Raw genomic sequence first — 128158 nt, forward strand, 5'->3', positions numbered from 1 at the left:
GGGCAGAGTGGGGGCTGTTGTCCTGTCTCCTGAAACGCAGAGTGAAACTGCATCCCAGGCACAGGTGGTTGCCCTGTTTTTTTAAGAACGCAGTCTGAGACTCTCACCTAGCCAGAGCCAGCAGACACAGCGCTGGCCACCCCCTTAAGTCCTAGCTCCTAGGAAAAGAAGTGTATGTGAGAGAGGGTGCACGGGTCTGTGTGTGGGGGTGCACACGTGTCCGAGCCTCTGAGCCTTACTGCTGCAGACCAGCTGATGGCACTTTGACCCCTGTGTGCCCTCCGGGACATCTGTGTGCTCATCTGTGGGGTCAGGTGCCCATGGTGCCATGTCCTTCACCCCTGGGTGCCTGCCCAGTGTGTGTGTGGGATGTGGGTGCTTAGTGTCCCCAGTGAGGACAATGACTGCCATGACCCCCGGAGGCAGTGTCCACAGGAGTAGGAGTGAGAACACCTCGTGGCAGCACTGCCTGCCCTCCGGAAGGGGCCTGCCTGGTGCCGTGAGAGAGGAGCCCTTTGTGCCCGGTCCAGGAAAGCTGGCTCTCCCCTTTGCCCACTCCTGTGCCCCAGGCCCTGGACTGCTCAGCCTCCCCCGTGCCCTCATTGACATTCTTGTCCGGGGGTGGAGGGCTGAATGTCTCACTCCATCCCCTGAAAGACAAGCCTGGGGCTCCCTGAGAGTGTGAGGCTACCAGCTGCCTGGGTCCTTGGTGCCAGCTGAGGGCCTCTCCACTACCCCCGTGACCTGACTCCTCATGCAGAAGGAAAGAGGGACGTGGAAGGAACATAGGGCCAAACTGTTGGCAAAGCAGGGATGAGGGGCGCGTCCTGACAATCAAGAGGCGGACACGGCTGTGCAGCCCTCCTTCCCCCAGCTTCTCCTCCTTCATCTCATCCCAGAGGAGCAGGCTCACAGGAGACCGAGATCTCCACCCTGGTCTCCCCAATCCCTTTCTCCTAGGAAGCCAAAAGGCCCAGTTGCAGCTGTAGCAAACCGAACCCAGGGGAGAGACGCAAGGCGCGCGCCGGGCGCTCCCGAGGGGACCCGCGCGGGCGTCACCTCCCACGCGCCGCGCGCTCCCGAGCCGGGCGGGGCGGGGCCTGGCGGGCGCGCACCAGGGGCGGGGCCTCGGGGGCGCGCGCGGGGGGCGGAGGGAGGGCGGTGGGCGTGGCCTGAGGCCGGGGGCCGGCGGCGGCGGCGGCGGCGGGGAGCTCGCAGGCGGAGAAGCCGGGAGCGCGGGGCTCAGTCGGGGGACGGCGGCGGCGGCGGCTCCGGGGATGGCGGCGGCTCCGCTGCTGCTGCTGCTGCTGCTCGTGCCCGTGCCGCTGCTGCCGCTGCTGGCCCAGGGGCCCGGGGGGGCGCTGGGCAACCGGCATGCGGTGTACTGGAACAGCTCCAACCAGCAGTGAGTCGGGGGGCCTCGGGAGCCCGCGCGTCCCGCGTCCGTGAGCAGGGGGGAACCCGGGGTGGGAGGTCCTGGGAGACGAGGGGAAGAGGGGCGCACGCCAGTAGCGTCAGTGAACTCGGGGTGTCTGCGAAGCTGTTGGGATGGAGCGCTCGGGCCGTGAAGAGGAGGCTGCTGGGGGGGCCTCACCCCATCTTGGCTGCTCGCCACGGCGCCGCCAGAATAGTGTCCCTCTCCCCCAGCACCCCCACTCTACCCCAGCTTCACTCCCTTGGACCGGGCTGGGGTTTGAGGATACCGGTGTGCTGGCCACAGGCCGCCTCGTTTCGGGGGCCCTGGATGACCTGCTTTTCGCCCACGAGGGTTTCCAGGGGTTCTATTTAGGATTCCCGATTTCCAAAGTGGATCCAGAGCCCAGGCGGGGAGTCCAGCCTAGCACCTCCCCCGGAACCGAGACGCCTGCCTGCCTGGGGCTGCCCGGGCCGCGCGGATGGAAGCCGGGCTGGGGCGCCGAGCCGGAGGGGGCCAGGTCGGGGTGCCGCTCGGCGAGGCTGGGAACGCGGGGTGCAGGCGTTGTGGCACACACACCCTCGCCGGGGCTGGGGACAGGCGGACGGCTCCGGGTGTGAGCGGGCGTGCGCGCTGTCACTGTGCGTGTGTCAGAGTGTGTGATTTGTGTGTCTGCGTCGGCGGGGTGGGGGCTGGAGGGGGCGGCGGGAACGGGGAGGGGGCTGCGGTCGGGGTCCGCCGCGTGGCCGGCCGCGTCTGGAGCCGGGGGCCTGGCCGGCGCCGCGGCGGTCGGGGCGGGTGTCGGGGCGGCCGTGCGGTCTGCTCGCGCGCGCGTGTGGCGCGGCGGCCGGGTGCCGGGGGCCGCTGGGCGCGCGGCTCAGTCCGCGCTGCCCTTGTCCTCCCCGCCCGGCCGCCCCGGCTCTCGCCCCGGCCGCCTCACTGTGCGTCCGTGTGCTGCCGGAGGAGGGGGTGCTGGTGGTGCTGGTGGTGGTGCTGGTGGTGCTGGTGGTGGAGGGAGACCCCCCTGGGGACATGGGTGTCACTGTCACACCTGCCCTGGCGGTGGCGACAGCGCTGCCACCGCGACTCCCCACCGGGGTGGAGTGGGGGCGACCCGGGGAGCCCACCAAGACCTCAGGGGAGAGGACCGGGCGGCCGCGACCCCCAGCCTTCCCGGGGGAGGGGCTGCCGCTCACCGCTCCGCTCTTTGTTGTTTGGGGCTCCGCGCCCCCCCCCCCCGCCACCCCGTCTCTTCTCGCGCCCAGGGTGTCAGACTGGGGGTGGGGATGAGCCCACGACGCCCCCTTCTCTTGCTTCCCATGGAAACCCGGGGGGTGGGGATGCGGCCCCTCCCCCAGGGGACTCTAGGAACTCTGGGGGTGATGGGGGTTGACTCCCCTGCCCTATGTGCCTCGTTCTTCATCCCCTTAGACCCGAATATGCGCCGCCCCCCTTTTCCCCGCCCGGCTAGAGTCTGGAGGGCTCGCAGGTGAGGGGGCCCCGGGTTCCCCGCCACCCCAAAGGCGCCTCCACGTTCCTGGGGGAAGCCGGAGCCGAGTGGGTGCGGGAATAGCTTTGGCAGAGTGGGAAGGGGGGTGAGTTGATAAGCTTCCCCTCCCCCGCATACACCTGGGCGCAGGTGAAAGCTCCCGGAGGGGGTTGGGAACCGGGGTTCCGGGAGCCTCCTCTGCCTGCCCGACTCCCGTGCGAGCCTGGACCGGCAGAGGGAAGAGGTGGGGGTGCGCACCGGGCCAGCAGGCCGCGCCGCCGCCCCCGCCTCGCCTGCCCGGCCTTTGTTGCCGCTGCGCCGGGCTCCCCGGCTCCCTCACTGCGGCAGCCGCGGCCCCATAAATCGTGCGAGCGACGTGCTCCGGAGCCGGGAGTGGAGAGGGCCGGGGAGCTGGGGGCGGGGCCGGGCCGAGCCACAGGCGCCCGCGCCCCCTCCCCCCGGTCACGTGAGCCGGGCGCCCGGCTCCCACCTCGCGTCACGTGCTGAGGGTCTCTGCTCCTGGGGGTCACGTGGGGGAGGGTCCTGGCGACCCCGCCTCCGGGGGTCACGTGGTAGGGTGGGGGGACACGTGCAGCGAGCTTCCTTCGACACACCTGCTGGGGGCTTGGGGGGGCAGTGCCCCGCACGCGCGGCGCCGACCGAGCCCTGCACCCTCGCCCCCCGACAAGCTCAGCCCCTCGGTTTAGGTGCTGTCCGCCCCCAACGCAGCTCAGGAACTCGGGATGGTGCCTGGCGCGTCAATGCTAGGCCGAGGGGTTCCCTCCTCGCCCCCGAGCTCGAAATGGAGTTTGGAAGGGGTCCCCTCGGCCTGCGCTTGGCTTCTGCGAGGAGCGGGGCAGGGGTGTCGGCGCCTCGGAAAGCCTTGGGGACGCAGCTCCACCACCATCACAGCTGCCGCCTTCGTCCTGTCCTGCCCGCTTCGGCTGTGGGCCTCGCTCATTCACACGTTCCTTTCAGCAAATATTTATTGAGGCTCTACTACGTTCCTGGCGGCCTGTGACCCCCCTCCCGGCTGCCCACTCTCTGCCCTCACCCCTCCGTAGCCACGAGCGTCTCCCGGGGTTCTGTCCTCGCCTCAGCCGCGCGCCGGTCCCGCTTGGCCTTCCGCAGCCCTCGGCGCCCTCTCCTCCTGCCGCGCACCCCCACTCTCTCCTCCCTGCGCGCGCACCGGGTGCGCCCCCTCTCCCTCTGTCTCCGCGTCTCGCTGTCGGCGGGTCCTTCGCTCCTCTCCGCCGCTGCAGATCAATAAACCTTCGCCGCCGCCGCCGCTGCTGTCGCAGGGACGAGGGGCGGGGGCGTCGGGCGCGCGGCTTCTCGCCCACCCCGTCGCGCCCAGGGCGGGGAAGCCCCTTGGCTCAGACCCGGGACCCCGCGGGGGACCCGGACGCCTGGGGTAGGTGCGGGGGTGTCGGCCCGCGAGCGTACCCGCCACCTGCTCCCTCCACCCACCACACACACACACCCCAGCCGGGGCGCGCGGACCCCACGTCGCGCACACGTGGTCCAGCCTCGCCTGCCGGAGCGGGCGGCGCGCAGCCTCGGGGGCGCGCGTTCAAGGGAAGAGGAGGAACCGGGTCCGGCCGCCTCCACTCCCTGAACTCTGGGTACCGGCGTGTAAGATGCGACTGGGTGCAGAACCTCTTGGGACCCCGTTGCTGACTCCCCGGTCTCGTTATGCGCCCTGTTTACCTGCCCCTAATTGTCCCAGGGGAGTGTTGCGGGGAGAGGTGTGCCCGGCCAGGCCCCACCGAGAACGCAGCTCTGAGTGGGGCCGGGCGCGGGAGGGCAGGCACAGAAACAGTGCCAGAGGGGGGTCCCGGGCACGCCGCGGGGTGGGGCCGGCCCCGGACGCTAGGGACACTAGCTGCAAAGGAGCAGTGCGGACACTCGGCTTTCCGTGAACAAGAGTGATGGGAGGGCAACGGGGGCGGGGATGGGGGGGCGAAGCCGGTGGAGAATAAAAGACTTGCGGGAGGGGCTGGACACAGCCTAGTCCCCGCGGGGGTGCGCCCTGGAGGCGGGGTTAGCTGCTGCCGCCGTGCCAGGGCCTGGCAGCGGCGGGGCGAGACCGAATGACAAATTCAATTAAAGTGCCCAAGCCCAGCAGACAGGTCGGGTCCCCCAGGACTTGTGGCTGGCAACTCCTTGTGCCCAACCCTTCTCCCGATGCTACCAGCGCTCCCTGGGCTTGGCCATCCACTGGCAAAGCCCTCTCCCGCATTGCCCATCCTTGCGGGTCATTGAGGGGGTGCGGAGGAGGACAGGGACCTGCTGCCCTGCACAGGCAGGAGCTGGCCTCCCTTGGCTGGCGCTGGCTAGCAACCTTATGACAGGCTAGTCCCACCCAGTTGGGAAACCCAGCTAGCTGTAGCAATAGCTGCAGAGCAGGGAGATGGGTGGTACAACAAGGAGGGGCTCCGAGTGGCACTGGAAACAGGGTTGCGGCCAAGGACAGAAAGCTCCAGTGTGGCCTTGCGGAGACTCCAGGCCACCAACAACGAGGGCCCTTCCCCAGAGCCTGTGGGAGGAACAGCAGGCTTTGGGCCCAGGGAATGGCCCGGTAAGCCGAGGGTGGCGGCGGCTGGGAGGCAAGCCTGGTCTAACCCGTTTTCCTGCTCCCAGTGCCCCAGGCCGCGACTCCTGCCCACCTCGGTGCCAGGGCCAGGGAGGGGCCCCAGTGACCCATCACTCCCATGGGAACCGAGTGGGACCGGTGGCATTCCTGATGACTCAAGGAGGCTGTGCCCGTTCTTCCCAGGAATGCCCAAACGCCAGCTGTCACCTGCCTGCTCCATGGGGAAAGCTGGCAAGGGGCTGCTGGGGGAGAAGGGAGCTGGCCAAACTGAGCAGGGGAGGGGAGGGGGACCCTCAAGGGCCTACCCCAGGCAAGGGCCTCCAAGTTCGTTTCCTTAATGGATCTAATTACTGTGTGGGGAGCGGGGTGGTGCCAGGAGAGCCAGCCCCTCTCCCAGGGGTTCCCAAGGACCCCAGCGGTCCTCATCCCTGTACCAAGTGGGGACACCAGCCAGGGAACTGGTTGCAAGGGACCCCGCATCTGTGAGTCCTAGAGAGGCACAGCCATCTTGCCTGGGCACCAGGCCTACTTCTCTGCCTTTCCTGGTTATGGGGAGGGAGGTGTGTAAAGAGACAAGTTTGGAGTGGTTGGCATGATGCCACGTGGCACCTTACTGCAGCGTCTCTGTCCTCCCTGCTCTGTTGCCTCAGGTCGCGGGGGATCTACTGTCCGAGGCTGCTAGTGTGCCGGTGGATGGGTGGGCTGCGAGGCCAGGAAGCCTGAGATTTGCTGGGTCAACCAGTACTGCCCTGTGCTTTGGCTCACACGCGGCTTAGGAGTAGGTGCTGAGCACATGTGTGTGCGCCGCAGAACCTGTGCATGTATGCACAGGAAACCGCCCTGCAGGCGTGAGCAAGGGCAGATCCCCCGGCGAGGGCCGCAGCAGCAGAGCTCGCTGGGAGAGGCGGTGGAGGTGTGTGTCCCAGGAAGGGAACCCTCCCGCTGGCCTCGCGTCCATCCCGGCGACCCCTGCTCCCAGTCGGAGAATGATGGGGGGTGGATGGAGGAAATCCGGGCCTGGGTCTGAGAGTCGCTAGGGCCTGCGCCGTTTCTGTGGCAACCTAGGCGCACGTTCCCTCCTTCCCTCTGGAGGCGGGCGGGCTTCCCCGCGCTTCTGCTGCCCTCTGGTGCCCACCCGGAGGAGGACAGACCGAGCAGGGAGGGCCCGGGTGACAGGCGCGGGGCTGAGAAGGGAGGAAGCCCGCAGGAGAAGTGGGGAGCCCGGGGCCCCGAACGCGGGCTGGCTTGGGGGTTCTTCTCTCTGACCTGCTTCCTTCCGCCCACAGCCTGCGGCGAGAGGGCTACACCGTGCAGGTGAATGTGAACGACTATCTGGATATTTACTGCCCGCACTACAACAGCTCGGGGGTGGGCCCGGGTGCGGGGCCGGGCCCCGGAGGCGGGGCGGAGCAGTACGTACTCTACATGGTGAGTCGCAGCGGCTACCGCACCTGCAACGCCAGCCAGGGCTTCAAGCGCTGGGAATGCAACCGGCCGCACGCGCCGCACAGCCCCATCAAGTTCTCGGAGAAGTTCCAGCGTTACAGCGCCTTCTCGCTGGGCTACGAGTTCCACGCCGGCCACGAGTACTACTACATCTGTGAGTGACAGCCGGGGGCGGGACCTGGGGGATGGTGTGTGAGTGACAGCCGGGGGGCGGGACCTGGAGGAGATGGTGTGTGAGTGACAGCCGGGGGCGGGACCTGGGGGATGGTGTGTGAGTGACAGCCGGGTGCGGGACCTGGAGGCCTGTGTGTGAGTGACAGCCGGGGGCGGGACCTGGGGGATGGTGTGTGAGTGACAGCCGGGGGCGGGACCTGGGGGATGGTGTGTGAGTGACAGCCGGGGGGCGGGACCTGGAGGAGATGGTGTGTGAGTGACAGCCGGGGGGCGGGACCTGGAGGCCTGTGTGTGAGTGACAGCTGGGGGCGGGACCTGGAGGGATGTGTGTGAGTGACAGCCGGGGGGCGGGACCTGAGGGATGGTGTGTTAATGACAGCCGGGGGCGGGACCTGGAGGCCTGTGTGTGAGTGACAGCCGGGGGCGGGACCTGGGGGATGGTGTGTGAGTGACAGCCGGGGGCGGGACCTGGAGGCCTGTGTGTGAGTGACAGCCGGGGGCGGGACCTGGGGGATGGTGTGTGAGTGACAGCCGGGGGCGGGACCCGAGGGATGTGTGTGAGTGACAGCCGGGGGCGGGACCTGGAGGCCTGTGTGTGACAGCCGGGGGCGGGACCCGGGGGATGGTGTGTGAGTGACAGCCGGGGGCGGGACCTGGGGGATGGTGTGTGAGTGACAGCCGGGGGCGGGACCTGGGGGATGGTGTGTGAGTGACAGCCGGGGGCGGGACCTGGGGGATGGTGTGTGAGTGACAGCCGGGGGCGGGACCTGGGGGATGGTGTGTGAGTGACAGCCGGGGGCGGGACCTGGGGGATGGTGTGTGAGTGACAGCTGGGGGCGGGACCTGGGGGATGGTGTGTGAGTGACAGCCGAGGGCGGGACCTGGAGGGAGGGTGTGTGAGTGACAGCCGGGGGCGGGACCTGGGGGATGGTGTGTGAGTGACAGCCGGGGGCGGGACCCGAGGGATGTGTGTGAGTGACAGCCGAGGGCGGGACCCGAGGGATGTGTGTGAGTGACAGCCGGGGGGGCAGGACCTGGGGGATGGTGTGTGAGTGACAGCCGGGGGCGGGACCTGGGGGATGGTGTGTGAGTGACAGCCGGGGGCGGGACCTGGGGGATGGTGTGTGAGTGACAGCCGGGGGCGGGACCTGGAGGGATGTGTGTGAGTGACAGTCCGGGGGCGGGACCTGGGGGATGGTGTGTGAGTGACAGCTGGGGGCGGGACCTGGGGGATGGTGTGTGAGTGACAGCTGGGGGCGGGACCTGGGGGATGGTGTGTGAGTGACAGCCGGGGGCGGGACCTGGGGGATGGTGTGTGACTGACAGCCGGGGGCGGGACCTGGAGGGATGTGTGTGAGTGACAGTCCGGGGGCGGGACCTGGGGGATGGTGTGTGAGTGACAGCCGGGGGCGGGACCTGGGGGATGGTGTGTGAGTGACAGCTGGGGGCGGGACCTGGGGGATGGTGTGTGAGTGACAGCCGGGGGCGGGACCTGGGGGATGGTGTGTGAGTGACAGCCGGGGGCGGGACCTGGGGGATGGTGTGTGAGTGACAGCCGGGGGCGGGACCTGGGGGATGGTGTGTGAGTGACAGCCGGGGGCGGGACCTGGAGGGATGTGTGTGAGTGACAGTCCGGGGGCGGGACCTGGGGGATGGTGTGTGACTGACAGCCGGGGGCGGGACCTGGAGGGATGTGTGTGAGTGACAGTCCGGGGGCGGGACCTGGGGGATGGTGTGTGAGTGACAGCCGGGGGGCGGGACCTGGGGGATGGTGTGTGAGTGACAGCCGGGGGCGGGACCTGGAGGGATGTGTGTGAGTGACAGTCCGGGGGCGGGACCTGGGGGATGGTGTGTGAGTGACACCCGGGGGGCGGGACCTGGAGGGATGTGTGTGAGTGACAGCCGGGGGGCGGGACCTGGGGGATGGTGTGTGACTGACAGCCGGGGGCGGGACCTGGAGGGATGTGTGTGAGTGACAGCCGGGGGGCGGGACCTGGAGGGATGTGTGTGAGTGACAGCCGGGGGCGGGACCTGGGGGATGGTGTGTGAGTGACAGCCGGGGGCGGGACCTGGAGGGATGTGTGTGAGTGACAGTCCGGGGGCGGGACCTGGGGGATGGTGTGTGAGTGACAGCCGGGGGGCGGGACCTGGAGGGATGTGTGTAAGTGACAGCCGGGGGGCGGGACCTGGGGGATGGTGTGTGAGTGACAGCCGGGGGGCGGGACCTGGGGGATGGTGTGTGAGTGACAGCCGGGGGGCAGGACCCGAGGGATGGTGTGTGAGTGACAGCCGGGGGGCGGGACCCGAGGGATGTGTGTAAGTGACAGCCGGGGGGCGGGACCTGGGGGATGGTGTGTGAGTGACAGCCGGGGGCGGGACCTGGGGGATGGTGTGTGACTGACAGCCGGGGGGCAGGACCCGAGGGATGTGTGTGAGTGACAGTCCGGGCAGGTCCCGGGCCGTGGAGGAACAGGCCCTCAGGAGGCGGGAGCCTGGCAGCCTCCTGGTTCCCCAGAGGCCCGGACAGGGTTTGGGTGCAGCACCCACCGTGGGCCCCTGTCAGTCGCTGTGAGGCCCTGGCGCGTGGGGGTTGGCGTCCGGCCGGGCGGTGTGGAGGGCGGCAGCGGCTCACACCCCGTCTCGCCCGCAGCCACGCCCACCCACAACCTGCACTGGAAGTGTCTGAGGATGAAGGTGTTCGTCTGCTGCGCCTCCAGTGAGTCTCGGCAGCCGCGCCCCGTCCTCGGCTCCCCCGCTTGGGGCTCCCTGGCTTCCTGGGGGCGGGGGCGGAGGGCAAGGCGAGGGGCGGCTTGCTCCCCAGCTGTAGCGGAGGGAGGGGACCTTGGCCCTGACTCTCCCCTCCTCTCTCCCCGCTCCCACCGCACCCCGCAGCATCGCACTCCGGGGAGAAGCCGGTCCCCACTCTCCCCCAGTTCACCATGGGCCCCAATGTGAGGATCAACGTGCTGGGTGAGTCTGCGCAGCGCCCTCTGGTGGCCTCTGCTGGAACCGCAGCCCCCCCTGCCTGCTCACTCACCTCGCATGCCTCTCTGCTCCTGGGGACCCCAGCGACCCCGGCCCGGGTGGTCACGCCCACCGCTGCTGCCGCTGCCGCGTGCCCCTGCCCAGGCACGCGACCCGAACCTCACCAGTCTGTCTGTTCGTCTGTCCACAGAAGACTTTGAGGGAGAGAACCCCCAGGTGCCCAAGCTTGAGAAGAGCATCAGCGGGACCAGCCCCAAGCGGGAACACCTGCCCCTGGCCGTGGGCATCGCCTTCTTCCTCATGACACTCTTGGCCTCCTAGTTCTGCCCGCACCCACCCTTGGCGGGGAAGAGATGGGGCAGGGCAGGGTCGGGAAGGAGGAAGCCGGCCTGCCCGGCTGTGGGGCCTGACCCATCCCCTTGGGGCTTTAAAGTGGGGTGAGCGTGGTACATCTGTGCCCACCCCCTCTGCCCTCTTCCTCCCCAGGTAGGGCATGGGAATGAACCAGGTGAAGGAGGGACAGCCACGGCTCCCGAGGGCCTGGTGGCTCTGCAAGTGTTTGGTACCAAACTTAGGGGCCATGAAGGGAGCGCTCAGGGGGTCCCGCCCCCGCCAGAGTGTCTCTCCATCCCCTGGCACCCTCCCCCTGTGTCCCCCCAGACAGAGAACCACGCCCCAGAGAGAGCAAATGGAAGCCTGGGCAGTCCCCGCAGCCCTCTCTTCTGGGGGCTGAGCCTGGGGAGGGGACCCGATGGGTGGGGGGCAGCCGTGGTCGCCACCCCCGCCCCTGTTTACAGCAATAAGCACGTCCTCCTCCCCTCCCCCCACTCCCACTTCCAGGATAGTGGTTTGGATTGGATCCAAGTTTACAAGCAGACACCCCTGGAGGGCAGGCAGTGGGCAGGGGCGGCAAGGTGGGCATCGGGGTGCCAGGCAGGCATGTACAGACTCTATAGCTCTATATATAATGTACAGACAAGAGTTCCGCTCCCTCCCCCGGCCTCCCTTCCCCCCCAGGCTAGACTCCTCACCCCCCCCAGGCTAGGCCCTCCCCACCCGGGGGACCCCCTGGCCCCTCTTTCGTCTTCCGTGAAGACAGGACCTATGCAACGCACAGACACTTTTGGAGACCGTAAGACAACAGCGCCCCGTCCCTTCCAGCCGGGCCCTCGCCCCGCCCACCTCTGTGGTCCCCACCCATCCTCCTGGGCCTTTTTCAAGTGCTTTGGCTGTGACTTTATACTCTGCTCTTAGTCTAAAAAAAATAAATAAACTGGAGATAAAAATAACGGAGTGTGTGTGATTTCCAGGAGCTACTGGGCTTCTCTTAAGGCGGGTTAAACCCAAGGGGCGCAGGAAGAGGGGGAATTCTGGGACCCATATTCCCTCCAACACACATATATGTACACGTATGTACACACACACACATGCCTTGCTCTGTGGCTTCCCTCCTCTCTGAAAGGGGAGATGGTTGTGCCTGGGTGATGGGGCCCTTACCCTTTGAGCCACAGGTGTCCCATGAGAAAATTCATGCAGGGAGCCAAGGGCAGCGGCTCCTTGCCCCTCCTTTCTGTAAGCGCAGCTCCTGGCGCTCTGTGGGTTTCCTGCGGGAGGTGGGGCATTGTGACAGGGGTTGCGCCTTCTGTCCCCTGAAGCTGAAGTGTATTAGTTGCTGGTGAGTGTGGGCAACAGGCTCTGGTGGGGTTCATGGTCTGGTGACTTTGTAACCAATAGCAATGACAGATGTTTTCTGCATTGTGGAAGATCAGTGCCAAGTACCGTTTCGGCCCATCACAACTTGGAAATGCTTGCAATTGTCCTCCCTGTTCTCCATGTGTTATAAAGGAGCATATGTGAACACACATGTATTACTATACCCAAATGTAAAGGCTTTGATTGCTGTGTTTCAATATAATTAGTTTCTTTTTCTTTTACAACTCTGTTTTTTTTTTTAAGATTTATTTTATTTTTATTGGAAAGGTGGATATACAGAGAGGAGAGACAGAGAGGAAGGTCTTCCATCCGATGATTCACTCCCCAAGTGACCGCAACGGCTGATGCTATGCCGATCCGAAGCCAGGAGCCTCTTCTGGGTCTCCCACGCGGGTGCAGGGTCCCAAAGCTTTGGGCCATCCTCGACTGCTTTCCTGGGCCACAGGCAGGGAGCTGGAAGGGAAGTGGGGCTGCCGGGATTAGAACCGGCGCCCATATGGGATCCCGGGCGTGCAAGGCGAGGACCTTAACCACTGTGCCACTGCACCGGGCCCTACAACTCTGTTTTTAAAGAAAAGATTTGATTTCTTTTTATTGGAAAGTCAGAGAAGGAGAAAGATTTTGCATCCACTGGTTCACCCCCCCCAAATGATCACAATGGCAGAGCCGAGTAGTTCCGAATCCAAGAGCCAGGAGTTTCTTCCAGGTCTCCCATGTGGGTGCAGGATCCCAAGGCTTTGGGCCATCCTCAACTGTCTTCCCAAGCCACAAGCAGGGAGCTGGATGAGAAGTGGAGCAGCCGGGACACACACAGGTGCTCATATGTGATGCCGGTGCTTTCAGTGGGAGAACTAGCCAATTGAGCTGTCATGCCAGGTCCTGCTTTGTAACTCTCCATATTTTTGCTCATTCTCAAACACCATGACTACAGGGCTGGAGTTGCTTGGAGCTAGGCCACATAAGGATGGCACTGACATCGCTGGTGTGTGTGTGCGTGTGTCGGGGGAGATGGAGCAGGCAAGCACATGATATGGGCCTGTGGGGGGAGCAAGCAGGGGAGGTGGGGGCAGCACAGGGGGCGCTGTGTGAGTGAGCCACAGGGATTGCATCCCTTGGGGTTTGCTTGCTGAGCCAGAGTCAGGCCCTCCTCCTACCAAGCTGCGTACCCGTGGCCTCTGACTGGCACTGTGGATGCAGGTGCCTCCAGCCGCCCTGTGAGCCAGTCTGCTCTCTGCGGGGGAGATGGTGTCCTAGCCACGCTCTGTAGGGTGTAGGCCTTTCCCCAGGGCACAGCAGGGAGGGCTGGTCACCGAGTCCCTGCAGGGTTCTGGGGGAGGTGGGGGGCTGGGCGGAGCCCAGGGACAGCACAGCCTCTGCTCTCAAAGAAGCTGTCATCTGGCGCATATTGATGTGAGCAGGAATCACTGGCACACGTAATGGCGTGTAATAAATCAACACTCACACGTGTGGCTGCCGGGCTGTGCCTGATGCCTTCAGGATCCGGGAACAGCCAGGCTGGGGGAGGGGGAGAGGGAAGGGACTAGAAGCTTCCAGCGTCCAGAACCCAGCGCCTCCTTCGTATGGAACTCCGTGCCATCAGAAGGTTCACGGGTTTGTGTGCTATGGTTATGATTGTTTTTAAGATTATTATTTTATTTTATTAGAAAGGCAGGATCACAGAGAGAGAGAGAGACAGGCTCTCCACACACACTGGCTTACTCTCCAAATGGCTGCCTGGAAGAGCTGGGCCAGTCTGAAACAAGGAACCTGGAGCCCAGAGCGTCATCTGGGTCTCCCACCTGGGTGCAGGGATCCCAAGAAGTTGCGTCCTCTTCTACTGCTTTCCTAGATCCATTAACAGGGAATTGGATCAGAAGTAGAACAGCTGGGACTTGAACCTGCTCTCATACAGATTGCTGGCATCATAGGCCGTAGCTAAACCCACTATGCTACTGTGTGGCTGAGGTTTTCTCTTTCTTAAAGATTTTACTTATGGGCCCAGTACAGTAGCCTAGCAGCTAAAGTCCTTGCCTTGAACGCGCCGGGATCCCATATGGGCGCCGGTTTCTATCCTGATGGCCCCGCTTTCCATCTAGCCCCCCAAAGCCTTGGGATGCTGCACCCATGTAGGAGACTCAGTAGGGGCTCCTGGCTTCAGATCGACTTAGCTCTGGCTGTTGCGGCCACTTGGGGAGGGAATCAGCGGACGGAAGATCTTCCTCTCTGTCTCTCCTCCTCTCTGTCTCTCCTCCTCTCTGTATATCTGACTTTCCAACAAAAATAAATATTTTTTAAAAGATTTAACTTATTTATTTGAAAACCAGAGTTAGAGAGGAATAGAGAGAAGGGGAGAGAGAGATCTGCCATCCAGTGGTTCACTCCCAGATAACTGCAACAGCCAAGGCCGGGCCAGGCTCAAAGCAGGAGCCAGGAATTTCTTTCTTTTTTTTTTTCAATTTTTGTTTATTTAGTTATTTATTTTTTATTTTGCTTTTGGGAGCCAGGAATTTCTTCCAGGCCTCCCATGTGGGTGCAGAGTCCCAAGCATTTGGGTCAGCTGCTGCTTTCCCAGGCTCATTAGCAGGGGAGCAGCTGGGACTTGAACCAGCACTCCTATGGGGTATTTATACTGCAAGTGCTGACGTTACCAACTATACTGCAATGCTGGCCTCAAGCTCACTTTTTAGAAAAGACTTCTCTGTTTGAAAGGCAGAGGAGAGAGAGAGAGAGAGAGAGAGAGAGAGAGAGAGAGAGAGAGAGAGAGAGAATTCTGCACTGCCCATGCTCACAGCAGCTGGGGCCGGGCTGGGCTGAGTCGGGGGCCAGAGCTCAGGAGCTCCATCTGGTGGCAGCTCCAAGCCGTTGCGCCGTCACCGCTGCCTCGGAGCAGCTTTACCAGGGAACTTGAGGGGTGGACCCAGGCACTCCAGGATAGGATGTGGTTGTTCCAGGCAGCGGCTTAACTCCCTGCGCCACAACTCCTACCCCAAGACTCCCCGTTCTATTACCACAGGGGTGGGCCTAGGAAGCTGTGTCCACTGACATCCCAAAAGGGGGGAGTATCTGTCGTTGTCCCCTGACGACCGGAACCTTCCACACAAATCCCAGCTGTCTTCCCTCAGGTGTACAGCCTCCCCCACCCTCTCCGCACACCTCCACCACTTGGCGTCTTGGGGGAAGACACCAAAGGCTCTCAGATCCAGACTGACCTCTCTCCGTTTGCAGAAGGGCACCCTGCGCCTGGAGAGCAGGTGGCAGCTTCATGGCCACACAGGTGTCCCTGGCAAAGAAAGAACCAGAACTCTGGTGCCCAGAGCACCCTCACTCTCCTCTCACCCTAGGACACCCCAGAAGGAAGCCACAGGTTAGTTCAGGAATTCTCTGGACACCCCACAAACGGTGACCTAGGAGGACAAATTGCTCACCCAGGAGCCTTGGAGGTCTGGCCCAGTGTGTCTAGCAGATTTCAGATCTTGCCAGGACCTACCCTAAGGCAAGGCTTTAGTTTCCGAAGCACCTGAGGGAAATCAGCACCCAGGGGTATGGGCCATACAGGCCCCACAAAGCCATCTGATGTGGCTCTGCCAAGCGAGACTTGAAATCAACGAATCTGGGGCCAGTACGATGGCTCAATTGGCTAATCTTTCACCTTTAAGTGCCAGCATCCCATATAGGTATCAGTACACGTCCGGACTGTTCTACTTCCCATCCAGCTCGCTGCTTGTGGAACAACAGAGGATGGCCAAAAGCCTTGGAACCTTGCACTCACATGGGAGACCTGGAAGAAGTTCCTGGCTCCTGGCTTCAGATCAGCTCAGCGCCAGCCATTGCAGCCATTTGGGAAGTGAACCAGCAGATAGAAGATCTTTCTCTGTCTCTCCTGTCTGTAAAATCTGCCTTTCCAATAAAAATAAATGAATAAACAGCAGATCTGTAGCACCTGAGTTTTTGTGAGGCCTGCTGGTGAGGTTATAGACAGTCACAGGACGCCCATGCTATGTCCTGACAGACGCAGGAGACCCTGGGTGTCCTTGCCTGGACCCAGATGCCCCCTCGAGCAGGGCAAGGGAAGGGCAGAGGGCGACACACAGTCCTGACTGAGGATGGAGACAGAGCAGAGCAGAGCGGCTCAAAATGCAGGGCAGGCCAGGGTGCCGCCCACTCTGCCTATTGCTGCCCCTGCACCTGGGACACACCTGAACCTGCTGGGGGCCACTAAATGCTGCCCAGGGCCTGTGCATCCTGGTGGCCCTGTCCCAGAGCACAGGGTCCCTGCAGGGCAAGTGCAAACCAAGCTGCTGCTGTGCCACCTCCAGCTGGGTGCAGCAGGCTCCTCCTCCTCCTGGGCTGGCTTCACCAGGCTGCCTCAGCAAGGACAGCATGAGGGAAGGTCACAGGCAGGAGACTGGCACACTGGCCCTTTGCTTCCTGTCTTCTCCAGGGCGAGGGACTACAACAGTGACTAACCACTGACGGGACCCTGATCTGGGGAGGGGAGTGAGCCTCACAGGCAGCCCCGACTCCTTCCCAGACGCTGGGGAAGCGGTCACTCCAGTGGAGCTTGAGGCTGGGGTTTAAAGGTTTATTTTTTTATTGGAAAGTCACATATACAGAGAGGAGAAGAGACAGAGAGGAAGATCTTCTGTCCGCTGATTCACTCCCCAAGTGCATCGCGCATGCAAGGTGAGGACCTCAGCCACTAGGCTACCGTGCCGGGGCCCCAGGGGTGAGAGGCCGCTCGGTGCCTGCAAGCCTGCCAAACGGCCACCAGGTGGCACAGCACCTGGGCTGGGGTGGGCCAGAGGGCGCCGAGCTGGGCAAGAACTGGAGGCAAGGGCCATTGCAAGGGACAGGACTGCGTTGTGGCGTCGTCGCTCCCGCCTCGGATCCAGCGCACTCTTCAGTCTCAGCCCTGCTCTGCTTCTTTGCCCAGTGAGAGATGCTGTGGGCTGGGAACACACTTGAACCATTCACATCTGTCCCACCAAGAGGGACTCAGTGGTTTGTTTGTTTGTTTAGATTTATTTATTTATCTGAAAGGCCGAATTACAGAGGGAGGGCATGAGACAGGAAAGGGAGACAGAGAGCCACCTGCTAGTTCACTCCCCAAATGGCTACAGCAACTGGGTCCGGGCCAGACTGAAGCCAGGAGCCAGGAACTCTGTCCAGGTCTCCCACGTGGGTGGTGAGAGCAAAGTACTTGATCTGTCTTCTGCTCCCTTCCCAAACACTTTAACAGGGAGTTGGATTGGAAGCAGAACAGCCAGGACTCAAACCTGTGCTCTGACATGGTGGCAGCTTAACCCACTGCACCATAGTGCCTACCCCAGCCTCCACGTTGTTGTTCACACTCTTCAGCCCGTGGGCAAACCAGGGGTCTTAGGGCATGGTTTGGGCCGAGAGTCCGTGGGTGGTGATGTGGACTAGACAGATGTGGTGATATGGCCAGGAGGAAGTGTGGCTTGGAATATAGGACACAGCTGGGACACAGGCTGCTGTAGGAATCCCACGAGGGAGGTGGTGGTGACACAGAGACGGGTCGGCCTGTGACCCCCTGGGCCAGGGGTGGCTGGAGCAGACAGGGCAGGGCCCGGCGCAGTGGCTGCTCTGGGCTGGGCTCTACCAGGATCAGCAAGGAGAAACTCAGGCCCCAGGAACTCTCAGGGCCTCTGCTAAGCCTGGCTATAAAAGGGTGGATCGACTGGTCTGGGAACCCGGGGGTCCCCCCTCAACGGCAGCTTACTCCCCTAACAGAGTCTTGGGCTTCACACTCAGGCTCCCCACTCAACCGAGTCTGCACACTTCAGTTCACACCCACTCACAGAAGCTTGCAACCTTTCAACCCCGCACTGGCCAGCAGGCCTGCGGCTTGGGGAAGGGGAGGGTAGGAGGACAACCCCGCAGGGAGCTCAGCCAAGAGAGCCAGAGCTTTGTTTACACAGCTGAAGTGGGCCGTCCCAGCAGCACACCGACCCTACCCTCCACCCCCTAACCGACCGCACGCACCACACGCGCGGGGGCCCCCACGGCCAAGGCTGCGTGACGCCAAAGCTGCCCCCCACACACGGAGACCAATCCATGCGAGCCTGCACAGAGGGGCTGGGGCTCCCGGGCATCTGAGGTGGGCGTGGGGCACACAGCTACACACCTGTGAGGGTTGGTGTCCAACGACGCAGGGCTGAGCTGCGCACGAGCCCCACTAAGCAAACAGCCGTCCGAGCTGGGAGGGGCAGCGGCCAAGCCCACCGGGCAAAGTCTGCCCCCTTCTCCCTGCAGAGGAGGCAGGGAGGCAGGGAGGCAGGGAGGCAGGGAAGCAGGGAGGCAGGGAGGCAGGGGGCGTGTGGCACAGCTGTCCCGGCCACTGGGAGCCTGCAGGTTACTGGGTGCCCTCTGGGCCTGGCACGACCCAGTCGGACCCAATGGGGGGTTGTTCTCAGCGGAGCCCCTGGCCAGCGAGCCAGGAGGGCGTTGAGCCCTGGCGGGAATCCAGCTGGCTCTGGGCTGCATCCTCACAGGTCCCTGCCCACCCCGCGTGTGCGTGGTGCTCCCTAGAGGTGCTCCGAACCACGTGCACCTGCAGGTGAGTGGACCTCCTGACCTGGGCACACCGGCCAGGGCCCACGCGAGGGGTGGATGGGGTGGGACCGAGCCGTCCCGGAGCATCCTAGGACCGTAGGGGAAAGAGAGAGGGGAGGAGCCGGGGAGACTGCGGCCTGCCCGGAGCCTCAGAAGCGCCCGATTTTCTTTTGGCCAAAAGCACTTAAACCGAGACCTGAGTTAAAAATAGGCTGCAGTGACCGCCAGAAGGTAGCCAGAGAGGAGCTGCTTCTCTGCCAGGGCTTATTCCACCCCAAACATCGGCAGGGGCTCTGGGGGCTGGGCAGCCCACCCCAAGGCTACTTCTGTAGCACCATTGCGCCCCTGGCCACCTCCTGGAATCTTGATGACTTTCAAAGTGGCTTTTGCATTTTGTCCGTGTAGTTCCTTTAGGCATACAGGATGCCTTTTTTTTTTTTTTAAGTTTTATTTATTTTTATTGAAAAAGCAAATTTGAGGAGAGAAGGAGAAAGAGAGAAATATCTTCCATCTACTGGGTCACTCCCCCAAGTGACTAGAGTGGCGAGGGCTGAGCTGATCTGAAGCCAGGAGCCAAGAGCTTTTTCAGGGTCTCCCATACAGGTGCAGGGTAGCAAGTCTTTGGGTCATCCTGGACTGCTTTGCTTAGGCCACAAGCTGGATGGGAAGTGAAGCAGTCGGGGCACAAACTGGTGCCCATATGTAATCCTGGCGCTTGTAAGCAGAGGATTAACCAATTGAACCATCACTCCAGTTCTGCCTTCCTCCCGTAAAGTCACAGCGCTCGGCAGAAGCTGCTTCCGTCTGTCCATTGCCCATCTAGCTTTTGGTGTTCCCACACAACCGCCTGAACGTTGCTGTAACTCCTCAGTAAACCTGCTTTGATTGTGACGTATCCCAGAAGCAGAAAGAGGAACAGAGTTCTCCCTCCAAGTGCTTGAACCAACTGAGACTGGACCAGGCTCCAGCTGGGAGCCAGGTGCTCCCTCTGGGTCTCCCACATAGACAGCCAGGACCCAGGTTCTTGAGCTGTCCCCTCTGCCGGCTGCCGCCCAGGGCGTGCATGAGCAGGTAGCTGGAGCCGGAGCGGAGCAGGGACTCAAGCCCCAGCTGTCCCACCGGAGGGGAGTGTGCTGGAGCCTCAAGGGGGGAGGGTCCACCCAGCACCCTCACCATCGTGTCAAGTGCTCGCACCTCAACCTTTCAAATACATCAAGATAAATTCAGTTCTTTTTTAAAAATGAGTTCCCATGTTTTTCCACATATTTACCATTTCTGGTACTTTTCACATCTTTGTAGAGAGATTTCCATCTGGTATCATTTTTCTTGTGTTTGAAGGACTTCAAAACATTTCTCTCCCTGTGATTAATTCTTCCAGCCATCCCGTGTCTGAGAGCATCTTCATCCCATCTGCATATTTGGAAGCTGTCTCCGCTGAATTCTAGGATGACAGCCTGTGTCTTTTGGCACCTGAAAGGCATGGAGGAGTGGGTCTTTGATTCAGCAATGGAGACACCTCCTGGGGGACAGTGTGGCGGCATAGGCCAGCATCCCATATGGCCACAGTTCATTTCCCTGGTGCTGAACTTGCGATCCTGTCACCTGCCAGTCCCCTGGTGTGGCTTGGGGAAGCAGTGGGGGATGGGACAAGTGCCTGATCCCTGGCACCCAGGTGAGAGACACAGAAGGTCCTGGCTGCTGGTTTTGGTGTGACCCAACCTTGGTCATTGTGGTCATTTTGGGGGTTAACTAGCCAGCACATGAAAGATCTCTGTCTCTCCTGCTCTGTAACTCTGTCTCTCAAATGATTTTTTTTTTTTTTAAAAAGATGTTTCTTGGCATCTCAGCGTGCATGGGTTTGAGCCGCAGCATTCAGCTTTACACAGCCCAGCAGGTGGGCGGTGGGCGGGGACTCCAGCACCGGCCCTATCGCTAACATGGGAGACCCAGCTCATGCTTGGGCATCTGACTTCCACCCTGCCCAGCCCCCAGCTAGTGTCAATATTTGGGGTGTGTACTAGTGGGTGTCTGGAAGACCTCTTTTTCTCTCCCTTCATTTCAAATAAAATAAAAATAAATAAATAGAAAGCAAAAGCAAACAAATAAAACGGAGACATGGCCCCACGGCCGTCAGGCTGGGGATGTTTCTCACAAGATGACTGTGTCTGTTGTCTGTTTTCTGGTGCCCTCTGCCCTCTGCCCTGATGCCCTCTCTGCAGGCTGCCCTGTCCCCAGCCCTCCCTGGGCTTGGGTAGGGATTAAGGAAGATGGTGACATGCCTCCGGGCAGTGTCCTTAGAATTACTTAGGATTTGTGGTCTTTGACATGTGGGTGTATGGTGGTCATCAAACTGCTATTTCCCGGAGCTTATTTTAAAGATATGTTTCTGCCATTCACCTTCCATTTTTCTTTGTCTCCAAGAGCCATACAGGCTGTTCCAAGTTAGTCCTTAACTCGTTGGTTCTCCAGGCTTATGACTGTTTTGTTTTTAAAGATTCATTGATTTATTTGAAAGGTAGAATTACAGAGAGAGATAGATCTTTCATTTGCTGACTCACTCTTCAAATGGCCACAATGGCCAGGACTGGGCTAGGTGCAGCCAGCAGCCAGGAGCCAGGAGCCACTCTGGGTCTCCCACATGGGTGCAGGGCCCAAGCGCTTGGGCCATCTTCTGCTGCTTTCTCAGGCACATGGACAGGCAGCAGGACCGGAAGCAGAACAGTCAGCTCATGAACTGGCTGGCCCCCATGAGGGATGCTGGACTGGCAGGCCAAGTCTTACCCCATATGCCTCAAGGCTGGCCCTGAGGTCTATGGTTTTGTGGTTTATTATTATTCTTATTTCAAATCTTTTCTCTGCAGAATAGAAGGAAAGAGGAAGGAGGAATATAACATGATTATGTTCTTAGAACTGTTCTTTTGAGCCATTCAAAATCTGTTCCTATACTAATAAAATATATAACATTTTTTTCTGTGTTTCGCTTGGCTAGTTTATTTTGTTGACTCCTTAAGGTCATCTCTCTTTTCTGCTTTAATTTCATCCAGAATATTTTTCTTCTCAGACATTGTAATGTTCACCTCCAGAACATCAATGAGGGTCTTAGTTTGTGTCTTTCATATCTTTCATCATGTTCTCCCTTTTAAAAAAGGTTTATTTATTTTTATTGAAAAGTCAGATATACAGAGAGGAGGAAAGATGAAGAGGAAGATCTTCCAATTGCTAATTCACTCCCCAGGTGACTACAACGGCCAGAATTAAGCTGATCCGAAGCCAGGAGCCAGGAGTTTCTTCCAGGTCTCCCACGGGGGTGCAGGGTCCCAAGGCTTTGGATTGTCCTGGATTGTTTTCCCAGGCTACACACAGGGAACTAGGAGGGAAACGGGGCCACTGGGATTAGAACCGTTGCCTATATGGGATCCTAGTTCATGCAAGGCGAGGACTTTACCTACTAGGCTACCGTGCCAGGCCCAAATAAATCTTTTTAAAAAATTATTTGAAAGAAAGAGAGAGAGCGAAAGATCTTTCATTGTTGGTTCATTCCCCCAAATGTTTCCAACAGTGGAGGCTGGGTTAGTTTGAAGCCAGGAGCCAGGAGCTTCTTCTGGGTCTCCCATGTGGGCACAGAGGCCCATGGACTTGGGTCATCTTCCACTGCTTTTCCCAGGTACATTAGCAGGGAACTGGATTGAAAGGGAAGCATCCAGGACTCAAATTAGTGTCCAAATGGGATGCCGACATCATGGGCAGTGGCATAACCAGCCCCACCACAGCACCAGCCTCTGTCTGGTAATTCTTGATTGGTGCCGTATTTGTTGTTCTTGGAATATTCCTAGGCTTGCTTGGAGACGCAGTTGTCGCTTAGCAACGTGAATCATGGCTAGGTCTGATCCTAAGTGCCACGTGGCAGGACCCAAACAACATTTAGTCTGGGCTGGCTTTGGCCTGGCCACGGAGGTAATATGGTCCCAAGGGCTGGACTGTGCCCGGTGGATCAGCTAGCATGCAGTCAGGAGGTGGGGACCACATGACACTTTAAATCGGTCCAGTTTAAAGAATGATTAACTGCAACAAGCAATTGAATTCAGGAGGGAGGGGTCAGTGGCAAAGAAACAGAACTGTGGAATACACAGGCACACCCCGCAGCAGCGGCTGGGACTGACTGGCCCGGGTGCTCCGTGGCCCCGGAGACAGGAGCCAGCGGCCCTGCAGCCGCTCCGTCTCCCCAGCGCCCCCTGCTGATGGCCGAGCGGCAGCGCGCCAGCCGACCGCGCCGGACACTGAAGGGCTGGCGGCTTTCCAGAGCCGGAGCATCAACTCCGAGCTGCCAGGCACCGCGCGGGAACGGCCAGTTCTCCGCACCTGAGCTGGGAGGAACGCAAAGTCTCCCTGGCCTTGGAACGGTTAGGCTGGGCTCCGGGCCTGGCCGGTCCCTACCCTGAGCTGCTATCCTCAAGTGTGCTGGCCACGATTGTCCACAGGGATGCAAGCCCAAGCCTGAACAGGGCCTCCTGTAGATGCCCACAACACTCCGGGCGCCATTCGGGGCTCCCCCTTGCTCCCCTCTCTGCCGGGCATCAGTGCCCTATTCCGCCTAGGGTCCGTGTCTGCCTGTACCTACTCAGATGTCTCTGTGCCTTCTGGCAGGAAGAGAGAAGGGGTTACCTGGGCCCCCCGCAGGGCCACAGTCAGCTCGTCCTTCTATGTTTTTCAAAAAGAGCCGGCTGGGTCTTGAGTCGTGGGCCCCTCCTGCGGCAGGACACACACACAGAGTCCTGCGTGTGGCATTTTGCAACCAGCCCCCCTTTGTGTTAACAGGGGAGCTTTCTACTGTAACGTGCACACCGTCCTTTTTAATTGTACACAATTAACTTTATGGTATCACGGTCACACCTTGGGGAAGTTTAAACAGCATAATGGCCCTCAACGGCCGGCCTCACCCCTCCCCAGCCCCAAGAGGGCCTCCCAGCAGCCTGATTTTCCAGTTGTTTCTTCATTTCTTCATTTCTTTTTTCTTTTTTAAAATTAATTAATTGATTTGAAAGGTAGATTTACAGAGAGAGGGGGGAGATTCTATCCACTGATTCACTATACCAAAAGGCTGTAATCGCCAGGGGGAACTTAGGAGCCTGGACTCCAATCGGGTCTCCCACGGGGGTGCATGGACCCAAGCACCTGGGCCACCCCGGTTGCTTTCCCAGGTGCATCAGCAGGAAGGTAGCTAGGAAGTAAAGTAGCTGTGAGTTGAACTTGCACTCCATGTGGGATGCTGCTGTGGCAAGCAGCTTAACCAGCTGTACCTCACGGCTTGCTTCACACTCGTATTTTTTCCAATATTTAATTATTTTCATTTGAAAGGCGGATTTCCAGAGAGGAGAGCAAAAGAGATCAATCTTCCATCCACTGGTTCACTCCCCAAATGTTTGCAATGGCTGGAGTGGAACTGATCTGAAGCCAGGAGCCAGGGGCTTCTTCCAGGTCTCCCACATGAATGCATGGTCCCAAGGTATTAGGCTATTTTCTATTATTTTCCCATGCCACAAGCGGGGAGATGGAAGGGAAGTGGAGTAGCTGTTACACAAAGCAGTGCCCATTGGAATGCCAGTGCTTAAACATAGAGGATTAGCCTGTTGAGCTGTGATGCTGGGCCCCACTCCCACCAACCTTCACACTTCCAAAGGAAGCACTGTGCTAGTGTGCTGTCACTCTTCCCCTTCCTCTCTTGTGTCTTGAGTGCTAGACAGACTCCAGCGACTTCTCCCAGAAGCTGGAGATCTCGGTTCTCAGTGTTGCACGTCCCCACAAGGATGCGGGAATCCCACCCCACCCTCCTGAGAGAGCTAAATCCTGAATTTTGGGTTATTGAGTCCTAAGCAATTAAGTGATTGTGAAACTGCAACAGTTATTCACAATTGCACCGAACACTGCACTGCACTCCATCCTGTTTTCACCTTTTGTTTTCCTTGGAGTTAATAATTAACCGGGAAGACCAACCAGCCAGCGGAGAAATGGGAAAAGAACAACAACTGCACACAGGAAGGAAATGCAAATAGCTTTTAAATTTTTAAAAAGATGCTCAATCTCACACAGAAGATAAATGAAAATTAAAACCACACTGCCATAGCGTTTCTCATTTATCAGCTTGGCAACACTCCAGGAGTTTACAACACCGGCTGCTGAAGGGGCTGCAGGGAGCAGGCGTTTTCGTTTTCCGACACTGCCGCTGGGAAGGGAAGGTGGTATAACTCACACGGAAGGCGGGGGGTGGGGCTGGTGATAGCAGCAGCATTACAAATGTGTTTACCCTTTAACCTGGCAATCCCACTTCTGGGAATTTGTCCCGCAGCTCTGTCTGAGCCTATTAGAAATGACGTGCGTAGTTATTCAATGTGGCACTTGCTCACAATAGTCAAACACTGGACGGGACCCAAGCATCCTCCTATAGAAGGCCGCTTAAATAAACTACTGTACGTGCACACAATGGAGCTAAGCCGTTTGACAACACATGACACAATGACGAAACGCTGGCATGGAGAGACCCCCCCAGGGCTTACTGTAAAGTAAAAAACGGCACAGCTCAAGAGCAAGGGTTAGAGAAATGAAGCGGTTATTTGAAGTCACTTGCAACTTGTTACATGCAAAAAAAAAAAAAAGAAAAAAAATACTGGATAGTGACACAAATATAGCTCACACTGCTGAACTGCACGTGTAAGACTGGTGACATTTGAGGCTCACACTGCAATACAGTAGGTTAAGCCTCTTCCTGCGACACCACATCCCATATGGGCACCAGTTTGTATCCCAGCTGCTCCACTTCCCATCCAGCTCCCTGCTTGTGGCTTGGGAAGACAGTTGAGGATGGCCCAAAGCCTTGGGACCCTGTGAACAATGTAGAGAGAAATTAAATTTAGAAATAAGAAGTAAATTGCTCTTTGCTTTCTGTACTTCGCTTGCTGAGAATAGCTGAACAGGATGTCTTTGGTAAATGATTAGGTTCAATTGGGATTCAGGATACAAAACTCAACAGTGGCCCTGAGATAAGTATCTCAGGAGGAATCAAGGTAAAATAGTGAGGAGCCGAAAAGTCCCTGACTTCTTGGAGGAGGCTCCAAAGGTCTGAAAAAAGTAAACTCGATCTGAGAAAAGCAAACTCAAGGAAAATTGTGACAAGGAACTAAAAGAAACAGCAGTCTTATGATGTAATGGTCAGGAAAAAACAGCCCCTAACTTTATTGTTTTATGATTCTATTTGTATCCATTAGTAAGCTATTTTTCAAAATGCTGTATCTGTGATTTTGACCTATAAAAGCCATGTGGTGTAGCGACTTAGTACGGATGTGCCACCCTCCTGCATGAGGAACTGGCCTCTGTCCCAGCGTGCTGGTACCCGAATAAAACCTCATGCTTTTGCATCAAGCCTCGTCTTCGCTGATCATTGGGGAGACTCACTTTCTCGAGAGTCGGTAAGGCTGTCCTCACTTCGCGCGGCCTTACACCTGCACCCATGTGGGAGACTCAGAAGAAGTTTCTTCAACACCAGCTTGATCCAGCTTTTGGCAGCGTTTTGGGGAGTGAAACAGTTGCTGGAAGATCTCTACATCTCTCCTCCATTTAAAAAAATATTTATTTTATTTTATCTTTTTATTGGAAAGTCAGATATACAGAGAGGAGGAAAGACAGAAACGAAGATCTTCTATCTGTTGACTCACTCCCCAAGAGGCTGCAATGGTCGGAGCTGAGCCGATCTGAAGCCAGCAGCCAGGAGCCTCTTCTGAGTCTCCGACGCAGGTGCAAGGTCCCAAGGTGTTGAACTATCCTCGACCACTTTCCAGGTCACAAACCAGGAATGGATGGGATGCAAAGCCATCAGGATTAGAACTCTTGCCCATATGGGATCGTGTGCAAGGCAAGGACTTTAGCCACTAGGCTACCTCGTCAGGCCCTGCATCTCTCTTCTTCTATAATTCTGCCTTCCTTTCTTCCTTCCTTCTTTCCTTCCTTCCTTCCTTCCTTCCTCTTTCCCTCCCTCCCTCTCTGCCTTTCTTTTCTTCTTAAAGATTTATGTATTTATTTTTATGGAAAAGGCAGATTTACAGAGAGAAAGATCTCTGTCCTCTGATTTACTCACCAAGTGGCTTCAAATGGCTGGAGATGAGCTGATCCAAAGCCAGGAACCTGGAGCTTCTTTTGGGTCTCCTATGCGGGTGCAGGGTCCCAAGGCTTTGGGCCATCCTCCACTGCTTTCCCAGGCCACAAGCAGAGATCTGGATGGAAAGTGAAGCAGCTGGAACAGGAACCTGCACACATATGGGATGCCAGCACGTGCAAGGGGAGGATTTAACTACTGAGCCATCACAGCAGGTCCTTTAACTCTGCCTTTCAAATAAATAAAACAAGAAACTCAATCTGAACTCAGAATGGTGATGGTGAGAGACAGAAAGAAATGAGAGAGAATGGATGGAGGAGTTCAGATCAGTGTTGACTATAATCTTATGTTGATACCATGAATTTTATCTCTTTTCCTCCTGAAAAAATTGCATGAACGATTTAAAGACTGAAAGAGTGCTTTGTCCTAAACAACACCAACAAAAAATGGAAAGCACTTTTTCCTTAACAAAACTCCCAACAAATATTCATTTATTTGAAAGGTAAAGTGACAGAGAGGAAGAGAAATGATGACAGGGATGAAGGAATCCTATTTCCACAGGTTCATTCCTTGAATGACTGAAACCAGACCAAAGCCAGGAAGCAGGAGTTCCATCCGGGTCCCTATGTGAGTCATGGCCTGCTGCTCTCCCAGGGACATCAGCAGGGAGCTGCACCAGAGGCAGAACAGCTGGGACTCAAACTGGCATTCTGTGAAGGGGGTCCTTCCTTACCACACATACGAAGGGATGACTGCGTGTCTCAGCGTGTGACTGGCTGTGTGCAACTCTGCATGTGCGTGTGCATGAATGCTGTGGGTGTGGTGACAGGCACATACCAGCCCATGTTATGCCATGACTGTGTGTGTGTGTTGTGTAGAATGCCAGGCATGCTTGCCTGTGAGCCAGAGCATCTGTGTGCACTAGCTGGCAGGTGCATGGCTTATCAGCAGGAAGGAGCCCTTGCCCGAGGCACCTTGAAAGGAGCTGAGTGTGCACTTGGGAGGACTTTTCCAGACTGACCCCCCTCTTCGTCCCCAGTACACATTCCCTGAGCCTGGGGGTGGTGTAGGATCAAGAAGGCCAGTATAGTGGGAGAGCCGCGAGCTGGAAGAGTGGGATCAGATTGGTGCAGGACAGGGGCCAGGGGCTCGGGGGCGGGGCACAGGAAGCGCCCACAGTTCCTTCTCAGTGTGGCTGCAGACGCTCCAGGCTGTGGCCAGGCGAGCAGAGCAGGTACACTGGGCAGGGTCTCCACTCAGAGTGAGGAACTGTGTGCAGGGATGAAGATGGGCACTGTGGCCTATCCAGGAGAGAGGCAAAAACAGCTGGGCCCAGGAAGGAGAGGTGGAGGAGAGCCGCTGCAGGTGGACTCCCCCTGAACCCAAGGGAGACCAGGTAGGACTTGCCTAGGCCTGCACAGTGAGGCAGAGAGGGCAGAACCAGAGCAGTGCTTGCTCTGGGTTGTTTTGACGCTTTTGTTTCCGCCATGAGGTAGTGTCATTTTCTGAGGCACGACATGTTGCATGGGAGGGGTGGCGGTCGAGGGTGGTCTGATTTGGGGGTGCAAATGCAGGAGCGCCAGAGCTGGCTGTGGGGTAGCCGTCAAGATGCCCTGATGCCCCCTTGCATCACCTATCAGGAGTGCCTGGCTTGGTGTCCACTGTTGATACTAGTTTCCTGCAGATGTGCACCCTGGGAGGTCCCACTCAATCACCCAAGTCCCTGGGGCTATGCCTGCCTCAGGGGACACCCAGCTGGAACGCCCAGCTCCATGCAGCCTGGTCTTCGTGCGCATTTAGAAAGTGAAGCCGCAGATGGAAAATTTCTCTCCTTACTTCCCTCTCCTTTCTCTGTCTCTCTGTCTCTCTCTCTCTCTCCTTTTCAAAGAAATGTTCAAAACAGTAAAATACATGTGGTGTGCCAGTTTAACCATCCCAACATCCTGGCGGAAGCACTGAGTAGGTAGCGGTTGGCAAGAATGAATGAAGACCGGGGTAGATGGATTGGGTAAATTCTCCGTGGAGCACAGCAAGGCCAACAAGGTGGGCTAGCTGCTTATAGCTCCTGGGACAGCAACGGAAAGGAGCTGGGGCCCTCCTCCTTCTCATCATCCCCCCCCCCCCCACCTGTTTACAGCCCTGGACCGCAGCCTGAGCCCTCCCTGGTGTTGCTGGAGCCAACAGAGCGGCTTTGGGCAGGACTTGGCTCCACCAGCTCCCGGCTCTGCGTTGCTTCCTCTCGGGACACTCGGTTCCCACTCCCCATCTGCCGTCCAGCTCCCAGAAGGCTTGGAGCCTTCACAGGATGCGCTCTCAGGGGGCCCAGCCGCAGGGGAGCCACAAGCTCAGTGGATGAATCAGCGTTGTGTTTCCAAGCGTGGCTTTGAGAGTAGGCTTGTATGATTAATTAACCCTTAAGTTCCCCACGTCTTTGAAGAACCAGATTTGAGCGACCCCATGGACAGAGCTGGGTTCAAATCCCAGCCCCACCGCTTGGAGGCGCGTGAGAACCTGCTAGCCTCACCCTGCCTGGGGGAGGCTCTCCCTGTTACCACAACCACAGGCTGCTCCCTGTGGTTCCTCGCCCTTCATAAAAGCAGCTCCCCAGAATGCGAATCAATTAGAATGACAAACCAGATGGATCCCAGTACAATGGCTCAACTGGCTAATCCTCACCGCCAGGCAGAAAGTTCTGGTATCCCATATGGGCACTGGTTTGTATTCTGGCTATTCCACTTCGCATTCAGCTGCCTACTTTTGGCTTGGGAAAGCAGTGGAGGATGACCAAGAGCCTTGAGACCCTGCACCGGCATGGGAGACCCGGAAGAAGCTCCTGGCTCAACTCCAGGCATTGTGGCCATTTGGGGTGTGAATCAATGGATGAAAGATTTTTCTCTCTGTCTCATCTTCTCTCTATAAATCTGCCTTCCCAACAAAAATAAATCTTTAAATAATAATAATAAAATGTGGAAGCAGAGAGGCAAGAGTGGGATGGGAAGCTGAGAGGATGCCAGCGCCCTGCTGAGGGAGGATCAACCCCGGCTCAGGGCTCCTCCTGCCTCCCTCCTGCCGTCCCCTTTCCTTCGTTCTGTCCTGAACCTGGAGGTGCCTGGCCCTGCTGCATTTGCCAGGAAGTAACATGGGTCCGCTAATTGAGGACCCAGCAACAAAAGGAGTCACATTTCCATTTGGTGACCCTAAACCTGTCCTCACCCCAGGAGCCCCCAGGAGTGGGTGTCTGAGCTCCCACCTCAGAGGGCTATTTCATCACGCCTGGTGTCCTCTGTTCACCTCATTTCAAAAAAAAAAAAAAAAAAAGAAGAAGGAGGAGAAGAAACACAGCACTCCTGTGAGAACATAGGTGTCCTTGAGCCGGCAACACCAGCCACCTGCCACTCAGCACGCACAACCTATGCGTCACCCATAACACCACACCTGCGTCACGTCGGGGAGGACTTTGCTCTGGGATGAGTTTCACAACACTTCAAGCAGCGATGCTGGAGGGATCCACAACAGAGAAAGCGGCATTCTAGAAATTTCTAGAAGCTTAGAACATTTCCAGAAGTTTAGCCACCGTCTTGGTCTTGAATTAATGCACTGTGCCCGTAATGTGGTTTAGCACTTGGGACACAACTGCCGAAGCCAGTTCTGAACCTGCCCCAGATGGCTGGCACTAACCCGCTGTGACTGCAGAAGGACACCAGCTCCTGGTGGACACTGGGGGATCCTCCAGCAGGTGGCATGAGGCTGCTAGGTGCCTGGTGCATGGTGGATGCCCAGCAAGTAGGCGTTGCTACTGTGGTTGAAAAGTGAGAGTGGTGTCAGCCACAAAGGGCACCAGAGTTCAGAGGGTGGAGCTGTTACTGATTCTCCTAAATGGGGGGGGGGGCTATCTGCAGTTTGAGGTGGTATACCAGTAATACGGTAATTACAGCTGTATCTGCATTTCAGATCAACGGGAAGGTTGTTGTGATAGTACTGCATCCCCAACACTGCCTCAGACACGCTTTTACCAAAACAGCATTCATGCTTCTCTGGGATTCACATCTTTCTTGGCTATCCCGTAGTTTTATTACCTAAATCCAAGGATTTTTTTCAAAATGTGATTTATTTATTTGAAAGGCAGAGTTACATAATGAGGTCTGCCATCCACTGGTTTACTCCACAAATGGCAGCAACAGCTAGAGCTGGGGCAGGACAAATCCAGGAAGACTATCTGTGTTTCTTTCATGGGTGGCAGGTGCCCAAGGACTTGTCATCCCTTGTTGCCTCCCAAGCACATGAGCAGGGAGCCCAGGAAGCAGGGCAGTGAGGACTCCAACTAGTACGCTGATGCCAAGTGAGTGTCCCTCTTGGCAGTTTAACCCACTGTGCCACAATGCCTGCCCTCGAATCAGCCTAAACATGAAGAAAGAGCACCAGAGACAGGCTGTAAGGGCAGGCTGAAGATGAACATGCCAGGCCAAGCAGGAGACAGGCAGGCATGTGCCTTCCACCTGCCAGGTGCTGAGCTGGGCAGCTTGCAGGAGCATCCCAATCCCTGACCTTACCCTTCACCTCCTCTCTGTGCATCGCCCGGCATGTGGTAGGCAGTTGGGAGGTGAAGGGGCACTTGTCCCAGGCACTCGGCCCAGTCCTCAGCATTCTCAGTGTCCAGGCTCCGGCCTTCCTTTCTGGCTTTCCTACTTGGTTTTTGCAAGCTGCAAGCAAGAGCTGGGCTTCTAGGCCACCACTCCCCTCGTTGCTTGCAGCCCACATGGGGGTGCATCTGGGGTTCCTGTGCAGGACTCAGATGAAGCCAGCATTGCTTCCTCGCCCCACATGGGCAGGTCTGAGCTCATTCCAGAGCCACCCTGAGAAGAGTATCCAGTCATGTCCATCTCACGCCATGATAGCCACACTGATCATAAATCTTCTCTCCCTGCTCCCAGCTGCTCTCCCCAGCCAAGGGTTTCCTAGCAGGAAGGACACAGGCATCTGGACAATAAAAAGAAAACCGCATTGTCTTCAAATTATATGCAGAAACCCACCCATTCTAAACGCAGCCCAACCACATCTATCCTGTAAATGATGCAAAGCTCAGAGTAGCTAATTTTTTAAAAATGAAAAAAATACGAGTGATGGCTCTTTTGTGGAAAAAAAAAAACACATTTATTTATTTTCCCTAGCTGTAGGCAACTGTCTAGGTTGCCTTGTACCTGGGCAAGTGTTTCACTGCAAGGAGAAAAGCAGCCTGTAGCTGGTGGGCGTTCTGGATCTGGTTGATGCCAACTTTGTGTTAATTCTATAGGTGTGCCAGCATAGTTGCCTGCCTATTCTTTCTATTTATTTTACTTCATTTCATTTCATTTAAAGATATGGGTGAGAGGAGGGCCTGCATGATGACTCAATTGACTCCTCTTGCAAGCACGAGATCCCATACAGGTTCTGGTTCATGTCCTGCCTGCTCCATTTCCCATCTAGCTCCCTGCTTGTGGCCTGGGAAAGCAGTCAAGGATGGTCCAAAGCCTGGGGACTCTGCACCTAGGCAAGAGACCTAGAGGAGGCTCAGGCTCCTCCACAGCATGGTGCAAGACGAGGGAAGCCAGGCCTGAGGCACACTGTCCTGACCCCCAGCATGCTGCCATCCTGACCCCTGACACGTCACCATGCTGCAAGGAGGCCTGCAGATTACCCATGGAAGGGGATCTCAGAACGTGTTGGAGTAGGGACCACTGAGGGCATGTTGGACAGGTAACGAGTGACTTGTGGGGGCTTCCATGGACTGGCCCATTGTAGGTAGGTGAGGGAGCTGAGATGGGGTGGTTGGGGTGGTGGTGGTGGTGGGGAACCAAAGTGCATTTCAGGGTCAAGCCAAAGCACCCTCCCATATCATAAATGTGGGAGACCTGGGCTGGGTTAAGTAGCATTGCCAGTACACAAGAAATCTGGAGCTGGATAGCATGCCTGGCTGGGCTAGGCCACAGCACCTGCCCACAAGCATTGTAACAGGGAGTGGGTCTTGTCAGGCTGGGCCACAGCACCCACCAGAATGCAAAAGCACTGGGATTGGGCACAGATTCTATAGGGGGGTAATGAGTTTGCTTCTGTGGAACTATAGCACCTAGTGGTTTCCACAGGGAGTTAGGGTGGTGACATGTTGAGGCAGGCTAGACCATGGAACTTACAGACATAGGAGCCAGGAAGTCAGGCTGGGCCAGGCTGCAGCCCCACTGGCTCATGCAAAGGCTGGGATTGAGAGGCAAGCCAGGCTGTGGCACCCACCAGCCTGTGTGAGATTTGGGGCTGAAAGCAGGCCTGGTAATGGAACTGAGGGAACTCCCTTGCTAGGTTTCAGCTCCCACTGGGGAGCGCAAGAGCTAGGGCTAGTGGTGGATCAGGCCAGGCTGTAGCACTCATTGGCATGTTTGTGGGCTGGGTTTGAGATTGGGTTGGGTTTGGGGGCAGCCTGGACTGGGTCATGCTGCAGCACCACTAGCATGCAAGAGAACCAGGATGGGATGTGGACCATGCCAGGCTAGGCCATAGCATCCACTAACAAGTGTCAGGACTGGGTGCAAGTCATGTTAAGACTGAACCACAGTATCCCCTGGCAAGTGCAAGATCTGAGGCTGGGAATGGGCCTGGTAGGGGAATTGTGGGCACTCCCCTGCTAGGCTTCAGCTTTCACTGGTGAGCACAAGAGCCAGAGCTGGGAGTGGGCCAGGTTGGACGAAGTTACAGCACCCTTTGGCATATGTACGGGCCATGTCTTGGGGTGGGTTGAACTAAGCTAAGCCACAGTACCTGTGTATATGCACAAGAGCCAGATGGGATGCAGACCAGGCTGGGGTAGGCTGCAGCATATGCCAGAACATGCAGAAACCAGGGCTGGAGAAGGGTCTGGTGGGAGTTGTTGAGGATTGCCCTAACTAAGCCAAGGTACCTGCTGGTGAGCCTGAGGACCATGCCTGTGGCAGGCTGGGATAGACTAGGCCACAATGCTCATCGATTTGCATGAGAGATGGGGCTAGGAGCAAAACTGACCAGGTAGCTTCTGGTATGCGTGTTGGCTGGTACAAATGACAAATCACACCTGACCCTACACTAACTGGTGCACACAGATGTCAAGTTTGAGATCACCCCAGGCAAGATTTCCAGGGGGACTCTCAAACTAGACCACTAGTCTCAAACCCTGGTCATAGAGAAGATCATAAGATATGTACTCTGACCTTGGAGAGGATGCATCGGGACTGAGGCTCCCTAGTTGTTGATGCTTGTGCAGTGGACAGCATGCCCAGCTGCTCACAGGAGATACGACAGTCAGCTCCTCTAGACCATCAGTGGACATCAAGTGCCTTGTCAGAGGATGGCAAGCAGAACAGGCTAGACAATTCTGGCCAAGCTTTGTAATATGTTCCCGGTCCTGTGGATGCAATAAGGTGGACCTGGTCAGCCAACAGAGCTAAGAAAGATTTCCTCAGCTGTGGTGTAGCAAAACCAATGACATCTCAGAACTATCAAAACCACTCAGGGAACACCCTGGGAACATTCTTCCCTGCCCTGGGGTCTTTAAGGTGTCAGCAAATGACCATTACCCGTCCCTGGGACAGATGTAGTGTGACAGCAAGGAGTGGCCCCTCTCCTTCCTCCGAACAGAAACAGGAGAAAAAAGAAGAAAAGAACTAAAACATTTGTCCCATCTGCCTTCCTCCATACTTCAAACTTCCCCAACCTAATCAGAGGCCCACATGAGCATATTTTACACTCGACTATGCAGCAATACTACAAATAAAACTTAAAAAAATTAAAAGATGAACTTATCTTTATTTTAAAAGGTTGTTTTTAAAATATTATTATTATTGGAAAGGCAGATTTACAGAGAGGAGGAGAGATGGAGAGAAAGATCTTACATCTGCTGGTTCACTCCTCAGGTAGCTGCAATAGCTGGAGCTGAGCCCATCCAAAGCCAGGAGCCAGGAGCTTCTTCCAGGTCTCCCACGCAGATGCAGGGTCCCAAGGCTTTAGGTCATCCTTCCTTGACTGCTTTCCCAAGCCACAAGCAGGGAGCTAAACGGGAAATGGAGCAACCAGGCCATGAACTGGCACTCATATGGGATGCCAGCACCACAGCCTGAGAATTAGCCACTGTGCTGGCCCCCAAAGCAATTCTCTTAAAAAAACGAAATAACTAACAGGGTATTGTGGCATAGAGGATAAGCCTCAGCCAGTGACATAGGCATCTCATATCAGAGAACAGCTTCAAGTCTGGTTGCTCCATTTAAGATCCAGCTCCCTGCTGAGGGTCTGGAAAGCAGAAGATGACTTTATGTGTGTGAGTCCCTGCACCTGCATGGGAGCCCTAAATGGAGGTCCTGTTTCCTGGGCCGGCCCCGCCTTGACTACTATGCCCAGCTAGAGAGTGAACCACAGAACGGGAGACATGTCACTCTCTCTCCTTCTCTCTATGTAGAACTCTTTCAAATACATTAAAAAAAATTTAATAATAATAACAAGGGCCAGTGCCATGGCATGCATGCCAGCACCTTATGGATGCTGGTTCAAGCCCTGGCTGCTCAACTTCTATTCCAGCTCGCTGATAATGCACCTCGGAAAGCAGTGGAGAATAGCACAAGTGCTTGAGCCACTGCCCCACGTGGGAAACATAAAAGAAGCTGCTGGATCCTGGCTTCAGAGTGGACCAGCTCTGGCCGTTGTGCCCATTTGGGGAGCAAGCCATCTCCCTATCTCTCGCTGTACCTCTCCCTTCCAAATAAATGAATAACTCTTTTAGAAAAAAGAGGACAAAAGCAAAAGTCAGTTGCTTTCAGTAAACATGGACTTAGACCTGACTCCAGGCACAAAACCGCCTGGAAGACAGACAACAGCCACCCAGACCCAGCGCCAGTGGCCACAGGCTTTGTGTGTGACAGGTAAGGGATGCATGACCCACCAAATTTCAGAAGGTAAAGTGCAAAACGAGCATTGTCAAACACAACATGCCAGGCCTTGCATGGTAGCCTAGCAGCTAAAGTCCTTGCGTTGCATGCACCAGGGTTCAATATGGACACCAGTTCTAATCCCAGCAGCCCCGCTTCTCATCCAGCTCCCTGCTTGTGGCCTGGGAAAGCAGCCGGGGATGGCCCAAAGCCTTGGGACCCTACACCAGCATGGGAGACCTGGAAGGAGCTCCTGGCTCCTGACTTCGAATAGGCTCAGTTCCGGCCATTAAAGTCCCTTGGGGAGTGAGAGGATAGAAGGAAGATCTTCTCTGTCTCTCCTTTCCTCTGTATATCTGACTTTGTAATAAAAATAAATAAATATTTTTTAATGTTTTAAAAAATAATAAAAGACAACATGCCAGGGGGCCTGGAGAAGGGGGGATTAGTTCACACAGCCCAGTGTAGCGGGGTGGGACAGATGCCTGGCAGCCTGGCAGCTCAGCTGGGGGACAGTGGTGGCCCAGACAGGGTGGGGAAGCGGGCCAAGTGAGGTGCGAGGCCAGACGGGAGCAGATCAGGTCCTCTCACCCATCAGCCCAGTGCTGCTCCGTTCTAATTATGATGCGCTGTCAACCACGATCACACCCACCCCCTTCTGAAGCGAAAAATCACATCCTGCCTGATTAGCCCTGGAGGCCTTTAATGAATTATGTATAACAGTGATTTTTTTAAGATGCTAATTTCCCACACCACACGGGCCTCCCCATGTCCGCAGGCCCCTTACATGCATGCCAGCCCCAACAGAGTCCTTTTCTGGAAACGATTCCCATCATGGGCCCTGTGCGTCTGTCCTTGCTCCCTTGTTAACACACGCAGGCCAGGGCCACACAGGCACACAGATCACAGCTCCCCCATGCCCAGCGCCAGACAGGAAACACGTTGGGAGGGTTTTAAACCATTTTAAAATGTGCCTTCAAATTTTACAACCTGCTTTACTCGCCCGAGGGAGGAACCAAGCCTCTAATATAAACATCACCCAATAGGCCTGGCCACTGCCCCCCAGCTCGAGGAGGTTGGGGGCTGGGCCTCCATGGGGTTCTGTGTGTTCTGCGTTTTGTTTCTTCTGTGGTCCTGGCTTTTTTGACCATGTTTATTTGATTGGCACTCCTGGTAGCCGGGGGCCCACAACCACCTTGTCTCTGTCAACCAGGCCTGGCGCACAACCACCGGCCCACCCTGAGTGGACCCATGGGGAAGCACTTCCAAGCAGGGGCTTCCTGGAAGGGGTGGGGCAGACACACCCCCACCCTAAAGGAGGGGCTAGCACAAATAAACCTTCCGTGCCTTGACCTGGGTCTTCAGAACACAGTCCAACTCCCTTACCTTCTGTCCTTTTCTCAACAGCTAAAATCTGGTGTATCCAGATTAATTAATCATGTTTGCTGTTGAATTCATGTTCTTTGTCACTTTTTAGAGTAGCCTAGTAGTTAAAGTTCTTGCCTTACACGTGCCAGAATCCCATGTAGGCATTGCTTCGTATCCCAGCTGCTACATTTCCCTTCCAGCTCCCTGCTTGTGGTCTGGGAAAGCAGTTGAGGATGGTCAAAGCCTTCGGCCCCTGCACCCATGTGAGAGACCCAGAAGAAGCTCCTGGCTCCTGGCTTCAGATCATTCAGCTCCTGCCATTGCAGTTACTTCAGGAGTAAATCAGCAGATGGAAGGTCTTTCTCCCTATATCTCCCTTTCTCTATAAACCTGACTGTCTAATAAAAAAAAAATAATAAATCTTAAAAACACACACACAAAATCTTAACATATGTATGACTTCCATATATATACATATATGAAAGGAAGATTTACAGAGAAAAGAGACAGATATGGTTTTCTATCTACTGGTTCACTCCCGAAGTGGCCATAACAACCGGGGCTCGGCCAATCCAAAGTTACCCTCATGCATACAGTGACCCAAGCACTTGGGTTATCATCCACTGCTTTCCCAGGCCATAGCAGAGAGCTGGATGGGAAGTAGAGCAGCCAAAATATGAATTGATGCCCATATGGAATGGTGGTGCCACAGGGTGGAGGATTAACCTGTTGAGCCACGGCGTTGGCCTCTTGTGACCTCTTCTGAAGTAGCATTTTCTTATAGTAATACTGCATTTTAAGAACAGTAGATTCTCTAGGCTGTCCCCACAGGTCCCACACATTCGGATTCAGCTAACTAAGGATCTAGAATATTCACAGAAAACAAATGAGTCTGTATTCCACCTGTTCTGGCAATTTGTCTTGCTAGTATTCCCTGAACGATACAGTGTAACTGTGACTTCCATAGCAGCCACCTGACCTAGATTGGCAAGCACTCTAGAGATGATTTAATCTATGTGGAGGCTGTGCAAACATGTGTGTGTGCCAACACGGAAGGAGCTGAGCACCTGAGGCTTTTGTCGTCCAAGGAACTAATCCAACACGGATGCCAAGAGATGACTGTATGGAGGGCCATGAAGTTTTTACCAGAAAAAAAAAAAAAAGAGAGAAAGAGACAGCAAACAGACAATGATATTCTATTCATTTGTTCATTCTCCCAAATGTCCAGCACAGCCCAGACCGAGCCAGGCCAAAGCCAGGAGTTTGGAACTCCTTTCACATCGGCAATGTGTGTGAAGAGCGAGAGACATCACCTGCTTCCTCCAGAGATGTGCTTTAGAGGGAAGCAGGACTAGAACTGGAGCAGCCAGGACTCTGACATGGCACACAGGAGTCCCGAGCAGTTCTCTCGGGGCCCATCGCATTGGTGACTTATGACAAAGGCATACCCTCTGTAACCACCACTCGTAGCTGGATAAACATTTTACTCCCCCAGGGAAAGTTCCTGTTGTCCTTCTAGCAGCAACCGCCCAACCCACCCCTAGGCCTGTCTCGGTTGACCATGAAATGCTATCAGTGTGAGAAACTATGACTTTGTCCTGGAAGGGATAGTGACTAGCTAGAGTCTGGTGCTGTCTGTCCCTGGCACCTATCTTGCCCTTGCTTTCCCCTCCTCCTGCCATCCTCTGCCCTATCATTTCACAGAGGACACTCAGGGACATTGGTTTAGCTGCCAGAAGAAGGAGTAGGGAGTTTCACTGAATGTGCTTGCATGGGGTCAGGGTGAGGTGGAGGGAAGAAGGTCTTGGGTATGTGCTTGGGCCAGTAGAGGGCACATGACTGGTCCTAAGGAGGGTCACGGCCTGTCAGAGTCTGATCCCAGCCCCGAGTTAGAGAAGGACTGCCCCGAGCCTGTGCCAGGCCCCACTACAGCCAAGGCTGACAGATGGGCAGCTCTGCTCCCAGCCCCAACCCTGCTCTCTCAGGCTGCTGTCCCCTGGGGCAGGACTGGTTTCTGGCTTTGCCTAGCTTTTAGCAGAAGGCCTGAGCTGGGCTGCCGTCACCAGAGAGACATGCCACCAGAGCCTGGGGACTTGTATGTTCTCTGAGGTCTGAAGGGGGCTCCCTGTGCGGGACCCAGCTTCCCACAGGGCTAAGGGGGCTTGCAAAGAGCTCAGTGACAAGGCGCTCACCCTCAGAGGAAGCTAGTGATCCTGCCAGAGCACAGCAGGGTGGCAGGCAGCACACCTACCTTTGGCCCAGCCCCGGGGAAGCTGGCCCAGGGCGGAGACCTGGGGTCCTATAAGTAAGGCTGCTGTGGATGAAAACCAAGGAGCTGACACACCAAACCGCGACACAGGGACACACGGTGGCCTTTCCCGGGGACCTGCTAATGGAGAACTTAGGAGCAGGTGGACTCCCACTGCCCCACTCTCACCAGTAGGAGGCCTCTGTGCCCAATAGGGCAGCTGGGCACTGTAAGGGAATCCTCGAGAAAGGGCCCGAGGCAGGGCCAGTGGAACCACGAGCCCTCTGTTCTGTGGCTGTGAGAGGTACCGTAATAGTGGTTGGGCCTTCCCAGGTGACAGACAGGCCAGCTGTGTCAGAACTGTGTCATCCTCCCTGTGGTCCTGCACTTGCTCTCCTTCTTTTGCAAACAAGAGGGCTGAGGCTCAGGTGGGATTGGCCCAGGGTCATGATCAATGTTGTACAGACTCCACAACTGGGTCAGCTTGCCCAAGCGCAACAAACATCCCTGACGTCGGGGTGCAGGAGAAAGTGAGTGTTGGTTTGCACGGTACAGAGGGAGGATGCTTATGGCCAAGCAGTGCTTCACTCCTGGGCTCCTTGAGGCATGAAGGGCAAGGGATTTCCCTCCTCCCTCCCGCCCCCCCTGCGCTTTTTAAAGATTTATTTATTTAAAAGGCAGAGGTTCAGAGAGAAAGGGAGAGAGAGATTTTCTTTCTGCTGGTTCACTCCCCAAATGGCTGCAACAGAGCTTGGACAGTCTTCTTTTGGGTCTCCTGTATCGTTAGTAGGGTTGGGCCACTTTGCACTGCTTTTTTCTAGGCCATTAGCAGGAAGCTGAATTGGAAATAGAGCAGTCAGTACTCATAGAGACACCCATATGGGGTACCAGTGCCACAGTCAGAGGCTTAGCCTACTATGCTGCTGCATCAACCCTGTATTTTCAGTTTTTATTTATTTGAAAGGCAGAGAGACATATGGAGAGAGAACTTCCACCTGCTGGTTAATTCTCCAAATTCCTGAAACAGCCAGGGCTGGGTTAAACTGAAGACAGGATCCAGAAACTCAATCCAGGTCTTCCACATGGGTGGCAGGGATCTAAGGACTTGAGCCATCAACTGCTGCCTCCCAGAGTGCACAGCAGCAAAAAGGAATTCCAGGACAGAGCCAAGACCCTGGAAGCCAGTCACTGCATTATGGGATGCAGGTACCCCAAGCTGTGTCATTTGTAAAAGAGTTAGTTAATTAATTAGTTAGAAAGGAGAGAAAGAAAGAGCTATTCTGTCTGCTGGTTTATTTCCCAGATAGCTATAAGAGCCAGGTCCAAGCCAGGTCTAAGTCAGGCTGAAGTTAGGAGCTTGGAACTCAGGTCTCCCATGTGGGTGCAGGGACTTAAGCACCAGGCATCTTCTGCAGTTTTCCCAAGTGCGGCAGCAAGGGAAGGAAGCAGAGGCACATGGGAGTCAAACTACGGATCTGTGGTAGAAAGTGGCTGCACCACAACATCTTTTTATTTTTTTTTTATTGGAAAGGCGGATATACAGAGAGGAGAGACAGAGAGGAAGATCTTCCATCCGATGGTTCACTTCCCAAGTGGCCGCAATGGCTAGAGATGAGCCAATCCGAAGCCAGGAGCCTCTTTCAGGTCTCCCACACAGGTGCAGGGTCCCAAGGATTTGGGCCGTCCTCTACTACTTTCCCAGGCCACAAGCAGGGAGCTGGATGGGAAGCGTGGCCGTCAGGATTAAAACCAGTGCTCATATGGGATCCCGACACGTGCAAAGCAAGGACTTTAACCACTACACTATCACGCCTGGCCCAAACATCTTTTTATTTTTAAAGATTTATTTTTATTTAAAAATCGGATTTACAAAGAGAAGGAGAGACAGAGAGAGAAGGTCTTGCATCCTCTTGTTCACTCCCCAGATGGGTCACAATGGCCTCTACTTAGCTGATCCAAAGCCAGGAGCCAGGAGCTTCTACTGAGTCTCCATGTGGGTGCAGGGTCCCAAGGACTTGGGCCATCCTTTGCTGCTTTCCCAGGTCATAAGCAGGGGGCTGGATCAGATGTAGAGCAGCCAGGACATGAACCGGCATCCTTATTGGATGCTGGCATTATAGGGTAGAGGATTAGCTTGTGACCACCACGTCTGCTCCAGTACCACGACACCTTCCTGGCTTCCCCAGACGCCTGCCCCACTGTAAGGAATGTTGCAGACCGAATCTGGGCTTGAAAAGTACGTGCACCGTCCCCTCACTCCTTCCAAGTTCCTGGTTGGAACTTCCTTTGATTAGTCAGTAGTGCCGTGTACTTTCGGGAATTCTGATGATGGTAGAGTGGGCTTTTGTCCAGGGGCTACAACAGGCAGCATAGTTACTTTTTACTCAGTTCCAGGAAAAAAAAAATTTTTTTTTAAAGATAAAAACAAGCACCAAGATGTTATCTATAGAGAAGGAGAGAAATGACCTCACAGGGTCTTGTGATCCGGGACGGTGGGGTCAGTGGCACCACTCCCTCGGTTTAATGAGTGCATTTTAGCTAGAGGTTGATTTATAGTCACTGAAGCAGGACAAGGAAACTGGGCTGAAGGAGGGAGACGATGCCAGAAGGAGACAGGGCCTGATGGCGTCTCAGAGCCAAGGCACCGCACAGGTGCTCAGCCTCGGCAGGGAGCGACAACTGGGACTCCTGGATCGGTCCCCAAGGCCAAGTTCTTGGCTTACATGAGGCTCCCAGGGCTTCCTTCCAACTCTCCACCACCAACCCTGGCTGAACCTACCCTGGGAAGCAGCTGTTCCCCCCAACCCTGTTTTACCAAGATGGACACTTTTTTTTTTTAAAGATTTATTTTTATTACTTTTTTTTTTATTGGAAAGGCGGATATACAGAGAGGAGAGACAGAGAGGAAGATCTTCCATCCGATGATTTACTCCCCAAGTGAGCGCAACAGCCGATACTATGCCGATCCGAAGCCAGGAGCCTCTTCCGGGTCTCCCATGTGGGTACAGGGTCCCAAAGCTTTGGGCCGTCCTCGACTGCTTTCCCAGGCCACAGGCAGGGAGCTGGAAGGAAAGCGGGGCTGCTGGGATAGAACCGGCGCCCATATGGGATCCCGGGCGTGCAAGGCGAGGACCTTAACCACTGCGCCACCGTGCCGGGCCCTTTTTTTTTTTTTTTTTTTTTTAAAGATTTACTTCTATTTATTTGAAAGGCAGAGTTATACAGTCAGGGAGGTACAGAGAGAAAGAGATTTTCCATCTGCTGGCTCATGTCTCCAAATGAGCACAGTGGTCACGGCTGGATGAGGAGCCAGGAGTTTTTTCCGGGTCTCCCATGTGGGTACAGGGGCCCAAGCACTTGGACCATCTTCCATTCTTTTTCCAGGTGCGTTAACAGGGAGGTGAATTAGAAGTAGAGCAATCACAAATCAAACCGAAGCTCATGTAAGATATTGGCCTGGCAGGCAGCGGCCTGGCGCACAGTGCCTCAGTGCAGGTCCCTCCACCCTTACCGCATCCACTCTCACCAATCTTGAGGCCAATGTCCTCAGTTTGCCCAGTATCTGCAGGTTCTCTCCTTACCTATACCTAGGCCCAGGGTTCCCCATCCCCCTCCAAAGAAAAAAATCTTTGCTTGCCTTCTGCACTTCAGCCCTAATCCTCAGCTTCTTCTCCACCCCTCCTCCTTCACCCCTCCTCTGGGAATTCCCAAGCACTTGAGCACTAAGTTGCTGACGCGGCTTCTGCCCACCTCCCTCCTCCCCTCTGCTAGTGGACTCTTCGCTCTTTTCCGTCTCCCAAGCGGCAGATCTGGGCACCATCACCAATTCCCTCTTGCCAGGGATAGAAATTGACTCTAGGTCACTTCAAGTAGAAAAAGCAAGTGTCAGAAGGACGTTCAATTATTGGGACACCGGGTGGAAGAGCAGGGAACCTGCCTTGCAGGGGTGGGCGGGAGCAGGGGGCAGGCAGGGCCCTGGGGAGCCCATTCAGAGAGGCGGCTGCTGAGCTACCCAGCAGACTGTGTCCTTGGCTCGCCTTCTGCAGACCTATCTGATTGAGCTCTCGCACCAACAAGGAAATGGAGCACTTTATCTTCAGGATTTCGTAACCAGCTTCCCATGAAAGCTCCTGGTGCAAAAGAATCCACATTGCCCATCCTGTCCTCCTCCCCCATATTCCAACAGCTTCAACTGCCCAGAGAGAATAGAATGTTCTAGAATATTCTTGCATCATTCCGGTATGTCCCCAGGGGCCCGCATCTGAAATCAGCCCAGTGGCGCCTCTCTAGGAGCAGCTACGGGCATTTTTCACAAGTTGGAAGAGGCCAGGTGGATTTGCCTCAAATTCTCTGGCTTCCCCTCCTCCTGGCTGTGCAGCCTCAGAGAAGGCGTCTGTGTCTCTGGGCGATCCTGAAAGAGATGAAGTGCACTAACGCAGGCAAAGTGCTTCAAATGGGCCTGCAGGGGAGAAAGCGTCCAGCCAGCTAGCCAGCTGCTGCGTGTTCCCCTTTCCCCAGGGACACCTCTCCCATTATCCGCTCTCCTCTCCTCGGCTCCTTCCTGAGGCCAACCTTACCAGGAGATCCTTGCAGGACATCTGTTTGTTATCTGAGATCCCTGCTGGGCAGTGTACCTGCCTTGTACTCCCCACCCCCACCACCTGGCATTGAAGCAACTGCTGCACCACCTCCCTGGGTGGCCCTTGGCCCCCACCCCAACACCCACCCTGACCCCTCTACAAGCTGGGTCTCTCTTCAATGCTACCACCACTACTTAGTCAACTTCACATTCCTCTTTAAGACATAGCTCAGGGGCCCGGCGCGATGGCCTAGCAACTAAACTCCTCACGTTGAACATGCCGGGATCCAATATGGGCGCCAGTTCTAATCCTGGTGGCCCCGCTTCCCACCCAGCTCCCTGCTTGTGGCCTGGGAAAGCAGTCAAGGATGGCCCAAAGCCTTGGGACCCTGCACCCTCGTGGGAGACCCAGAAGAAGTTCCTGGCTTTGGATCGGCTCAGTTCTGGCTGTTGCAGTCACTTGGGGAGTGAATCATTGGATGGGATCTTCTCTCTGTCTCTCCTTTCCTCTGTATATCTGACATTGCAATAAAAATAAATAAATCTTAAAACACACACACACACATACACACACAGCTCAGGGCTCTTGGGCCCAGCTGGGTGTGGGGCTGGTGGATTCCATGATGCCAAGGCCATGAGGAACAAGAAGGGCAGGAGAAGGCAGGGCTGGCTGGACTGGACTCAGGGGACGAATGAGAAGCAGCAGCAACAAAGAACAGGCCCCAGAACTGAGCCTCTCCTCAGACCCTTCCTCACCCCTACAGATACAGGGCAGCGTGGTGCGGGATTCCTCTGCATGTAGGATACCCTGTACCCACCCTTCCCATCAAGGAACCCCTCAAAAGCCATTTCCCCCCATTCTCTCTGACCCTACTGAACCCCAGAGCTCTTGGCCACTGAATTTCTAAGGCTTGCACAGCTTCCTGTGTGCTTCAGCCAATACGCCATGCTCCTGGGCCTCCTTTCACCAAAACCATGTGACAAGATACGCAAGCTTCTCCCCAGGCTCAGCACCGGGTGCCTTGAATCTGTTATTTCATTTGTTCCCTCTACCAAGTTCATGAGAAAGGTAGCCTTGCCCCAATCTTACAGATGGAAAAACTGAGGCTCCAGAAGGTCACTTCCCCAAAGTTCCCACCACCAGAGACCCAAACGCAGCTGCTTTGCACAGTGTTCCTGTTCAACAAGCTGCTTTCTCTGGGACGCCCTGTGGCAATCAGCAGCAGCTGAATGAGCCACTGTCTGGACAGCCAGCTCCTGCCGGGACAGGCCAGGGCAGGCTCAAGCCCTGCGGGACCACACTGCTGAGCTGGTACTGCAAACTCCTTCCGCTTCTCTCCAGGATCCTGCACCACCCTGTGTGCCCTCCCCCACTGTCTGGCTCTGGTTCTGGAAGGGGTTGTCCCAGTCCTGCCCTGTCCCTTTACCAAGCACTGTCTCTAGTGGCTCACAGCACATTTGGGTACCTGGAATATTCCTTTCTCCCTGGGGGTGGGGGCGGGGAGCAGTGAGGTGCAAAGGAAAGGAAGTCCAAGCTCCCCAGGGTCCCCTGGGGCTCTCTCAGCCTCTTCACCTGCTCTGAGCCCGCCTCTGCCCACCTCACACCACACTGTGCTCTGTGAAGGCAGAATGACACATGATAAAACATACAGCTGACAACTTCAAGGTCCTAAACGGTTACAGGAGCTTGAGGGATTCTGAGTTGGGCTGCTACCTCTCAAAAACATACACTGTATAAACACACAGGGCCCTGGGAAGGAAGTGTGTCGGGTGACTTCTTGGGCCTCCCTCTTTCTTTAAAAATGTGTCTTTTTTAATTGTATAAAGTTTATTTTTGATAATTTTTACATATTTTATTAGGGTGCGAAGGGTCAAGGGCTAGAGGAAAGTGAGTGAGACCATTATTTGACATTCTCTTTTTTCCTTCCTGTATCTGGGGGGAGGGGACAGATAGGGGAGAAGACACACCCAGCCTCCCACCATCCTAGGGTCTCCGATGCGGAGCATGCTCCGAGAGTCCTGCTCAAGTGGTTTTGATAGTTCAGCAGTTCTGTATTGCTGCCAATCTTGCTACTCCAATCATGATGAAATCTCTCCAGACTCCACTGACTGACATAGTCCACCTAAGAGTCTACGTTTGCCCAGGTATTCACTGCCAACTCTTGGCAGGGGTAGTTGATCAATTTGTTCTGTCCTCTGTCCTCTGTCCTCTGTTGTGGTACCAGGTGTTCTTGCAGGCTCCAGTGTACTCCCATATCCTTTATGTGCATCTGGATATGCTGTTCACTGCTCCATCTAAGCCACTGAGGAAGCCCAGCTCTGACACATGCATTCCATGGTCAGATCATAGAACCTGCAATTTCCTCCATGGTTGGAGTTCTGAGCCCAGTGGTTCAGTTGGGGGAATTCCTAAAGAAACTCCAGTTGATGGGCCCAGCGGTGTGGTGCAGTGGTTAAAGTCCTCCCCTTGAACGTGCGGGGATCCCATATGGATGCCAGTTCTAACCCCAGCAGTCCTGCTTCCCACCCAGCTCCCTGCTTGTGGCTTGGGAAGGCAGTTGAGGACAGCCCAAAGCCTTGGGACCCTGCACCCACATGGGAAACCTGGAAAGAAGTTCTTGGTACCTGGCTTCTGATCAGCACAGCACTGGCCGTTGCAGTCACTTGGGGAGTGAATCATCGGACGGAAGATCTTCCTCTCTTTCTCTCCTCCTCTCTGTATATCTGACTTTGTAATAAAAATAAATAAATCTTAAAAAAAAAAAAATTGGCAACTAACTACCAGGTCTTTTTAAAAAAAAAAAAAACAAAAAAACAACTCCAGTTGAGGTGATCCCAGACCTGATTCTTAGATGTGCATGCCAATACAGGGTCTGGTACAGTCTGTCACTCAAATCAGCCTACATGCACACTGTTAGTTGCAATTGGGTCAGTTTTGTCTCCAGCCCTGTCTTCTACACAAATTAATGGTATTGCAGTCCAACCCGATCCTGCACACCACACACTCAGCCCCCACGCAAACCAGTGGGAGCTGAAGCCTAGTCGGAGCGACCTGCAATAACCCCCATCAGGCCTGCCCCCGGCCCTGGTTCCTGTGTTTGCCAGTATGTACAGCACACTGGTCCTGTCTGTTTCACATCCCATTCAGCTCTCATACATGTCAATGGGCATTGTAGCCTAGTTCAATCCAACCAGCTCCCCCTATCCAGTCCACACATGTGCTGGCGGGTACCACTCTTTGTCTAACCATGCCTGTCCCAGTCCTGGTTCTCATGCTCACCAGTCAGAGTGGCAACCCAAGAGGGAGGTGCCCACTATTTTCCTATTGGGCTCACTCCCATTCCTGGATCTTGCACTCTCCAGGTGGTAATGCAGTTTAGCTTCACAGAATTTCCCCCTCATGATGCTGCAGCAATGCCCAACCAACCCTTACCTACTCCGGCTTATGCATGTACCCGTAGGTACAGTCCGCCCAGCCTGGCTTATCCCTGATCCAGCAGGCCAACAGGTGTTGTAGCTCTGTCCAGCCTGGTCTGCCCCCAGTCAAAGCTCTAATGCTCACCATTGGGAACAGTGGCCCAACAGGGGACCTCGTTGCAGCTTCCCTGCTGGGTTGACTTGCTCTCTCCCAGGTCTCATATGTGCTGGTTGGGTGCTGTGGCCCAGTCTGGCATGGCCCACCTCACCTCGGCATTTGTCAGTGGGTGTTACAGCCTGACCTGGCCCAGCTGGATCATAGTCCTAACTCGCTGACAGGTACTTGAACCTGGCAGCCTAGACCGGCATGACCTGCACTCCATCCTGGTTTCTGCACTTGCCAGTGGGCTATAGTTTGCTTGTCCCTGTCTGGTCACCCCTTGCAAAACCAACTCACACACTTGGGATAGATGGAGCTACCCTGCTTAGCCTGCCCAACACCTAGGCCTGGACCATGTACTCATCAGCAGGAGCTATGACCCACTAGGGCAGTTTCCCAAGTTCCCCACTCCCAAACCCAATCTCACACATGCCAGTAGGTGCTTAGTCCTTACCCAAGATGGCCTGCCTCATCTGTCCTGGCCTTTGTATGAGCTGGTGTGGCCCGGCCCTCCCCATCCCCTGTTTCAGGGTGCTTATGCATGTGTTGCAGCCTGGACCTGCCCCACCTGTTCTCAGCCCCAGTACCAGTGAATATCGGTAAGTTCCATGGTCATGCCTAGCTCAGCCCATCACCATACCAACTCTCAAGCTAACCAACAGGACTTGTAGTTCCATAGGGTTGTGCCCACATATCCCCAACAGAATCCACCCCGCTGGACCTGGTTCTTTTGCATACTGGTTGGTGTCATGGTCCAATCTAATGTGACTCATCCCCTGATCTGACACTCACTGTCAGGTACTGGGATCTAGCCTTGCCAGACAGGCTCCCAGCCATAGCTTGCGTATGTGCTGGCATGTGGTGGTCAGCCATGTTCCATGCTAACAAGCCTAACCCAGGACTCCCATGTGGGCTGGTGTATCAGTCTGACCCATAAAGATCTTCACGTCTCTCCCTCCAAACTAGCAGGTCTCAGCCCCCTCGCTTACCTGCAAATACAGTGGTACTACCATTGGGTGTCCCTCAGGATTCATTCCTCACCTGGATTCTGCTCACCCAAAATGTGTGTTTCTTTACTGTTGCCAGCCCTGCCCAGTTTTCTTTCTGCAACCACTGTCTGAACCCAAACCACAAGAAGAGCTTCTTCCTGACCTCGGATTCAGTTAGTTCTTCTTGCTTCTGGCACCACAGGCCAAGAGAAATTATTCTTGCGGGTATCAGGTCACCATGAAGTGGCCTGGGGAACCCTGGACGCCTCCCCTAGGAATTCTGCTGGGCCCTCAGGTGCCATGGTTGTGTTGCAGATTCTGGTCACCAACAACGTCACCCAAAAGTCATGCACCTGCTGACAGAACTGGTGCCTTTGGGGAGCAGAGCAGGTGCGTGAGGCCCTGGAGGGCATGTTAGCTGGGAAGCTTCAGGAATTTCCTCCCTCACTCCTTCTCCCTCTCTCAGGGGGGCCAGTTTTGTGTTTTGTTTATTTGACAGGCACAGAAGGTGGCACTCCCACTAGGCCAGTCACTGAAGAGGCCTGCTTCCCACACTGGAGTGCCTGCATTCCAGCCTTGTCTTTCTGCCCATCCAGCTTCCTGCTGTTGAACACGCTGGGAGGCAGCAGATGAAGACTCAAGAACAAGTCCCTGCTACCAGTGCGGGAGACCCAAATGCAGTCCCAGTTCTGGCTTCTGCCTGGACCGTCCTCGGCTGTGGTCAATTTGACTTTGGGGCGGGCGAAGGAAGGAAGCTAGCAGAAGGCATTTTCTTGAGCCTGACACAGGGTTGATTGGCTAATCCTCTCCCTTGTAAGCACCGGGATTCCATATGCACACCGGTTCATGTCCTGGCTGCTCCACTTATCATCCAGCTCCCTGCTTATGGCCTGCCAAAGTAGTAGAGGATGGCCCGAAATCTTGGGACCCTGCACCCATGTAGAAGACCTGGAAGAAGTTCCTGACTCCTGGCTTTGGATTGGCTCAGTTTCTGCCATTGGGGCTACTTACGGAGTGAGCCAGTGGATGGAAGATCTCTGTCTTTTCGCTCTGTAAATCTGACTTTCCAATAAAAATAGAATAAATAAATCTTTTTATTTTAAAAAATATTTATTGTATTTTTTTATTGCAAAGTCAGATATTCAGAGAGGAGGAGAGACAGAAAGGAAGATCTTCCATCCACTGATCCACTCCCCAAGTGACCACTGCCAGTTCTGCGCTGATCCGAAGCCAGGAGCCAGAAACTTCTTCCTGGGTCTCCCACGTGGGTGCAGGGTCCCAACGCTTTGGGCTGTCCTTGACTGCTTTCCCAGGCCACAAGCAGGGAGCTGGGTGGGAAGCAGGACTGCTGGGGTTAGAACTGGTGTCCATATTGGATCCCTGCACATTCAAGGCAAAGACTTTAGCTGCTAGGCCATCGTACCGGGCTCAATAAAATTTTTTTAAGAGAAATTATCTCTCTCACTCTGCCTTTTAAATAAATTAGAATAAATAAATAGACATTAAAAAGAAGAGAGAAACACAAGGATTCTCTAAGCCACCAACTGACCCCACCATGCCCACAGAGACCTGGTAAAGTCTAGAGCCAGGAACTGAACCCAGGTCTCTCATGTGGGTGGCAGGGACCCAGGCACTTAAGCCAACAACTTCTGCCTTCCAGGAATCTGGATCTGGAAGGGGAGTCAGGACTAGAACACAGGCGCTCTCAGGATGGGATGTGGGAGGCCCACGCACCAAACATGCACCTAGAAAAGATTTTCTTCCCACTTAGGAGTGCAGAAAGCACCAAGTCTTTGCTGATACTGTGAGCTGCTTGTTGTGGGGAAAGTGAGCCCTCTGATTTGAGCTACTGGCAGGTAAGTAAGTATTCCAGCGTCACAACCAAATCACCCTAATGGACATGAGGTACTCCCCCTTCCCAGGCCCTTGCCCCTCATCTCCTGCCCACAGCAGCACTTCTGCCCACAGCGCAAGCCTGTACTCTCCCTGCCTTTCCAGTCCAGGACTGGCCTCCAGCCAGTTGCTCTGTCTTCTGCCCCTCCTCCACCCCAGACCCCTCTTACTCCCTCTGGGACTCCTGCTTGACAGGCAGGCCTAACCAGCCCAAGCTCAGGCCTTCCTCCCCACCACCTCCATGCCACTGGTCATGGTGATTTTCCTAAAATGCATATCTGATTGTATTTCCTCCTTAAGCAGCTGCAGGCTAGCAGGTAGTATCCAAGGTCCTTTGCACCGTGGACTGTGCACCGCCTCTGCCCAGCCTGTCACAAGGCACGCACTACACAATTTGTCATCCTCCACCTGTGCCCTTGATCCCTACATCCCTGAATGGGAATTGTCTGATATCCTCTAAAACCCATTTCAAAACCTTCCTTCTCCAAAGTCCTCCTCCCCACACCAAACAAATGGACGGGCCTGTTGTGGGTTTGTTGCACCACTCACATCTCTGTTAGAGTGCTTATCTTTCGTTTTAATTATGCACCTGCCCTGGTAGACTAGACTCCTTCAGGGCAAGGATATATGTTAGTGTCCCCAGGACCTTGGCACAGACTTTTAAGATGAATGATTAGGCAGTGAGTAGGCTGTAACACATAGCCCCTCCCCACCCTCGGCTTAGTCACCGCTCCCCTCATCCTCCTACTTCTTACCCACTGCTTGCCCAACCTCTTCTTCCCCAGGGGAGACGTCTACCTTCTCCCCACTTGCTTCTCTGTGGAAGTGAGGAGGGGCAGAAGTGATCATGTCAGGTCACTGTGACCCCCAGTAAAAAGCATTGGACTAGCAGATCTGGCTCTGGTCTGGCAGTGTCACAAACTTTTCCCTGAAAATCTTCAGATCGATAAGGGTGGGCACCCCGCACAGACTCTGAGAGCCAGGCCCTGGCCTGCTGTCCCCCGCCCTGTCTCAACTCACAGCCCGGTCTCCCGCAGGTGGGTCTCACATACATCCCTGTTGAGTGGAAATCAACCACAGAATTGTTATTTCTATTTTTAAAAGATTCATTTTTTATTGGAAAGGCAGATCTACAGAGAGAAGGAGAGACAGAGAGAGATCTTCCATTGCCTATTCACTTCCAAAATAGCCATGAAGGCCAGAGGAGGGCTGGTCTGAGCCAAGTGCTTCTTCTGGGATTCTCTCTTTGTTTCAGGGTCCCAAGCACTTAGGTCATTCTCTGCTCTTTTTCCAGGTGCATTAGCAGGGAGCTGGGTGGGAAGTGGAGCAGCAGAGACTTGGACCTACAACTATAGGGGATGATGGCTTTACTTGCCACACCACAGCACCTGTCGCTGTCCATTCCTAACTTAATTTGAATCCTGGAATGCAGCAGCTAATGGCTCAAGCAGCTGAGTTCCTGCTATCCACATGGAATTGGGTACCTGGTTCCCAGATCCAGAGCTGGCCATGTGCGGAGTGAACCAGCAAATGGGAGCTTGCTCTCTTCCTCTCTCAAATAACTTATATATATATATATATATATATATATATATATATATAATATATATATATATTTTTTTAACAAAGAGGGTATGACAGAGGGTATGACAAAGAGGGCATGACAAGGTGGGAGAAGACGCACACAATTGAGCACTGCGCATGACAGACACCTTCTAAATCTAGCCAACAGAATTTGGGCTGGTGGGAGAGGGGTGAACTTGCCAGCATCTGCCGAGATTGCCCCATCCCCACCCTCCTGGGCTGTGTTCCTCAGCTCCTGAGAAGTGCCCACAGCTCAGTGGAAAAGTGGGAAACATAAACTTGAATTTTCACAGTGACCTTGAGCAGAGTGTGGCAGAGCATGGCAGAGCGTAGCTCCGTGCTCAGGTTCTGTCCCTCCTCTTGCTGCCTCACCCCATTACCCAGAAATGCCCTCTGGGACTGAGCCAGGCTAGACGCACCCGGGGGCCCTCGGGGCTCTGGCTTTCTCCACCCCAAACCGCAGAACACCCTGCAAGCAATCCAGCAAGCAACCCAGGCAGGACACAAACACTGCCTCCACAGACGCTCAGCTCCTCCCTCCAGCGGCAAGGCCTCCCCCAGGGCACTGAAAGGGTTAACCAGGCCTCTCAGGAATTCCCAGACAGGACTCTGGAAGGGAATTTCACAGACAGACAGACAGACAGACGCGTCAGCCAGCACAGATGTTTGCCCGGGGGCGCACAGCTTTGAGCTGTGAGAAGTGGCCTCAAAACAAGACTCGAGCTGAGACCCGCCTGGGCAGGCTAGTGGGGGGCGGGGCTGGACAGGGTTAGGGGTGCGGGTGGCGGACGGGGCCCAGTGTGAGGTCTGCGCGAGTGGAAATCCCGTCTACAGTCTGCATGCAACTTCGCTCCCGGCCCACCAGGCGTCGCCGCCCTGCGGGCAGGCCCTGGGCCAGGCCAGCGCGTTCCGGGTCTGCAGTCTGGCCCTAGGGCTAGGGCTTCCTCCTGCTGGGGGCAAGTGTTTTACTCCAGCAGTTCTCGAAGTCCCCGAGGGCAGAAATGTGATCGCAGATTCACTTTCACTCTTTCGGGTCCCATCACAACAGTGGGCGCCTGGGGGCACTGCATTTGGGCTGATGAAACCCCACCCACCCCACAAAGTAAGGTGGGTTGTGAAGAGCAGGGTTCAAGTCCTACAATGGGAGCATCGGAAACAGCGCCAAAACAGGGACATGAGGGTTCTGTGTCCCCGACCCAGTCAACTTCAGCCCTCGACGCAGGCAGGGCAGGTGCTGACAGTTCTGCCAGGCTGGGCCCAGCGAGCCCAAACCTGCCTGGTCCAGCCACCGTGGTGCAGGACCCCACACGCACCTGGGGTGACCCAGCAGCCTGAGACACCAGGGGGTCCAGCGCAAGCCCATGGCCACCTCTCTAGCTCATCTACCAGCATCGCTGGAGAGCAAGGGAAGCACCTTTACCCAACAGTGATTTTACTCGCTCCAGCAGTACTTATCTACCAGCACCACAGATGCTCGAGGCCCTGGGCCAAAACAAAATCCCTTGGATCCTAGGGACCCCACACCTGCCGGGAGTGGTGTACGTGAGAAGCCTACGCTCAGGTGTCCTCCCAAGTGAGCCAAAGGCGCGTGAGGTGCCGCCCGGGGTAGACTTTGGTCCCTGGGGGAGGAGTGGGCCACACCTGGAATCAACGTGGGGCCAGGCACGTCGCCTGGGGCAGGTGCGCTCAGGGGTGATAGTGTTACGAACCCGGCCTGACCTGGCCGCGGGGGTTACCTGGCCCTCCACCTAGTTGGCGCTGGGCACATACTCATATTTATCGTAAACCGCGAGTCCGGCCTCCTGCGGCCTGAGCCCTCCCGGGGCGAGGAGGAGGGACGGTGGTGGCCTTCCCCGGCTCCAGGCTCCTCCCAGCCGGGGTCAGCGCCGGACTCGCCGCGGCGTCCGGCCTCCGCGTAATTACAGGGGGCTGTCGCCAGGCCTGGCCGTAAAAGAAGGATGAAACAGCCTGGGAACCGAGAAAGTTGGGCCCGCGCCGGCCAGGAGCCCCAGATTTGTGGCATCCCGGTGGTGTGCACCGCAGGGGAGGAGGATACACACAGCCTCTCCCACCGCGAGCGAGAGGCGCTCACACAGTCACAGACGCGCGCGGGCTCCCCAGCTGCTGGCACCGGTGAGCCTCTTCAGACACCTGCCTGCCTTCTCGACCGGGGAGCTCACACCGTGTGCTCGCCTCCCCCTCGCCAGACGGCAGCAGGTCCCGGCGCGGAGAAGAGCCTGGAGAGGCGAATTCCAGCGGCTTTGTTTACACGGCGCGGGGCTCCTGGGGCTCGGCTGACTAGGAGTCCCGCTTGGCCGGGGCCAGACCCTGGCGCGCGCCACCCCGCCCCCGCCCCGCCCGGGGGCCGCCGCCCGCCTCCCCCTCCGCCCGGCTCGCGGCCTGTGGACATTAGCATCTGCGGGTGGCAGAGATCCACGCGCTGCCACGCATGTGGCTGGGTTGTTGCTCAGGCGCCTCATATTTGCGCGCCACACACGCCAGACATACACATGTGTGGAGACAGCTTGTCATCCTTTGAACCTAGGCTCTCACAGCCCGTACATACCCTCCGCAGGGCACATGTGTGTTGTCACACACAAACACACTTGTACACACACAACACACACACGAGTGTGCCATTGGTGCATCTGCAAACAAGGACCGACCCCTCGCGAGCCCGGGATCCGCGTGGCCCTCCGGCGCACAAGCGCTGAGGAGAGCACCCTCAGCACTCGGCCGGACACGCTCCACACTCGATCACACACAGTGTGGCGCTTTCTTCCCGGCATTTCGGCGATGACACAATCTCTTGAACAAAGACAACATTGACAAACCTAACAAAAACAAACAGCCGCGTGTGTGCGGGGAGGGGCGGCGCCGCTCAGAGCAAGTGTGGGAACGCGGGCGCCGGGCTGGGGTGTGCGAGGCTCGGGGCGGTGGCGGGGTGAGGGTGGGAGTCGGGAGGCAGCCGCAAATCAACAGCCTCGCACCCCGCCTGAGGGGACAGCACCGGCTGTTGCGAAGCCGGGGCCAGCGCTCCAGCGCGCTTGCAGGCCGGCACGTGCGAGTTGCCGCTCTCCTTCTGCACGCTCGTACGCGCCTGGTGCTAACAAGCCATAGAAAGCTCCACGCAGGCCACCAAGTGAGCGGACCCGCAGCTCTCGGCCGTGGCAGGCAGGGAGGGAGGCAGGAGGGAGCAATCTGCGGCGGCGGCCGAGGGGGCCTCCTCCCGCGCCGGCCCTGCGCCCCTCCTCCACCGTCCCAGCCCCCACGGCCCGGGGCAGCCGCGCGCCGGGCGGGGCGGAGGCGGGGCCGGGTGTCAGGCGGCGCCGGCCCAAAAGGCGGAGTCGCGCGGCCTAGGGGGCCAGAGCTGGTGAGCGCGCGGTGCAGTGTGCGCCGCCGAGAGAAAGCCCTGCAAGGATCCCGGACCCTGAGGAGTTCCCTCCACCAAGCCGCGTGTCCGCCCGGCCTGGCCTCGCGCTATGGAGTACCTCTGGGCGCCACTCTTGGGTCTGTGCTGCAGTCTGGCCGCTGCGGACCGCCACACCGTCTTCTGGAACAGTTCAAATCCCAAGTAAGCCCCGAGTCTCCCGCTGGCGATTTGGCTGCCCGGTTGGCATTGCCCTAACCCTCCCCCCTCCCGCGCTCCGGTCAGTCCGGGACCTGAGCATTCGAGAGAAGAGAGAAGCAGAGGCGGGAGGGTGGCTGCAACTTTTCCTCCCCGCACTTAGCCCTCGGAACCTAGAGTACCCCACTTCACCCCATCCACCGGGTCTGCCCTCCCCTGCCTTCCCTTTGGCAGATCCTCTCACTTTGGGGCGAGACATGCTTGCTGTGCAATTCCTATCTCCAACTGGGACTCTCCTCCCTGGGTTTCCTTGCCCTAAGCTCCCCCTCCAGTAAAACCTCAATACCCCTCGCCATAGGGACCCGGAGCTCGGTACTGACAGGTAGCGCTGCTTGGTGGTGCGAACTGAGCGCTCAGTGTGTCCCAGGAGGGGCCTCTCTGGAAGGCTGAGAGGGTGTTAGCCTTGAAGGAGACCCCAAAGAACCCCCCTACAAGGGATCTGCGGGGCTGATGCGATGAGACCCCCTGCCTGGGCCAGCTGAGGGGGTCACCTGTGTCTGAGTTTCAGGCAGTAGAATTAAAGAGAGAAGCAGGGAAAGCTTCTGAAGGAATGAATGGGGTTAAAAGGATTACTAGGGATTCCGGGCAGGAAAGAGTTAATTTCTCCTGGGCAGGTTTAGGACTGTGAGGCGACTGGCACTTGGAGGAAGACGTTCCTTGGGACCTTTTGTTCTTGCCCTTGAGTTTTCTGAAGTTAGGGGAACAACATTTGTGGGGAAGCAGGAGAGGGGGGTAGGATGGAGTGCGGAGGGGTGGGCAGTTTGGGGTCACTGGAAACACTTCATTCCTCTAGGCCACCCTAAGCCCGTGCTGGCCTCCCCCCATCTCTGCCCCACTGCCCAATGAGAAGACTATGCCCACTTCTCTGGGGACACCCCGTGGCCTTGCTGCTGGGGTTTGTTGTCCATAACTTGTTGGGGAGGGGCAGGCGTGGGGGGTGGTGGGGCAGCTGCCAAGCACCAAGGGCAATGCCCTCTTGTCCAACCCTGGGGCCCCAGGGTAGTTGGCCAGCCCTCTTCTTCCCCACTCAGCACGGCCTGCTCTCTGCCTTCTTGACCCAGTCTAGTCCTCCTAGTGGGAAAAGAGCAAAGTCCTTGTTTATGTCCATGCCAGGTGTCGGCTGTAGGAGGAGGAGGGGCCAGGAAGCCTGGAGTAGGGAGGGGGGATGCTGGCCTTTTCCGTTCCCAAGCTCCCAGGTTTCCTCTCTTTCAGGAAGGAGCCTCTTCCTCACCCCCCCTCCTGCCCTCCCTGACGCCACGGCCCCCCTCTTTCCCCAGGGGGAGCGAGAGTGAACTGAAGGTCCAGAGAAGTGACTGGACACCCTGGAGGGAGTCATGAGGGGGTTCCTGCCACCCACAGCTTCTGCCCAGTCCCCTGATCCCCCGCAACACACACACACACACACACACACACACACACACACACACAGAGAGAGCCATATTTTAGACTAGAGAGAAACCAGTCGTGTTTGGAGTCCCTGGGCAGCCCAGCTTGGGGGCAAAGATGAGGTGGCAAAAATTGGGCGGCTGTGAGGCTGCCATAAGTGACTCAGGGCAGTGGGCATCGGCCCTGGGATCTCCAGGCCCCGGGCAGGGGCAGCATCCAGAAGAGGGTGGTGCCACTGTGAGCCAGGCCCTGGCGCTGCTGCAGGGGCAGGGAGCAGCCTGCTCATGGAGACCGGCCACGGAAGGCTGCCTTGGCCTGAGGGGCAGTGTGGGACAAGCAGGTGCTATGGCACCCTGGGGTCCCGGGGGCTCAAGTCCCCTCCCCATGACATTTCCACAAGCTTCCCAGAGTACTGAGGTGTGTAGCAGAGGTGGAGGAGGTGTGAGTCAGTGCCCGTCACGGGAACGGGGAAAGACGCCAGGCCCAGAGCTGAAATACCTGTTTCGAAATGGCTTCTATGTTTATCTCTCCAGAGAGGAATTTTAAAAGCCTCTCTCAGCTCCTCTCTCTCTCTTTCCCCTGGGGTGGGGGAGGGGCCGGCGAGTCCAGTCTGAGCGCCTGGCCCCCTGAAGCGAAGGGGGGAGGCCAGGCCTCCCTGCTAGCTTTGGTGAGGGGGGGGGTGCCCCTTGCTGCCTGGGCACAGGTGGGGGCCCACCTCCCACATCACCCACACTCACCGCCTTTGGCCTGAAGCAAGCCAGTGGCTACGCCTGCTGGCAGGCCTTGGGGGGAGTCCAGATGGCTGACCAGCCTGGAGAGCCAGCTGAGGGGAGGCACTTTCCCTCTGGAGGACCCCACCCAGGCCTGGAGCCAGGTGTCTGGAGCTGGTTTGGAGGGAGTAGTGGGTAGTCAGGCTGGAGCCTTTGGGTTTTGGGATAGGGAATGCTGGGAGAGGGGAGCTGGCTTCACCTGGAGCACAGAGAAGGGGAAGTGCCTGGCTGCTGCCTTCCCTGGGGAAAATGAGTGGCTTTTGGAGATGAAGGGATGTTTTAGGGGTGCCCCCCGAGCAAGAAGCGGGACTGGAGCCCAGGGCAGCCAGAAAGGCAGATTGAACTGGATGGATAACGAGAGAGGGATAAGACTTCAGGGGGTTCTCTGTGGCCCTGGGCTAGGACTGGGGTTTGGGGGAAGTAAAGCTGGGATAAGTGTGTGGTCAGGGAAGTGTGAGAGGATGAGAGAAGTGAAAATGTGTGTGGGGCCAGAGCCAGCACGCTAAAGGGGATAGGTTCCCAGGATCCTGGCCCACAGGGTCTCGTGACATGTAAAGGAGCAACCCATAGAACAGATTTGGGGGGGATATTTCTGGGTACAAGGTAGTGAAGGCGGAGCTACAGAAATACTTAGGAAACCCTGTTGCTGGGGTGGGGGCTGGTTGTGGAAAGTGCTGGGGGTGCGGCGGGAGGATGCGTGATGAGGGCACTAAGAGCCCAAGTGCACGTTGGAAGTGGACAATCTGCAGACAGTTTTGAGGGGCTGGTGAGTAACATGAGGAGTTCTGTAAACCTGAGGAGGCTCAGGGCGCTGGCCTGGCTGCATGCTGACCACCTTCCTTTTGCGCATGCCCAGGTTCCGGGATGAGGACTACACTGTGCACGTGCGCCTGAGTGATTACCTAGACATCATCTGTCCACACTACGAGGATGACTCTGTGGCAGAAGCTGCCATGGAGCGCTACACACTGTACCTGGTGGAGCAGGAGGACTACCAGCAATGCCAGCCCCGCTCCAAAGACCAAGTCCGCTGGCAGTGCAACCAGCCCAATGCCAAGCACGGCCCAGAGAAGCTGTCAGAGAAGTTCCAGCGCTTCACACCATTCACTCTAGGCAAGGAGTTCAAGGAAGGACACAGCTACTACTATATCTGTGAGTGCCCAGGAAGGGAACTGGAGGGCCCCGACCAGTCATTCACATCGCACAAGGAAAGTCCATCCTGGGCACAGAGATTGGGGAAATGTAGCCGTGTCCTGGACACTGGAAAGAAAGACACAGAGGTTGATAGATGTGGTGTGGCAGACGTGAGCACTGGGGCCTTGGGAGACCTAGGCGTGTGCTAGGCCAGGCTAAGGGGATTCAGGGAAGGCGGGCTGGGGCAGCATACAAGAGCTGGCCAAGCACAGGGGAACACACGCAGAGGACCGTGACATCTTCAGGGAACTTCCCGGAGTCAACAGGTGGAGCTGGAAGGACATGGGCAGGGAGGGAGATGGGCTGGGGGAGGTGGACAGATCCTGGAGGAGTAGAAAGTGAGAAGGAGTTGGGTCTTTATCCTGAGTTTATCATGTGTGAGTTTCACGAGTTATAGGATGAGCTTTGTGTAACAGGGATTTAGACCCCTGGCCCTGGTTTAGCAGCAGGTGACGTAAATACTGGTCCAGCTCAAGTGGAGAGCACTTTGAAAGCTTCTCCCAACTTCAGGCAGGAAGGAACAAGGGACAGAATGTGTGCAGGGTTTTTGCCTCTGCCACAAGCTGGAGGGTCGGTCCCAAGAATTGGTGGTGGGGCTGAAAGTTGTGCAAGAAATACACAAAAACTGTGAAGGATCCCAGTCCAAGTTATAAGGGAGAAAGGAATGAAAAATGAGTGGGGAACCAAGTCAGTAGGACCAGCCAGAGGCATGTCAGGCTTTTGTCTTCTAACAGTTCTCTCCTTAAAACCCTTTGGGTCTGTCTTGCAGCCAAACCCATTCACCATCAAGAAGACCTCTGCTTGAGGTTGAAGGTGACCGTCAATGGCAAAATCAGTGAGTGTCAGAGCCCTGGGGATCTCCCTCATGTCCATGCCCGGGACCAGCCTAGTGACCTGAGACACTGCAGGAATCTCACTGCCCCCCCTCCCCTCTGCCTTCCCCATGCAGTTCCTGACCTACTGCCCTGCTTATCTTTCAGCTCACAGCCCTCAAGCCCATGCCAACCCACAGGAGAAGAGACTCCCAGCAGATGACCCGGAGGTGCGGGTTCTACACAGCATCGGTCACAGCGCTGCCCCCCGCCTCTTCCCACTTGCCTGGGCTGTGCTGCTGCTGCCGCTGCTGCTGCTGCTGCAAAGCCACTGAAGGGGGCCCACCCTTCCCAGCTCAAGAACTGGAACCAGAGTGAGGGGGTTAGGGGCAGGTAATGCTCACCTGTCCTGGGGCCCCTCCCACCCCACGCACAAGCTGCCACCCAGCAGCCTCAAAACGGGTCAGTATTAAGGGTTTCAACCCAAAGGAAGTTGGCCAGCCCGGCAGCGCCATTCCTGCCTCCGCCTCAGAGTGATGGAAGAAGTGAGGTCAGTCCCTTTCCCAGCCATTGCTGCCTTTAAGCCAAAGAAACAAGCTGTGCTGATGTGACCCCCTTGAACAAGAGCCTCAGGGCTGCACCGATGGACACTGAGCTTGGCCAAGATGCTTAGGACGCCCCGATGGACAGATCGAAGGCAAGGGGAGCCAGGTACGGGAGAGGCAGCACGCTTGGGCTAACCCAGCACGTCGCTGTCCCAGAGGACGTTCGCAGCACAGCACTGCCTTCTCCCCAACCTGGGGTGGCACACCCCAGAACTGTGGCCAGCAGGGGGATATGCCAGCCTGGTCTCAGAGCATATGTAGCAGTCAGGGCAGTGCCCGTATGTACAGACTCCTTATAGTGTGGCAGGGTCCACGTGTACAGTACCTGTATATAAACTCATTGTGTGTCATTTCTACAACTGGAGGATGTTTTTTTTATATACCATATTCTTTGTCTCAGAATAAATGTGTTTGGTTTTGTTTTGTATGTACTTTTCTATGCCTGCGTGTTTCTTCCTTGGGGCCAGTGGGTCCCACCACCTGCTAGGCTTCTTGTTACACCACAAGCTGCTGTGCTGGCATCTCCCCTTCTCCCTAGCATACCTAGCCCTCAGCAGGCCAAAATGGCAGGTGTTTGCTCCCCAGGGCTGTCAGGGGGCAGGAATGCTCCTCACGGCTGGCTCCCAACCCCACCCCACCACCTCCTCAGCTTTGGCATACTCCTCAGGTACTCATGCTGTGGGTGAGTCAGGGAACGCCAGATGAGGCATGCGGCCCGCCCTGGCCCCGCCAGCAGAGCCTCGCGTGGGAGGGAGGGAGGGAAGTTCCCAGCAGCCAAGCAGCTTTGGCGCGGGCAGCTGGCGTGAGAGGCCCCCCCGTGCACTGGCCATGTCCGGCCTTGGCGCTGAGGACCTGGCGGGTGTCTGGCTGGGTGTTTCCTGGCAACCCCTGTTGAGAAGAGAGACCGGGAAGAGGCTTCAGACAAGCCTAGGGATGAGTTTCTGGTGGAGAGCCTGGATGGGGGGCGGGCTGCGGCGTGGTTAGGCCAGTGGTTCGTTTTGCAGTCGGCTGTGCAGCACGCAGCCTGTGCCAACGTGAGGGTTGAGGTTGTTGAGCAGGAGGATCTAACTCCAAGGGAGAAGCAGAGTGTGAAAGTGGCGGGCGAGAGGGCAGGCTGTCAAAGAGCCCTGGGACAGGAATGGGCAGGGATGGCAGCGTCAAGGTCAGGAGCTGGACACCGGTCAGTCAGCATTGATTTGGCCAAGGGCAGGGCCGGCCTCTCGGAGGGGCGGGGCCGAGTTCCGGTCCGGAGCGCTAGCGGAGGGCGGGGTTCAGACTGTTTCCGGGGGCGGGGCTCGGCGTCGTCGGGGGCGGGGCTCCGGCGTCCTCGGGGGGCGGGGCTCCGGCCGAGCGGGCTCCGGCTGAGCGGAACGAGCCGGGCGCCGCCGTCCGGGCGCGGGATCCCAGTCGGGCGGGATGGAGGAGGGCGGCGTGTTCGACTCGTTCCTTTCCGGAGCTTGTGTGCTCTTCACCCTCGGCATGTTCTCCACCGGCCTGTGAGAGCGCGGCCGGGCTGGGCTGGGGCAGGACCAGGAAGTCAGGACTCTCGCGTGGGACAGAGACGTGGCCATGCCCCCCCCATTCCCGAGCGGGATGCGTGCGGATCCTGGGGGCAAAATAGAAACTGGTCGAGCCTAATTGCGACCCAAGGGCGAGCGAGGTGGCCACTCGGCCCGAGGGAGGAAGACAGGACAGCTGGCTGGGTGGATGGGTGGGCAGGAGTCTGTGGTTATTGGGGAAGGGTGACAGGCATTGCTGATCCCCTCCCAGCACCCTGGTTCTCGCTTCCCCCACCTCACCCCTCCCTTGGGGGCTGCTTGCAGCTCGGACCTCAGGCACATGCAGATGACCCGAAGCGTGGACAGCGTCCAGTTCCTGCCCTTTCTCACCACGGATGTCAAGTGAGAAGGGGCCACGGCTACCAGAGGGAGGTGGGAGGACAGATAGGAGGGGCAGGTCTGGCTTCCCATGCGCAGTCTGCCACCTGCGGGCCGTACCCCTCCTTCCCCATGCAGTAACCTGGGCTGGCTGAGTTATGGGACCCTGAAGGGAGACGGGACACTCATATTCGTCAATGCAGTGGGCGCCGTGCTTCAGACCCTGTACATCCTGGTGTACCTGCGCTACTGTCCGCAGAAGGTAGAGGGCCCCCAGGCTCGGCACCCACCTACCCCACCCTACCCCGCCCCACTCGGTCCTGCCATGCTGGCAGGGCCAAGGCTGCTGCCTGGAAGCTTCTAACAGACTGGCACTGCCCGTTTTCCTGGAAGGCTCCCCCACCCCACCATCTTGCAGTTCTTCCTCCATGAAGGCAGCTTGCTCAGATGCACCTGTTACTTCCATTGCTGTGGGGTGCCCGGGGCCACCCAGAGCAGAGGAGAAAGGGCTCTTTGTCTCTGAGCAGAAGCCAGAGCCTGAGAGGGACATGTCCAGTTCAGCTTCCCCATGCCAGCACACAAGCACTTGTGAAGCCACTACCATGTGTGTGTGTGTGTGTGATGCGCTGTGCTCTCACACACAGATCCACCCAGCGCTGTGGGGATCCGACTCTCCCATCAGGCCACTGGTGGGAAAGAGACCATACAAGGTGGCATCTCCTTCAGAGCCCGGGAGAGAGCAAGAATGGGTGGCTCCCGGCAGCGGGGTGGGTGTCCAAGGGTGCTCTGGGCACCTGCAAGAGTAGGTGCCTTCTTGCCCACAGCGTGCCGTGCTCCTGCCCACCGCATCCCTGCTGGGGTTCCTGCTGCTGGGCTATGGCTACTTCTGGCTCCTGGTGCCCGAGCCTGATGCCCGGCTCCAGCAGCTGGGCCTCTTCTGCAGCATCTTCACCATCAGCATGTACCTGTCACCGCTGGCTGACCTGGTGAGCTGGGGGTGGGAGGGGAGGCTATGCCACCAGGGGTTGTGCAAGAGAAGGGCCCAGCTCCCTCCCAGAGTCAGGGACTGTGGTTTCTAAAAACTCCAGGGGCAGGGGAGGCCCAAAGGCTGCAGGGAGACAGGTGGGTGAGCGGGAGGCAAGGCCACAAGAGCTAGGTGGCAGAGCAGGTGGCGATGTGCCTGACCCTGTTCCTGTCACCCTGCCCCACAGGCCAAAGTCATGCAGACGAAATCCACACAGCGGCTCTCCTTCTCGCTCACCATTGCCACCCTCCTTACCTCAGCCTCCTGGTCCCTCTATGGGTTCCGACTCCAAGATCCCTACATCATGGTAAGCAGAAGAGGGGACAGGGTGACAGCTGTGTGGGGTGGGAACCTGGCTCCTGGTCTCCTCCTGTATGCAGGTGCCCAACCTCCCGGGAATCTTCACTAGCCTTGTCCGTTTCTGGCTCTTCTGGAAGTATCCACAGGAGCCAGACAGAAACTACCGGCTCCTGCAAACCTGAAGTGGTCCCCTCCCCAACTCCACGCCAACGTGATACCAAAGATGGCTGGTGCCGCTGCCCAGCAGCTCCATGGGTGCAGCGGGCTATGGGCACACAGCCACTGGGTGCTCATAGCGTTCAAAGAAACAGCTTTCCTTAGACGGTCAGGTGGGACCTGGGGGATGAATCATGCCTAAGGCTTTTTTTTGGTTTTTTAATACACTTTAGAAATTGTCTTTCTTAATCTTCAGGTGATTTTTTTGGAAGGTGCCTTATAATAAAATGGTCTCCACCCTTGGCAATCCCAGCTCTTTCTTTATTCATGATGGGTGAAGGGTCGATCAGAAAGGGAACCTGAGAAAACCAATGGTTGGAGAGATGTGAGAAGGGATTAAAAGGGTACTAAGGCTGGGGCTAGCACCATGGCTCAACAGGATAATCCTCTACCTTCAAGCACCAGTATTCCATGTGGAAACCAGTTCATGTCCCAGCAGCTCCACTTCTCACGTGGGAGACCTGGAAGAGGCTCCTGGCTTCAGCTCAGCTCAGCTCTGGCTTTTGTGGCCATTTGAGGAGTGAACCAGTGGATGGAAGATCTTTCTGTCTCTCCATAAATATTATCTGTATTTCCAAGAAAAATAAATCTTTTTTTTTAAGATTTATTTATTTATTTTTATTGCAAAGTCAGATATACAGAGAGGAGGAGAGAGAGAGAGAGGACGATCTTCCGCCCAAAGATTCCCTCCCCAAGTGAGCCGCAACGGCCGGTGCTGTGCTGATCAGAAGCCAGGAACCAGGAACCTCTTCCAGGTCTCCCACACGGGTGCAGGATCCCAAAGCCTTGGGCTGTCCTTGACTGCTTTCCCAGGCCACAAGCAGGGAGCTGGATGGGAAGTGGGACTGCCGGGATAGAACCGGTGCCCATATGGGATCCCGGGCGCGTTCAAGGCAAGGACTTCAGCCACTAAGCCACGCCGCCGGACCCAGAAAAAATCAATCTTAAAAAAAAAGAAAATGAGACTTCCTGATGAGATTAAAAACCCAAAAGGCGGAACGGGAGCTCTTGGGAGGGGAGCTTGGCCCCACGTCGGGCTGCAAGGGGCGGGGGCTGCTCTGCCACTTCCCCCTGCCCGGCCGCTGGCACTCCAGCCTTTTCCACTCCCGTTCCCCATACTCAAGCCACACCAAGCTAGAAAATAAATTGCTCTTTAATGGGGGCGTGGGCGGCCCCGGGGACGGGGTGGGCTGGACGTCCGGCCGTCAGAAGCGCAGTCCCCGGCGCGCCAAGTCAGCGCGGGCCTCCAGGATCTGACTCTGCAGCTCCCGCGCCGCGTCCTCGCAGTCGTGAAACGTGGCCACGCGGTAACCCACCGTGCCCAGGGCGTAGCAGCCGGCGGACACGAGCAAGTAGGCGGGCAGCGGCCAGAGGAGCTCCCGGAGGGAGGGCGGCAGCTCCAGGCCCAGGGCTCCGGTGGTCAGAGCCAGCCAGGTGGAGCCCAGCAGCGCCAGTCCCCAGAGCCACTGCGCTAACTTCGTCATGGTCGCTGCGGAGAGAAAAAGCACAGTTCAGGTCTCCTGCCTTCCCCGTCCCCTCTCTACACGGCAACCCCGCCATCCCCGCCGCCCTCTCCCTCCATTCAAACCCCTTAGCAAACCTTACCGCGGCCCGGGTCTCCTCGCCGCGCTGCCCCGACGTCAGCATCCGGAAGTCCTCTGCCGCTCACGCTCCGCTTCCGCGCGGCCTGCTGGGAGTTGTAGTTCTCAAGGAGGTCATCGGAAGCGCGGATCCGACGCCCCTGGGACAGCTCTGCTCAGCAAACTTGGAAAATCTGGGTCTGGGTCGTGCTCTGCGCTGCTGGTTCCCGGCTCCCTGGGGCCCCGCCAGGAGTGTTGTAGAAAGCTTGGAGCACACTAGGGAACGCTACCATAAGGTGAAAATATAGTATCATTCTTTTTTTTTAAAGATTCATTTTATTATTATTCTTTTTTTTTTTTTAATTGGAAAGGCAGATATACAGAAAGAGGAGGAGAGACAGAGAGGAAGATCTTCCATCCCCTGATTCACTCCACAATTGGCCACAACGGTTGGAGCTGAGCCAATCCAAAGCCAGGAGCCAGGAGCTTCTTTCGGGTCTCCCACATGGGTACATGATCCCAAGCCTCTGAGCCATCTTTAACTACTTTCCCAGGCCACAAGCAGGGAGCTGGATGGGAAGTGGGGCAGCCATGACATTAACTGGCACCTATATTGGATCCTGGTGCTTGCAAGAAGAGAATTTAGCCACTTAGCCATCGCGCTGGGCCCCAAAACAAATCTGTCTGTCTATCTATCTATCTATCTATCTATCCATCTATCTAAACAAATCTTTCTTTTTTAAACACTTATTTATTTTTATTGGAAAGTCAGATACACAGAGAGGAGGAGACAGAGAGAAAGATCTTCCACCCGATGATTCACTCCCCAAGTGACTGCAGTTTGGTCCTGTGCCAATCTGAAGCAAGGAGCCAGGAAACTCCGCCAGATCTCCTACACAGGTGCAGGGTCCCAAGGCTTTGGGCCATCCTTGACTGCTTTCCCAGGCCACAAGCAGGGAGCTAGATGAAAAGTGGAGCTGCCAGGATGAGAACCAGTGCCCATATCGGATCCCGGCACATGCAAAGGGAGGAATTGAGCCACTAGGGCACCACATGGGGACCCAAATAACTCTTTTAAAAATAAAGTAGATTTGGGGCCCGGAGCAATAGTGCAGTGGTTAAAGCACTGGAATCCCATATGGTCGCCAGTTCTAATCCCAATGGCCCCGCCTTCCATCCAGCTCCCTGCTTGTGGCCTGGGAAAGCAGTCAAGGATGGCCCAAAGCCTTGGGACCCTGCACCTGTGTAGGAGATCTGGCGGAGTTTCCTGGCTCCTGGCTTTGGATTGGCTCAGCTCCAGCCATTGTGGCCGCTTGGGGAGTGAACCATCAGACGGAAGGTCTTCCTCTCTGTCGCTTTTCCTCTCTGTATATCCACCTTTCCAATAAAAATAAGTAAATCTTTAAAATAAATAAATAAGGATAAACTAGATTTGAAAGGCAGACAAAGAAACAGATATCTATCATCTGTTTGTTCTTTAACTGCCTGCAACAGCCAGGACTGGGCCAGGCCCAAACCAGGAACTTCTTCCAGGACTACTTGGGGATGCAGGGACCCATATGTATGCAGGCCCTTAGCAGGGAGCTGGAAAGCATAGCAGCTGGGCTTGAACCAGTGCTACATGTAATGGCAACTAGGCAGGTGACTTTATCTAATAGGCCACTACCAAGGCCCCCAAGCAGCATTTAAAAAAAAAATTTATTTATTTTAATTGGAAACACAGATACACAGAGAGGCGAAACAGAGATAGATCTTCGTCTGCTGGTTCGCTCCTCAAGTGGCTCTGATAGCTAGAACTGAGCTGACCCAAAGCCAGGAGCCAGGAGCTTCTTCTGGGTCTCCCATATGCATACAGGGTCCCAAAGCCTGGGACCATCCTAAACTGCTTTCCCAGGCCACAGCAGGGAGCTGGATGGGAAGTGGAGCAGCTGGGACATAAACCGGCACCCATACGGGATCCCGGCACATACAAAGCTAGGGTTTAGCTACTAGGCTACTGTGCTGCATACTTCCCTCCTCTACTTCCCTGCCACCTCCAGCCAGCATTTTAACCACTGCCCCATGCCTGGGACAGTGTTGTCTTAAGCCAGAGTTGTCTTATTTTTTGTTTTTGTTTTGAGGAAAGGCAGTGAGGAGGGACTTGGCCCACTACACACATAAAATTAAGTAGTAAATTATAAAGTCACAGTAATTAGTACAGAAAAATAAACATTCACTAGAGGTTGTTACGTGGTGCCTTGCCCTGTGTGACCCTGCTTTGGTTACAATGAGTGGTTTTATGTCCCCATGCATGAGAGAAGAAGCAGAGGCAGAGAAGGGGAATGGTTAGTAACAAATTCCTGCAATAAAATCAGTCAACCTGAAGCTACGCTCTGGCACAATTGTCTAACCTGGAGGTGCGCAAGCCAGTTTGGGCATCTGCATCCCCTAATAAAGCGCTTGGCTCCAGCTCCTGCCTTTAGCTTCCAGGTTGAAGAGACCCTGGGAGTGGCCAGGATGGCTTAAAAATTGGATTCCTGGGGCCCGGCAAAGTAGCCTAATGGCTGAAGTCCTCGCTTTGCACTCACTGGGATCCCACATGGGTGCCAGTTCTAATCCCGGCAGCCCCACTTCCATCCAGCTCCCTTCTTGTGGCCTGGGAAAGTAGTCAAGGATGGCCCAAAGCCTTGGGTCCCTGTACCTGCGTGGAAGACCTGGAAGAGGCTCTTGGCTCCTGGCTTTGGATTGGCTCAGCTCTGACCATTGCGGCCACTTGTGGAGTGAAACATCGGGTGAAAGATCTTCTTCTCTGTCTCTCCTCTTTTTGTATATCTGACTATCCAATAAAAATAAATAAATCTTTAAAAAAAATTGGATACCTGGGGCTGGCATCATGGGTCAGCAAGTTAAGCTGCTGTCTTTGATGACAGCAAGTCACTTGGGTACCTCTTTTAATCCTGGCTCTGGCACCTCCCTGCTAATGAGCTTCAGAAAACCAGAGAAAATGGTCCAAAACTTTGGGACCCTGTGCCCATGTAGGAGACCCAGAAGAAGCTCCTAGCTCCTGGCCTCAGCCTGATCTAGCCCCAGCTGTTGTGGCCACTTGGGGGAGTGAATCAGCGATGGAAGACCTTCTCTGTGTGTGTATCTCTCTTTCTGTAACTGCATTTCTAATAAAACTAAATTATAAATTGATCAATAAATAGAACTATGTGTTCTGAGCAGTTTCAGCCAGTGGTGTTTCTAGTGCAGGAACAGGCAGGTGACACGTGTGTCAAGTGCCTCATGCCCTACTTCACTCTACCTGCACAGCCACCATGCGAAACAGCTGCTGTTATTATCTATCTCTCGCAAATGAGGAAACTGAGGCACAACCTAGACACTTAGACTCCTGAGCCTGCATACTTAATTGCTGCAATGTACTGCCTCCTTCTCCGGATGCAGGCAACAGACTCAAGTGGGATAAGGCAAATCCCTTATAGTGATCTAGCATACAATGAGGAGGGAGCACCTGGAGCCAGCCAAGACAGTGAGGCCAACCCGAGCAACCAGCAGTGGGCTTCCCACTGGCCACCACGTCACTGTCACAGCTGAACATGACACTGTGGGCAGGGGCCCGGGGATAGTGTGCCACCTGGGAGGCGTGCGTGGGTGTCAATGCCTCCTTCCGAAGGGCCATTCCAGGTTCCACCTGTGGCTGAGGACACACATTGTTCCCAAAGCAATGTTCCCTGCCCCCACAACACACACTCTGCCCTGCACACCGGCATTCGCAGCCCCTCTGACGCAGGCACCTTCCACACAGCCTGCTAAGCCCCATAGAGGACTTCCTGCTTTGGCTAGCATTGGTCTCAGAGGGACACAAACTCCATACCCCGGAGTTCCCGGTTCTAGCGGACAGAAGGACATGCACAGTTCAACAGAACATGAAAGAGGGCGAGACTGTCTGTTGTGGGGGGAGGACGGGCTGAGTGGAGACCCCAGAAGGTGAGCAAGAACTGTGAGTGGAGAGAACGTAGTGGAAACACAGGGGCCTGCAAGTTCAAGGGCAAAGATCCTTCAAGCCTCTCTCTGGAACAAGGAATGCTGCGTAGGGTGGCAGGGGAGGGGGAAGTGGCAGGAGACCAGGGTGGAAACGCTGGCCAGAGCCATGTGGTTATAGACCCCCTTAGTAGTAGCCTGCGCATTGGGGGTATGTCGGTGGGGGTAGTGTGTTGGCTCAAGGGTCCTGCTGCCTAGAGCTGTGGGCAGCGCCCTGTGTGTCTCTGTGTCACGGCAGGTGGTAGGACTTTGGGGGTAGCCATAGGTGCCAAAGTAATGAAAAGTCCTTGGGTCCTGGAGGTCAGGTGGTGTTAACAGCACCACTGCCCTCAGGGCACCCACAGTTTCCCAGGGGCAACAGAACAGACACACATATAATCAACCAAAACACACACTTGCCAAATTACAGGCGGGCAGGACAGAGTGATGGTGACCCGGGGACAGTGTGCAGCTGCTTGGAGAGGGGCTGGGTGGGTAAGTCACGGTTTTCCAGGGAAGATGACCCGGAGGAGACCAAGATGGGAAAGGACAATAGCCTAAGGGAGGAGGGAGTCTGGGTAGCCGCCTGGGGAAACATCTGGCTCTTTCTAGGGACGTAGCAGCTTGGAATATGGGGCTGCTGGATAGAAGGTAAGTTTCTGCAAAGAGGTCAGAGTGTAGTGGTGGTGTATGACTAAAGAATCCATGGTTTTCTTGCACTCTGCATGTATTGAACACCTACTGTGTGCCAAGCACTGATGCAGTAAATAAAACAGACCGCTGCCTTGTCTTCCATGGAGCTCATTCCAGTGGTGGGGCACAAGAACAAATATCGAGTGCATCAAACAGAGAGGCAGGTCTTTGATGATTGGGCTGACCCATCCCTGGGACACCTGTGTTGCACAGCAGCACCTGGGCTGGATTCCAGCGTCCTGCTGATGCTCACTCTGGGAGGCCGCAGGGGGTGGCCAAAGTCCTTGTGTCCCTACCTCCCCCATGGGAGACCTGGATTGAGTTTCAAACTCCTGGCTCTGGCCTAAGCCCAGACTGTGGCAGGCATCTGGAGACTAAACCAAGTGGGTGAGAGATCTCTGTCTTTTGAATAAAAAAGTATAAAATCACAGCTATCTGTGCAGTACGGGGACTGGCAGCTGGCAAAAGCTCACGTGAAGGCTCTTGACAATGTAATTACACAGGAAACAAACAACATTTGCATCATTTACAGACTCCTCATCACCACAACCTGAGGGAGGTATTGGCGCCCTTGGTTTATAGCCAGGGAGGTTACCCACTTTGCCCGGGGACCTTCCCCTGGCAGGTGTGTCTGAGCCCAACCTGGAAGCACAGGCACGTCAGGTTCCCCGGTGTGGCCTTTTGCCCACAGTCCTGCATGCATAGAAACCTGCAGCCCTGAGTCAGAATTGGGCCTGGATGCTGCAGGCAGGAAGTGGGGAGGGGAAGGGTCATTCCTGGTACACTCACGCAGCCCCTCAGTGGTGGCCAGGCACCTGGCCCAGCCCTTCCTTCTGGCGTGTTCTGGCTGCTAGGGTTCTCAGGAAAGGCCTCCTCCTAGGCCAGCAGGGCCATTAGGGGCTCGGGCCTTATGGTCACAAAGGATCGCAGACGTAGGCCCCGTATGTCACATCCATGTGTTGCCCTGATGAAGCAGAGATGTGTCATAAAACATACTCAGCTTTTACGACGGGATTTTTCAAACACTCCAAAGAGTCTGGCATGGCCATTGTCACAGGACTGGAAGTCTGGACCGCTGCGGAGGAGAGCGCTCCATAAACCCGGTAATGATCTTGTGGTTGGCATAATTACGTTGCATTGTGAGTTTGTGTGTGTGTGTGTGTGTTTTAACTGTTAATTTGTCGACTAAACATGTCTGTCTTCCCTTTTGAGCCCTTCTGGAGTCCTTCACCCCTGCTGACAGGGTGCCTGCCAGGAAGACCAAGACGCAGGTGCAGGCACAGGCTGTTGCTCTCAGCCTCTGCGAGGACTCCGGGGGCCATTCCTGCCAGCCCACAGGAGGACTTCCCTCAGCTGAAACCCACCTGCAGGGGAGCAGTGAGCCGCTCCTTCCACGGTGCCGCCCCCGGGATCTGATTGAGGGGCAGCTCTCTTGGGGACCCTAAAAGAAGCCAAAGCCGGAGGAGGGGAGAAGCCCAGGGCCTCCGGCTCCCCACCGCGCCCGGCCCCGCCCGGCTCACAATGGGCTTCAGTGCCGGCTTTTGACCGAAGCTTTCCCCCTTTGTACCATTCTCTGCGTGTCTCGTCATCTCTGTCGCGGCGGGTCCCCGGCTCTCTCTTGTTTCCCAGTATCCTTCCCGGGCCCCCCTAGGGAGCCGAGCAGGAGGGGGCGGGCAGTGGGAACGCGACGGCCTCCTGTTCTCACCACGGACAATAAGGGCCGGAAAGGGCTGGAGCCAAAGGCCCGGCGGCGCAGACTCCCCCTCCCTGCCTTGCCCTGGCGCCCCTGTCCCCGCCATCCTGACCCGCTGGCATGCCCTAAATGCCAGGCGTCCCTCATGCTGGTCGTGCTAGCGCCCTGGGAACTCTGGCCTCTGCCCGGGTTAGGGAGGAGCCGGCCCCTTAGGTGTTACCTTCCCACTGACCGCCTCCCCGCGTTTTTTTGCAGGGGGCGTCACCTCCTGCCCAAGGGGCGCAGCCTCCGCCGCCCCCTCCAGCCTGCTTTATTTACTCCTGTTTCCGGAGCTCCCGCAGCGGTGTTGTCGAAGCCACGTGTGAGGGAGCGGGGAGGAAACATCTGGCTTCCCTCTGTCTTCCAGGGGCGGGGACACCCCTCTCTCCCAGGCCCCTGGCCTCCAGGGTGGAGCCGAGCCCCAGGACCTAGAGAGGAGTTAGCTCTTTGCCCTTCGCACCGCCCCAGGTCTCCTCAAGTTACCGTGTCCTCACGCCCCCTTACTTAATGATGGTGATTAGGTGGCTGTGATACCCCTGCCAGGGTTAATTGGTAGGTCAGGTGCAACCAGGCACCACGATGGACCTAGGCGGGGTGGCGAGGAGGTCGGCGCCATCCTGCCTTGTAAATGCACCCACTCCAGGAGAAAGAGGTCATTATTCCTGGCCCACTCTAACAGCAGAAGATAGCAGCTGCCCAGATCCTTGGACTCGGCCGGCTCTGGGCTTGCTCCCAGGTGCCACCCCGGCCTCCCTGAGTCACAGAAGGATGCTCTGCCTGGCCCATCCAAGCCACATGGTCCCCAAGGCGTGTGGGTCCCAGGGGCTGTGACCCACTTGGACTGGCACTCGGCCCCCCTGTCAGAAGAGGTCAAGAGTTGACACTGCTCCGTAGAACTAGCCTAACCTCTCTATAGGCCTAGGGTCCACCCCGGACCACCTATTCTTTCCCGAAAACCCCTGCAACTTTCTGCAACCACTGCCGGTGAGTTAGCATCTGGAAGAACCACCCTCTCAGGAAAGGCTCGGTGCTGCCCTAGACTCTGCGTCCCCACACCCAATCCGGGCAGAATAGAGCCGGATTCTGCTTCGGGCCTCTCAGGAGGCCAGACGTGGCTCGGTCCCCAGGACAGCGGCCTCTGCCCCGTCAGCCCTCAGCGGTGGCTCCCTCCCTCCCGGCGGAACAGCGAGCTCGCGGCGCCCTCTGCAGGCGACTCGGATGAACTGCCCAGCACTCCCTCAGCAGGGCGACAATCTGGGGCCCTGACCAGGAGACCAAGTAGCCTCTAATCCTTGACCGAACCCCTGGGACTCACCATGCTTCCTGCCTAACTCAGGCTCCTCTAACGTGCAAGTCCTTGTCATGTAAACGTAAGTTCTTCCCCTTACCACATCAGTCTTTTTTTTTTTTTTTTTAAGATTTCTTTATTTTAATTGGAGAGGCAGATCAGATTTTCAGAGAGGCAGAAAAAGATCTTCCATCCACTGGTTCACTCCCCAATGGCCACAATGGCCGGAGCTGAGCCAATCCAAAGCCAGGAGCCAGGAGCTTCTTCCAGGTCTCCCACACAGGTGCAGGGCCCCAACGCTTTCGGGCTATGCTCTACTGCTTTCCCAGGCCATAAGTAGTGAGCTGGATGGGAAGTGGAGTAGCTAGGACACAAATCAGTGCCCATATGGGAGATACCTACACTTGCAGGGTGAGGATTTAACCATTGAGCTATAGTGCCAGGCCCTACCCCATCAGTCTTTTTTTTTTTTTTTAAGATTTATTTTATTTTTACCACAAAGGCAGATATACAGAGAAGAGGAAAAGACAGAGAAAGATCGTTTATCCATTGGTTCACTCCCCAAGCAACCACAACGGCCGGTGCTGCCAATCCGAAGCCAGGAGCCTCTTCTGGGTCTCTCAGGCGGGTGCAGGGTCCCAAGGCTTTGGGCAGTCCTCGACTTCTTTCCCAGGCCACAAGCAGGGAGCTGGATGGGAAATGGGCCTGCCGGGATTAGAACCGGCGTCCATATGGGATCCTGGGCTTTCAAGGTGAGGACTTTAGTTGCTAGGCCACCGCGCTGGGCACCCCCATCAGTCTTTATTGGGCCAAAATGGGCAGAGGTGAGCTAATCCAAAGCCAGGGGTCAGGAGCTTCTTCCTGGTCTCCCAGGTGGGTGCAGGTCTCCCATTTGGGTCCTAAAGCTTTGGGCCGTCCTCTACTGCTTTCCTAGGTCACAAGCAGGGAATTAGATGGGAAGTGGGGCAGCCGGGCCAGAACTGACACCCATTTCGGATCCAGGTGCTTGTGAGGGGAGGATGTAGCCATTAAGCCATCACATGGGGCTGGTGCGTTACTACTGCTCTCACCCATTCCAGGCCTTCGTGCAGGCCCTCCTTGGCCTTCTTCCCTTCCCTGAAGGTCAAGGCTGCTGCTCATTCACACATCTCTCTTCCATGAGAAGGTCCTCACAGGCACCCATGCCAATCCAGTAAATGACATACAAATGAACCCTTCACCATGCCCAAGGTGTGCAATAGTGTACCTGTCTCAGTACTCAGTAACACCCAACCAGCTGTGGCCAACGAGACCCCCAGTGTGCAACAACTCACACAGCTACAAACAACCATCTTTATTGGACATTCAGGCCTAGTTTCTCTTCTTGCCCTTGCCCGTGACCTTGGCAGGGGTGAGGACCGGCGCTGTTGCCTGGTACAGGGTAGAAGAGATCTTGTTGATGTAGTACAGACCGACCATGGAGAAGATAAAGCTATGATGTGGAAAGAGAGAGAGAGGTCGTGGCTGACATCAGAGGTGTGCTGCTGGCCCGGTGCCTCCCGGGGTGGACATCAGCATTGGGAAGAGAATTCAGAGCAGGGCTTAGGGCCCAGGAAGGCAGGCCGCAAGAGGCAGGGGTGGGTGCCCACCTCCTGGCACCATTACAGCCAGGGCCTGGAGCCAGAGGACACGTTGCCAGGTCCCTCCCCCGAAGTACATACCAGGTGGTGACACAGACTCGGTGGATGAGGCCGGATGCAAAGAGAGCCAACAGGAGGCACAGGAGAACTAGGGGGGCAGAAAGGGAAGGGAGTGGTGAGCCCCAGAACACCAGGTACCTGTTGCTCTTCTGTTTTAAAGATTTGTTTATCTAAAAGTTACAGAGTTACAGAAAGATCTTCTGTCCACTGGTTCACTCCCCAGATGGCTGCAATGACCAGAGCCGAGTTGACCCAGAGCCAGGAGCTTCTTCCGGGTCTCCCACAGGGATGCAGGGACCCAAACCCTTGGGCCATCCTCTGCTGCTTTCCCAGATGCATTAGCAGGGAACTGGATGGGAAGTGGAGCAGCTGGGGACTGCCACAAGCATTCAAGTGGGATGCCAGCATCACAGGTAGCAGCTTAACCAGCTGTGCCACAACAGCCTCTACCAGGCACCGTTCCGTACAGTCTAGCACCCTGGGGCCCTCCGTCTGAGGGAGAGTGTAGCTTAACGGTGGAAGGAGGACCTCGGATGGCCTGCGTGTGCCTTGATGCTCTGCCCCAGATCTCAATCAGCTCCCCCCACCACAAACTGTCTTTCTCTTGTACAGGAGAAAATAGAAGACGATGGCAGAGCTCATGGTGCTGAGCCTGATGGTCCCACCATGACAGGGGGCAATGGCCTTTCCAACAGAAGCCAGACTATGAGGACCATAGTGGGGGCCATGGGTCAGAGGCTGGGAGCAGGAAAGGATCTTAGCATGTCCCAGGACAGGAGGGCAGAATGTGGAGACAGGCAGGCAGGCTGAGGGCTGAGGACTTTGTCCCCCAGCAGTGGTTTCCTCCAGAAGCAAATGCAGACTGCACATGGGGAACCACATAGGACAGAGAGGCCTGGGGGATTAAATCATCGCCAGAGATGTGCTCAAACCACGTCAGAGCAAATGCAGCAAGATGGCCCAGGGGCTTGAGTCCCTGAAAAACCCCACTGGGAACCCCCGATGGGTCAGCAGAGGGAAGGTCTCTCTCTCTGGGTGTGTCACTCTGCCTCTCCAATAAATACATTCTCAAGAAAACAATAGAGGTCTAAAGGAGAAGTGCTGGGCCCTGATGGACAGGAGGATGAAGGCCACCCGGGGGCTGGACAGAGAGGGCCCCACTTAGACCCTACAGGAGACCCCGTCCCCAGGAACTGGGGACTCGTGGCATTGGTTCCTTAGATCTGACTCTGCGGCCTCACCTGCTCCGTGAGCTCTTTCCTGTAAGTAAATGAAATCACCAATCCAAGCAGCAATGGAAGGATTACTCCAAATGAAAAAGCAGTGAACTCATTCTAATTTGATCAGGGTTCTTGTTGCTGTAATATTTAGACTCTTCACCACTGCTCTCAGCTAAAACACACCTGGCTCATTTCTGGTGTTTCACCTCTGGACCCCCTTCCTGAACATCCCCGGGAGAGGGGGGTGGACTAAGTAAACTGCCTTCCAGGATGCAGTCCAAACACTAGGCGCTGTCCCTGGGAGGTGCAGGGGTGTGGGGGCCTGCTTTCAGAAGCCTTGTCTTCCAGCCTCCATTGCAGCAGCCAGACAAGGTGCTGGATCCCAAGGTGTTGCGTGTCTTCAGTCTTAGTAAACTTACTTCTCCTTGACAAAGTTCACCAGGAGAAGGGGAGCGGGGGAGAGAGGCTGGACAGCATGTTAACCTACTATATGTTTTATGGGCAAATACGAGAGTGGAGCTCACAGGATCCAGGCATAAAACAATGATAAGGGGGAGGGGGCATGTTAATGTCCTTGGCTGGATCAGGCCGCACCCGTGCGCCCAAGCACTGTGCTCCAAGCACTGTGCTCCGACAGAGTGAGTGCAGTTTGAAAATGAGATGAACCTCAACCTCCTCTACATGTGACTGAGCTGAGGCCCACCCAAATACTTAACCCACGAGTTTTACTTACTCTCGGGGAAGATCTTGGCTTGGAATCCTTTACCAAAAACAAGATTCTCAAGATTATTGAAGGCCTGGGTTGCGGTAGTTAAGGGAGGAAGGGCATGCAACGTGGAGGCAAGCGCCCAATGGGTTCCTCGGGAAGCCCAACGCCCTCCCCTCTGCCCACCACCCCCTCTCCCCACCGCGGGCAGGATACAGTGAGCGAGAAGACGAAGAGGCCGGAGCCCAGCAGGCCGCCCTGGATGGTGAGCCACTCGGTGGAGGCCAGCTGGCGGCTGTACATCTGCATGCCGGCGAAGAGCAGCAGGGACAGCAGGGACGAGAGCGCCAGCGAGGTGCCGGTGCCCACCACTGCAGGGGGCGAGGGGCAGCGGCCGCTGTGTGAGCACGACCCCCCACCACACACACACACACACACACACGCCTCGGACACTCCACCCCCACTCCCCGGTCCCCGAGGCGACGCCCGCCGCCTGCAACCCAGGACACGTCAGCGCTGCCGGAGAGGACCCAGAGAAAAGACCCCCGACCCCTGCACGCCGCCCCCCGGGGACCCCGCCGTCCGGTTACCCATCATGCCCCCCTCCGAGGGTCCAAGAGGCGCCTCTGGCCACGAACTCGGGGAGCCGAACCGGCGGCGGCGGCTGTGCGCGTGCGTCGGGGGCCGGGAGGCCGCACGCCGCGTCGCCCTGCGAGCCGCCCTGGCTCCCCCTGGCGGCAGGGAGGACGCGCGGCGCCCCCTGGCGGCAGGGAGGACGCACGGCGTGGCGGAGCGCCGCGTCCTGGGCCGCCCGGTGCCGGTGCAGCCCGGGCTCCCCGCGCCAGCCGCGCTCACCTCCCCGCGCTCACCTCCCTGCCTCAGCCCTCCTCTGCCTGCCTTTTTCCCTTAAATGCATGTCGTCTCTAGTGCCTGCGCCTCGAACCTTCCTGCCCCACGCGGCATCTCCCGTGGATTCTGGCCCAACCCACCATGTAGTGCTGACACCCAGGTCACAGCTCCCTCTGCAAACCACCTCTCTGCTTCCACAAGCAAGACTAGAAGCCAGTGTGAGACATGGCGGTGCCTCAGCCCCCCAGCATGTCCCCCCACCCCCATCGCCCTTCCAGAACCACGTGGGGAGAATCTCCCACCCCCAACCCCGACGGGCGCTGGTCGAGGCTGGTCCCTGGAGCATGCGCAGTGGCGTCTCACCCCCACCCTCTCCCCACACCCCCACCGGGCTCCCGCCTCGAGCCCCGGGTTCGCAGCCGCAGCCGGGATCGGGCAGCCGGGGGCGGGCGGGCGCGGGAGGGCCATGGCTGAGGGGGAGGAGATGCAGACCTTCACCTCCATCATGGATGCACTGGTTCGCATCAGTGTGAGTTAAGGTGGTGGGGTCGAGGGGAAACGGGAGGGGGCGTTGAGGGGTCGTGGAGCAGGTGGGATCCAGGACGATGCCGGCATGCAGACAGGGGGCTAGGGCTGGCAGCGATCACGGGGAGGGCGGAGGGGATGCAACTGCGAGAGGCTGCCTTTCCGCAGCCCGGAGCGCGGTGCCGCCAAGGCGACAGGCTGCTGCGCTGTGAGGAGCATGGAGCTGCCCAGACCCCGCGCACCGGCCGGGGCAGCCGCCCGCGGGGCACCGGGCTGGGGCTTTTCGGGCCGAGCAGCTCTTTGCTGAGAAGGGGGCCTGGGAGACCTCGGGGGCCTTCCAAGACGGCGGGGGCTGGGTGGGAGGCGACGGAGGAGGCGCCCCGAGGTGCAGTGCCTGATTTGGACCCCTCCCCAAGACCCCACCCCATCGCACCCCCACCCAGGGCTGCCTGCGAGACTGCGGTTGTCATGGCAACCGGGGCCCGGCTCTCCCAGGGGCGGTGCCAACCTTGCTCCCCCCCATTGCTTCCTCCCCCCTCCCTCCCTGTTCCTCCCTCCTTTGTGTCAGCTGCGCCCCTGACCGGGATGGCTGCGAAGAGAGGGTCCAAGGTGAGGTGGGGGGGTGGGGCAGAGCCTGAGGACCCCCTGCAACCAGAAGGGGGAGGGACACTTCCGGTGGGCCGGGGGCGAGTAGGCGGGGTTCTTGTTTTTCCCTAAGCTCGGGAAGGGGGTTGCAGCCGGCTGCCGCGCTGGGAGGGGGCGGGAGGGCCAGACGGTGAGGGTGGGTGTGTGTGGGGGTGTAGGAGACGGAGTCGGAATGGGAGGGGGGCTAGAGGAGACTGATGGGGAGGTGAAGGATGGGGAATGGCCGCTGGAGCGGCCACAGGCCCGGAGGACCGAAGGGGCCAGCGGGAAGATGGCAAGCAAGCGGCGCCGGGCACTGGGGAGGGGTCGACCGCGGGGGAGGGGTGTCAGGCAAGGGGGCGGCGTCGGTGAGCGTGGAGCTGCAGAATGGGCGGTGCCCTTGAGGGAAAGGCCAGGGGCAGGCGGCCCTGACACGGAGGGATGGAGGCAGGTGAGATGGTGCCAGCGCCGGCTGCTGCGGCCCAGGGATGAGGGTGGGGCCTGTAGGTGGGGGAGGCCCTCACGCTGCTCGCCTCTGCAGGAGGGAAGCAGGGACTGGGCAAAGGGGAGGTGGTCCGGCCCCTCCCTGAGACTCATGAGGTCTACACTGAAGGCAGCTGAGAGGGGCCTGCTGAGACAGGCCCAGGAACCCCAGCCCTGAGACTGCCTCCTGCTCCCCGCCCCCTTCCGCAGACAAGCATGAAGAACATGGAGAAAGAGCTGCTGTGCCCAGTGTGTCAGGAGATGTACAAGCAACCCCTGGTGCTGCCCTGTACCCATAACGTGTGCCAGGCCTGTGCCCGAGAGGTGTTGAGCCAGCAGGGCTACCTAGGCCATGGTGGGGACCCCAGCTCAGAACCCACTTCTCCTGCATCCACGCCTTCCACCCGCAGCCCCCGCCTTGGCCGGAGAACACTGCCCAAGCCAGACCGCCTGGACCGACTGCTTAAGTCAGGTGGGGCTGGGGCCTGCTGGGGTGGGGGCAGGGTGAGGCAGGTGGAAGCCGGGCATCTGTCCGCTGGAGCAGGACATCTCTCTGTCCGTCTTTGGGGACTGGCAGCCCTGCTCACGTGGGCTGCACTGAAGGCTGAGCTCTGACCCGGCCCACAGCTCTGTTTTGTCATGGAGCAAACTCCCTCGTCCCTAGCCCAACTGGCTGTTAATTCTCACCCCGTCTTACCTTCCATTGACAGGCTTTGGGACGTACCCTGGGAGGAAACGAGGTGCCTTGCACCCCCAAGCGATCATGTTCCCATGCCCAGCCTGCCAGGGTGATGTGGAGCTGGGCGAGCGTGGCCTGGCGGGCCTTTTCCGGAACCTCACCCTGGAGCGGGTAGTGGAACGGTACCGCCAGAGTGTGAGTGTAGGCGGCGCCATCCTCTGCCAGCTGTGTAAGCCCCCACCCCTGGAGGCCACCAAGGGCTGCACCGAGTGTCGAGCCACCTTCTGCAATGAGTGTTTCAAGCTCTTCCATCCGTGGGGCACCCAGAAGGCCCAGCATGAGCCCACTTTGCCCACCCTCTCTTTCCGCCCCAAGGTGAGCTGGCTCCGTGGAGGGAGGGGCGTGGTAATGGGTTTCATTCTTTTTTTTTTTTTTAAGATTTTTTTTCTTTTGAAAGGCAGATATAGAGAGAGAAGAGAAAAAGAGAGATATCTTCCACCCATTGGTTTACTCCCCAAATGGCCACAATGATTAGGGCTGGGCAGATCTGAAGCCAGGAGTTTCTTCCCAGTATTCCATGAGGGTGCAGGGTCCCAAGGCTCTGGGTTGTTCTTCACTGCTTTCCCAGGCCACGAGCAGGGAGCTGGATGGGAAGTGGAGCAGCTGGGACTCAACCTGCTGCCCATATGAAATGCTAGCACTGCAGGTGAAAGATTGCTTTGCATGCCACCACTCTGGTCCCGTGGTGGTAGGTTTCAAAACAGAGCTAGGGGCCCAGTGCTGTGGCCTAGCAGCTGAAGTCCTTGCCTTGAATGCGCCTGGATCCCATATTGGCGCCGGTTCTAACCCACCTGCTCCACTTCCCATCCAGCTCCCTGCTTGTGGCCTGGGAAAGCAGTTGAGGATGGCCCAAAGCCTTGGGACCCTATACCCATGTGGGAGACCTGGAAAAGGTTTTTGGCTCCTGGCTTCAGATTGGCGCAGCACTGGCCGTTGTGCTCACTTGGGGAGTGAATCATTGGACAGAAGATCTTCCTCTCTGTCTCTCCTCCTCTCTGTATATCTGACTTTCCAATAAAACAAATCTTAAAAACAAAAAAGCAAAAAAACAGAGCTAGGCAGGGGTTGGCCACTGGGTTCTTTCCGTGGAACCAAATTGCTGGATGGAGCCACCCATAGCTTCTTTTTTTTCTTTTTAAAGATTTATTTATTATTTATTGGAAAGTCAGATATACAGAGAGGAGGAGAGACAGAGAGGAAGATCTTCCGTCCAATGATTCACTCCCCAAGTGAGCGCAACGGCCAGTGCTGCGCCAATCTGAAGCCAGGAGCCAGGAACTTGTTTCGGGTATCCCACACGAATGCAGGGTCCCAAGGCTTTGGGCCATCCTCGACTGCTTTCCCAGGCCACAAGCAGGGAGCTAGATGGGAAGTGGAGCTGCCGGGATTAGAACCAGCGCCCATATGGGATCCTGGCGCGTTCAAGGCAAGGACTTTAGCTGCTAGGCCACGCTGCCGGGCCCCACCCATAGCTTCTTGTCATTGGTAGCCTGGCATGGGTGGGTGGATGGGGGAGGTGTATGTCCTGCAATATTTGTCCCTGCAAGGTTGTTGACAAGCTTGGGAATAATATTTGTTCACTCACAAGTGTTATCTGTGCATAAATTCGCCCCTACGCATTCTTTCCTCTAACAAATATTTATGGAGCACCACAGTGTGTGTGTGTGGGGGGGGGCTGATGTAAGTGTTAGGAGTCAGGCAGTCAACAAGAATAGAACAGGTTAAATATCAACCAGGGGTTGAGATTAATTTCCATCATTATTGTTGTTCCTGCACATGGTGGGGCACTGGATGGGTGGAGGGAGGAGCAAGGCTGGTGACAGAGGGCCAAGGTCTGGAAACCGCGGGCAACGGCTCTCGCAGATGCCAGCGCCCACCACCAGGTGGCGCGGAGGAACACCACCGGCTGCCTTCCCTTCCCCTGCTGTCTGTAGAGGGTGGGCTGCTAACTGCCCCAGGGCTGTAGTTGAGCCCCTCACACTCTCTTTAACTACCTGTCTCTCATTGTTCTTTGTGTCCCCAGGGCCTGATGTGCCCAGACCACAAGGAGGAGGTGACCCACTACTGCAAGACATGTCAAAGGCTGGTATGCCAACTCTGCCGGGTCCGCCGTACCCACAGTGGGCACAAAATCACCCCAGTCCTCAGTGCCTACCAAGCTCTCAAGGTGAGCCCCCTTCCCGGCTGAGTTGAACTGCTCACTCACACTCATGCCTTCCCACACCTCCTCCCAGAGCCGCTGGCTCCTGCCCGGCCAGGGGTGCTGCCTGTCTCTTTTTTCCCTCTCAGGACAAACTGACAAAGAGCCTGACATACATCCTGGGAAACCAGGACACGGTCCAGAACCAGATCTGTGAGCTGGAGGAGACCGTGAGGCACACAGAGGTGAGGGAGGAAGGCTCGCCGAGATGGGCTCTGGGCCCTGCCAGGGAGTGCTGGCGTGAAGGGGGTGTGGGTAGGCAAGACCCAATCACCTAGCTGCAAGCTGAGGAAGCCCGCTGGGGGTGAGGGGGTGTGTATGTGTGTGTATGTGTGTGTGTGCGTGCGCGCTCACACCTGCTTAGATTCTGGTTCAACCAGGTTGGCGGGGACACCAGCGCCGCGGGCCAGTCCTCCATGACGCTGTGCAACGGGGGATGAGGCCACTGTGGCTCAGGGGCCCCGAGGCTAGCATGCAGTTGGCCAGGATAGCATGCAGTTTTGCGCCAGCAGAGACAGACCACAGGCACGACACAGGTGCTGGTGGCGCATTAGTATAATCCTTCACTTTGGAAGGGTGCTTAAGCAGTTGGGAGTGTGACAAGAGCTTGCAAGGAGCTTAGCGCACACTGGCAGGGGTTGAGTTGCCCAGCCAAGGGTAGGGGGCCATGGCAGCCATGAGCCTGTGCCTGTTGGATTGGGCAGTTAGGATTTTCACCCAGCACCTGCAGGAGCCTAGGCCTGGCGTGGCATCCCAGGGACAGGGTAGTGGGGAGGGGGGTTTAACCTCCAAGGAGAGCAGAGTTAGTCATGCATCCCTGGGGGGCGGGATTTGTTCCCTGGGCAGGTGAGTGGTCAGCAAGCCAAGGAGGAGGTGTCCCAGCTGGTGCGGGGACTGGGGGCTGTGCTGGAAGAGAAGAGGGCGTCCCTGCTGCAGGCCATTGAGGAGTGCCAGCAGGAGCGTTTGGCCCGTCTCAGCGCCCAGATCCAGGAGCACCGGAGCCTGCTGGATGGTTCAGGCCTAGTGGGCTATGCCCAGGAAGTGCTGAAAGAGACAGACCAGCCTTGCTTTGTGCAGGCAGCCAAGCAACTGCACAACAGGTATTCAGGGGTGTGGTCCCCAGCACAGGTTCCCTGGAGGGTTGGGGGGCAGGGAGCAGAGCATTAGGGTGGGAGCCAACCCCCAAGACAGGGTCTAGAAAGCTTCTGGCTAGCAGGCTGGGACCCTGAGGGGGGGGTCTCTTGAGTACAGCGAAGCTTGGGGGCAGCAGGGGACGGGCAGTGCCTGAACCTCTCGCGCCCCTCCACCAGGATTGCCCGGGCTACTGAGGCCCTCCAGGCCTTCCGGCCAGCCGCCAGCTCCTCCTTCCGCCACTGTCAACTGGACGTGGGGCGTGAGATGAAGCTGCTGACCGAGCTCAGCTTCCTGCGAGGTAAGGAGGTGGCCAGGCCCCTAACACCCAAGCACAGCCTTCCCTTTCCAACTCCAGCAGCGGGCCCGGGGGGGCAGTGCCCACCAGGGACCTCCTTGGCCTCCTGCCCCGCCTGGCCAGGCCAGGCCAGCCACTCCTCCCAGCCAGCACACCCTGCCACGCCATCCCCACCACCGCGTTCAGCGCCGCTTCTCCCCCTCTCTTTGTTTGTAGGCTGTGGCCACCGCGGACTCTGCTCCGGAGCAGCCCAGGCAAGTCAGCGGCCCTGCCCCGGGGGGGCCTGCACCCCCCCGTCGGGCCCCCCACCCCACCCCCATGCAGCTCTGTGTGACCTCCACCCCTTGCTCCACACATGGCCTTCCTTTTTTCCCACCTTCACCCAAATCACCTGGCTCTTCCACGAACCCGGTGCCCATACTCTTGCTTCTGCCTTTTGCAGGTGCTTGCCCCATCTACCCTGGCCCTTCTGACCTTTTGACTCCTGCTCTCCTGGGCCTTTATTCTCTTTTTCCTTAGCCTTCCCCCATCCCCTCCGTGTCCCCCGCCAGTGCACAACAAGCTGCCGCTTGCTTGCTTGCTTTCCCCTCCATTGTCTCCCAGTTTTCCATTTTGCTGACCATGCATCCCCCACCCGGTCCCAGCCCTGTCCTGTTCCGTGGCCTTTGCCTGCTTCCCCCTAGGTTCCTCCGACCTCCCAGAGTGTTTAGACTGGAAGGACCCCCATTCCCTCTCTCCAGAATGATACACCTGCTCTGCTACCCTGAGTAGGACAGAGTAGGAAGCTGATGCCCCAAGACAGGAAGTGACACGGTGGCAGACCAAGCAGCATGGAGCCCAGGGCTCCTGACCCCCAGCCCCGCACTCTCCCTATTGCTTTCTCTTCCTTCGACTTGGTCTGGCCCGTGCCTAGCACCCACGGGGGTCTTGCCCCAGTCTCCTCTCACCCACACTCACCCCCCCGGCTCCCGCTGCTTTCCCTTTTCCTACCCACCCCTGCCCACCTTGCCAGGCCAGAGGTCAAGCTCTCACTGACCAGCCACCCCCTTCTCTCTCTCCCACAGTGCCTGAGGCGCCTGTCATTGACACCCAGCGCACCTTTGCTTACGACCAGATCTTCCTGTGTTGGCGACTGCCCCCCCACTCCCCACCTGCCTGGCACTACACTGTGGAGTTTCGCCGCACAGATGTGCCTGCCCAGCCAGGCCCAGCGCGCTGGCAACGACGGGAGGAGGTGAGGGGCACGAGCGCCCTGCTGGAGAACCCCGACACAGGCTCTGTGTATGTACTGCGCGTGCGCGGCTGCAACAAGGCTGGCTACGGCGAATATAGCGAGGACGTACACCTGCACACGCCCCCGGCACCTGGTGAGCATGTGAAGGGCTGCATGGCCGGGTGGGCATGGGGGCTGCTGGGGCCTGAGGCTTACGTCCTGGATGGATGCCAGGGAGCTGGCTGAAGCAGCAAGTTCCACAAATGGGCTCTAGAGCTGGGCTGCCTCGGTTCAGAGCCCAGCACCACCTCTTACAGCTGGAGCTCCGTGTGTGTGTTTTAGACTTTACTTATTTTTATTCAGAAATCAGATTTACAAAGAGAAGGACAGACAGAAATAGAGCTTTCATCCGCTGGTTCACTCTAATTAAATGGCTGCAAAGACCAGAGCTGAGCTGATCTGAAGCCAGGAACCAGGAACAACTTCTGGGTCTTCACAGGGGTGCAGGGGCCCAAGGATTTGGGCCATCCTCCCCTGCTTTGCCAGACTGCAAGTAGGGAGATGGATCAGAAATAGAACAGCTAGGACATGAACCAGCACCCGGGATGCTGGCATTGCAGACAGAGGCTTAACTCATTGCTATTACACTGGCCCCCAGCTGTGTGTCAATGGCCAAGGCTTTCACTCTCTTCTCAATCTTCTACCCATCTCTCAGTGTGGCTGTGAAGACTAAAACTGTAACATATTTGGGCCTGGTGTGATAGCCCACTGGCTAAATCCTTGCCTTGCAGCTGCTGGGATCCCATAAGGTTGCCAGTTCCTGTCCTGTCCTACTCAGCTCTGGCCATTGCAGTTACTTGGGGAATGAACCCGTGGATGGAAGAGCTGTGTCTCTCCTTCTCTCTGCTGATCTGCCTTTTCAATTAAAATAAATCAATCTGTTTAAAACAATCAACAAAAATAATTTTTAAAAGACTGGAACATATTCACAGTCGGGCTCACAGTGAGGGCTGGCAACATATTAGCAAGGTGACTCCTGAAATTTGACTCTGAGCTGATGGCAGGAGCACTGAGGGAAAGGCATGAGAGGTAGGGCCATGAGCACCAGGGGGTAGGGGGAAGGCATGCAGATGGAGGTGAAGTGGCAGTGTCGCCAGGCAGGACACCTGCACAACAGGGGCACAGTACAGGACCCACCGCAGCAAAGAGGTGGCAGGAAGCCTGAGGCAGCTGTGACACTAAAACTGTTCCTGGGGTCCCATGCCCATCTGGCATCCTCTTCTTTTCTTCCACACGGCCCCCATCCCAGTTTCCCATACATGTCCTATCCCCCAGAGCCCCCTGCCTGTTCCTGGGGAGCCAGTGACCCTTGGCCACCTGCCGCCTGTTCAGAGGCACCCCAGCCCCCAGGCTCTTATCCCAGCACCTGTGCTGTCCTGTGTGTCCTCCCTGTCTTAACCCTCCACCTCCTTCCAGTCCTGCACTTCTTCCTTGATGGCCGCTGGGGCGCAAGCCGAGACCGCCTGGCCATCAGCAAGGACCAGCGGGCCGTGAGGAGCGTCCCGGGGCTGCCCCTGCTGCTGGCTGCTGAGCGGCTGCTCACCGGTTGCCACCTGAGTGTGGACGTGGTCCTGGGCGATGTCGCCGTGACCCAGGGCCGCAGCTACTGGGCCTGCGCTGTGGATCCAGCCTCCTACTTGGTCAAGGTGGGCGTCGGGCTGGAAAGCAAGCTTCAGGAAAGCTTCCAGGGCGCCGCTGACGTGATCAGCCCCAGGTCAGGCCCCCTCTGGAAAGGACAATTTGGGAGGGGGCCCCTGCAAGCAGGACAGAGGCAGTGTGGGGTGGAGGGAGAAGGTAGACTCAGCTGGAGGGTGTCCGGGGCTCCCAGGTGGGGGTGGGGAAGGGGGGCGGAGACGAGCCATCTCTAGGTCCTCCCGCCTGTCCCTTCTCCCTGGTATCCCACTCCCAACATCCTTCCTCCACATCACCTTCCCTGCCACATCTGCCATCAGCATCCCGAAGTCCTTTCCCCCAAAGGCCTGTCTTCACTGCCTCCCCATCCCCAGCCTCCTACTTCGCACCATCCCATCCAAGTCCCCTGCCACAGGCTCTTCCCTTGGCACCCCACTCCCAACCCTCTATCCCCAACGCCCCATTTCTTTGATTTCTCTCCAACCCCAAGTCCCTCCTAGACCCGGCTGTTCCAATCCCACATTCCTGTGACGCCTGTGACTCTAATCGGGCCTCAGCACCACCCCACACCCACCTCACAGCTGCTCATCTCCCCAACTTTCTCCCCACCAGCCCTCTCCTCAGCATGTCCTTCCGGCCCACATCCTGTCTTATCAGTGCCTCATCCCCCCCCCCACACACCCCTCTTGCTAGTTAGCTTTCCTTTCTCACCAAACCCCTGCTTCAGGACCCATACACATACTGGCATCTCCTCAGCCTACTTTCTGCTGGGTACCACAAACTCATCCTACATCCCATCATTCCCAACCCCCTGGGACCCCACTTTCCTCCTGACCCAGCACCCGCCCCTGCAGGTATGACCCAGACAGCGGGCACGACAGCGGGGCCGAGGATGCCACGGTGGAGGCGTCACCACCCTTTGCCTTCCTGACCATTGGCATGGGCAAGATCCTGCTGGGGTCTGGAGCAAATGCCAATGCGGGGCTGACGGGGAGAGATGGGCCAGCTGCCAGCTGCACGGTGCCCCTGCCGCCCCGCCTGGGCATCTGCCTAGACTATGAGCGGGGCCGAGTCTCCTTCCTGGATGCTGTGTCCTTCCGTGGGCTCCTGGAGTGCCCCCTGGACTGCTCAGGGCCAGTGTGCCCAGCTTTCTGCTTCATCGGTGGTGGTGCAGTCCAGCTGCAGGAGCCTGTGGGCACCAAGCCCGAGAGGAAGGTCACCATAGGGGGCTTTGCCAAGCTGGACTGACCGTCCTGGGCCCCCACTGCAGGCTTTCTGGTACCAGGCTGTCCCCTCCCTCCTGCAGCAGCTTCTTCCCCAGACACCCCTACACCCCATGTCTGTGTCTCCCCAGGCCTTTCTCCTGACCCAGGGCCTCTCCCCCATCTCCCTCTCTCCATGTCTGTGCTCTGCACCCTCCAAGTCTCTGGCCTTGACCCTGCCCTTGGCATCTTACCCAAGTTGCAGAGAGAACCCCTTCCCCAACCTGGCTGGCCCTGTGCCCCCAGGTCACAGGGGTGCAGGTGGGGGGTGGCGCCTGGAACACTGGGCCTAATGCCCAACTCTGTGTGCTGCCTGCCGAGCTCCTTGCACCACTGAGCCTGACCTACAGCCTGAAGGCAGGCAGGCTTTTCAGCCAGACCCTGTCCAGGCACTCCTTGGCAAGGGTAAGGGGTCCCCGTCACTCCACTTTATTTATTTGGATTCCCTTCTAGCCGCATGCCCCTTTTGCTCCTTCTGCCCCTCTTGCATGCTTTACTTGTCCCGCACCCATGCCAACGTGCCAAGAGTCTCCCTCGGGGATCCAGCTGAGACTGTGTCCCCCCCTGGGCTGTTCCAGGCCAGCCCAGGCCAGGCCTAGGGTGCCTTCTGCTGCCATTCTGCGTGGGCCCTGGGAGGCCTGTGCCAAGCAACTGCTGTCATTTTCATGGTTTCTAAACAATAAACTGCGAGGCCAGGCACGTCTCTGCCTCTCCTGAACGCGTGGACGGTTGCTCTCAGCTTTTGCGCTGTGTGTGGAGGGTGGCAGAGTCCCGTAGCACCCAGCTGTCAGGGAGTGCAGGAGTATCCCAAGGAATATGGCACCTGAAAGAGGACGGTCCCCAAGCTAGGGGCTCCTAATGCTGCAGGCCCTACCAACCACGTGGGTTCCAACCCCAAGGCATGTCCGAGAGACGGTCGCGGCCGCCAGAGGGCGCAGCGCCCCGCCTGGGGGCGTCTCGCCCTAGACGGGGCGTCCTGGAGGCGCCGGGCCCTGGAACAGTGTGGTTGAGAGCACAGGCACTGTGGACCCAAAGGAGCCAGGGAACCAGAACCATTTCCCCATTCCCGGGGTGCGGGGAGCTCACCCCAGAGGCAGCGGGAGGGAGAGAATGGTGAGGCGGGGAAGGGGGCGGGTGGGGCCTTGGCGCCAGGGCCCGGATCTGACCCAGCCCCCGCTTATCGCTGCATGTTGACTCTGCCGTGGTTATCTTTACCCGAGGGTTTACTTCACACCCGGGCAGCTAAGAATAGAGCTGCTGGGGGTGGGGGGGTGGGCACAGTGCCAGGGGAGAAAGGAAGGTGCGACTGGCAGGCTGCACCCAGAATGGTCTGAGGAGGGGCCAAGGCAGAGCCGTCGTCTGGCTGGCCGTCTCACTGGCCCACCGGCGCGCATCGGTTTTGTTTCCTGGTTCTAATAGCACCTTCAGGTATGGGGGAAGGGTTCTGGGGCGCCACTCCGGCCCCTACGTCACCACTGCTCCACCTCCACTTGTCCCACAAAGCCAGCACCTCCTGGTGCTGCCCCCAAGACTCCCTCCCGGCAACTCCTCCGCAGTCACAGGTGAGGGATCAGAGGTCGGCACAGCAGGAGGCCCGTTTTATTCAACCACGTTCTTTCCCATTGGTATGGGGGCCTTTCCCAGGCCAGGCTGGTCCACCTGTACGTCACCCCATCCCTGCCCCCAGGCCTATCCAGAAGGGCAGGGACAGGTGGTACCAGGCTACCTTCATGGGCTGCCAGCCCAGGACAAAGGAAAGGGGCTCCAGCAGTGAATGAGGAACTTTGGCACCGGCTGGCCCTCAGCGGGCGACTTGTCCCTACAAGTTGGCAGAGGTGGCTGCCACGGCTGGATTGGTGTAAGCAAGGCTGCCACCGCCATTACCTGCAGAAATCTGGGTGGGTGGGAGGAAGGAGAAGGGAATAAGAGTGAGAAGTGGAAAGGAGCTCCTGGGGCCCCCAGCTGGCATCCCAGGTCAGGGGCCTGGCCAGCTCTCCAAGGGTTAATGCAGAGACAGCACCTGGTGGCCCCACAGCCAGCCAAGTGACTGTAAACACAGGCTGCTCCACCTCTCCCCCTCCCGCCCTCTCCCCCTTACTCCCGCTCTCCTGGGCTCTAATCAGCCCCCTTGCCCACCCCCTCCACCCCCTGTGCCCCTAACCCAATGGGGTAGCAAGTGAATGTGTGAGTATGTGCACACACATGGACAAAACTGGGAGAGACAGGTCCCCAGGAAGAGGAAAATTCAGACAAGAAAAGGAAACTCCTGTTCCCTCCCCCACACCAAGTGGCTTTCCAGTCCCAGGAGGCTGCAGTAATTATTTACCAGGTCCTGCAGAGAAGGGCGGGAGAGGAAGGAGGAGGGGTCCTGCTCCCCTGAGCAGGCCGGGTCACCTGGCCTGGCCCCAGACCCCTGTGCTTGCGCAATCTGCTCCTGGTCAGGTCAGGAGTGAGGCACAGGTGCTAACTCCAGCAGGAAGGGTTTCGCTGCAGAACCCATTTCACCTCTGGGCATCCTTGCCAACACTACCCTGGTGCCAGTTCAGCCAACCAGGATTGCTGGGAAGCCTCCTCCCCACAACTCTTCACATCTTCGCCCACTAACCTTGACAGGGCCTCGGCTGCCACCACGTCCCACCTCTCCCAGGTGCTTTGGGTTTTCCCCAGTTCCCTTTAGGAATTCCCAAACCTCACCTCCTCATAAGGGCTGCGCTTGGTACTGCCAGGGGGCACATAGCGGCCGTGGGTCTGGTAGGTGGGGTACTCGCTCATGGGATGGTAGGTGTCCCGAGTTGAGAAGAGGTCCAACTGCCCACAGTTCTTGCGTCGGCACTGACACACAGCCTGGGCAGACAGAGGGGGTTATGGTGGCCCAGCAAGTGGGGGAAGAGGAGTGGGGATATTGAGGGGGAGTGGTTCTTCCACCAGGGGATGCTAGTCAAAGCCAGAGCCTGAACACTCACCAGGGTCAAGCAATAGATGATGGCCAGCGCAACCAGAACACAGACCAGCACAAGCAGGGCGATGCCCCAGCCTGGCACCCCAGACTGGGCTGAAGGAGACAGTGAATTGTCCACTACAAGGAAAAGTCATTGGTCAGAAGTCTCTCAAAGGAGGTGCCCCACTCCAATCCCCCACCTTGTCCCCTGCTAGCACCAAGGAGGAACCCAGGGACCATGGCATTGGCAGGAGAGAGGTTCCTGGCATGGGGCAGGACTCTAGCCGGGGAAGCAGCGTTACCTGTGATTCGTGAGATGTCTAGGTTGTATCTGGCTGCTTTGTCTAAGTTACGTAGAAACTGCGAGTGCACTGTGACCTCATTGGTGCTGTTCCCTCGGAAGGCCAGAATTGCATCCACCACCACAGAGCCTGGGCTGGCCATAGGGAGATAGACCACTCAGACCTGGGTCGCAGCTCGGGCTCAGCATCCCCTCCCCAACCACACCCCACCCTGCCAGGAGTACACAGTCCCGCCCCAGACTCACAGCCACATCTCTGCACCTACCCCCTGCCCCACACAACCATACCTGAACCTAATACCAGAGAGGCCCACGAATTCCTTCTGGGTATAAATATCCAGGATCTGGGGTGAGAGAGCAAGGAGTCAGGCTTGCTAAAGCCAAGCCCCCACCAAGTGTGGTACCAAGGTGGGCTGCTTCAGAGGTAGATACCCACCAGTGTGGAGACGTTGTGCTGCAGTTCTTGATAATAGTTGCTGTTGGGATCTTGCAAGGAAGAATTGAACTGGAGATTGGAAATGTAAAAAGACAGGAAGAAGAAAGCAAGGCTGTCATACATTGGTGGGGCGGTGCTGTGATTGGATGCTGTGAGGGGAGGCTCTGTGCTGTGGCTGGGAAGGCTGGTGGGGGCATCAGGGTGCTGGCTGGGAGTGCTTGTTGTGCCAACTGTCACAGTAGTGGCTGTGGCCAAGGTGCTGCTATGAATGGGGGTGGTGTCTGAGCCCAACATGGGACTGGTGGCCGGGGCCGAGGTGCTGCTGTGGGCAGGGGTGGTGGCCGAGCCCGACACGGGGCTGGTGGCTGGGGCTGAGGTGCCACTGTGGGCAGGGGTGGTGGCCGAGCCCGACACGGGGCTGGTGGCCGGGGCCGAGGTGCCGCTGTGGGCAGGGGTGGTGGCCGAGCCCGACACGGGGCTGGTGGCCGGGGCCAAGGTGCTGCTGTGGGTAGATGTGGTAGCTGAGCCCAAGGTGCTGCTGTGGGCAGGTGTGGTGGCCGAGCCCGACACAGGGCTGGTGGCCGGGACCGAGGTGCCACTGTGGGCAGGGGTGGTGGCCGAGCCTGACACGGGGCTGGTGGCTGGGGCTGAGGTGCCACTGTGGGCAGGGGTGGTGGCCAAGCCTGACACGGGGCTGGTGGCCGGGGCTGAGGAGCCGCTGTGGGTAGATGTGGTAGCTGAGCCCGACATGGGGCTGGTAGCCGGGGCCAAGGTGCCACTGTGGAAAGATGTGGTGGCCGAGTCCGACAAGGGGCTGGTAGCCAGGGCCAAGGTGCTGCTGTGGAAAGATGTGGTGGCCGAGCCCGACACGGGGCTGGTGGCCGGAGCCGAGGTTCCACTGTGGAAAGATGTGGTGGCCAAGCCCGATGAGGGTCTGGTAGCTGGGGCCGAGGTGCCGCTGTGGGCAGATGCGGTGGCCGAGCCCGACACGGGGCTGGTAGCCAGGGCCGAGATGCTGCTGTGATTGGGGGTGGTAGCTGAGCCTGATTCAGGGCTGGTGGCTGGGGCTGAGGTGCCGTTGTAGACAGAGTTGGTGGCCAAGGTGCCACTGTGGACAGGGCTAGTGGCTGAGCTGACTGGAGTCGAGGTGCCTTCAGGGAGAGAGGTGATGGCAGAGCCTAATCCAGAGTTGGTGGCTGGGGACGAGGTGCCACTGTGGACGGAGGTGGTGGCAGAGCCTGATTCAGCCCTTGTGGTTGGGGTGGTTGCCAGGGTTGGAGTGCCACTGTGGATGTTGGTGGTGGCTGACGCAGAGCTGGTGGATAAGCTGGTGGTGGAGACTGAGGTTCTGCTGTGGATGGTGGTGGTGGCCGAGCCCGACACAGAGCTGGTGGCTGAGCTGGTGGCCAGGGTTGGAGTGCCACTGTGGACGGTAGTGGTGGCTGAGCCTGACACAGGGCTGGTGGGTAAGCTGGTGGCAGGGACTGAGGTTCTGTTGTGGATGGTGGTGGTGGCCGAGCCCGACGTAGAGATGGTGAAAGATGTGGAGGAGCTCTGCTGAACTAGAATGGCAACAGAGCCTGAACCAGGGCTGAGGTCGGGGGGGTAAGCTGCTAGTCACGCTCCTGGCACTTCTCTCAATGGAGCCGGGTGACACCCAGGTTGGGGGAGCCGGAGTCTCTGCTCTAGCTGGGGCCAGAAGCTGGAGGAACTGTTGGCTTGCAGGCCAACCCTGGGTAAGCGGAGACTAAAACCTCCATACCCCAAAGAGGCAGTACATACAGGTGGGCTGGGAGCAGGCTGCAGCCAGCATCTCCCCACCCCCTACTGGCCAGCCAGCTCTCCCAGGCCTGGCTCCCCCCACCCCTTCTCCTAAGGACACACACCTGCCCCTCGCACCCTGGGTCAGGGGAGGGGGTGCTTCTACCCAGCCCACACTAAGCCACTCTCCTTCCTGACTGACGAAGTCACCCCCCCATCCACAATTTCTGTCCCTGGTGCAGCTACTTTGGGCAAAACCCACAGCCAGGCCCAGACCAGGGAGACCACCAGCACAGGTTGGCCCCTTCCCACCGTGTGCCCCTCACCTGAAAGCCCTGGGAGCAGCAGCAAGAAGAAGAAAGAAGACCGGACATCCATGCCTGGTGGCATGGCGGTGGTGAAATGGGTGGGGAGGGGACAGGGCGCACTCCAGCGGGCACTGCGGGTGAGGTGGAGCTGCACTGGCGCCTGCTGCTTTATACCGGTCCCCCCCTCCTCCCGCCCTAGGCACAGCCGGAGCAGGTGACAGGTGATGAAACCCCGCCCCCTTGCTCCCTTCCTCACCTCCTCCCTTTTCCTCCTCCTCCCCAATCATTCCTGGGTAAGTACCTGGGCTGCAATCACTCAACCCTCCGAGTTTGTTTTCCAGTGGCGGGCCTCCCCCTTTCGTCAGCCACTCCCTGGATCCAGGGGGTGGGGGGGCTGCCTCTAGTTTTAACCTGAGGACTGAGGCCAAGGGGAGAGGAGAGCATAGGGGATGTGGGTTGCTGGGGGGTGGGAAGCCCACTCCACCCACCCACTCCACCCACCCACATTCTTCTTTTCCCAGAGTTTCCTGGTGTCCTTCGCAGCCCCCTGGTGCGCGGTGGGGGGGGGGGGGCGGGAAGAAACCAGACGGGTGATAATGAGTGCACGAAGTGGTAGTTTAGGACTCCCTCCCCCCAGCACTTCCCGGAATAGCCCCACCCTTCTAACCGCTCCCTGTCCCGTTCCACATGCAGCTCTAGCCGAAAAACCACATTGGCCCGCCCTGGCCAGACTTTCCAGTGGCCTGGGTTCCCTCCTGGCATACTGGGGTGGGGTGTGTGGGGGGGTGGGTAAGTTTCCACTTAAAGACGTGAAACTCGGGCTCCACCGAACCCTTAAGGACCTCCTTTGCCAAGACTGCGCTTGGAGCCGAGGCCCAGGCGCTCCTGCCCTCTAGCGGTCAGCGGCTGCCTGGTGGGGTGGCCCGAGACCCCGGAGTGGAGTAGAGGGCAGGGGTCTATAAGTGCCGCCGGGTGGGGTGTGGAAAGATGCTGGGGGACGGGAGCGGTGGACTCCTGCGAAAGGAAGCCATGCCTTGGATAGAGGGGGTAGGGACGCCCAGTTGTTTGCTGGTTGCGGGGAGCTTTGGGGACAGGGAGACTGAGGCGACTGGAGGAAATGAAACTGGCTGGGTGGGGTCCTCAGGTATGTGGAAGGGGCGTCTAGGTGTGTGGGGAGAGGACTTCGGAATGTGGGAGGAGAAACAGGACAGGTATTGTAGGGGTAGTTTCTATTTAGAAGGTAGAGAGTAGGTGGGGCGACGGAAGCGACTGGAATGGTCTCTGGGGGAAGTAGGTAGCATGAGGGCAGGTGGCACGTGGTGGGCAATGGGAAGCTGTGTGAGGGAGCGTGACTGACAAGCCCAGAAAGTGCGGTGAAGGGCAGAAGTTCTTGAGAGCGGGGAGGTAATTTGGAACCGCCGCGGCACACGCCGTTGAAGCACGCAGCCGGGTGTAGCGGTACCGGGCTGCGGTCTGGGGCAACAGAAGCAACTCGGATCGCGTTAGGAAAAAAATGATTCTTGGCTCCCACGGATACAGGCTGGAAGACCACACTTTAAAAACTCTTCGGGGGAGGTGCAGGATTGGAGGGAGAGGCGACGGGACCTCTCACTCCCAGTTCTCCGCTCGCGTCCTGCGCCGCGTGGCCTTCAATTCGCGCCTTTGTGCGGCGGTGGAGCCGAGCCAGGGGCAGGGTGGGGGCGCCCGGGCTGGAGAGGCGGGGGAGCCTCCCTACCCGCTGTCCGAGAAAGTATCTAGGTGGGCGGCCCCAAAGCTCAACTCCTGGCGTTCCCAGGCAACAGCCATTCGACCCGGTTGCTGGGAGACGCGTCACCATGGCGGCGGCTTCGCCGCGCGGTCTGAGTATTTAAAGAGCAAGCGCGCGCAACACCCTGGCGTCGGAAAGCGGCCTTCCGGGGCAACGCGGTTTCCCCTTCTCCCTTCCCCCTCCCCCTCCCCATTTCCATCCCCTCGCGCCCCTCGGGGCGCCAAGTCTCTAGTCTTAAAGGTGAGCCCAACTCTCCGCAGCGCGCCCCTGGCCCTGTGGCTCGCTCGGCCAGCTGTAGGCTGTGGGAGAGCGGGATCCCGGGCCCCGGGCGGGCGGGAGGGACGGGACGCGGTGCAGTGTTGTTCTTTACCCTGCCAATATTGCACTCGTCCCGGCCTCCGGCCCCCTCGGCCCCCCGGTCTCCCCCTCACCCGAGCCAGGCAGCCTCCCCGTGGTCTCCCTCACCCCCGTCTTCCTGGTTCCCTGGCTGATCTAAGACGGAGTGTCGCCGCTGCCACCGTGAGTAAGTGGGGCTGGGAGAACTTTGGGGACCCCCCCAGCCGGCACCCCATTCTTCACTCAGCCCTGTCCGGTGTCTTCTCCACCCTTGCCTGAAACTCAGTCCAACTCTCCCAAGGCTCTCATCCTCCAGCCTCTCTAACACACTCCCGTTTCCTTGCTGTCTCCCACCCTGCCCTGGCAAAAAAAAAAAAAACCCAAACAACAAATCCCTAAAAATAAGCAATTGCACTTAGTTAGAAAACAAGGGGAACTTTATGGCAATGGGGTGTTCTTTTTCCTGGGGGTTAGTGCCTGAGTATTACCCCTTGGAAATCTCCCATCTCTTGACAAGTGGGGTGGGTCAGTGCCATCCTCCCCAACTCAGTGGCTGAACTCCTGGCGAGTGGGTGCCAGAGGAGGGGTCTGTGGTTGCCCGAGGGGCGGACTGTAGCCTAGACACCCCCCCCCCCCCAGCCTCCAGGGTCTCCAGGACAGACCCCCAAGCCCAAGGGGTCCCTAGAAGGCTGGATTCTGAATCCTGTGACAGCTCCTCAGGCCCTTCCCTGGAGTAGCTGCCTCCGGAATGGCTCAAAGTCCTCGGGCACAGTGTCTGAAGGAGGGAGACGAGTGAGGTCAGAGGATGTGTTCTCCAGGGGGGCAGGAGGGGTCGGGTACATGGCCCGGAGCCTCACCGTTGCAGCGGTACTGGAGGTTGGACCAGATGATGTTCTCTTGGGAGAAGCAGAATACACCGAGGCGCCCCCCTCGCATGGAGGTGTCAATGATCACCCCCGAATCCGCCACTAGCTGGGGACCCTCATAGAGCTTCACCCTGTCCAGGATTGGGGAGTGCATGGGTGCCACTGTGCCCAGGGGCTCTATTCCTCCCCCTCCCCCAGCCTGGGAGAGCCAGGAGCGGAGGGAAGGATAGGCTGGGCTACTTTTCTCAGGCTTGGGGCCCCTAGTTCTTTGTCAGGCCCCTTTTGCATCTCAAAGCACCAGCCGCATTCCAGGCGAGGATTGGGTTGCCATGACGACAAGTACAATGGGTTGGGGGGTGAAGTCACCCACTTCCCAGGCTCTAGTACATTCCCCCCCCCCTTTATCCTTGCCCTGGCACCACCACAGCCCTAGGCACCTTAAAGGGGAACCAACCCTGGGGGGGTCCTAGAGAGTTTTTTTCTCTTAAGAACCGTGTTCCTGCTGCCTTCCCACCTAATGCTCACTTGGGACCCTCACAGGGAAACGCTAAGATGTGGACTGAGAGAGAAGCCCGTGCAGGCCCGGTCTGGACTCTTCCTGGATGGGATGGGCTCCAGGCTAGCCCAACTTGGGGAAGGGAGGACATGGGATGCAACCCCTCCAGAGAAGGGCCTGGCTTCTGGAGGCTCCCACAGGGCCTGTATGATGCATCTAAGCACAACATCTTCTTGGGACCACAGGGGAAAGAACAGAGCAGGACAAAGTGCAGAGGACAAGTGGCTGGCCCAGCCTGGCCCTGCAGGCCCTGGCGTGGGTAGGGAGAAGGGAGAGAGAAATCATCAGTTCCTGCCCACAGCCCCTGGGGAGTGGGCAGCGGTGTGTCCTCCAGGAGCTGCCTCACCGGATGTAGCCCACTTGAGGCCGGTGCAGGAGCTGCCAGCGATAGGAAGTCTTGTCACGCCAGCCCACATTCCGTGGGTCTGTCCACAGCAGTCGGACCTGGTCAGGGGTGTGGCCTGTGTGCCACAAGGCATTCCGGAGGTGTTCTCCCGGACCCGAGGCTGATGTCACTGCCTGGCGGTTGGTGGAGAGGGAGCAAGGTAAAGATAATGAGTCAACCAGCTGTGAATCAGCCGGCCCAGGTAGACACTCAGGTGAGGGAGCTAAGGTTAGCAAGGGGCAGTGGGACAAGGAAACGAGGGCCAGGGGGGACCCTGAGGGCTCTCCTGTGGCCAGGCCAGGCTGTGGAGTGAAGGGGGAGAGCTGGGGGATAGGGCCTAGGGTGGATAAGCTAGGCAGCTGGGGGACCTTGAGCTGCAGGCCTGGCTGCGCAACGGCCCGGAAGGGGGTGGCCTGCCAGTAGGTCTGCTCCGTCTGCTTCCACATGACCACGTAGAAGCGGCCGCTGTCCTGGTAACTGAAGAGAAAGCCTGCGTAGTCATCGTCGGTCACTGTGTTCACATGGAAGGTACCTTCAAAGTCCACACCGTTGAAGGCTGTGTAGCCTGGGATGGGGGTGTTGTGAGGGTTCAAGGTCAGAGGATGCCTGCTGGCTGAGGACATATGAGCTAGCCTGCCCACTTCCTCCTCTTGGCCTTTGCTCCCTGTGCCCCTGTAGGATTACTTCATAGGAATGACTGGACTGAGCGTCCCTCACATACCAACTGCCAGGCCAGGGTCGCTGTTCATGGTCTGAACAATTTCCATGCCCTGGGGGTGGTTCAGTAAAGAAAAAATAAAAAGAAAAAACGGCTCTGATCCAGGTGCAGGGGCCTCACGTAGGCCCCGCTCTGAGGTCTAGGCCACCACCAGCACTCTCCCCACCTACATCCCCGGGTACCTGGTTGAGCACCACCCAGTTTGGGTCAATCTGAGCATCACCCTCAGGATCCAGGACAACGGTCTGATAGGCGCGGAAATCTGTGAGGGTCACCTCTGCACTCTCGGGACACACATCAAGGGGGTCAGCCACTGCATCATTGTCAAAGTCGTCCTCACACACGTCGCCTACGCCGTTGCCTGGCCGGGGTGAAGGCTGGGTGCTCAGGAAGGCCCTGGCAGTGCCACCAGCCACAACTCTCCTCCCTGGTTGCACATTGCCCCTGCCCGGAGCCGGCCCTCCTCACCATCTGAGTCTTTCTGATTGGGGTTGGCCACCAGGCGGCAGTTGTCGGGACCTGGAGGCACGTAGTCTGGGATGCCGTCATTGTCATCATCCCCATCACACTCATCCCCAAGGCCGTCGTTGTCTGAGTCCAGCTGAGAGCTGTTTGGCAGCTGTGGACAGTTGTCCTTGGTGTCCTGGTGCCCATCACCGTCGCTGCTCGGAACAACAGCCGCATATCAAGCCAACAAACAACAAAGATTCCCACCCTATCCTGACCCTTGCTTCTGCCTGGGGCGGGAGCGGGGGGGGGCACAGTCTGTGGAGTGCCTCCTCCTCCTCCTCGCTGCCAGCCAGATGAGGTAAGGGGGGAATGGAAGTCAGATGATGGGAAAGGATGACCTTCTCTAGGTCGCAAAGAATGAAGGCCATGTCCTAGAGGATTGAGCTAGAGGAGAGTAAAATGCCTTTCCTTCTCAGCCAGGACCCCACCTGTCCTCATTGGTGTCGCAGACGTCGCCCACCAGGTCACTGTCGACATCTGTCTGAGAGAGGGGGCCCTGTTTACCAACTCCTCTTGTGTGACCCACTTCCCATCAGAGGGCTGGGGCTTCACCCACCCACCCATCCCTGCCCTCGCCAGCCCCTGTACCTGGGTGGGATTGCTCATCTCAGGGCAGCTGTCGCAAGCATCTCCCACTCCATCCTCATCCCTATCCGTTTGTAGTGGGTTGGGCACTTTGGGGCAATTGTCCAGTCCATTGGGGATGCCTAGAAAGGGGGTGGCACTTTGTCCCATCAGCTGACCAGAGCCCGAAGCTTCTCCACCCACAGGACAACTGGTTAGGAAATCTGTGACCCTGCTACCCCATGTTCTCACAGACATTTGCTGCAAGCAGTGCCCACAGGTATCCCTCCCCTATTTCCAGGGACCACCTAGCCTCCCTGCCTCACTTTCCCCATCAAGGCATTACAAGTTTCCCAGCCACCCCCAGCCCCAGGCCTGCACCATCCCCGTCCACATCGTTGTCACAAGCGTCTCCTTCTCCATTGCCATCTGTGTCCTTCTGGTCATTGTTGGGAACGTTGGGACAGTTGTCACAGGCATCACCAAATGAGTCTGTGTCAGAGTTCTGCTGGTCCTTGTTGGGGAACAGCCGGCAGTTGTCCTGGGCAGAGCAGGAGGGGGGTGAAGGTGTCACATCTCCCCTGCAGTCACTGGCCATCTTGTACTACCCGTGTCCCTTTGCGCCCCTTGGATGGTCCCACCCTTCATCCCAGCTTCTATGTAGTCCACCTTGTGCTGGGCACCAAGCTGTGCCTCCCTAGAGAGCTGCCAGGGGCCAGTGAGAGACAGAGACACAGAGAACAGCAGAGGAACTGGAAAGGGCAGTGCGGCCAGGGAGCCACCTCGACATTCTTGATCCCATCCCCATCGGCATCATCGTCACACTGGTCCCCCACACCATCATTGTCAGCATCTTCCTGCCCAGAGTTGGGTGTCAGAAGGCAGTTGTCCTAAAGTGTGGGTGGGGTAGGATAGGATCCATGAGTCCTGGCCTGGCCCAGTCTGTGGCTCCCCACCACTTGCCCCCAACCTCCCGCCTGCCCCAGCACCTGCTTGCAGTGCTTGTTGTTGTCCATGCAGGGCAGGGCCTGGTCCGGGTAGCCGTCTATGTCTGTGTCGGGGCCGCACACATTCCCATTCCCTGCCCAGCCCACGTTGCACTGGGCCAACACAAAGGGGGTTGGGGGCAGTGTTTGTGTGTGTGTGGCAGCTTGATTTCACTTTGCTGCAGGCACTGTTGTCCCCACTAAGCATGGCCCAGGTCCCACCATCTTTTCCCACCCAGTCCCTACCCCTCTTCCTAGGGTCTCATATCCTACCAAGCTCCCAGCACTGCTTACCTGGCAGGACACAGCACCGTTACGTTCAAAGAGACAGTGAGCGTGCACATGGCAGGGGCTGTGGGCTGGGCTATGGCAAGTCCTTGCTGGGAGGCAGCCATGGCTCTGGTTCCCCAGGAAACCCAGGCGGCAGGGGCCACACTTGAAGGAGCCCTAAGAATGGGGAAGCAGTATCTTAGGAAGACTGGAGTGAGCCTAACACCCCACATACCCTCAAGGCATCTAGGACCAGCACTGCTGGGGACACAAGGGTCACTGCCAGCCATTCCAAGTATATCTGGGTTTCTTTCAGGTTCTCATGGCAACAATACTTTCCCAACAAGGAAGTAGAGACTCAAAAAAAAAAAAAAGTGAAAATAACTTCTCACAGGTCACAGCTAGTAAGAGGCAGATGCTGGAATTCCAAAGCCAAGTCCCTGTAAACACCTCCTTCAGCCGAATGCTGGGGAGGGGGCAGGGCAGCAGGATGGTTGAAGAGAACCCCTGACATGCAGCTCACCACAGTGTTGGTACAGATGGAGTTTGGGTCGCAGCCACCATTGTTGCCATCATTGCATTCATCGATGTCACTACAGACCTGAAGGGGCAGATGGAATAGAAGCAGACCTGTGTTGAGAGACCTGCTAAGGCCTCAGCTGTGAATGCAGACCCAAAGCTGACACCGTCAGCCCTCATTCCATCTTAGGGGTCTTATGGTCAACTCCAAAGCCCCTGGCAGAGCCAAGAAGTGTTACCCATGCTCACCTGTTTGCTGGCCCGGGCATAGTCGATGCCCACGCCAGACACCCGGGTGCCCTTGTATCCTCGGGGACAAGCTTCACAGTGGAATCCAGGCATGGTGTTGATGCACTTGGAGCCCGGGAAGCAGGGGTCAGCATGAGCACACTGGGGAGCAGACAAGGAGGCATGAGTCAGGCCTCATCCTGGGGTGCTGCAGCCATTGCCCTGCCCACCCAGCACACTGTAGGCCAGCCTTCTGACATCTGTCTCCCAACTCGCACTTTGCTGTATCTGAGCCTCTCCTAACCCTAAGCTATTGCTTCTCCGAGTTCACCTAGCCCTCTAGATGCCCACCTCAAACCCCCACCCTTCTCTCCTGGCCTTGTGGCTTCTGCTTTCCCCACCTCATTGATGTCACTGCAGTGGGTGCCGTTGCCCTGCAGGCCTGGGGGACACGGCCCACAGCGGTAGCCTGGGTACTCATACACTTCCATGCAGTCCACACCTCGGAAGCAGGGGTTGGGGCTGCAGTGGGAACGCTGCTCGTGGAAGCCTGGGGGGGGGGCACAGGCAGAGCCACCCAGAAGTCAGCATTCAAGTCCCTGGAAGGTGACAGAGTTGGGGAGCACCATCTGGAGCCTGCCCTGTTTTCCCACTCACCGCACACCTGACACTCCATGATAGTGTTACGGATCAGGGACATTTCCTTCACCTGGTGGGCGAAGAGCAGGCAGGAGTCAGCTCCTGGTGTCTGCCACCTGCTCTGGAGTCAGCACCACCCCATCCTAACCCCACTCAAACCTGGTCTCGGATGTCATCCCGCAGCTCCACCAGGATCTGATTGAAGAGGGTAAGCTGGGTAACCAGCGCTTTGGTCTGCTCCCCTGCCAGAACCCAGGGTGGGAGAAGCTCAGGATGAGGGGTGGGGAGGGGGCATGACTGGCATTCTGCCTACCTGCCCCCTACCCACCCAGCCTAACTGAAGAGGACTTGACTTCAGACAGCTATGAACGCCCAGGACCTGCTCCATACCCTCACCGCATCCACCGCAGGGTCCACTCACCTAGAATGGAGTGCAGGGCACTGGCCACTGGAAGGGATGAGAAAACATAGTCAGTGCACTTGGGCTGAATGCTCAGGATGAGCTGGGTGGTGGGGAGGGCAGAGGTGATGGGCAGGCAGCATTGGATGTGGGACCCTTTAAGAGAGTTTCCTCACAGGAGATCAAAACCCAAGTTCATACCAAAGAACTAAGTATTCAGGGTGAGTGAGGTCAAGAGCTTATGAGCCACCAAAGTCCAGTGCAGTCAACAGAAGGCTCCGTGTTACCTGCATTGTGGATGGAGTCGTCCCCTTGGAAGGGACATTCGCTCAGGGCTCCTACTCGGGCCATGGACCCACCCAGGATGAGTTTCATAGACTCCACAAAGCCCTGGGAGGGTAGGGGGGTTAGAGCAGTGGAAGATGGAGCTCTCCCACCTCCTCCTCCCACCCCCACTGGCACCAACTTATCTCTCCACACAGGATTCTCCCTGCTCACCTGCATCCTTAAGTAAGCCTTCTGCCCGGTCCTAATCTCCAGCCCGCTGACCTCGGCCGGGGGAATGGGGGCCAGGGCAGGAAGGCCAGCATGTTGGTCTCCCAGTCTGCAATCCACATAGAGCTGCAGGCCGGGGCTGGGTCGGGATGGACCTCGGAGCCGCAGGATGGCTGTGTGTGTACGCCCGTCGGCCAGGCTGGCCTGCTGGAGGTTCACTGCGTGGACCTTTCCATCCTCGCGCTGGTACCGCACCAGCACTGCCCGGGAGGGGAGGTCAGTATGGGCCTTGTCTCCCACTCTGGTGGACCCACTCTTGTGGACTCCATATTTCTAGGGTCACCACCCCTAATTCAGCTACAGGCCCTCAATGCTGCAGACATTGTTTATGGTTCTCCCCTTGGTTTAAGAGACCAGACGTCAGAGCATCAGTTCATTCTATCCTGTCCTGGGGCAGCAGTGGGTCCAGGTGCCCACTATGCTATCTTGGGGACCTGAAGGACCTCTCTGGGTCACTGCCAGAGATGGGCTTCACCCTCCCTCTTGGCATCACCCAAGTATAACCTCCCATCCCTGCACATAGCAACATCATTACATGGGGGGTGCCTGACCCACCCCCCCATATCAAATGCCTTCCTCCCCAGTTCCTAGCAGAAGCCAAGGAGAACAGGAGGCACCTGGGCAGGGGATGAGGGGAGCGTGCTCAGAGGGACACGGCTGCAGGACCAGGAGATGCCCACCAGTCACCTTTGTTGATCTTGCCCACCACAGAGGCCTCCAGCCATCGAGTGTTGTCTTGGCGAGAGTAGAGGCCAAAGAGGACCCCGCCCTGCTTGGGGGGCAGGCGGAAGGTGGACAGGAGGTAGATGTCCCCAGCGGTAAGTAGGGCTGTCCGGATCTTCTCAGCCACAGCCACCATCTGCCGAGACTCGCCCACAGTCAGCAGATCAATGACTGGCCAGGCAGAGGTTATCAAGGTCAGAAGAGGGTTAAATACTAAGGCCTGCCCTCCCTGTTGTGCCTTTAGGGGTGGGGCATCCTTTATCATCCCATCCACAGCCCCAGGTGGTGGCAGTCCAGTTCTCAGCTCAACCCTTCTGGCCAACAGAGGTGTGTGCCTTGCTACCTCTCCAGTTACAATCCCTGTGATGGGGGAACCTGCAGGCCCAAAGGCTCCCTCGGAAATTCAGGAGCACCCTACAATCTTGAGATGCCCCCACCAGATGGCGCAAGGGAGATAGGCTGTGCTGCTGTTCTCGGGTCTGAGTGGCACCTGGTGCCCACAGCGCAGCAATAGCAACGTAAGGCAGCTCTTTCCACCACTGGGTTTGGCTCCTACATCCAAGCAAGTACCCATCCTTCCCTCGTGGGGGCTCAGTGCGCTCCCCTGGAGGGGAACAGTTACCCACTGAGGCTCTGACCTCCCAGCACCGTCTGGGCTGTCTCTTCTGGGAATGTGGGACCCAGCTCTCCTGTGTCCTGTGTCTTGGCCAATCTGTGGTTTCCCCTCCCACCAGTGCAGAATCTGTGTCTGTGTCATCTGCCCCAGTTACCTCTCCCACACCCGGGCCCAGGGCCCATCATGCCAGACCTCCCAGGAGAGCCCAGACCTCTGTCCCCACCCCCACCCTCAACTTCAGCAGCCAGGACCCTTGGGGGGACTGAAGCCCATAGACCACAACATCTTCAAGCTGCTGTGCCAGACCCTGGGGGTGTCCACAGATGCTCAGACCCCTCAATCTTTGGCTCTGGCCTGACCCTGGCTAGTTCCCACTCACCCACCACTCCGTGTGTCCACTCCCTCCACCAGGCCACCCTTCCAGGGACTCTTCCAGGGACTCTTGTCTTCCAACAGCTCAATTTCAGGACTGGTCCCTATCCCCTGGCTCACATGTTTCCCTGCTACCTGGACTGGGGTGAGGGCCGGGGGGGGGTGGGGAGGCATCAGGAGGAGGAGGAGGCCCAGAGGGGGCGTCTAGCAAGATAGTCAGGCTTACCCTGCAGGTCCTGACTGGCAAATGCCAAAGAGCAAAGGAGGAGAAGAGCCAGGGCCCCCCGAAGTTCCTGCGTCTCCATGCCGCTCGGCCGGCTCACTACCCCTGGCAGACAGGCAGCTGGGAGGGGAAAAGGCTAGGCAGGCGGAGAGAGCAGGAGAGGGGGGCGGAGGGACGGAGGGGGGAGTCGAAGGGGGGGCAGAAGGCGGGTGAGGGGGGGCTGAAACAAAGAGCTGCCAATCACTCTGGAGGCATCCCCAGTGCCGGTGGTGGGGGAGAGCCCCGGGCACCGGAGAGTCCTAGAGGCCTCCTTGCCGCCAGCCCCTCCCTACTGGTCCTCTCCCCAGGTGCCCTCCTCTCTCTCATCCCATCCCGTTGTTGGGGGCCTCAGCACAGAGCTACCGAAGGCTACTGTTTTCTGGAAGGCAGAGTCAGGGGCAGGCAGGAACCTCTGGCTTGGGCAGTGGCAGGCAGTGGGCATTATTCCACAGCTGGCAGGAACAGATGCCAAGGGAGGGGCCGAAAGGAGCTGGTTTATAGCGTCCAGAGGATGCCCACACAGCATGAAGATCGCTCCTGGCTCTGACGGAGCAACTGCTCTTTATTTAGGGTAGGGGTCCACCCCCCCCCACACACACAGCCGCTGACATGTGTGCTTGAGACTCCATTTTCTCTCATTTCCTAGGAAAACTTGGGAGTCAGAAATCATCCGACAGGAACTTAAAAGGAGGTCAGTGAGGTCGAAATGAAGGAAGCGGAGGCCAGGGGCAGGAGTAGAAAACCAAAGCAGAGGCCAGATGTCCGAGCACCGACTGGAGCACTCCGCGGGTACCGGAGGACGGGCCGTGACCCGGATGAGGCGGAGGGGGTGCCTGAGTTCCCGTTACCAAGGTAACGGCCCGGGGCCGCACCTCCCCTCCCCCAACTCCGGCCCCAGCCCGGCAGCCGCCACCGCCCCTGTTTTGTTTCCATGGCGACAGGCGGCGCGGGGCTCGCTCCAAACATAACGCGCTGTGGAAAACATGCGGCTCGGAGGATCCCCCCGCAACCCCCACCCGGGGCCGAGCCCTGAGGGGCCCCGGGGCAGTCCAGGCCACGTGCAGCCTGGCAAGAGCGTCCGGGGCCAGCCCAGGCGCCCAAGGGCTCCTTCTCCCAGGCCCGCCGCGCCTACGGGGCTTCGGGACTCCGCTAGCGCCGGGCGTCGTGACTCCCCGAGGCGCGTCGCCAGGCCCACGGCCCGGCCCCCCTACAGGGGCCGCTTCTGGATGGGCCGGCGGGTGCCCTGCCCCGGAGTTCACTGCTCCGCCCTGCGCCGGCCAGCCGCCTCCCCCGAGGCCTCCTCAGGCCCCCAGCCCGCAGCGGCCAGAGGGGCGGCGGCGGCAGCAGGCTGGCCGGCGCAGGGGAGGGCGGACGCACAGGGGGAGGTGCTTCCGGGACAGAGGGCGGGCAAGATGGCGGCGCCCATGGAGCTGTTCTGCTGGTCGGGGGGCTGGGGGCTCCCTTCCGTGGACCTGGACAGTCTGGCCGTGCTGGTGAGGGGTGGCGCCGGCGCCCTGGAGAGCTAGGGGAGGGAACTCGAACTGGCCAAGCATTCGAATTCAGCCCGGGGCACCTCAGCACGAGTGCAGCCGGGGAAACTGAGGCAGTCAGGGACCGTGCTGGCCACGATGGACCCAGATGGACCTGTGCCTTAGTTTTCTTTGGCTTCGTGCAGCACCAGAACGAGGCCTGGGCGGGGGTTCACGGGGGAAGGGTTCTGGTCCTTACTCATCCTTGTGGTTCCTGTGTGACCTTGGGGCCATATCACTTCTCCCCCGGTGCTGTGGCTGTGGCGCCAGGATGTTGACTAAACCGGACAATCTCAGGAATCTCCTTGGGCTTTACATTCCAGTGTCTTCAGCCCCACCCCCTTCACTGTCTCCAGTCTTCCTAAAGGATGTATTGAGCCTATTGTTCATTGGCCCTAACAGCCCACAGCCAGGGCTGTCTGTAGAAAGATCTTTGGAGTCAAACTGAGTTGAAGTCACTCTTTCACTACCTCCTTGGTTTACAGAGTTATCTCTTAGGTTTCTAACACCAAACATTGCTTTGCCAAGATGAGTAAGTCTTGGTCCCTCCCCTTGAGTTGTTATCAGACAATTGAAGGTAGAAACAAATACAGTAGAATGCTGAGGTGGAAGTAGGAATCTGTCATAGAGACCACCTAAGCAGAACATTGTTAGGACTCACCATTGGAGGGTCTGTCTCTCTTTGGGAAAAGCTAAGGAGGTGGCCAGAGAGATGGAGGAGGAGTCCTCTGCTGACTGTGTAACAGGAATGGGAGTGTCTGCCCGCATCTCTCCAATAAATATTATTTCCCTTCTTGATTTCCCCATGTGTGACCTTGCTACTTTCTGCTTTCTTTCCCACCCTGCAGACCTATGCCAGATTTACTGGTGCTCCACTCAAGGTACACAAGATTGCCAACCCCTGGCGGAGCCCTTCAGGTACCCAGTGTCCCCCCCACCGCAGGGTGGAAGGTGGTTGAGGGGAGGAAGAGTACAAGGGGAGGAGCAGGAACGTGGCATTCCTGTGTGTGACAGGAAGGCCAGGGTTGTGGTGAGCAAGCTTCTTTCTCCACATCAGGAACCCTGCCTGCCCTTCGCACCAGTCATGGAGAGGTCATTTCCGTACCTCACAAGATCATCACCCACCTGCGAAAGGAGGTACGTGGCTTTAGTAGAGGGGCTGCCAGCACAAGAAGCTCCATCAGTTGAAGGCAACACAGTGTTTATTGAACATGGGATACAGCCAAGCCAGATGGCTGTGACCAAGGGCATGAAGGAACAGGCGTTCTGATGGGGAAGATGCACACAGTGTCACTGCAAGATAGTAGGGTGCTGTGGTGGCATCCCGGGGCACAGTGGCTTCGACCTGCCACGCAGCGGGAGGGGGAGGCCCAGGTGGATGATGCAGAGACTGGAGAAAAGAAGCCTACAGTGGGCTCTAGTGAGGCCTTAAGATGTGAAACTAGAGAGGAACTTCCAAGGTTTACTTCCTTCTTGTTAGGGACCACGTTGGGCTAGACATAGGGCTCAGGCTGCACAAGGCTTGGAGACAGTAAGGGGAGTTGAAAGTGTGTTACAAGCAGGGTAGGTTGTACTTAGCACCCTGTCATTGACTGTGAGCTTGGATGAGTTGTTGAACTACTCAGAGTCAGAAGTTCCTGGTGTGTAAAACTAGGGGACTTCTAACACATTTAGCAAGGGTTCTCCTAGCATTCACATGAAGGGACACAGCATCAGAAATAGAGGAAGATGCTCTTCCTTAACACCACTTTGCTGAAGGTGGAGGCACTGAGCTAATAAGAAAGGCCTGTAGCAGCGGGAGCCTGATTAGGGCCAAAGCTCCTGGCAGGGCCCTGACCCAGTGCCCTGAATCCTCATGTAGGAACAGAACTTGTCAATTTCCCAAGTGCTTCCTCTTCCGTTAGTTCCTGAGGTAGTCCTATTGTGATAAAGACATTCTTCCTATTCTGTTTCTTGGGAGGGAGAGGCTGAGGCTTAAGGATCAAGGGGATATTAGGGACAAAGTTTACTCAAAGGGATATGGGGAAGCTGAGGAACCAAGACTAGAGATGAGGAAGGTAGGGCAGCTGGAGACCTGGGGTGGCATACGGGTGGAATGTGTATGTGGCAGTGGTGCCTGGGTCATGGAATGAAGTGGGAGGAGCCAAGAGCTGGGTCACTGGGCCCTTTAGGGATAAATGGGGCAGTGTGTGGGGGGTGTCAGGGGCCTGGGTTTGCTGGGTCCAGGGTGTATGTGGGTGACAGCTCCTGGTTCCTGAGGCATGGACCAAGGCCCAGTCTGCCTGGGTGCTCGGATCTGCTAACTTTGTGGTGTCTGGATGGGGAAGTTACTGTTAGAATTGCCGTCAGCAGGAGTGCCGCCAGCTTTCCGTGGAAACTCTGGGAGCTGCTCCTAGTTTGTGGCCGAGCCTTCCTTCCTCCTTCCCCCTCCCCAACCCCCAGTGGGCACAGGACCTTGACGGCTAGCAGACTACCAAGTCCAGGCCTTATGCCAATGGCAACAGGCTATTGGCTGGGTCCAGGCAAGGGGGCCTTAGAGGAAAGAGCTTCTGTATGTTGTACTTCTCGTGGTGTGCAGCCTAAGGGGTGGGGGGGAATACCCTGCTGTCCCCAGCTCCCCAGCATGAGGTGCATTTTTCTTTTCCATCACCACAGAAGTACAATGCTGACTATGATCTGTCAGCCCGGCAGGGGGCAGATACCCTGGCCTTCATGTCCCTGCTAGAGGAGAAGCTGCTGCCTGTTCTGGTGAGTGTGCCCATCCATTTTCAAGTATTCATGTCCAAGGAGGGCAGGGGTAGACGCTCACACACACACCCACTGGCTGCAAACACTGTCAAGATGGAATCCCACCCTGAGCCAAGCAGGCACACACGCAGCCTCAAACCTCCCTACCCTCAACCCCATCCTTCCCTTCTATCCAATCCAGATACACACTTTCTGGATCGATGCCAAGAACTATGTGGAAGTGACCCGGAAATTTTACGCAGAGGCTATGCCCTTTCCGCTCAACTTCTTTCTGCCTGGCCGCATGCAGCGGCAGCACATGGAACGGCTGCAGCTGCTGTGTGGGGAGCACAGAGCAGAGAATGAGGAAGAACTGGAGAAGGAGGTAGCTCTGGGACAGGGGCTGTCGTAGGAGATGAGCACCAAGGAGGGTGGCTAGGCATGCGAGTGCCAGGAGAAGGGGTGGCACTGTGCCCGCAGCAGCTACAAGCCTACCTGTGTCCTGCCTACAGCTGTACCAGGGGGCTCGTGAGTGCTTGACCCTTCTCTCTCAGCGCCTGGGCTCCCAGAAGTTCTTCTTTGGAGACGCGTGAGTCAGGCCCCAAGGGGCTCCTGAGGGGGCTTGGAGGATGATGCAGGCTTTCTCTGGAGGCTGCAGTCCTGGTGACAGTGGGACTCATGTGTGTGGTCAGATCCTCCTCGGTGGTCCTGCAGGCTGGGATGGGAGGGCAGCCAGGCGCTAAAGGGGCCTGCCGGGGCTGCGGGAACACTCAATGTGCCTTTTATGCAACCCTGGGATAGAGCCCCCATTCAGAGGCGGCCTGGCGCCACCTTGAGAACTCTCCCTAGTTCAGGTCCTGTCTAGCCATGGTGACCATCTGCTGCCCAGAGCCCTCCTGCAGCCCGGCGCCCCTGCCCCAGGCCGCCGCTTCTCTCTCTCCCCTCCAGCCCTGCCTCCCTGGATGCCTTTGTCTTCAGTCATTTGGCCCTGCTGCTACAGGCGAAGCTACCCAGTGGCAAACTACAGGCCCACTTGCGGGGGCTCCACAACCTCTGTGCTTACTGTACCCACATCCTCAGCCTCTACTTCCCCTGGGATGGAGGTAAGGGATAGAAGGGAGGGCGGCCAAGCCTGGGGAGAGGGGCAGGGCCCCAGGAGCAAGTGTCCCCACCCACCTGCCTTCTTGGTCCCTCAGCTGAGGTACCGCCCCCACGCCAGACATCAGCAGGCCCAGAGGCTGAGGACGAACCCTATGGGCGCCGGAATCAGATACTATCTGTGCTGGCAGGGCTGGCAGCCATGGTGGGCTATGCCCTGCTCAGCGGCATCATCTCCATCCAACGGGCAACTCCTGCCCGGGCCCAGGGCACCCGGGCCCTGGGTCTAGCAGAGGAGGATGAAGATGAGTGATTTGGCCACATGCTCCCCAGACTGACTGATCTTTCTACTGTCGTGCATTCCAGAGGCCCCGTGCCTCCCCATTGTTGGTACGGCCAGAAAGGGTGCTCCCCCCCACAATAAAGCTGCTCATATTGACTGGGATCAAATGTCCTCTCTTTAGAGGGCTGCCTGTTTTTTGTTTTGTTTTGTTTCTGTCTTTGGCCAGAAAAGGCACCAAAAAAGGCAATGGAACCTCCTACATTATTTCTGCATAGCTCCATTCTGCATCTCCAGCAAAGATACAGTCCTGTTTTTCTTCAGTTTTGCATCCAACTTCCCTGTCTCTTTTTTCTTTCCCTTAAGCAACATCTTCCCTGCACCCCCCTCCCTACACCCCTACTTGTGTTTATACAGTGAGCTTAGCCTGGGCCTGGACCCAACTTCCACAGGCAACCAACACGTAGCACAGCACACGCTTATACACGCGCAGGGTTGGGTCCCCCAGGGCTTCCTGATCTTTCCACTGGTGGGTGTTTTAGGGGGCTCTAGCCCCTAGCACCAACTAAAGGGGGGAAATAAGTCACCTAAGCTGCTGCCCCTGGGGTCACACCACTGGTAGCTGCTTCATCCCCCTGCCCCGCTGCAGTCCTGTGGAATCACAGCATGTATGCTGTCTTTGTCCCTTTAATGCCCATGCCTCCTGGGGTGTCTGCTTCTTCCATCACTGGCGACGCCACACATAAGTGTGGATGGAGTAACCAGGTGAGATCGTTTCCAGGAAGCCCATGGCAGGATCCTTAATGGTAAGAGGCACGTCCTTGGAGGAGCTGGGGGTGGGGGAGGGGAGAAGCTGAGTGTGAGCTCGCTGATGCCCCGTGTCCTGCCACCAGCCAGCTCCCACCCCCGGCCACCACTGCCCTCACCGATTGAGTACAACCACGACCGCAGAGCCGTTGGGATGCAACAGGGCCACTGTGTCCAGGTCATTCTTGTCACTGACCATCAGCCCCACTCTTTGGGAGCCCTCAGGAATGAATTTACTGTATGTGGGAATAGGCATCGTCAGGGAGCCCAGCCCAGCCCCGGGGCCCTCAGGCACCTCGCACTGAACCCTTATCTGAGAAGTCAGCCACCCCTCACCCTCCCTGGGAGCTCCTGCCCTGCCCCTCCCATGCCCTGGCCTCAACATTGGGCATCTGGGCTGAACGTGCCCCTGACGCCACCCAGTCACTTCCTGCCCTGATGGTGCAAGGGGGGTGGGTGTGTCTGTGGCAGGGTTCCCTCCCCGAACATCTTCCTGCTCCTGCTTGGCTGAGGTGATGTAAGCTCTGGGCAGGTGATGACAGACCTGGTGAGGAATGGGGCGCCTGCCCTGCATTTACCTGAAATGGCCAAGGTGGTAGAACATGGGCTGTTTGTAAAATGTATCCTTGGCGATATCCACGATGATGGGACTGTCGACAAAGTTGCGCACCCAGTTGGGGCCCCCCTCGGGGTTCAGGGCAATATTCCAGTCAGTCCAGCCGACCACATGGTAGAGGAGGTTCTGGGGTGAGGGACAGTCAACACAGGGGTTCCTGTGAGGGTGATGCGGGCTGTGGACAGCCCATCCTGTCATGGGTACTCTCTTGCCTTGAGCATGTAAGATGGTGATACTGCAGCAGGTGCAACTTACTGCCAGAGGTGTGCAGATGTGTGAGGGGAACAGAAGACAGAGAATATTACCCAGCGCATCACCCTGCGGGTGAGCTGCCTTGGGAAGACCACCTGTCAGCCCTTGGTAAGACAGGACGATCTGGGTGGCCTGTCATGTGGGGAGACAGGGCTTGGCTCACCGTGATGATGCTGTGGCTGTACTGCATCCCGCGGTCCCAGGAGCCCAGCCGCACACTCTGTTCCCAGAACTTGGAGCCCACACAGGCCTCTGAGGCGAAGAGGGTAATGTTGGGGAATAAGCGGTGTGTCGCCCCTAGGGTAGCTTTCGCTGGAGCCAGAAAGTCCAGGTACCAGTGTACAGCGATGCCATGAACGTACTTAGCTGCCTCTGGGTCTGTGAGTACCTGCACAGAAAAGGAGACCCACTGACCCCAAGTGCCACACAGAAGGTTCTGGAAGGGGAACTGGGAATCGCAAGAAATGGGTAATGAGATGGCAAGCAACTGGGGGCAGAGGAGGGCTAGGTTCACAGCAGCCATGGGACTCTGTGGGACCCTGGAGGTCCAGAGGGTGTGGTGGCCTGGGTACCTGAATCTAGCCCTGGGTGCTCCAAGCACCTGGTACTGCCCAGGACACCGGGATCCCAGAAGGCAGTGCCCAGTTTCAGTCCTAGATCCAGTCCCGATTTCAGTTTCCTGTTGGCATGTACCTTGCGAGAACACAGATGATTGTTCAAGTGGTGGGGCCCCTGTCACTCTCATGGGAAGACCCAGACTAAGTTCCCAACTCCTGGCTTCAGCCTGACCCACCCATAGCTATGGCAGGCTTTGGGGAGGTGAACCAGCTGATGTGACATCTCTGCCTTTCAAAAAAAAAAAAAAAAAAGACAAATGAATCAAGAGCTGTGGCAGGGACAGGCATTGGCCTGCTGACGAAGCTGTGTCCTACATCACAGTGCCTGCATTCAGTGCCCAGCTGCAGCTCCCAGTTCCAGCTGTCTGTCAGTGTATACCCTGGCAGGCAGTAGTAATGGCTCAAATAACTGGGTTCCTGCTACTGGGAGACCCAAATTGAGTTCCTTGCTCTCTGCTCCAGGATTTGGGAGTGAACTGGTAAGTGGACAAGCATGCACTCGCTTCCTATCTCACCCTCTGTATGTGTGTGAGTGTGTGTGTGTATCTTACTCTCTTTCTCTCTCCAATGACTGAAAGAAAACTGGGGAAAAAATAAGGCAGGGAAATACTGTTGAGTTTGGTAGTCAGTTGGTCAGTTGGAGGCTGGATATTGAGGGAGTCACTGGGGCACTGAGGTCCTGGCCCTTACCACCTGTGCCCAGCGGGGCAGCAGCAAACGCTGGTCATCCAATATCAGCAAGCGGACATCTTTATGACTACTGTTGGCAAGGGCAGGACCCAGGTCACGAGCGATGAAATCTCGCTGGTGTTCAGCGGTAAAGCCCAGGCATTGGAAGGGGTACCCACTGATCATCCCTGCTGAAGGCTCATTCTCGGCTGTCACTGCCCAGAACTGTAATTTATTCTCAGCATAGGCATCCAAGAACCTGGTAGGAGGAAGGGCATGAGTGAGCAGGATCAAGAAAGGAAACCGGGCCCAGCTCTGTGGCCTAGAGTCTAAAGTCCTCGCCTTGAACACGTCAGGATCCCATATGGGCACTGGTTCTAATCCTGGCAGCCCCGCTTCCCATCCAGCTCCCTGCCTGTGGCCTGGGAAAGCAGTAGAGGACAGCCCAAAGCCTTGGGACCCTGCACCCGCCTGGCAGACCTGGAGGAAGTTCCTGGCTCCTGACTTCGGATCGGCATAGCACAGGCAGTTGCGGTCACTTGAGGAGTAAATCACTTGACAGAAGATCTTCCTCTCTGTCTCTCCTCCTCTCTATGTATATTTGACTTTGCAATAAAAATAAATTAATTTAAAAAAAAGAAAGAAAGAAAGGAGACCAAGGGCCAGCGTGGTGGCCTAGCAGTTAAAGTTCTCGCCTTGAATGCACCGGCATCCCATATGGGTGCAGGGTGCAGGTTCTAATTCCAGCAGCCCTGCTTCCCATCCAGCTCCCTCTTTGTGGCCTGGGAAAGCAGTCGAGGACGGCCCAAAGCTTTAGGACCCTGCACCTGCATGAGAAACATGGAAGAGCTCCTGGCTTTGGATCGGCTCAGCACTGACCATTGTGGTCACTAGGAGAGTGAATAATCAGACAGAAGAGCTTCCTCTCTGTCTCTCTTCCTCTCTCTGTATATCTGACTTTGCAATGACCAAGGTCCCTGGGCAGTAGGAGACCTGATGGAGTAAGGCAAATAGGAGGCCAAGACCCAGGAGGTGAATAGGTGAGCTGGGGTAAGCAGGTTGAGGACTTGGGACATAGAACAAGATGTCCCAAAAGGGGAGGCTGGTGCAGGCCACCAGGACTTGTTGATCCCTTACTTCACAAAGTATCTGGCCCAGGTCTGATGGTAGATATTCCCTGGTTGACCTTTGAGTGTCCCTTTCCCATTCACTGCCCCATTGGTCTTGAGCCACGTAGGTGAAGTCCAGGGGCTGGCAAAGAGCGAGACATGGCGCTCGGCCATCTTCAGGGCTCGGTGAATCAGGGGGATCTGGAGACAGAGGTAGGGAGGAGAGAGACACCCTGAGCTGGCACACAGGCAGACTAGCCCAACCAGCACATCAGGTCCAGCCATCAGCTCACCACCTCCCACCCTCAGGACAAAACACAGAACAGGGGGGCAGGTTCTAGGTTTCTCTAGAGACTGCCACAGTCTGAAAGCTGTCTGTCCTCCCATACATGGATGCCCTGAGACCCTGAGGCAGCCAGAGTGCCCACCTTGAGCTTGGTGTCTTCTTCCAAGAGGCTGAAGTTATGCAATTGGAAGTCCTCGGGGGTGTCGGCATAGGTATTGGTGCGGATGGAGAAGTCACAGCTGGCCATGGGCACCCGGATAATATTGTATTCAATTCCTGCAGAAAGGGAGGACAAAGCGGGGGGAACAGAGCGTATTGCTTGCCAGTCCTTAGTAGTGCCTGAGACAGGGCTCAAAGGGAGTGTGACTCCTGGGATGGGCCAGCACCTGGGTGAAGCACAGGCTCTGGGAAGCCCGAGTCCCCAGGCAGTTAGCAGATCACCAGGGCCTCATTGTGTCACTGTCCATTAATGGAGGACCCAATGTCAGGGTCTAAGGAAAGGTTAAAAAAAAAAAAACAACCAAACAAAAACAGCTGGCTAGGTCTATGTCACTTTGGGCCCCTTTTCCTCACCTTCTTTAGAGAAGTAGGATTTCAGAAGCAGGTCCTGGGCAGAAGGTGACAGAGCAAGGATGTTGAGGGCGGCTGCGTCTGTCATGGCCCCTCCAAACCCCTTCACTTTCTGGAATTTTTCCTCTGGCTGCAGGGTCAGGAGCAGCCCTGGGGACAGCCACAGGGAATGAAGGGTGTCAGTGTCCAGGGCTAAAACTCATGGTGTGGCACCAGCAGGACTTGGCTCTAAGAGGGCCCAGCCTGTAGCCTGGCTTAGGGGCAAGGTGAGGCGTCGCAGTCACCTGCACCCGTGCGGTTGGCCTGGAAGCTCCCAGTACTCAGCTCCATCCTTCGCCCGCTGCGTGTGCTCTCATAGCGGCTGAAGGTGCCAAGGGCAGGAAAAGTCAGGGGGTCGAGGGAGTCACAGTATGTGGCATTGCAGACACAGACCACGGAGCTGTAGCCAAAACTTTTAGGGATACAGGGACGAGCACCTAGGAGGGAGGAGAAAGAGGAAGAGCAGAGGTGAGGACCCAAGAGTGAGAGGGTGAGCAGAATGGACAACCCTGGTCAGGCAGATAGAACATGGGCTTCAAAATCCCCCTTCCACTACATCACCTTCACCAGGCTGATCTTAAAATCGCTCAACAGGGTTCACGGGACAGCTACAAAAAGTCCCCCAGCGACACACTTGAAGACTGGCAGGCAAAAGACAAGATGGCCAGCTTTCCCCTCCCCATCATTTACCTGATGCCCATGACAATGCCTGAAGGAGAAGCAAGACTGGGAGGCTGGCAGCCATGCCGGCTACCCTGCCCCTGTGCTTGGCACCTGCCTGAAACCAGAATGAGGAGTGGTTAGAAGGCAGGCCCTCCACCCTTCCACCACTCTCCTGCCTACGGGTGCCCCAGCCCAGTTGCCTCCCCGCAACAGGGAGGGTATAAGGCCAGAAGACACCTGGGCACACACTCCCCCTGCAGCTCTCGCACCCCAATCTGGGACCTGGAACTTAACACACTTCAACCTGGACCCCACAATCCCTCCATCTGGACCTTGCTCAATTTGCCACGACAATTAGGGTTCAAAGAATCTGTTCATTGAATTCCAAAGCCCGGGATGGTCAAGATCCCAGCATTAGCAGCAGGACAAGACCATGGGGACCCCAGCCCAGTTACCTTTCTGTAAGGCTGGGAAAACTCCATCACCTTGGGGTCACCGGATAAGGAAAAAGCTGCAAAGATACCAGAATCTCGGAGAGATGGAGGAGCCGCTGAATGAAAACAAAGATGCAGCTATCAACCCTGGCTACAGCCATGGAATTCGCCTCCCGGGCTCATTCCGGCACCAAAAGGAGGTAGGCGTGTCATGTGATAACCGTGGGTGGATCACGTGATACAGGGAAGTGAGGCCATTGGCAGCCATACTTGTGAAGGGCAAATTCTTCCGGGTACTGGTAGTTGTATATTCCGTGGAATTCGGATAAATGAATGGGGATGACAGCGTGGGAGAAGGACCTATAAAAAAGGTTGGCGTGAGAATTGGGCAGAAGCTGTCAAACCCTAGAATCTGAGGGTGGTGGCGGGTATATCTCCTGCTTGAAAACATTTCTACGTGGTAATGATAGGAGTGATAATAATGCAAGGAGTCTCCGAGTTCAAAATACTCAAGTTGCCGAGATGTTCGAGACACACGGCCTTTGCCCTAAACAATCGCACAAGACTTTGGAGTCAGACAATAATACAAATATTACAGATAAGGACGGAATCGGTAACAGGTGCGCACGGGGAGGTAGAGAGGTATCCTGGCAGGCACCAAAGGCGAAAGCGATGCAAGAGGTGGCGACCTGAGACCTTCCAAGAGGGTGGGAGCAGGAAGGGATGGCGGGGCCGGGGGGCGGGCCAGGAGGGAGGGCCCGGCGGAGGGAGGGCGGGGTCGAGCACCTGCTGTGCACTGTGGGAAGTGTTCTTCCTTTCTCTCGGGACAGGGAAGTTTGTAAAGTAGTCCACAAACTGGGAAGAGATGTCCGTCCAGGCATAGCCCCTGTGGCCCTGAAAGGGGCGTGGCCGTGGTGTTGCTACATGAACCACATCAAATGCGATTTCATGGGAGTGAGAGACCGTCACGACCAGACTGCATCCCTGAGCCTCTTGCCTCACCTGTGACGCGGAGGTGGTCATCTTGCTGGAGTCAGGGAGATGAGCAGGCGCTGCCAAGTTGCTACTTCGTGTCTTTTAAAAAATTACTTATTTTTTCTTATTCATTTGAAAGAAAGATACACAACACACACACACACACACAGCACCCTGTGCTGGTTCACACACAAATGCTGCAACATCCAGGCCAAAGCCAGAAGCCAGAAACTCCATCCAGGTCTCCTGAGTGGGTGGTGGCCTCCTCCTGCGGCCTTCCAGGGTCCACATGAATAGAAAGCTAGGAATGTTTGTCTCCCCTTGTGTTTTGAATAATCTCCATGAAATATTCCCCCCCCCCCCCCCCAGTACAATTCAATGGTTTGTCTGCGTTCCTGCAGCGTTGAACACTGAAGGACTGTGTCCGTGAGAGGGGCAGGGTTTGGCCCCTGGCTCCACCATTTATGGGTGATTGGGCTGGCAGTAAATTACCTAATGCCTTTTAAACTCCTGATTTTCACTAACGCAATAGGAGCAATAACAGCTCATGGGGGTGTTTAATGGGATGTGTGTCCAGCTCCACCAGCAGCCAGGAGAATCTGCATTGTGAAGGGCACACAGAGTTCCTGGAAGGAAGCACCTGACTCACACTCAGGAGCATCACTTCCTGTGGGCGGCAAGGCACTGGGGTGGGTGCCAAGTGGGGAACTGCAACTCTTTGTGTCTTACATCAGCGTCCAAATCGTGTGCACCTCTTGTTTTTCCAGGAAATGCTGCTTGGTTCTCAGGAGGGCAGGTGATACCCAGCACCTACATTCCCCCTGACTCATTCAGTTCGCACATATTTAGGGAGAACATTTGACATGTGCCCTTGGCCTGCTCTGTAGTGTTCAAAGTCCCCACTTCTCCCAGGATCCCTCCCTGGCAGAGTCTGTGGTCTCTGGAATCTTCATTTGCTATTCAGTACATACATTCATACATTTTTTTGGCAAGGTGATAGTAGACCTGAATTAACACAATAAGAAAATCTCAGCTGTTTTATTTAACAAAAAAGTTATTGTTGCATCCGGCGCGATAGCCTAGCAGCTAAAATCCTGAGCTTGCCAGCTCCAGGATCCAGTATAGCACTGATTCTTCCCATCAGCCCTGCTTCCCATCCAGTTCCCTGCTTGTGGCCTGGGAAGGCAGTCTAGGACGGCCCAAAGCTTTGGGACCCTGCACCTGCATGGGAGACCCGGAGGAGGCTCCTGGCTCCTGGCTTCAGATCAGCGCAGCACTAGCCATTGCGTTCACAATCATCAGACGGAAGATCTTTCTCTCTCCTTCTCTCTGTATATCTTTGTAATAAAATAAAATAAATCTTTAAAAAATAATAATTATAAATAAATCTTTTTAAAATGTTATTGCCCAGCAACTAAAACCATGAAGGATGCATTTTTGTACACTTTGCTATGAGGTTATTAACATTGTTGAATAAAGTGTTTCTTTTTTCACTACTTAAAAAAAAACTTTTAAAAAATATTTTTTAAAAAAGATTTATTCATTTTTATTTCAAAGTCAGATATACAGAGAGGAGGAGAGACAGAGAGAAAGATCTTCCGTCCAATGATTCACTCCCCAAGCGTGCCAAGCACTTGAGCCATCTTCTGCTGCCTTCCCAGGCCGTGAGCAGGGAGCTTGATTGGAAGCAGAGCATTGGGACTCCAAATGTTGCCTAAATGAGGATTAGCTTCCCACACCCTGGTGCCAATCCCAAGTTTATTTCTCAAAAAGAATAGTTTTTGGCACAACATCAGAGGGAGTCCAGCAACCAAAGCAGTGAGCTGCACACCACTGCCAGTCTCTGAGGGCCTGCAAAGCCTGTGAGCTCTAAATAAGTGTGAAAGTTGTGAGACAAGCATTTTCCAAAAACCCTTCACAGAAGCTGTATTGAGGAAGCTCATGGATCCCCTGGATGTAAGGAGGCACGAAGTTCATGCGAATGTGAGTGGCTGCAGTGAAGCCCTGGAGCCTCTGTGTAGGAGTCTTACTGGAGTCGCCGTTGTGGCATAGCCGCCTAAACCACTGCTCTGCCTCTGATCCAGCTCCCTGACAATGCATCTTGGAAAGCAGTGGAGGATGACACAAGTGTTTGGGCCCTCACACCCACGTGGAAGACCTAGATGGAGCGCCAGGCTTCTGCCTTCCATTTAGTCCATGGCTGGCTGTTGCAGCCATTCAGAGAGTAGTGTAACAAATGGATCTGTCTCTGCCTTTCAAATAAATAAAATATGTGGGAGAACTGGAAAAAGCACCTAGCTACTGCCTTCGGGCCAACCCAGCTCTGGCTGTTGCAACCATTTGGGAAGTGAACGATGGATAAAAGGTATCTTTCTCTCTCTTTCTGTAATTCTGCCTTCATAAATAAATTAAATATTTAGAAAGATAAATTTATATTTTAATTATATTTTCCCATAGACTTCATAACATAGGGTAGGGTTTTTTTTCTTAGGATTTATTTTATTTTTATTGGAAAAGCAGAATTGCAGTGAGAAGGAGAGACAGAGAGAAAGATTTTCATCTGCATTTTCCCCAAATGGCTACAATGGCTGGAACTGAGATGATCTGAAGCCAAGAACTTCTTCTGGGTCTCCTATGTTGATGACAGGGACCAAAGCACCTGAGTCATTACTTTCTGCCTACCAAGGTTTGCATTAGCAGGAAGTTAGAATAGCCAAGGGAGGGAGGCATTGCAGCATAGCAAATTAAGTCTCCATTTGGAATACCCATACATCTCATGTTGGAGTGGCTGAGTCAAGGTCTCAGCTAATCCATTTGTAATCCAGCTTCCTGGGAGATAACAAGAGATGTCTCAAGTGCTTCAGTCCTTGCCATCCATGTAAGAGACCTGTGTGGAGTTGCCAGCACCTACTTTCAGCTTGGATCAGCCCAGGTTGTTGAGCGCGTGTGGCAGTGAACAGAGATGAAAGATGTTCTCTCACTCCTCCCATGCCCCCAATTCAGCCTATAAAATAATAAGTACATTTTTAAAATCTGAGCTGAAAATCTGAGTTGGATGCAGTTGAGTTGGCTTCTTTCTTTTTAAAAAACAATTTGCTTGTTTTGGGGCTGGCACCATGGCTGAAAAGGCTAATGCTCCACCTTCAAGTGCCAGCATCCCATATGGGCACTGTCCTGGCTGCTCTACTGCTTGTGGCTTATTGTCTGGGAGAGCAGTGGAAAATAGCGTAAATCTTTGGGACCTTACACCCATATGGGAGACCTGGAAGAAGCTCCAGGCTCCTGGCTTCAAATCAGCTCAGCTCTGGTCATAGTGGCCATGTGGGGAATGAAGCAACAAATGGAAGATCTTTCTCTGTCTCTCCTTTCTGTAAAAAATATGCATTTCAGGGCCCGGCGCGGTGGCGCAAGTGGTTAAAGGTCCTCGCCTTGCACGCCCGGGATCCCATATGGGCGCCGGTTCTAATCCCGGCAGCCCCGCTTCCCTTCCAGCTCCCTGCCTGTGGCCTGGGAAAGCAGTCGAGGACAGCCCAAAGCTTTGGGAACCTGCACCCGCATGGGAGACCTGGAAGAGGCTCCTGGCTTCGGATCGGCATAGCATCGGCCCGTTGCGCTCACTTGGGGAGTGAACCATTGGACGGAAGATCTTCCTCTCTGTCTCTCCTCTCTGTATATCCGCCTTTCCAATAAAAAAATAATAATAATAAATCTTTAAAAAAAATATGCATTTCAGGGCCCAGCACGATAGCATAGTGGTTAAGGTCCTCACCTTGAACGCAACAGGATCCCATATGGGTGCCGTTCTAATCCCGGCAGCCCCGCTTCCCATCCAGCTTCCTGCCTGGGGCCTGGGAGTGCAGTTGAGGGTGGCCCAAAGCTTTGGGACTCTGCACCCACGTGGGAGACTGGGAAGGAGGAAGCTCCTGACTCCTGCCTTTGGATTGGCTCAGCTCTAGCCATTGCGGCTGCTTGGGGAGTGAACCATTGGATGGAAGTTCTTCCTCTTTGTCTCTCATCCTCTGTGAATGTCCTCCTTTCCAATAAAAATAAACAAATCTTTTTAAAAACTGCCTTTCAAATAAGCTTAAATGTTTTAAATAAATGCAAAAACAACCACAGAATAGGAAAAAATGCTTGCAAATCATAGCTTTGATAGGATCTAGTAAGTATCTGAAGATGTATAAAGAACTCTGCTTTATTGTTTGTTTGTTTGTTTAAGATTTACTTTTGTTTAGGACCTGTGTGGTAGCCTAGCAGCTGAAGTCCTTAGCTTGCACACGCTGGGATCCAATAACAGGCACCAGTTATAACCCTGGTGGCCCCGCTTCCCATCCAGCTCTCTGTTTGTGTCTTGGGAAAGCAGGATCAGCTCTGGCTGTTTTGGCCACTTGGGGAGTGAATCATTGGATGAAAGATCTTCCTCTGTATATCTGATTTCTGTCTCTCCTCCTCTCTGTATATCTGACTTTCCAATAAAAAAATAAATAAAAATCTTTAATTTTTTTTTAACCTATTTTTTGGCCCTGGCATGATAGCCTAGTGGCTAAAATCTTAGCCTTGCAACCATTAGGCCAAAACTGAGCCAATGCAAACCAGGAGCCAGAGCTTCTTCTGGGTCTCCCATGCAAGTGCAGGGTCCCCAGGCTCTGGGCGATCCTTCACTGCTTTTTCAGGAGCTGGCTAGGAAATTGAGCAGCTGGGAGTTCACATATGAGATCCTAGCACTCTGAGAGATGAGGATTTAGCCATTGAGCCGTAGCGCTGGGCCCCAAAACATTTGAAACGGCATTTGTCCAAAGAGAGGTACACATGGCCAACAAACATGAGCAAAGGGGCTCAGAACTATGAGGAAAATACAAATGCAAAGCACCAGGAGATGCCACTGTGTATGTATGAGGTGCCACTACACAAGCAATGGTTGCTACAATCAAAAGGAGAGGGACTTGTACAAATTGCTGCCTCCAAGAGCCACTGATGGGAACATGGAACCGGATGGCGCTTCCACTTTGGAAAGCAGGTGGGCACGTTCTGCACAGGATCGCTGTGTGACCCGGCAGCTCTGAGTGCAGGGTGGGTTTAAGAAGAGTGGAGCCCGTGACCTCACACAGGCTTGCACACGAGTGTTGACAGCACCATTCTTCGCAATAGGCAGAAGGAGCAGCGCCAAACCAAGGGCAGGGCAACGAAGACACAAATCGAGGCGGCTCACGCCACAGAAGTCAGCAAGAATAAGGAACAGATGCCAACAGGCGCCATAGAGCTTGCCACCCATGATGCTCAGGCAGATGCGGAAGGGCACAAATCATATTGCTCATTGACACAAAATCCCAGGACAGGCCAGTCCCTGGTGCCTGGGGCTGGAGTGGCTGTGGTAACTACCTGTTTGCCCAACTCAGTGAATCTGATAAAAATCACTGAATCGAGCTCTTGAAAGCAAACACCTGTGTGGTATGTAAATTACACCTAGGCAGGCTGGAAAGCATTTTTATTGCGTGCTGACATGGCCTCGGTGGGAGCTACACTCCTGTTTGGAAACTTGGTTCTAAGGATCCAATGGTGTCAGAAATGTTTTAGCACACTAGGTATTCAGACGTGATGGTTTCAAGATGTGAAACCCAGTTTCCGGGAGGCCATTGCCTGGGCCCCAGTAGGTCAGAGTGAAGCGAGTGTCCCTGGTGCTAACTGCCACCTAAGCAAACGGAACCTTTCCGGGAGCAGGTTTCTGCTTGCAAACAGAAGATTCCAGACGACCTGAATCAGGGCAATAAGAATGTTTACTTTGCTTTCACCCTCATCAAAAGTAATTTGAAGTCATCTAAGGTTATGTAATAGTCTGTTATCTATTGCTCTGTCTGCTTGTGCCCACCCTGCAGACCCCATGATGTCTGATGGAAGCTCCAATTCCACTGTGTTGAAGGGAGACTGCACTTAAGCCCATTTAAAAAAAGATTTTTATTTATTTTTATTGGAAAGATAGATTTACAGAGAGAGAAATATCCTCCATCTGTGTACTGGCCAGCTATAGCACCCACTGGCTAATTCCAAGGTGAGGGGGCTGTGCCAGACAGAGCCACAGCACCCAACTAGCACATGTGAAAAACAGGGTGGATGGTAGGGATGGCCCCAGTGAGAGGGCTGCGACGGCCCTCCTGCTGGGTCACTACTCCCACTGGGGAGCATGAGAGCTGGGATGGGGGCAGATCAGGCGTGCAAGGCCATATCTGATGGCCTACAAGAGAGCTGCATCAGGAAAAAGCCAGGCTGAGCTGACTGTACCAGGTATGTGCATAAGCCAGTGTCAGTGTGGATGGACTGGGCTTTGCTACAGCATCAGTTGGCATGTGCTGGCACAGGGCCCAAATTCTGTCAGGCACAGGCATGACCTAGATAGACAGTGGCACCCGCTGGAACCAGTCTGAAATGGATAGTGGGGCTAGTTGGGATGAACTGGGCTTCAATACCCATCAACATGTATGAGAGCTGAATGGGATGTGGGACAGACCAGACCAGTCTACTGTACTTACTGGCAAGCACAGGAACCAGGACAGGGGCGGGCCTGATGGGGGTTTTTGTGGGTTGTTCCGACTAGACTGCAGCTCCCACTGGTTCATGTGAAGGCTGAGTATGTGGTGCGCAGGATTGGAATGGGCTCCAGCACCCATCAGGTTTCATAAAACATGAGGCTGGAGACAGAACTGACCCAGCAATTGCAATGTATGTGTAGTGTATGTGTAGGCTGATTTGGGTGCCAGATGGTGCCAGACCCTGTATTGGCAAACACACACAATCATCAGATCTGGAATGGCCTCAGAGGTTTCTTGGGAGATTCCCTACCAGCTGAATTGCTGGACTCAGAACCCTAACCATGGAGAGAATTGCAGGTTCCATGCGCTGACTGTGGGAGTGGATGTGTCAGAGGTGGGCCTCTCAGCGGCTCAGACGGAGCAGGGGACAGGATATCAAATATACATGGAGGATATGGCAATACATCAGAGCCTCCAGAAGACACCTGGTACCATGGCAGAGGATGGAGGACAGAACAAATTGATCAACTACCCCAGCCAATCATTGGCAGTGAAGATCTGGGCAGACGGAGACACTAAGGTGAACTATAGCAACCAGTGGATTTGGGAAAGATTTCGTTGTGATTGCAGTGACAAGATCGCCAGCAATTCAGTTGAATTATCAAAACCTCCTGAGAAATTCATGGTGTTGTAAATTTCTATTTTTCTTCCTGTTGATTTTGTATTGTGACTTTTCATTTAAGAGGGATGTGTGGTGACTGTGTAATGGAGACTATCATGTCCAGCTGTGAGGATGCAGTGCAGTGTGCATCTCTACTTCCAGATCAGTTTCCATGAAATATTAACTGTACCTTGACAATAGGAGGCTGGACTCTCTGCCATTGTCCATGCCCGAAATGATGAACATGTGACTGTTTATGAAGAACTATGCTATAGTAATAATATAGGGGAATTTGGTGGGGCGAGGGAGATTGAGGAGAGTCAGGGAAATATAGACAAACAAACAAACAAATAAAAATCCTCCATCTGCTGGTTATTCCCCAAGTGGCTGCAACAACTGGAGCTGAGCTGATCTAAACTGAGGAGCCAGGAACTTCTTCCGGGTCTTCTGCTTGGATGCAGAGTCCCTACTGCTTTCCCAGGCCACAAGCAGGAACTGATGTGAAGTGAAGCAGTCAGGACATGAATCAGCATCCATGTGGGATCCTGACACATGCAAGGCAAGTATTTAACCACTAGACTATCATGCAGGGCCCTTGAAACCTATATTTGTGTGACTTTAACCATTTACAACACAAAATTTCCTCAGCTTAGTTTCTGGTCCTGGTGACCTCACACGGCATGCCCTGCGCTGTGTTCTTACAGCTTAGCAATGAGAAACCTGAGGCTCTGAATGGTGGATTTTTGTTGTTGTTGCTGTTGTTTAAGATAGATTTATTTTGGGGCCTGCATGATGGCTCAACTGGCTAATCCTTTGCCTTATGGTGCCTGCATTCCATATGGGTGCCAGTTCATGTCCTGGCTGTTCCATTTTCCATCCAGTTCCCTGCTTGTGGCCGAGGAAAGCAGCAGAGGATGGCTCAAAGCCTTAGGACTCTGCATTCACTTGGAAGACCTGGAAAAAGCTCATGACTTCTGGCTTCAGATCAGCTCAGCTCTAGCTGTTGTGGCCATTCAGAGAGTGAAGCAGCAGATGGAAGATCTTTGTCTCTCCTTCTCTTCATCAATTTGATCCGCCTTTCCAGTAAAAAGTAAATCTTTAGGGCCCAGTGGCGTGGCCTAGCCTTGAACGCACCGGGATCCCATATGGGCGCCGGTTCTAATCCCAGCAGCTCCACTTCCCATCCAGCTCCCTGCTTGTGGCCTGGGAAAGCAATAGAGGACGGCCCAAAGCCTTGGGACCCTGCACCCGTGTGGGAGACCCGGAAGAGGTTCCTGGTTCCTGGCTTCGGATTGGCACAGCACCGGCCATTGCTCACTTGGGGAGTGAATCATCAGACGGAAGATCTTCCTCTCTGTCTCTCCTCATCTCTGTATATCTGACTTTGTAATAAAATAAATAAATCTTTTTTTAAAAAGTAAATCTTTTAAAAAAATGTGTTTATTTTACTTGAAAATCAGAGTACAGAGGAATAGAGAAAGAGGGAGAGAAGGATATCTCCCATCCTCGGGTTCACTCCCCAAAAAGCCTAAGCAGCCAGAGCTGGGCCACTCTGATGCCAGGAACAGAGAGCTTCTACTGGGTCTCCCAAATGGGTGCAGGAGCCAAAGCACTTGGGCCATCCTCCACTACTTTCTTAGGCACATTAGCAGGAAGCTGGATTGGAAGTGGAACAGCCAGGGCTTGAACTAGAATTGGAGCTCATATGGAGGTGCTGGTGCCACAGGCAGGGGATTAGAGTACCGAGCCACCACATCTGTCCCTGAATAGTAGTTTAAAGGCCTGAAGTCCCTAGGCTCATCCACATCCAGAGTTCTGTGTTACTTATTAGACTTTCATTAAGAACTTCCCACCGTATCCAACCCTTGCAGTGAACTCTCATTACCTGAATGTCAGCTAAGACTGTAAAGCTCCTCACAAAAAGTGCCAGAGGGGCCCGGAAGAATGGCTCAGTTGGTTGATCTTTCCCTTGTATGTGCCAGGATCCCATAGGGGTTCTGGGTCATGTCCCAAGGTCCCAGCTGCTCCATTTCCCATCCAGCTCTCTGCTTGTTGTCTGGGAAAGCAGTCGAGCATGGCCTTGAGATCCTGCACCCATGTGGAAGATCCGCAGGAGCTTCCAGGCTCCTGTTTTCGGATCACCACAGCTCCAGCTATTGCAGCCCCTTGGGGAGTGAATCATCGGATCTTCCTCTCTGTGAATGATCTTCCTCTCTGTCTCTCCTCTCTGTATATCTGACTTTGCAAGGAGATCAACTTAGCTGCCTTGCTGCCTCAATCTCTTTTTTTTTAATATATATATTTTAAAAAGTATTTGTTCTGAGGGCAACATGACAGAATGAGAGCGAGAGAGGTAAGTTTTCCTATCTGCAAGCTCAAATGGCTTGCAATGGCCAGGGTTAGACCCGATGGAATTCAGGCACCAGAAATTCCATCCTGATTTCCTGTGTGGATGCAGCAGAGGCCCAATCCCTTCTGTCTCCTACCACCTTCCCAGTGCATTAGCAGGGAGCTGGGTCAGAGGCAGAGCAGCTGGGGTTTCAGCTGGTGTGGCGATACGGGACTTTGGCAACTCCAAAGTGGAGGCTTAAGATGTTGCAGCATAACAAGGCCCCCTCTGTTCCTATTCTTACTTCAGTTTCCTGGGGCTGCCATGGTAGTAGAGCAGATTAACCCGCTGCTCTGCTCCCAATCCAGCCTCTTGCTGGTGCTCCTAGGAGACACAGCATAAGAGCTCATGTTCCTTCTACCCACAAGGAGGAGCCAGGTGGAGTTTCTGGCTCCTGCCTTTCATGTGGTCCAGAACTGACTGTTACAGACGTTTTGTGAGTGAACCAGCTGATGGAAAATCACTCTTTCTCTCTCTCTCTCTGTTTTTCAAATAAATGTTTTTCTTAAGAAATAGGGCTGGTGCTATAGCATAGTAAGCTAAGCCACTGTCTGCAGTGTCAGCATTCCACATGGGTGCCTCTTCAAGTTTCAGTTCCTCCACTTTGTTTTTTTAAAGATTTATTATTTTTATTGAAAGGCGGATATACAGAGAGGAGGAGAGACAGAGTGGAAGATCTTCCGTCCGATGGTTCACTCCCCAAGTGACCGCAATGACTGGAGCTGAGCCAATCTGAAGCCAGGAGCCAGGAGCTCTTCCAGGTCTCCCACACGGATGCAGGATCCCAAGGCTTTGGGCTGTCCTCAACTGCTTTCCCAGGCCACAAGCAGGGAGCTGGATGGGAAGCAGGGTTGCTGGGATCAGAACCAGCAACCATATGAGATCCCGGTGCATGCAAGGCAAGAACTTTAACCACGATGCTATCGTGCCGGGCCCAGTTCCTCCGCTTTCAATCTAGTCTCTTGTTTATGGCCTGGGAAAGTAGTGGAAGATGAGTACAAGAGGGTGGGATATTGCTCCCGAGTGAGAGATCTGGAGAAAGCCCCCACTTCCAGCATCAGATCATTTCAGCTCTGGCTATAGCAGCCATTTGGAGAGTAAATCAGTAGATGGGAGTTCTCTCTCTACTTTCCTCCTAACTCTGCCTCTCTTTTTTTAATTATTAGTATTAACTTTAAAATTTATTTATTTATTTTTTAAATTGTACACATAGTTGTGGGAGGACAACTATGTAGAGCGGGTGCTGCAGCCTAGTCGAGGAAAACCTCAATCACCACCAGCAGCCCACTCCCAGCCCCAGTTTTTGTGCATGCCAGCCTCTGCCGCGGCCTAGTCCAGCCCAGCCCGCATCCCGTCTGGCTCTCATGTACAGCCATGGGTATTGCAGCTTAGCTCAGCCTGCCTTTCCTCTAGACCCAGTCCTCACATATGCCAACAAGTACCCCTGCTTGTCCAACCTGGCCCACCTCCAGCCCTGTT

At 56.5% G+C, this 128158-nt stretch overlaps 10 protein-coding genes across 19 annotated transcripts; 5 read left to right on the top strand and 5 right to left on the bottom strand.

The window, feature by feature from the left end:
- The first annotated feature begins 1169 nt into the window (after window positions 1–1169).
- Window positions 1170–11393, top strand: EFNA3 (ephrin A3). 2 transcript variants are annotated; one of them, XM_040998882.1, is made up of 5 exons: window positions 1170–1405; window positions 6786–7099; window positions 9770–9835; window positions 10012–10089; window positions 10295–11393. In XM_040998882.1, exons 1-5 carry the CDS (start codon window positions 1278–1280, stop codon window positions 10423–10425), a joined length of 717 nt encoding a protein of 238 aa, XP_040854816.1. In that variant the 5' UTR covers window positions 1170–1277; the 3' UTR covers window positions 10426–11393. The 2 variants fall into 2 exon arrangements, with proteins under 2 accessions (XP_040854816.1, XP_040854817.1); XM_040998883.1 differs by lacking the exon at window positions 10012–10089 and having other exon boundaries at window positions 1251–1405; window positions 10295–10790.
- Window positions 11394–55148: 43755 nt separating this feature from the next.
- EFNA1 (ephrin A1) lies at window positions 55149–60516 on the top strand. 2 transcript variants are annotated; one of them, XM_040998955.1, is made up of 4 exons: window positions 55149–55266; window positions 58333–58628; window positions 59440–59505; window positions 59651–60516. In XM_040998955.1, exons 1-4 carry the CDS (start codon window positions 55175–55177, stop codon window positions 59815–59817), a joined length of 621 nt encoding a protein of 206 aa, XP_040854889.1. In that variant the 5' UTR covers window positions 55149–55174; the 3' UTR covers window positions 59818–60516. The 2 variants fall into 2 exon arrangements, with proteins under 2 accessions (XP_040854889.1, XP_040854890.1); XM_040998956.1 differs by lacking the exon at window positions 59440–59505 and having other exon boundaries at window positions 55175–55266.
- On the top strand, window positions 60019–63746 carry SLC50A1 (solute carrier family 50 member 1). Of its 3 annotated transcripts, XM_040998951.1 has the most exons (6): window positions 61445–61583; window positions 61911–61988; window positions 62103–62226; window positions 62789–62950; window positions 63176–63295; window positions 63369–63746. In XM_040998951.1, exons 1-6 carry the CDS (start codon window positions 61504–61506, stop codon window positions 63468–63470), a joined length of 666 nt encoding a protein of 221 aa, XP_040854885.1. In that variant the 5' UTR covers window positions 61445–61503; the 3' UTR covers window positions 63471–63746. The 3 variants fall into 3 exon arrangements, with proteins under 3 accessions (XP_040854888.1, XP_040854885.1, XP_040854887.1); XM_040998954.1 differs by lacking the exons at window positions 61445–61583; window positions 62103–62226 and adding an exon at window positions 60019–60027; XM_040998953.1 differs by lacking the exon at window positions 62789–62950.
- An 893-nt stretch (window positions 63747–64639) lies between these two features.
- DPM3 (dolichyl-phosphate mannosyltransferase subunit 3, regulatory) lies at window positions 64640–65158 on the bottom strand. Its single transcript, XM_040998780.1, has 2 exons — window positions 65110–65158; window positions 64640–64993 (listed from the first exon to the last, which is right to left on the bottom strand). The coding sequence occupies exon 2, from the start codon at window positions 64986–64988 to the stop codon at window positions 64710–64712; it is 279 nt and encodes a 92-aa protein (XP_040854714.1). The 5' UTR covers window positions 64989–64993; window positions 65110–65158; the 3' UTR covers window positions 64640–64709.
- An 8956-nt stretch (window positions 65159–74114) lies between these two features.
- Window positions 74115–77080, bottom strand: KRTCAP2 (keratinocyte associated protein 2). The gene is made up of 5 exons (XM_040998450.1): window positions 76992–77080; window positions 76618–76772; window positions 76429–76492; window positions 74497–74563; window positions 74115–74267 (listed from the first exon to the last, which is right to left on the bottom strand). The coding sequence occupies exons 1-5, from the start codon at window positions 76996–76998 to the stop codon at window positions 74147–74149; spliced, it is 414 nt and encodes a 137-aa protein (XP_040854384.1). The 5' UTR covers window positions 76999–77080; the 3' UTR covers window positions 74115–74146.
- Window positions 77081–77597: 517 nt separating this feature from the next.
- TRIM46 (tripartite motif containing 46) lies at window positions 77598–87610 on the top strand. 2 transcript variants are annotated; one of them, XM_040998428.1, is made up of 10 exons: window positions 77598–77779; window positions 79093–79354; window positions 79593–79936; window positions 81645–81788; window positions 81911–82006; window positions 82668–82921; window positions 83132–83253; window positions 84315–84617; window positions 85940–86237; window positions 87010–87610. In XM_040998428.1, exons 1-10 carry the CDS (start codon window positions 77717–77719, stop codon window positions 87401–87403), a joined length of 2280 nt encoding a protein of 759 aa, XP_040854362.1. In that variant the 5' UTR covers window positions 77598–77716; the 3' UTR covers window positions 87404–87610. The 2 variants fall into 2 exon arrangements, with proteins under 2 accessions (XP_040854362.1, XP_040854363.1); XM_040998429.1 differs by lacking the exons at window positions 77598–77779; window positions 85940–86237 and adding an exon at window positions 78305–78384 and having other exon boundaries at window positions 87010–87086.
- A 1389-nt stretch (window positions 87611–88999) lies between these two features.
- Window positions 89000–93243, bottom strand: MUC1 (mucin 1, cell surface associated). The gene is made up of 7 exons (XM_040999370.1): window positions 93180–93243; window positions 91093–92654; window positions 90945–91000; window positions 90658–90791; window positions 90381–90493; window positions 90112–90261; window positions 89000–89311 (listed from the first exon to the last, which is right to left on the bottom strand). Exons 1-7 carry the CDS (start codon window positions 93241–93243, stop codon window positions 89237–89239), a joined length of 2154 nt encoding a protein of 717 aa, XP_040855304.1. The 3' UTR covers window positions 89000–89236.
- A 2529-nt stretch (window positions 93244–95772) lies between these two features.
- THBS3 (thrombospondin 3) lies at window positions 95773–104546 on the bottom strand. 3 transcript variants are annotated; one of them, XM_040998351.1, is made up of 23 exons: window positions 104399–104546; window positions 103149–103355; window positions 102405–102661; window positions 102194–102296; window positions 101928–101954; window positions 101666–101748; window positions 101525–101576; window positions 101269–101417; window positions 100889–101029; window positions 100644–100721; window positions 100145–100297; window positions 99854–99964; window positions 99647–99754; window positions 99246–99405; window positions 98889–99007; window positions 98729–98781; window positions 98259–98452; window positions 97973–98151; window positions 97794–97842; window positions 97441–97637; window positions 97034–97206; window positions 96123–96262; window positions 95773–96040 (listed from the first exon to the last, which is right to left on the bottom strand). In XM_040998351.1, the coding sequence occupies exons 1-23, from the start codon at window positions 104475–104477 to the stop codon at window positions 95982–95984; spliced, it is 2871 nt and encodes a 956-aa protein (XP_040854285.1). In that variant the 5' UTR covers window positions 104478–104546; the 3' UTR covers window positions 95773–95981. The 3 variants fall into 3 exon arrangements, with proteins under 3 accessions (XP_040854285.1, XP_040854287.1, XP_040854288.1); XM_040998353.1 differs by lacking the exon at window positions 101928–101954 and having other exon boundaries at window positions 104399–104523; XM_040998354.1 differs by lacking the exons at window positions 102194–102296; window positions 102405–102661 and having other exon boundaries at window positions 104399–104512.
- An 871-nt stretch (window positions 104547–105417) lies between these two features.
- Window positions 105418–110227, top strand: MTX1 (metaxin 1). Of its 3 annotated transcripts, none has more exons than XM_040998590.1 (8): window positions 105418–105927; window positions 106812–106881; window positions 107021–107100; window positions 108619–108711; window positions 108893–109075; window positions 109203–109279; window positions 109639–109793; window positions 109887–110227. In XM_040998590.1, the coding sequence occupies exons 1-8, from the start codon at window positions 105418–105420 to the stop codon at window positions 110099–110101; spliced, it is 1383 nt and encodes a 460-aa protein (XP_040854524.1). In that variant the 3' UTR covers window positions 110102–110227. The 3 variants fall into 3 exon arrangements, with proteins under 3 accessions (XP_040854524.1, XP_040854525.1, XP_040854526.1); XM_040998592.1 differs by having other exon boundaries at window positions 105833–105927; window positions 108622–108711; XM_040998591.1 differs by lacking the exon at window positions 108619–108711.
- A 1-nt stretch (window position 110228) lies between these two features.
- On the bottom strand, window positions 110229–116336 carry GBA (glucosylceramidase beta). Its single transcript, XM_040998589.1, has 11 exons — window positions 116152–116336; window positions 115724–115811; window positions 115279–115470; window positions 114998–115144; window positions 114567–114700; window positions 114167–114339; window positions 113051–113288; window positions 111907–112131; window positions 111454–111617; window positions 110995–111111; window positions 110229–110898 (listed from the first exon to the last, which is right to left on the bottom strand). Exons 1-11 carry the CDS (start codon window positions 116176–116178, stop codon window positions 110793–110795), a joined length of 1611 nt encoding a protein of 536 aa, XP_040854523.1. The 5' UTR covers window positions 116179–116336; the 3' UTR covers window positions 110229–110792.
- Window positions 116337–128158: the final 11822 nt, after the last annotated feature.

This window comes from Ochotona curzoniae, unplaced genomic scaffold (assembly GCF_017591425.1).
Source record: "Ochotona curzoniae isolate NIBS_2020 unplaced genomic scaffold, NIBS_Ocur_1.0 scaffold_1037, whole genome shotgun sequence".
NCBI classification, from domain to species: Eukaryota; Metazoa; Chordata; class Mammalia; order Lagomorpha; family Ochotonidae; genus Ochotona; species Ochotona curzoniae.

Bases quoted from the DNA above. Each gene is read 5' to 3' on its own strand.
- THBS3 (XM_040998351.1), bottom strand. From the start codon at position 104,477: ATGGAGACGCAGGAACTTCGGGGGGCCCTGGCTCTTCTCCTCCTTTGC. The intron at 101,030-101,268 runs GTGGGGAAAGCA...TCTGCTCCCCAG, and splicing joins ACTGCAGTGACATCAATGAG to TGTGCTCATGCTGACCCCTG. The intron at 96,041-96,122 runs GTGAGGCTCCGG...TCCCTCCTTCAG, and splicing joins CCTCCAGTACCGCTGCAACG to ACACTGTGCCCGAGGACTTT.
- GBA (XM_040998589.1), bottom strand. From the start codon at position 116,178: ATGGAGTTTTCCCAGCCTTACAGAAAG. The intron at 115,471-115,723 runs GTAAATGATGGG...CCTCCCTCCTAG, and splicing joins GGCATTGTCATGGGCATCAG to GTGCTCGTCCCTGTATCCCT. The intron at 115,145-115,278 runs GTGACTGCGACG...GGCTGTCCCCAG, and splicing joins GGCCAACCGCACGGGTGCAG to GGCTGCTCCTGACCCTGCAG.
- TRIM46 (XM_040998428.1), top strand. From the start codon at position 77,717: ATGGCTGAGGGGGAGGAGATGCAGACCTTCACCTCCATCATGGATGCA. The intron at 84,618-85,939 runs GTGAGCATGTGA...ACCTCCTTCCAG, and splicing joins GCACACGCCCCCGGCACCTG to TCCTGCACTTCTTCCTTGAT. The intron at 86,238-87,009 runs GTCAGGCCCCCT...CCGCCCCTGCAG, and splicing joins GCTGACGTGATCAGCCCCAG to GTATGACCCAGACAGCGGGC.
- SLC50A1 (XM_040998951.1), top strand. From the start codon at position 61,504: ATGGAGGAGGGCGGCGTGTTCGACTCGTTCCTTTCCGGAGCTTGTGTG. The intron at 61,584-61,910 runs GTGAGAGCGCGG...GGCTGCTTGCAG, and splicing joins GGCATGTTCTCCACCGGCCT to CTCGGACCTCAGGCACATGC. The intron at 63,296-63,368 runs GTAAGCAGAAGA...TCCTGTATGCAG, and splicing joins TCCAAGATCCCTACATCATG to GTGCCCAACCTCCCGGGAAT.
- KRTCAP2 (XM_040998450.1), bottom strand. The intron at 74,564-76,428 runs GTAAGTAAAACT...CTGCCCCCCTAG, and splicing joins AGCCAAGATCTTCCCCGAGA to TTCTCCTGTGCCTCCTGTTG. The intron at 74,268-74,496 runs GTATGTACTTCG...TCCACATCATAG, and splicing joins CGAGTCTGTGTCACCACCTG to CTTTATCTTCTCCATGGTCG.
- EFNA1 (XM_040998955.1), top strand. From the start codon at position 55,175: ATGGAGTACCTCTGGGCGCCACTCTTGGGTCTGTGCTGCAGTCTGGCC. The intron at 58,629-59,439 runs GTGAGTGCCCAG...TCTGTCTTGCAG, and splicing joins ACACAGCTACTACTATATCT to CCAAACCCATTCACCATCAA. The intron at 59,506-59,650 runs GTGAGTGTCAGA...CTTATCTTTCAG, and splicing joins GACCGTCAATGGCAAAATCA to CTCACAGCCCTCAAGCCCAT.
- DPM3 (XM_040998780.1), bottom strand. From the start codon at position 64,988: ATGACGAAGTTAGCGCAGTGGCTCTGGGGACTGGCGCTGCTGGGCTCC.
- MUC1 (XM_040999370.1), bottom strand. From the start codon at position 93,243: ATGCCACCAGGCATGGATGTCCGGTCTTCTTTCTTCTTCTTGCTGCTG. The intron at 92,655-93,179 runs GTGAGGGGCACA...TTGCCATTCTAG, and splicing joins GCTGCTCCCAGGGCTTTCAG to TTCAGCAGAGCTCCTCCACA. The intron at 90,262-90,380 runs GTGAGTGTTCAG...CTGTCTGCCCAG, and splicing joins TCATCTATTGCTTGACCCTG to GCTGTGTGTCAGTGCCGACG.
- MTX1 (XM_040998590.1), top strand. From the start codon at position 105,418: ATGCGGCTCGGAGGATCCCCCCGCAACCCCCACCCGGGGCCGAGCCCT. The intron at 105,928-106,811 runs GTGAGGGGTGGC...CCCACCCTGCAG, and splicing joins TGGACAGTCTGGCCGTGCTG to ACCTATGCCAGATTTACTGG. The intron at 107,101-108,618 runs GTACGTGGCTTT...CCATCACCACAG, and splicing joins TCACCCACCTGCGAAAGGAG to AAGTACAATGCTGACTATGA.
- EFNA3 (XM_040998882.1), top strand. From the start codon at position 1,278: ATGGCGGCGGCTCCGCTGCTGCTGCTGCTGCTGCTCGTGCCCGTGCCG. The intron at 1,406-6,785 runs GTGAGTCGGGGG...TTCCGCCCACAG, and splicing joins TGGAACAGCTCCAACCAGCA to CCTGCGGCGAGAGGGCTACA. The intron at 7,100-9,769 runs GTGAGTGACAGC...TCTCGCCCGCAG, and splicing joins CCACGAGTACTACTACATCT to CCACGCCCACCCACAACCTG.